General features: G+C 38.3%; 2 protein-coding genes and 1 long non-coding RNA gene across 3 annotated transcripts; 1 reads left to right on the top strand and 2 right to left on the bottom strand.

Annotated features, from left to right (window-relative positions):
- Positions 1 to 35263: 35263 nt before the first annotated feature.
- On the bottom strand, positions 35264 to 65972 carry LOC121162620. The gene is made up of 3 exons (XR_005884817.1): positions 65947 to 65972; positions 53403 to 53534; positions 35264 to 35437 (listed from the first exon to the last, which is right to left on the bottom strand). It is a non-coding gene; the product is annotated as an uncharacterized LOC121162620 (long non-coding RNA).
- A 2203-nt stretch (positions 65973 to 68175) lies between these two features.
- On the bottom strand, positions 68176 to 74791 carry CCDC59 (coiled-coil domain containing 59). The gene is made up of 4 exons (XM_040981163.1): positions 74638 to 74791; positions 73154 to 73448; positions 69811 to 69910; positions 68176 to 68620 (listed from the first exon to the last, which is right to left on the bottom strand). The coding sequence occupies exons 1-4, from the start codon at positions 74789 to 74791 to the stop codon at positions 68459 to 68461; spliced, it is 711 nt and encodes a 236-aa protein (XP_040837097.1). The 3' UTR covers positions 68176 to 68458.
- Positions 74792 to 74955: 164 nt separating this feature from the next.
- Positions 74956 to 137712, top strand: METTL25 (methyltransferase like 25). The gene is made up of 13 exons (XM_040981152.1): positions 74956 to 75205; positions 87352 to 87516; positions 89803 to 89909; positions 93606 to 94208; positions 97592 to 97739; positions 100755 to 100757; positions 119206 to 119300; positions 121614 to 121643; positions 125337 to 125410; positions 128913 to 129006; positions 133903 to 133977; positions 134574 to 134645; positions 136439 to 137712. Exons 1-13 carry the CDS (start codon positions 74956 to 74958, stop codon positions 136529 to 136531), a joined length of 1809 nt encoding a protein of 602 aa, XP_040837086.1. The 3' UTR covers positions 136532 to 137712.
- The last annotated feature ends 6467 nt before the right edge of the window (positions 137713 to 144179 follow it).

Raw genomic sequence — 144179 nt, 5'->3', positions numbered from 1 at the left:
ATATTTAAAATAATAAATTTCAAAATCAAACTCATTCTACTTACTCTGAACTATCTGGCTTCAAGCAAAGATGCAATGTACTGTCAACGGAATCTTCTGTATTCTCCCTTCTGGTTTGAATTCTCACAGACACATACTGTGCTACCTCAGAATTGGAATCCTACTATGCACATACACTGCTTTCCTTATATGACTTGAAAATATGATGAATATATAGTATATTGATTTATAGATAGAATATAATTTATCCAGTACCATATATGGGTATGTTTTTCTTCTACAAATAAGACTACATTAGACATTTCTTACAGAGAAATGAAAACTGGTTTATTGAGTAACATTAACACACAAATAAAAAAAAGCTTATTTTGTCACTGTCTTGTTTAAAAATGGGTATGAGTGCTAGCTTAAATCATGTCTTCTGAACTATCCATGCCAATATCTGCATTACCTACAAAGCTGGAAATGCAAATTCTCAGACCTCAGAGATCCGTCCTGAGACCGACTGAGTCTGAACTCTAGGGCTGGGACCAGCGACCTGCACTTTCACAAACCCTCCTACTGCTGCTGGTACACATCAAAGTTAAATAATCACTCTTCTAACACCTCTCACATTGCTACTTCTTAAAGACACCTCTGGCAGTCTTTTAGCTTTCTTGTCTAATTCAATTTCATTACTTGCCTTCAGGCATGAAAACATCTCCTGAAGTTTAAATTAAGAACAGACTAATTTCACTATCGTTTGAAGACCAGAATCGTGCCTGACTTAGTAAATGATAGTGTGTGTGAGCATGCACGTGTGCACACACACACACACACACAGGTGAAAAATGATCCCTTCCTTCACTTTTCTTCTTTCTTATCTCCATCTTATTCTGTTACATCTGGATCACTCTTCTCCAAAACACTGGAACCTGGAAGAGTTGTGAAAACAGAGAAATCATCTCTTAGGTGACCTGTGCTGTGTAAGCCAGCCACAGGGTCCCTGATGAAGCAGGCGGCTGAGGGTGGATCATTCACTAGATCCCACAGGCATCTCTAATTTGCACACATGGAGCAGGGCCTTTTCCCTCTGCCTGATCTGTTAAAATTCTTCACTCCAGCATCTTCAATCTCCAGGCTCTGCAGCCTCTGTTGTTGGCAGTCCGCTGCATAGCACATGTCCAAATCTGCACAGCATGTGTCAAAATCTATTCTTTGGACTGATTTTGAGATGGCTCAAAACTGGCTGACTGTTTAGTTAAATATCAGAAGACGTACATGTCTGCGCCACGCTCATTTTGGGGGATACAAACTGTATCTCTGCTACTCATTCTCTTTGCCAGCTGTTCTGGGTTAAGAGGTCCCAACAGAGAATGATCCCGTCCCATTGGATATCACCTCAAACTGAAACAGAATCCAAAGATGGAGAGTGATATTACTGATAGAAGCTTGTTTGTAGGATACAACTTGGAGCTCTGACAGTTGGGACTAGTGTTGTGGCATAGCAAGCTAAGTAGCCATCTGTGATGCTGGCATCCTCTATCAGCACACTAGTTCCAGTCCTGGCTATTCTGTTTCTCCAGCTTCCTGCTAATATACCTGAGACAGCTAAGGTCCCACGTGGGAGACTGCGATGGAGTTTCAGATGCTTTGCTTCAGCCTGGCCCAGCCCCAGGTATTGCTGCCATTTGGAGAGTGAATCAGCATATGGAAGATCTGTCTCTGTTTCCACTGCTTTCTGTCCCTCTGCCTCTCAAGAAATACATATAAGATATCTTTAGAAAAAGAACTGTACCAGTACTACATGCTAACCTAAACCTTCAAATTAGATGCAGCTATCTACCGAGTCACAGGCATGTCTAGGAAACAATACTCTCTTTCCCTCTTTCCCTTAAACACAGGAATAGGCTCTTTAGCCGCAGCAGAATAACGATCAAACTTGCTCCTTATGAATAGTCTAAGAAGTTTTTGCCTATGCTTATATATTGCAGAGTGTCCCCAAAGTTTTGCTCTAGCAATTTAATTGTGTCACATCATGAACTGGATCCTGGATTCATTTAGTCTTGACTTTGTCAATTTATTTTCCAATGATTTTTTTTCCTAGCCTCATATGTCTGGCTAGAATTTTCAGTACTATGTTGAATAGTAGTGGTTAGAATATATATCCTTTTCTGTTACAATATCTTAGTGGAAATACCTTCAGCGTTTTTCTGTTTAATATGATTCTGCTACTTCATTCTCCAAATACTTGCAACATTCAGGGATGCAGCCAGAAGCAAGGAATTCCGTCAAGGTCTCCTGTGTGAATGGCAGGGACCAACTACTTGGGTCATTGTTCACTGTCTTGCTGGGTATATTAGAAAGAAGCTGAATACAAATTGTGTTTACACTGTTAGCTGTGATCACTAACTCTCCAAGGGAGGATAAGAGAAGCAATTTATCACACCCAACCAGGTGTCATCTTGGACTCTCACCCCACACTTGAACTATCACCAGAATACATGTTCCACTCACAACATCAGAGTTTATCAAGACTCATTTTGTGATCCATGTTTCTCTGTGACCCAAATATTTATGCATATATTCAGTGGCACAGTGAGTTCAGGTTTGCCTTCACATTGTCATATGAGTGCTGGCTCCAACTGCTGTACTTGTGTTACAACTCTCAGTCTCTCTCTCTCTGCTAATCCACCTGGAAAACAGCAGAGCCTAAGAACCTGGATCCCTGCTACCCACATAAGAGCCCCTGATGGGGTTTCAGGTTCCTGACTTTGGTCTGGCCCAGCCACAGTCACTGCGGTGTTTGGGGAGTGAACCAATGGATGGAAGGTCTCTCAGTCTCGCCTTCTCCCTCTCCCATTCCTTCCCTCTTTCTGCCTGTAACTCTGTCTTTCAAATAAAGCCTTTTAAAATGTTTTATTATTTGCACAATGTGAGTAAAGTTCATGCGTTCCACATTTTCTCAACCTCTCTTCTCCTTTTATATTTTCATAAATCTTTACAGTTCACTTCACAGGCTTTGCCATCCATTTTCAGCTTTTTTTCTGTTTAATTCAACAAACAGTAAGTAGAATAAGCCATAGTTCCTAAAGAGTATATACAAAGGCTCTATACAATAACCACATCTCAAAATGTCAGTTTCACTTATATACATTACAATTTTCTATACTACGTATATTAGTTATAACAGATCGGGGAAAACATGATTTGTCTTTTGGGAACTGGTTTGTTTCACTAACTGCTTTTTAAAAATACAATGTATTTCTTCATAGAGAAGTGTTATCTTTGATATGTAAATCTTTTATTAACTATATTTAGTAATTTTTCATGTTGTAAATGTTGTGCATGTAATTTTATGTAACAATAAAGTAAAATAAAGCAGCATGTAATGAATTGGCAAATATTGACCCACTAGAAGAGTTATGCAGTCTTTTCCTTTTTAATTTATCTCTGAAGAGAACTCCAAAAATAATATCAGGGAGTTGGAGTGTAACTGAAGTATTTGACATTTACCTTTTTTGCAAGCTAAGAAGTTTACCTCCCACTTGCATAGATGCTGACACAAGACATACATGACCCTCGTCCAGAAACAAAGCACTTCATTGCTCACAGAAATGTCAAAAGGAAAAGTCACAGTACTGGAAACCGTTCACAGCTTTCGTTTCCACAGAGCCACGTGAAAAGGACCACACTAGGCCTGCCTATCTAGTATTTTGCATTACAGAAGATGAATCCTCAGTTTAGAGACACTGATTCTTTTTCTAAATAACGTGCAATAGTTTTGCCTAATTATTCCCCCAGAGGGACATACTTTAACGTTAGACACTCAACAATGTGTTGAGGACAACACCAACCTTTCTTTGTCTCTCCAGGAGACATCTTGAATAAATTCTCACTATACACACATTCTGGAAGATAGTCCAGAAAATGGTAAACAACGCATGTGTTTACACTACATGCACAATGTGAGAGACCCATAGCAAATTCTCTCTCTACAGGCACAGTCGTGTCATCAACTCTTAAAATATATGTGCGCAAAAAAGCTTTGAATGCAATTTGGGAGATCTTCATCAAAGCACACTTGTTCCAATACCACTTACACTCCTCACTCTATTTTAGAACTCAGCCTATAAATTACCTACTTTGGAAAACTTTCCCTGATCCCTTAAATTTGAAGTAGGTGCCCATAGGTATACAGCCTGCCAAAGCTCTCTTGCCACATCACAAATCACTGTTATAATGGTGCATGTGATGAATTGTCTTTGGTTCTTTAAGCTATTGGCTTTTTTACATTTAAAAAAAATTAATATTTTAATTGAATTTATTTTAGATTCTAGAACTTAAAACACTTAACCTCATAAAATAGAGAATTTCAATGATCTGAGCAAAGGAATAGAGTACTTCTATTACAACTCTCAGTCTCTCTCTCTCTGTTAATCCATCTGGAAAACAGCACAGCCTAAGAACCTGGATCCCTGCTACCCACATTAGCAAGGCACAGAATTGCATAAGCAGGGCCAGGGCTTGAACAGGTGTTGAGGTAGAATGCCAGTATTGTAAGCTGCACCAAACCACAATGCAGGCCCCAGGAGAGAGATTTCAGATTATGCCCTTACATGTGGTATTCCATTCCACTTCTTTTTCTGAAAAAACAGCAGCCGGATCAGGTGCCCCACGTTTTTCATACAATTTACTCCCTTAAGTATCTGGAAACCCCAAACTGAGCATTATGGAATTAAAAAATGATTTCTCTTTGGGAACCAATACTGGAGGACAATCTTGTAATTTCTGGGATATACAAGGAAAAATACAATTGTTTTATACTATTTCAATACATTTAGAGAGATTAAGGTAAATATTCTTTTTCTGATTTATTATCTGCAAGCAGTAACCCCATCAGAGTATGTACTAGAAACACTGAAAAATTCGACACCATGTTAGACAAGCACATTGCAGTCCCAAGCACTATAGAAATTAAAATTTTAATAGTAGTAAAAGTAAATTCAAAACTGTACCAGACATACTATTTTTCTTATTTTTAAAAACTTAAGTTACCATGGTGGCAAAAAGTAACTTGAGTAATCAAATAGCTAATTACTTTGATTATGTATTTTTTTTCCTGAAAGAAAACAAAGATTTTATTCTCCTTCAACAATTTATACTGTACTCGACAAAATCTGCCATAAAAATCAGTTAAAACAAAAATGTCCAATTAAAGCATCTTTTAGAAATGAATCTTTTAGAAATAACAATGCATGTTTTAGAAATAACACTTGCCAGAAATTTCAGAATACAAATGACTCTTAAAACTATTAATTAAACAACATAAGCCCCAGGAATTTTGAATTTCGATACTTGTAAGTAACCGCTATGATGGAATGACAACAATTAGCTACAAATTAGCATTTCTAATGACAAAGCAAAAACTCAAGAATGTTTGGGATGCAGGCAAAATATGATGGGATAGAAAATGGCATTCTTTTCTTATTAATTAGATTGTTCAAGTACTGCATGTTATTTTAGGAACATGTTCAATTATTTTTATTAAAAATATTAACACAGCTACTGCTTTCTACAGTTTTCTAATCAATACTGCTTGCATGGGAAGATCATTCTTCAGTCTCACAATGCTAAACATTACATTTCAAAGCCTAAAACATAATATATTCTAGCCTGTTCATTTGCATTCTTAATAACAAAATGGAATGTGAAAGTCAACCAAGTCATGACACAGAGAAGACAATTTTCAGCAAAATGATATTTGGACATTTGTTCTTAGCATTATCCAGTTAAATTCACTAACCTCTGTATTATTTTAGTAGAGAAAACCTAATTCATTCTCAAGATTTATGTAATCAAGGTACTTTGTTATCATTTTGAGAGTATGTATATAAATCGAAAACAATGAACTCTGTGAGGAGTGATTTGAACATTTTGGACCCAGTACCACTTCCTTTCTTTCACTTTCTACGGTTCACAAAATCCACGCTGTTCTGGTTATCCACCAAAAAGATGTAACCTTAGGGCGTCTTTCCTGAGAACCCCACACACCAAACTCTGGTGGCCCCTCCCCCTAATACCTGTCCACCTACCAATCACCTGTGGCTCCAACAATCCAGTGAGTCTCTTGGGGCTTGCCCACAGACCCTTCCAACTAATTCCCCCTGCTGCAGGCACATTCCAGGCTCACCTGACTCTCCCCCAACCTCCTCCATTTTGCCCTCTTCCCCTGCCCTGCCCTATCAAACCCCCAGCCTGCCACCATGGCAGATGTTTCCCTTCATGTCTTCTCCCCTGTACCCCTCACTTCTGTTCCTATCCTGCTGGAATAAAGAGCCTCATAAGTACCTCCTTGCATCTGGTATTTTCAGCTCTTGATAAACTAATCACAAAAAGAGGAATTGGCTGTGAGAAAAATTATATTAATCTTAATTTATTATCCTTGCATATCTACTTGGCATCTCTGAGTGTCATTAAAGTTTGTGGTGAAGCCAACAGCTTTTAGTCTATTAAAGCTGATAAAATGTAGACCCAACTACCCCGCTCCTAGGAATATACCCAAAGAAAATGAAAACTGCATATGAGAAGAGGATCTGTGATCCTTTATTTACAGCAGTACAATCTACAATAGCAAAGACATGGAAACAATCCAGATGCCCATCCAAAGAGGAGTGGTTAAAGACACTGGGTACATCTATTCCATGGGATATTCCTCAGCCATTAAAAAGAATGGAATTATGCCATTTGCAACTGGATGCTCCCAACTAGAGACCATTATGCTCAGTGAAATAAGTCAACCCCAAAAAGACAAATACCATATGTTCTCTCTAATATAGGAAACCATCGTGCAAATCAGAATGTATAGTGATGGAGTGATGGAGACTACCATATTCAGATGTGAAGACACAAGGCAACATGCATTCCTACTTCCAAATCAAAGGTGGACTCCCAATTGTTGAACTCCAAGTGTTGGACATATCTAGACAATAGGATGATGGACTGTCTGACATTGTCTGTACCAGTAATGTTAGGACACAGTTAAATAACAGACTGATGGAACTATAACTCCTTATGAAGGACTATACTATTGTAACAATATGGGGAAAATCAGTCGGAGAGGGGAATTGGCGGGGTGGGGAGAAACCCCCTACTCTACAGAATTGTACCATAAAATTCAAAATTTAAAACAAAAATAAAATAAAAGCACAAAAAGCAAAGGTCATGGAAAAAGGCTGTTAAAATGTGAAAATAGGGAATTAATATAAATAATTCTGCCAGTTGACTAAATTTTATTATTGTCTTAACCATAATTCGTGACAGTCTCTCCTTCTCTCTGTAAATCTACCTTTCCAATAAAAATAAGTAAATCTTTGTCTGTCTTTTCTTTTCTTTTCTCTGGCTTGTTTTTTTCCTTTTTTTTTATGATGAAAAGGAAGAATTAGTTCACTCCTCAAATGGCTATCGAGTTTCCTGTGAATTTTTTATGTCAATTGATTTTTATATGTCAATTGATTTTTTTTTCACATGCACATTTAAGGATCTTTTCCTTCTCCTCAACTGAAAAGAGCTTGATTATCACGTGTCGTGGTAAAGATTGCTTTTGGTCAACCCTACCGGGAGTTTTGGGTCCTCCTAAATGTTGGTTCTCAACTCTTTCTCCATATTAGACGAAGTTTCCTTTATTATTTCACTAAATACATTTTTTAAACCCAGCTTTTCTTTCTGTACCTTCTGGAACACCCGCAACTCTTACATTTGGCCTTTTAACTGTGTCTCTTAATTCTTGAATACTATTTTTAACTTGACCCATCTCTGCTTCCAGCTTTTTGATTGTTTCACCGTGGTGACAGAAAGTATCTTCAAATTCTGAGATTCTTCTCTCTCCTTCACTCTATTTTTGAGACTTTCCACTGAATTTTTAATTTTCTCTATTGTGTCCTTTGTTTTCAATAATTTGGCTTGATTTTGTTTCAGCATTGCTATTTAATATGTGACATATTCCTTATATTCCTTATACTCCTGTATGTGCTTCTCATTGTTGATAAGAAGCTTTATAATGAATTTTCTGAATTCTGTATCCCCCATTTTCTTGATGTCTTCCTCAGTTAACTCTGATATTGGCAAAGGCTTCTGTACCTTTGAAGGGGAGTCTTCAGTAATATTCATTGTGCCTCTGTCTCTTCTTTTGCTCTTGGTCATTGTACTTCTGGTTAGCAGGTTCTTCTCCTTAGTGTAGGTTTCCAAGCTGTGTCACCCACAGATCTTCAATTTGAGTTTACTTATTGTGTTTGGTACCTGGCTCTTTGTTTGCAGTCACTTGTGCCACTTCCTACAGCAAATTTCAAATTTCAAAAAGGGCTTTTGTAGTAGGCTTCCACTCTGGTCTCCAAAGCCCCTGCAAAGCACTCTTTGAATGAGTAGTTATACTTCAGGAAACTAAATTTTTAATTTTAATGTTCTGCAAATTAAAATCACATGAGACTGGATATTTATTTATTGACCACTGTGGATGTCTCTGAGAAAATCTTTTAAATACTGTTTTCAGTTAATTATTTTTATTTTGGCAAATATAGCATTTGTAATATATTGTACATTTATCATTATAGCAAATATGCTTCCACAATTTAAAATATGCTTATAAAGAAGCACCTCAGGTAACCAGGTGCAGAAATTTAGATAGCAACCAGACCTATCACATCCCCCCTCGTACCTGTTCACTATCTTGATTTGATAGGCAAATCATACTGAAGGCATTCAACTGTGCAAGTACACCACAATTGTTTACCCATTTTCTTGATAATGATTATCTGTATTATTTGCTTTCTATCTGGGGGAAATTTTTAACTCTTACACAATAATTTTTTAAAAAAAGAGTATATAGCTATCTCCTACAAAAAAACATATAGGAAGTTCTCTAGGGAATATGTCAAGAAAGTAATATGTGATTCGTATGTCTTCATCATTATTAGAGAATGTCATCCATTTTCTCAACATATTTAAAAATCATCTATGCTTCTGGTTTTTGTATTGTAGCACTGATTTTTTTTTAAATTTCCTATGTCACTCTTGTGAGTAAGGACATCTATCCATGATTTGAATTTGTATTTATTATTAATAAATGAGATATGAGATTTTTTTAAGAGGAAGAGAGAAAAAGATTGACAGTTCCCATCTAATGTTCACTTCCCAAATGCCTCAAATGGCCAGGAGTCAGACAAGTTGAAACTATAAATTCAATCCATGTATTTCACATAAGTTGCAGACACCCAGCTACCTGAGTCATCACCATGGCCTGCTGTGGTCTGAATGATGGCGGAAAGCTCTAGTCAGGATCTAGAGCTGGAGAACTAATGCAGGGACTCTGATGCAGAATCTGGGACTCTTAGGAAACACCTTAAATGCTATCCCAGATACCTTCCCCAAGATTAGCTTTCTGTTTCGTTCATTGACTATCTGGAATCTTTTGTGAAACATCTGAATAATCCTTTTGCTTATTTTTTGTTGGAACTGTATAGCTTCCCTTACTGCTTTGTAGGAATTTACATCTATAACTTTATCCATATATCTAAATGAATAATCTCTTGGTTATGTGTGCTTCAACTTCTACTCTATTATTTTTTCACTTTTATCACAAAATTTTTAATTATAGTGTAATAAAATTTAGCAGTCTTATCCTTAAGGAATTTTCATGTCTCATTGCAAAAATATTTCCATATTCAAAGGCTAAATAGATATTCTTGTATCTGATATCCTGAAACATTTAATTCAGCCGATTTGCACTCAAATTCTGTGCATGGTGTGAGAAGTTAAGTTCTTGCCTTGATTTCTTGATGCATACTCAATTGTGTTATTCATTGAAAAATCCACCTTTTCCTAAGGTAGCAGCTATGCCACCTCTATTACAAATGCCTGTGTCTGCTTCTGACTTCTGAGTTCTCTTCTACTGGTATTACCTCTGAAACTATTCTAGCATGCCACACCCTTTAATTTGTAACTTTATATGGAATATTAACGTCTGTTAGGAAATGTTTGACAAAAATAATTTTTTTTCAAAAATTGTTGTGCTCCTTTAATTTGCATAAATGCTCAATCCTCAAAATGAAAAAAACGAAAGAAGCTTATCAGTAGCTTTGACTTCTACACAGATCTTCATCAGACCAGGGAATAGAACAGATGGAAGATCTTTCTCTTTCTCTTTGTAACTATGCCTTTTCCAAGAAATAAAGCAAATTTTAAAATAAATACCCTTCGTAATAATGCATATACTAAAGCCAAGAAAATTTAAGAATATACCTCAATTCTGCAGTATGATTTGACCAAATCACTTCACTTCTCTAATTTTTAATTGTTATTAAGGTGTAGATAAAGTTAGGGTTCTCAAATGGCAGAGTGATCTTAAGATATGCAGCACAGCCCTGGCACTCGAGATACTTTAGTTTGAATATTTTAGTATGCAAACTGAAACAAACAAACAAAAAGCTGTATCAAGTGCTGCAGAAGTAATCTTTATTTCACACGTCAATCTGAAGATAGGGCATTCCAAGTTATTGTGTGTGGAATTTCAATAGCATTATCAATGAATAGATTTAGCCTAACTTTTTTAGTTGTATTTAACTTGTTAGGTTTATTCCTTCAATAATCTCTAGATAAATAAGTATAATCAATATGTTTACATCTGTGACTAAGTCCAAAAGTATTAAGAAATGTTCTTAATTGCATCTGCAGCAATTTCCCTAACAGGTCAGAAGGTTCTCATTTGACCATTTGTAAAGGATTGAAAGCCAAAAGCATTGTCTTACATTCGCCATGATTGTAGGGCTGGGGATATTGGCTTTCCTATAAATCTTGGGGTGCACAAAACAATTAACTGCTGAATGAAATTCAGATTTGTTTTGTGTAAAAGAGTTAAAATAAATAGTATTTTCTTAATTGTTTCTTACTCTTCCTTACTGGGTGGTTGAGTACAGGAAAGTCAGAGTTGGAAGCATACACTAGTCAATGTTCCCATGGTTATTTAGTTTATTAATTTAAATTATTTGGGTATAGTCACAAGGAAACACGCCATGAAAGCATTTGTCTTTTGTTCTACTTTGCTGACAATCATAAGAGGAACAGCCTTTCTACTGACTTATTATGGTTTAGAATTACTATTACCTAATTATATTTTCAGTGGTTAGGCGAGGTCAGTGTATTTATCAATCGAGTATCATCAAAATAAATTACTGAGAGACATTTCACCTGAAAAGAATTCATCTTAGCTTACAGGTCCTCTTCTTCTACCTCTGCACAATCATCTAATTAATCCATTCATTTTATTTTTCACTCAAGAATCAACGTCACACACACCAAAGTCTCCAGGCTGTTTATATAGATTCCGTGTTCTTACTCCGCTAGAGCTTCTTCACAGATTCCAAACAGCAACACTGGTGGCAAGAGGAACAGTCCAGACAACATTTGGGAGATATAATACAGGCTAAAATCTTGAAACAGATCCAATCATTTAATTTCCTGAAGAGCCAAGTAAATTTGATACTGTGTCACATAAAAGGCAAGTTTCTTCCCTTAAATTAAAATATCCAGAATCTGGAGTCCACATACTTGGTTACTTTGCAACAATGTAATATTTGGTCGTCCTTTTGGGTGTATCAAACTCTAAGGGGAAATAATGAAATACATGGAAATTTTAGCCTGATTTCTCATCAAGATCACAGTAGGGTTCTGCCATATTAAGTCTGATTACTTTGTTTTTTCCTGCCTAGCATCTCAACCTTTCTTGAACTTACAAATAAATTTTTATTTGGCATTTTATTAATATCATTTGATCCACTGATGCTACAATTTAATGTTTGAGATCCTAAATCTATAGCCTATATTACCTCTATTACACCCTGATATTGAAACTATTTACTGAAAATTTTTTTATTTATTCATTTTTATTGGAAAGGCAGATTTACTAAGAGAAGGTGAGACAAAGATTTTCAGCCTGCTAGTTCACTTTGCAAGTCACCCCAACAGCCATATCTGAGCTCATCCAAAACCACAAGCCTCCTCTGGGTCCCCCACATGGATGCCCCTCAGAGGTACAGGGTCCCAAAGCCTCAGTCCATTCTTCATTGCTTTCCCAGGGCACAAGCAGGGAGTTGGAGGAGAAGTGGAGTCACTGGGATGCAAATCGCTGCCCATATGGTCCCAGCACATGCAAGAGCAGGACTCCAGTCCCTAGGCTCCTGCGCTGGGCCCTGGACCTTATTTTTTAAACCAACTCACACCGTGACATCCTGTTAAATGAATCAACCAGATACAAAAACACAAATGCCACATGGACTCTCTCATATGTGGAAGAAGCTAAAATAATTCGGTTTGAATAAAGAGTGCTGGGTCTTAGAGACTGGGAGGTGTAAAAGGGAAAGATAATTTGAATAATAGGCACCAAGTCAGATCTAGATCAAAGCAAGAAGTTCCTGGTGAAAAACTGCATACTTTTGTAAATAGTTTACTATGATGTAGTGTGTTTTGTGAAAAAAAATAGAAGGAGGAGTTTCAAGCTTCTAATTAAAAATCAATGCCAGGGACAAGTGCCATAGTCCTATGGCTAAATGCTCGCCTTGCATGCGCTGGGATCCCATATGAGCACCAGTTCATCTCGTAGCTACTCCACTTATCCTCCAGCTCCTTACTTGTGGCCTGGGAAAGCAAGAGAAGGACTGCAAACCGGATGTTTTAATAAAAATTAATTAAGCTTAAAGAGGAATCAATGCCAATGAAAGAAAAATTTCAAAATGAATTTAAAAATTTGAAAAAGCAAGAGAATTTAATGCCAAAGAAGGGGAAACATTGATCTCTCTGTTTTAATGAGAACACAATAAAATACAACTCTGTATCCCATAAACACATATTTTAAATAAAATATTTTAATTAAATAAAATATTTATAAAACTTTACATAAAGAAACATTGATATTTGCCAAGAAATTATCTGAAGACTTAAAACAATTACCATTATTTTACAGTAAGCACAATGGACATTTTGAACCTTATTTTTAGAGCATATGTGTATCTTTATGTGAAACAAAATGTTCAATCACTTTTGCCTACGGTAAATCTAGATTTCTGATTATTTTTAAGGGGAAAAAAAATCACCAAATAGCACTTTTTGGTAAATTCATATACATTATGTCAGTAGTTTTAGGGAAGTTATTTGTCACATAAAAATATGCACAATTATGAGAAATTATACCACTTTTAAAATTCAATCTGGTATCCATAGTCCACATGTAATGCACTGCACTAATTTAGTGACTTTTCAGAACAGCTGCGGTTTCCATCCTGAATTGGAAGCCAGTGAGTTCTATCACATCCTAAAGCCATCGCGGATATTCCATCTGTAGCTTTTTCTAAATCAAGAGCATTTTTCTATTTCAATGCTTATATCAGTGCACAGCTGTACTGCCACCTTAATTTTCTCAGTTTATATAACTGTTTCTAGGTTCATTCTACTAAACATACTATATCAATATCCAAATATAGCAATGTTAGCAAATATAGAATAAGACCAAGATTATAGTCAGGAATGGAAATGCTTCTAGAAGGGTGTTAGAACATTACAGCACAGCACTCTCAATGTCTCTTTTCAAATATTTCCTCTTTTACAGGATTTTCTTAGTTTTATATACATATTTAGATAATACTGTGGCTGGTTCATATAATGGGGAAAGGAATATTGTATTTCAGGGAGGTTACAGTTTTCTTTTAAAATACACTAAGTGATGTGTTGTCATTAGAAATGCCACCGGGCCCAGTCTGAAAGCATAATGGTTAAGGTCCTCGCTTTGAACGTGCTGGAATCCCATATGGGCGCCGGTTCTAATCCTGGAAGCTTCACTTCCCATTCAGCTCCCTGCTTGTGGCCTGGAAAGCAGTGGAGGAATGCCCAAAGCCTTGGGACCCTGTGCCCATGTGGGAGACCCGGAAAGAGGTTCCAGGCTCCTGGCTTTGGATCGGCACAGCACCAGTCATTGCAGTCATTGGGGAGTGAATCATGGGACAGAAGATCTTTTTCTCTGTCTCTCCTCCTAACTGTACATCTGCCTTTCCAATAAAATAAATAAATCTTTAAAAAAAAGAAAAGAAAAAAGCCACTGTGTATCTATGTGGCACACACATTCAGTTAACTTAAATAAATCATAATTCTTGATATTAAAGACTCATAATGCCAATATTATGTTCTCTTTGGTTAATGAGGAGCTTGGATTAGATGTTCTCTAGCCCTGCAAATTATTAAGAGGGAATAAAATGAGAAACAATTTATCTTTAAGATTATCACATGTACAGATAAGAAAAACTTATAAATAGCTTTCACTTATTAGGAACCTTGAAGAAAGTAAGGATTTTCTTCTAATCTAATAATAACTGATGCTTCTAGTAACTAAACCGAAAGACACTACATAATATAGAACCAGGAAAAATGTACTATTATTTGTATTTAAAAAGCAGATTTTATACAGAGAGGAGAAGAGATAGAGAAAGAGGCTTCTATTCACTGGTTCACTCCCCAAATGACCCCAGTGACCAGAACTGGGTTGATTTGGAGCCAGAATATTCTTCCAGATTTCCCACAAGGGTGTAGGGTCCCAAGGACTTTGTTCATCACCCACTGCTTTCACATATATAAGCAGAGCTGGTTCAGAAGTGGAGCAGCCAGGAAGCAAACTAGCATACAATAGCAGATGCCACAAACATTATTTTCTTTCTTCACTCTTTCTGCCTAGCTAAGAATTCCTTTGCTATAGTCATCACTTTTTTTTTCCCTCTAATGTACTGGCTTTAACACTGAATTAGGAAAAAGTGTACTATATTAATTATACATAAAAAGAACGAACAAGGGGCCAGTGTTAGTGGCATATCAAGCTAATCCTCCACCTACAATGCTGGTATCCCATAGAGGCACCAGTTCATTTCCTGGCTGCTCTTCTTCCAATCCAGGTGCCTGCTGATGGCCTGGGAAGGCACTGCAGGATGACCAAAGGCCTTAGGCCCCCTGTACCCATGTAAGAGTCACGGGGGCATCTCCTGGATCCTGCTTCCCAGCTTCAGACCCGCACAGCTCTGTTCATTGCAGTGCAGCTCTATCTCTTCCTCTCTATGCGCTCCTTCAAATAAAATAAACTTTTTTTTTTAAAGGCATCAATCATTAATTATGGAGAAAATGATTTCTCTTTTTGTGTACTATGTATAGCACTTTTTATATTTGCATTGAAAAATCTGTAACTACAGGAAAACTGGAAGTCAATGTCACACAGTCCAAAATGCGGTCTGCAACCTGTCAAGTGCTATAATTTTTCTACATTTGAAGTAGGATTCATGTCCCTGTCCTCTTTTGAGTCAGATTAAGATGGCTCACAGCCTTTTCTACACCTGTTTAGGAGGTCCCTTTGGATGCTACCTCATTCGGCTTAGAGAATTAACACCTCTCCAGTTCTCAAGTCTCTCATTCTAATTAGAAAGGGAGGAGCTGGTGTGTCTGAGTGAACATTATTATAATTACCAGGACTACTAACTGCAGAGTCAGCATGCAGAAATAGGCAGGTTATATGAAAAAGCAGACCAGGTATTATAATAGGTAAAATACAAGTATGGGGTCCGGTGTAGTGGCCTAGCGGCTAAAGTCCTTACCCTAAACATGCTGGGATCCCATATGGGTGCAGGTTCTAATCCTGACAGGCCCACTTCCCATCCAGCTCCCTGATTGTCGAGGATGGCCCAAAACCTTGGGACCCTGCACCTATGTGGGAGTCCCTGAGGAAGTTCCTGGCTCCTGGCTTCAGATAGGCTCAGCTCTGGCCATTGCTGCCACTTGGGGAGTAAATCATCAGATAGAATATCTTCCTCTCTGTCTTTCCTCCTCTCTGTATATCTGACTTTCCAATAAAAAAAAAAAAGAAAAAAACAGAATCTAGAGAAGATGTAGGATAGTCAGTGAGACTAAGAACCCCTCCCCCCCGCCATAACCCATGGTAAAGATACTGATACTGAAACTGGAAACTGTAAGAAGAAATAAATGATTAAAGTAGTCACATTATTAGCTTTATATTTACAAAGATAATTCTGGCTATACTTTGGAACTGCAGCTTGTGTAGTTTCCATCTGTGAGCTCCTATTACCTCCTCTTTTTGAAGCTAAAATCACTGTTGCAAAGCATTACAGCAAATTGCTCCTTCAATGCACTAAGAGTATGAGATGACTTGAGTTTCACACTTATATTAAATTTAAGCTATTTATTCTCACCTCTGAAGTCCAAGCTGCTTCAATTGCCATGGAGATGGTTTGCCTATGCTCATGCCATTTTAGTAACTGATAAGCTTCTCTTCGTGGTACCTGCCTCTGGGATTTTTTTGTATGAAATCTATACTTCTTTTTATAAGGCAATTTCTCATACCTGCGTGGTGCTTTCATTTAATTATGTGCAAGACTCCAGGCAACAGACAGACATTTTAGGCTATAATGATGCTATATTTTAATGGTGTGGTATTTGTACAGGTTTTGAAACATGTTTTAAAAACTTGGAAATAGGATATGAATAAATATGATCCGATACTCTGTAACACATTTGAGATGTTTGTCTCTTGAGATTAATCTGAAAGTCTGCTTAAGTGATCAAGTTAAAGCCATGTATCATATTTTATTATTGTTAGAGTTATCCATTTTCTAATATTGCTGAGCTATGTCACTAACTCAATGTACTTCTAAAATAAATGATAATAAATGAAAAGTTGCATTTATATCATTTATGTGACTAGGAAATGAATAAAATCATCTAAGGAAATAATGTTATCAGAACAACAGCCAGGAGCCCAGAGTGGTCCACAGAAACAGAACAGTAAGCTTTCTTCGGGACTAGGGAGAGGAGCTTTCTCTGGTCCTCACTTAGTTCCAACTCTGGATTCCTACCCTCTCTTGCAATGACCATCAGGGTTGCTCCAGAGCCCCCCACCCTAAACACACTTACACACACACACACACACACACACACACACACTAGAATAGACAGACAGAGAACAACAAGGAAAGCTTAGAAACAGACAGGAAATGGTCAGCGTGGACTCACACATACCTTACTAGGTAGGACACAAAGATTAGCTACTCCTCATTCACTGCCTTCCCAGGTACATTAACTGGGAGCTAGACTAAGAGAGGAACAGCCAAGACTCTAATCATCACTTCAAGTTGAGATGTTAGGTTGGCAAGCAGCTGCCCAGCATGCTGCGCAGAGGTTAGCAAATGTTTAAGACCCTTGGCAAGGCCCTGGCACAATGGCTGTATTGGCTGATTCTTCCCCTTGCAAGCCCTGGGATTCCATATGGCTGCTGGTTCATGTCCCAGCTGCTTCAGTTTCCATCCAGCTCCCTGAATGTGTCCTGGGAGAGAAATGGAGGATGGTCCAAGGCTTTGGGATCCTGCACCAAAGTGGGAGGGTGGGACGAAGCTCCTAACTTCAGATCAGCTCAGCTGTAGCCACTGGAGCCATCTGGAGAATGAACCAGTGGATAGAAGAGCTTTCTCTCCTTTTCTTTGTAAATCTGCCTTTCCAGCAAAAAGAAAGAAATCTTTCGAGAAGAGAGAGAGAGAGAAGAAGGAGGAGGAGGAGGAAGAAAGGAGGGAGGGAGGGAGAGAAGGAAAGAAGGAAGAACTCTTGGTAAAACTGAATGCAGAAATCATTCTTAAAGAGCCTTAAATCCACACAGCCGAATATTGCCTTCTCAAGGTAAGCTATTCAAAATGAGAAAGCAGATAAGTCTATCCACCAAGAGAAAGTACCAACAAGCATTACAAACAGCATGTGTGATCCTAATGTTTGCTTATGAGACAGAACAATACTTAAGTAAAATATCATGTAAAATATCATATTAAGTAAAATATACTTGAGTAAAATATCAATACTTCTGGAGCTTGGCTTCAGCATGCCCATTCCTGGCCATTACAACCATTTGGGGAGCAATCCTACAAATGGAAGATCTCCTTTTCTCTCTCTCCCCCTCCCTCCTTCTCTCTCTCCTACTGCCTCTGCCTCTTCCTCGCTGTAGCTCTGCCTTTCAAATAAATAAATAAACCTTTAAAAAAGGATAGAGTAAAAAGCGGATAACAAAAAAAAAGTATAAAACTCTCCATGGGTATTTTAAGAAAAAAAATGTAGAAAAAGAATGTTAAGTTTCTTGAGCGTCAGGTTGCACAATGAGCTGAGAGGATTAGTGCCTCCTCTCATCTCCTGTGTAGAAATGATCTTTGCTTCTCTTCTGGTCCTTTAATGTGACTTCACACATTCATTTTCCCTTAAATGTAAGTTCAGAACTACAAACTTGGCACTTTTTGCAGCATCTAAAAGCATTATATAAAATATGAAAAATCCTTCCAAACAGTGATTGACAAATAAATGAGTGAGGAAACGATGGCTCTTTGGAGTTCAGGATGACTGGTATAAAGAGCCTAGGGGTCAGGCGCACGGTTGTCATGCTGCCTTTGCTACTTCTTCACACGTGACATGAGTCAACTTTCTTTGAAATTTGATTAGCTCATAAATTATGAGTTGCTTAACAATGCCTGATTTCTGTGCGAATTATGCTCCCCCTTAAGAAGGTAACTGATTTTATGTGGTCTTCAGTTTAGTTTCTTTTAGACATCAGATCTAGAAGCAAGAAACATGCCATTCTTCCATTTGAGTACAAAATATAAATTGCAAACTTCTCAATACTGCAATCTCAAAACACCAGGTAGACAACACTGAAATGATCTGAATCACAGTGTTAATGGAAAATTGAAAACGGATGAAAATAGTTATCATGGTCACTACTTCTTGACAAAATGATGCCACTTAGAAGGTAATAAGCAACTCAGACAGAAGAGTGATTTAAAAATTTCAGGATAAACATAATGTTAGAGAATGGCATTAAAAGGCATCGTCTAAAGCAATCATATGAAAAGGAAGGTACTAGAAAACACTCCCCTGTGTGCTGCTTCAAAAACAAGGAATTTTCTCTATTGTGATTATAGTTTAATTAGGTATACTGGGCAGACAGTGAATGTAAAAGGTGCAGTTTGTAACACAACGAATTCTGCCAAGAGCTGCTTGCCTAGATGATACTATATATCTTTCAACCTGAATTTCTCCAGCATGTATTGCCCACAGTAAGCCACAGATTTCATTCTGAAGAAATGCACTATCCTTGCAATGAAATAGTTTTATAGTACTGAAACTTTAGAAGTCTTAACCAAAATCAAACAAAAGACCTGATACCCAGGCAAGGATGATTCATGACTATTGTGAGAAACGAAAATTAACCACTTTGTGACTTATATCACAGTATGATTTATGTCTATGACTAACATCTGCTTCATTCGTAGTATTACTACCACTTAAATATGTTAGTGATTTAGGCTAATTAATGATAAATATAAATCTTCATATTCACACCAATTAAAATCAGATCAATAAACTGAAACACATTTCAACAAAGGACAAAAGTCTTAAACTGTCAAATTAGTTGATTAATCAACATGTCTAAACCTTTCTCTTTTAATTCCGGTTATCTGATAAAACACAGATTCTAGTCCTCCCACTTTAAATATACTTCCATTAAATTACAAGATGAAAACATTTACTTATGAAACTCCTTGCTCAGTGCTACTTGAAAGGCTCTCTGCTAGCACTTGGTAACAAGTCATTTTGTTGTTCACAAGTTGAGGAGGTTGCTATGCAACGAGAAAGAGCGAGAGAGAGAGAGAGAGAGAGAGAAGGAGAATTTCAAGCCATAGGATATGAGTATGTAAATTAAGATATTAAAATAAAATTACTTGCATGTGTACATGTGTAGGCCAATACTATATAAATAGTCAGGCACTAATAATTCTAAAGTAGAAATCAGTTGTTTTTTTTTTGGTAAGGAAAAAAAACCACAGAAGCAGATAATTCCAGTTAGAAGCTTATAATGTTCTTAGAGTTAATTAGATCTATCGTTTAATTTGATCGCTCAAACTACAACATAGGCATAAGGCACAAAGAAAAGAACAGTGGGTGGACAGTTAGCAACTAAACTGGGCAAGCAGCTCAGGCAAGAGAAACCTCTTTTCCTTGCCTTCCATTGTGGCAACCCACATGTTAATATATAGAAGTAGAGCTTTGTCCTGAACTACAGCTAACACTATTTGAGACAGGATAGAATATATATTCAGAACCACCCACTTTTACACGAGCAAAACTTAACGACACATTAGAGCGACCAGTGAATGGAGCATTACCTCAGCATCGGTGGATCTTTAAGGCCAGTGCACAATGGGACTGTTTACATGAAAGAAGTTATTTTCTGCTAATGAAATATTTTCTGTTTTTTTTAAAGATTTATTTTTATCATGTTTTTATTGGAAAGGCGGATATACAGAGAGGAGAGACAGAGAGGAAGATCTTCCGTCCGATGATTCACTCCCCAAGTCAGCACAACGGCCAGTGCCAATCCAGAGCCAGGAGCCTCTTCCGGGTCTCCCACGCGGGTGCAGAGTCCCAAAGCTTTGGGCCGCCACTGACTGCTTTCCTAGGCCACAGGCAGGGAGCTGGAAGGGAAGCGAGGCTGCCGGGATTAGAACCGGCGCCCATATGGGATCCCGGGCATGCAAGGCGAGGACCTTAACCACTTGCGCCACCGCGCCGGGCCCATATTTTCTATTTTTGATGACCTTTACTTTCTGCACCTACACTTGGCCACAACATCTCCTGCCTCAGAAAAAAAGATACACAGCCCAAAGCCTCATGAAATAATCAAATCTATTTAAGTTTCCCTCACCTGGGGAAAGAACATATATCTTTAAAATATGGTTGAGCAGGTCCATCACCTTTGTTAATGCATTTCAGCTAAAATCACAAGAAAACAAAGTAGAGGGGCTTATGGCTCGCTGTGATGAGGAAGAAATGACACATGTAATCTCAGTAAATCCCAGAAAAATGGAGCCCCCCACCAGATTCTCATGTTGAAATCATAAACTTCAAACCTCTAAAAGTAACTGTCATTACAAGTAGGGCCATTAAAACTGGAATCATGAATTAAAATGAAATCATTCAGGTAGACTCTTTCCAATCTCCCAGAGAGTACTATAAGAACAGGAAATGTGGTCACAGGAGAAACTAGACCCAATGGCACCTTGACCCAGGGCTTTAAATGCCAGAATTGTGGAAAGCAAATATACATGGCTGGAGCCACCAGAAGCTGTAGTTTATGAAGGCAGATGTAGCAAACCGATACAGAGGATATTAAAACAAATCTGTTATTGGATTTTGCTTTGAATAGGTAATTTTGAGGCCAGTCTATAAAAAGTTGATTTCTTCCTTGTTGGCACCAAGAAAGTGGAATAGTTCTGTGATTGAGACTCAAAATAAATTTAGGCTACTCCAATAAGGTTATGGCAGAAATCAGAAAAGAAGCAGCAGTCTCTCGGCCGGGAGAATGTTACTTTGCTGTTTTTTAAAGATTTATTTAGGATTGTTTTAAAGATTTATTTAGGGCTCAGTGCAATAGCCTAGTAGCTAAAATCCTTGCCTTGAATGCACCAGGATCCCGTATGGCCTTTGGGACCTTTCATCTCTGTGGGAGGCCCACAGCAGGCTCCTGGCTCCCGGCTTTAGATCGGCTCAGCTCTGGCCATTGCGGGTACTTGGGGAACGTCAGATCTTTCTCTCTGGATCTCCTTCTCTCTGGATCTCCTTCTCTCTGTATATTTGCCTTACCAATAAAAAATAAGTCGTTAAAAATAATTTACAAAACAATACCTTTCAGTGATATAATATAGACACAACATACACATGTAGGATTACCTTGCAGATTCCTGGGAAGGAGATGTGACCGAAAAAATATGGGGTGACAGTGCTCTCTTGGGCAACCGACGAAGTTTATTTCCAAGGTTACACTTAGTAAAGCAATAGTTCAGATACAACTCAGAATTAGATCATGTCTGGGAGCAGAGTTCAAAGAGGCTAACAAGATGACCTGGTCAAAACCTTATAATAGGGAATAGATGAGGAATACTGTCTGCCCTTGGTTAGCTGACTAGACAGAGCACAGATGTCGGCCTGTCATCAAGGAGAGCATTAAAGCACATCCAAGGACTCAGCAGGGGCAGGAGTGCACTCTGGCTGAGAGGCCCTTTGCCTCCTCTTTCCTGGAGCCTCTTCTCAACAGGATCCCACAGGCCTCTGCTGTCCCAGCTACCCTGTGGATGTATTCACTCACACACACACACACACACACACACACACACACTGATACACATGGATTCTTACATTTATACTCCTTCTCTTAAAAAATGATCCAATTCCCTGATTTTTACCAAAGTTTCCAACCTTGTTATTTAAATGGCACAGTACCTGTAGGGTCAGTCATTAATTTCTGCAGTCATTTGACCACAGTTTGTCCCCAATAAACCTCAATTGAGGCTCAATTCTGCAAAACAATGTTGGGAAGTATAGCTGGTACAAGGTACCTGTCATGGAGGGCAGAGTGCTCAAAAGATTATGGCCTTCCCCTAAGCGTGAGTGAATTCTTGACTTGAGGAATTGAGCTAGGTACTGTGGGATTGAGCTTGGCCTTCTTGAATTTTCTCTTTACTTGTCTTCCTGCCTTGGGATCACTTTCACATGCACGCATTTGCTTATTTTTTTTTTTACAATTTTTTTTTATTGCAAAGTCAGATATACAGAGAGGAGTAGAGACAGATAGGAAGATCTATCTGATGATTTGCTACCCAAGTGGCTGCAATGGCTGGAGCTGTGCTGATTCAAAGCCAGAAGCCAAGAGCCTCTTTCAGGTTTCCCACATGGGTGCAGAGTCCCAAGGTTTTGAGCTGTCCTCAACTGCTTTCCCAGGCCACAAGCAGGGAGCTGGATGGGAAGCAGGGCTGCCAGGATTAGAACCAGTTCCATATGGGATTCCAGTGCCTGCCCCATATGGGATCCCGGTGCCTGCGAGGCCAGGACGTTAGCTGCTAGGCTACTGTGCCAGGCCCCACTCATCTGCCTCTTTTGCATTTGTCACAAGACCTTTGCCAAAATAAAGCAGATGCAGGCACCCATTCCTGAATTTCTTCCTCTTTCCTTTATTGGTTACCCAGTCGCAGGTACTCTGTTATACCAACAGAAAATGAAATTAGATGATTTCCACTTTTCTGTTTTCACAAGTCAGCACTCAGTCTTCATTTTACCTAACCTCTTGCTGACACAGCTGACCAGTCCCTTTCCCAAACAATGCTAGGCTAATGAGGATATCACACCCAACAATGTTCTCATCGTTGTAATTGTTCCTTCTCTGTCACCTCTGCCACCTCCTCTTCTTTCTTTCTACTTTTGAATGTTGATGTACCATGGAGCTTAATTAACAGTACACTTTTAACTTTACCTTCATTTCCATAGTAAAGCCAATCTCATGGCTATAAATTTCATCTGCATGCAAATGTTTGAAAATTTAATCTCCACTCTACTTCTGAGCTTAAAAATAAACATACAAACTTTTTTTTCATCAAATAAACATCTAAAAAGTGTCCAAAAATGTAACAAATCCAAGGGGGAATTCTTGATTTACCCTCAACAAATCTGTTCCTGATTTTTATCTCTCCATTCATATTTTTCTAGTGCAACAAGCTCTGGAGTCATCCTTCTCTCATCCTTTTCCCTCATTTCCTACATTCAATCCACTTGAATTCATTGATTTGAATATGAATATGTCTTACACCTACCTTGGCTCCTCACCCTGCCATTAGCATCCTACTCTGTCATAGTTTTCCAGTATGATATTTTATAAAAATGTAAATCAGATCATCTATGAAACTCATGAAATATCTTAACCAACCCTTATGTTCCTGGCCCAGCTTTCCAAATCATCTCCCTCTTCCTCTGCTAACTCAGCTCCCTTCAGGCACATGTTCACATACTTTTAAAATGGCTTCACCAAAATCATTACATAAACTGTAGCTAATTTCCGTGACTCTACTAAACTATCATATTATCTTTGTCCTTTTACGCTATCCCATCTAAAACAAATGTCCCACATCCAAACAGTATCTTTTTACCTATATTTTTAAATTGTTTTAACCACCTATTATTGAGAGATAAAGAAAAAGAGAAAGATGACAAGATAGGCATCCAGAATCGGAAAGTGCTTCCATCCCACATATGCTGCAGCTGGTGCCAGGCCAGGCCAAAGTTTGAAGCTGAGAACTTAATCCAGGTCTCTCCACAAAAGAAGCTGATCGGTTTACTGAACCATCACATGCTGCCTCTCTAGATCTATGAAGCATCTTTACCTACCACTCAGCAACAAATGTGATGAACTAAGAGCTGCTCTAAGATCTCCCTTTTGCAAAGGATCTATTGTGAAGATTTGAGGAATGAGATTGACTGATAGCCTCCAGTCTTCACCTCCTTTAGCACCTGTCTCAGTGTTTGAGTATAGGTGATATTCTCTGTTACCTTAGTAATGGATAAGAAATGCAGAAACCTAGATACTTTTTAAGATTTACTTATTTTTATTGGGAAGTTAGATCTACAGAGAAGGAGAGAGAAAAAGATCTTCCATCCATTGTTTCATCCCCCGAAATAGTGGGAATAGCCAGAGCTGAGCTGATCAGAAGTCAGGAGCCAGGAACTTCCTCTGGGACTCGCAATTTGGCTGAAGGTCCCAAGGCTTTGGACCATACTCTAATGCTTTTGCAGGCCACAAGCAAGGAGCAGGAAGGGAAGTGGAGCAGCCAGGACTTGAACTAATACCCAGGGATCCCGGCATTTGTAAGGTAAGGAGTTAGCCACTGAGCCATTGCTCCAGGCCCAAATACTTGTCAGACCAAATGTCATGGTTAATCACCACCTAATGCAAATATCCCCTTTTCATTTCACCAATTGATCCCCCAATAAGCTTTTCTATCCTACCTTCATTTTAGTCTGCATTTCAGAATATCCAAACGAGACAAACTGTATACCATATTTTCTTTTTATGTGTCTCTCAGAAAACTCCAAATTCTACTTAAGATTGTGATTCTAGTTGTCTTCTGTATTATCAATGCCTAAGTACCTAAGACAAAGTAGATTTTGTATAATTATTTACCATAAATGAAGAATAATTCTGAATAAGTGGGCAACACAATAAGTAAACATAACAGAAACATTAACACAAACTGATTGGAAAAAGGTAAAAATCCACATTTTTTCCATTCCCATGTATAAAGTTTTTCTTTAACAATATGCCTATGTGATTATATCTTTTACACAAAACATTGCAGATATACTCACTAGTCTACTGGATAATTTCAATTTCATACAAAATTTTCTATGCTGCCACAGAGAATGCTGAATATCCACTTTAAATGATGTTTAATTATAGAAACGATTCTAAAGAAAAATATTCATAGAAAATTAAAAAAACAATTTATAAAATTGTTGGAAGGTTAATCAATTTTTAGATATCAGAGCCAATAACAAAGGGAATTTCCATTAAGTGCCTGAATTTTTAGTAGGGAAGAGAGATAAATTAGTTGTGTTTCAGGAACATTAGGTAGGAATAAAGGATAACTGCTTTTCAATGCAAAGAAACTTGCATTACACTTTGCAAAGTCAATAACAGATCTTAAAAAAACATTGTGAAGAACTAATCCCAATTCTCCACAATTTATTCAAAACAATATAAATGGAGGCAATCCTTCCAATCTCCTTCTACGAAGCCAACATCACCTGAGTACCACAGCTAGAAAGAGACACGAAAGAATAAAAGAACTACAGAACAATATCTAGATCATTCACTTGGACCAAGTGGGATTTATCTCAGGACACAGGAATGACTCAACATATGCAAATCAATAAACGTGATACACCATGTGAACAAATTATAGAATAAAAACTATATGATCATCTCAATAGATGCAAACAAAGTATTTAACAAATCCAACATCACTTCATGCTAAAAATCTTAAGCAAGACAGGCATATAAGGAATATAATACAAGTGAAGCAATTGACAAAAATTCAATGCCAGCATCATACTGTTTGGGGAAGGAATGCAAGTTTTTCCACTAAGATCTGGAACTAGACAAAGATGTCCACTTTTACCAATGTTATTTAGCATAGCACTGGAAGTAATTGCTATGGCAGTAATGCAAGAAAAAGAAACCAAAGGAATTCAAATTACAAACAATAAGTTAAAATAATCGCTGTTCACAGATGACAGGATTCTATACACAAGAGAACCAAGACTCAATCAAAACACTGATGGAACTTATATGTAGGTACAAAATTAATTAACTTATAGGTGGGTATAAATTGAAGGTCCTAGAATACACAAGCAACTCCATATTATCAAAATTGGAGAAATCAATGAGGGTAGGGAGCAGTGAAATTCCCAGAACCTTTGAAGCTCTATCATAAAATTAATTAATTAATTAATTAAAACTATGGCACATCTACTCTACAGAGCACTATTCAACCATTTATAAGAATGAAACTATACCATTTGTTACAATGCGGTCACAAGTGGAGGTCATTATGCTTAGTGAAATAATCCAGTCTCAAAAGGCCAAATACCATATGTTCTCTCTGACATAAGCCAAACTGCATGCAAAATAAAAAAAGATAGAAAGATACATAGAGCAACACATATATCCTCTTAAACAAACAATGGAATAGAGAATAAAGTGCCAGGACACAAGGAATAATGGCAGTATGCATCTCTACTCCTGAGTCCCCGCCAACGAAACTCTTAAACACACCTTGACAAGACGACACTGGATTCCCTTCCATTTCCTATACCTGCAATGCCATCACACATGGTAAAAAGCAGAATCTTGTGACTGTAGCTATAGGAATATGCTATTGTAAAACAAAGGGACAAACAGCAGAGTGAGAAGGTGCAAAGCGGGAAAAGAGGAACCCTACAACTACAGAAGAGTATAACGGAAAACTGATAGAGAATTTTCATTGTAGATGGACCTACAAAATGAACTAAAATAAAAAGAGATGAAGCTACAAAACTTGTGTGACCTCAAAAAATGTCTTTTAATCATCTTGCCATGATTGAGTTACTTAGGGGAAGGCAGATTTATAATTATGAACTCAAGACATACTAAAATGACATTGTAAATAGATCCTGCAAAGTTCATAACAATGTAATTATAAATTTCTGTTTATCGGAGCATAAACTACTTAATTTTCAAACGAGAGGACTTCTTTTAGTTTCAAAATCTAATGATGGTTTCAGAAAATTTGTGCTGTAACAAACACATATTCTCCCACATTTGGATAATGCACTGAGTAAAGTTAATTTGGAAAGCACTAATGCAATGATACTTCATAGTCTGATACATTCAAGCAAGGTGCTTTCTAACATACAAGGAGCTATAGTGTGAAATGTTGAGAATGCTTGAGTATTTACCCTGGACTCCCGATTAGTGCCATCAGCATTTTTAATACTGTTTCACAAAACCTTTAAATATTCACTTGCTCAAATGTTCTAATTATTTTCCTGACCTACTTTCTAGAAACTGCCATAAGGACCTTAGGATTTATTTGAATTGACATTGTTACATTAAATAAAATCATTTTGCTATTTTCTCCTTCAAGTTTCAGGGTCTTAATCCTCCAAATTTCTTGTTCATATCAGTGTGGCTTTCCTCAGGGTCATACTTTCCCCTTGTAATAATGGAAGAGATCATTTTTGTGATTTCTTTTCTCTAGTTTTGGCTTTTCGTAGCACTTGAAAGAACTGATAAAATTATCTTTTCCATTGATAAGAATGACATATTTCTCTTTCATTCACACATTTATACACATGCTAACCATTCAGGAAGTAGAACTACAAAGTCTTACAAATATGCTTGATGATTTATGAATTGGCATAAAAGAATGGATTTTTTAAGGAAAAGCAGTCTGTTTTACACTACATGAAATGGGAACATTATTAAAGTATACTTAGAAAATATGACTTTTGCCTTGATCTAAGATAAAATATTTCACTCTTTTACTTTGCCTCTTCAATATATTGAATTTTTTTATCATTTGTCATTATAAATGAGAAAACAATTTTTCTTATTTATATCCAGTGTGATATAAGCTCGAGGAAGTCTTGTGTTCAACATTAACTGTCTAATGTATAAGATGATGTCTTATACACTGTAGATATTAAATGAAAGAATTGAGTCACTGTAAAATTGGAAAATAAATCTACTGAGGATTCAGTGGCTTACAGAAACAATTACTGGTTATTTTAAATGCCTGTGGATTAGGAATTTGGTCATTGCTAAACTGGATTGTTTGTGTTTTACGTGGTATTAACCAAGCTCACCCATAGAACTGACATGAAATGATAGTCAGGGGGAGCTCACCTAGGACAACCTCTCATGCTTCAGGGTAACTGTTCAAATGGATTAAATCATCTAGGCATCCGGTCTCAACTTTTAAAATCATGGTTGCTGATATACAAGAAGAAGGAATTAAAGCTGTAGGAATTCTATGGTCTAGTGTGAAAATTCCAGAATGCTATTTTTTTTTAATTAGTCTAAGTAAAACACAATTCAGCCCAGTTTTAAGGAAAGAGATACATTGGCATACTTATTGAATTCTATACACACATAGTGGAGTTGCGAACTATTGACAATCATATTTGGGTATCATTTAATTTTGTCCCAGTGACTTAGAATTTAATCAAAGAATCATTAGAGTGAACATGAATAAATTATAAAATAAATTATAGAACAAGATACAGAATGAGAGAATGCTTAGGTATTAGTTCATAAAAATCATGGGAGGAACTTTAAAAAAAAAATTAGAACCTGAAATAGCAAGATCACAGGACTCATCAATAACCAGTCTGAGTAGCCAGGCAGAAACAAATACGACCCTGAAATAGGAGATGGGTGGGGGAACATCTTCACAGCATCGCTTTCTGCACAGGTTCACACCCATGTGGGAAGCTGTGATTATGTAGGAAGCTTCTGCCATGTAAAGGAAACAGAGTGACCAGACATGGGGAGGGAGAGATTGTCACACTCCACATCTAATAAAGGATTACTACTCAGAATGTCTGAGGTACTCAAGAAACTAAACAGTAACAAAACATACAATCAGGCTAAGAGCTGGACAAAGGGCATAACTAGGCATTATCAAAGAAGGAAATCAAAATGGCAAACAGACGTATTAAAAAATGCTTACAATCAACAGCCATGAGGATAATGCAGTCATAATCAGTGAAGTATCATCTGACTCCCGTACAAGTGAACGCTTCGGAAAATAAGCCAAGGGTTAACACTATAGTCTTCACATAGTTAGTGTTGTTATTTTTTGAATAAGTTGTACATAACATTCACATTTCTGAAAAACTTATCCATCATATAATATCATACCTTAAAGGACCAAAGTAGTAGCACTTTCAGACAGGTTGTCATAACTTGAAGCCTCATGAGCATGTAGCCTAATATAGAAATATTCTAGTCATATTTATGCTAAGTTTTGGTGTTCTGCTACATATTAACCAAAACCTTTCATGCATTTTTATGACATTCTTTATTATTATTATTAATAGTAGTAGTAGTAGTAGCAGTATCTTATGATATGGTTCCACAGGCTCTGGGATTTCCCCTCCCCCTTCCTATGTCCCATCCTGCTCACTAATTTCCCCTATATTATTACAATAGTATAGTCCTTCATAAACCATCCTAAGTTCATTATTCTGCTATTTAAGGGTATCCTGATATTATAGGTATTGACAATGGCAGAAAGTCTGGCATTATATATTTCTATATATATACATATATAGAGAATTATATATATATATACTTCTTAAATGAAAAGCTATAAAATATTATATTTTATTATATTATATTATTTAATATTATATTAAAGCTATATAATATTATATAATATATTATATATATATAATTATATATATATAATATTTTATAGCTTTTCATTTAAGAGGATGCATGCTAACTGTGTAATAGTGACTATCATATCCAAATGTGGAGCTACAATACAGTATGCATCTCTATTTCCAAATCAAAGATGGACTCCTGGTGAAACTGTTAACCATATACTGACAACCAAAAACATTTTAAGAATTATTTTTTAATTGTGAATTGTAGCATCATGTTCACAGACTTTGGGATACTTGTTTTCATTGGTCCTACAATCATCAATTTCTGGATTATGTTTCTTAAATTTAACTTAACTAAAACTTACGATATCTATACAAATATTAATTATACTTAAAGTTTATGTGTTTCATGTGATAGTATAAAAACAATGCCAAGAAATAAAGAGTATCAACTTCTCTTATTATTTATTTTATTTTTATTTGCAAGGCAAAGTTATAGAGAGAAGGACAGAAATCTTCCATCCACTAGTTAACTTCCTAGATGACCACAACAGCTGGAGCTTGGCCAATCTGAAGTCAGTAGTGAGAGCTTCTTCTAGAGCTTCCTTATGGGTCCAGGGCTCCAATGACATGAGCCGCTCTCTACTGCTTTCTCAGGCCACAATGCTCAGGGAGCGGAATCAGAATTGAAGCATCCAGGACTTGAACCTTTGCCCATATGGGATGTCAGCACTGCAGGCAGAACCTTAGCCAACTATGCCATGGCGCCAGCCTCAACTTCTTTTATTAACCTGTTTCCTCCTAGATTTCATTCATAGAAGAGCCATACTTTTTAAACTTGTTTTCTAAATATCTCCATATGTACCATTCTACTATTTTAAAGATTTATATATTTTTATTGCAAAGTCAGATATACAAAGAGAGGAGAGACAGAGAGAAAGATCTTCTGTCCAACGACTCATTCCCAAAGTGGTCGCAACAACAGGAGCTCAGCTGATCCGAAGTCAGGAGCCAGGAGACTCTTCCAGGTTTCCCACATGGGTTCTGAGATCCAAGGCTTTGGGTCATCTTCAACTGCTTTTCCAGCCCACAAGCAGGGAGCTAGATGGGAAGCAGGGCCCATATGCGATCCAGGTGTGTGCAAGGCGAGGACTTTAGCTGCTAGACTACTGTACCAGGCCTGCTCCTTACTTTTTAATCATTCTAATTGTCATTGACATTTTAAAAGTTTTGATTTTGAGGACTGGCATGGTGGTAATGCAGGCTAACCTCTATCTATAGTGCTAGCATCCCTTATGGACACTAGTTTTAGTACTAGCTGCTCCACTTATGATCCAGCTCCCTCAGGGTGGCCTGGAAAAGAAAAGGAGGACAGCCCAAGTCCTTGGGTCCCTGCACCTCATAGGAGACTTAGAAGAAGTTCCTAATTTCCACTTTCGGCTAGCCAAGCTTTGACCATAGTAGGCATTTGGAGAGTAAACCAATGAATGGGAGATCTCTGTTTTCCCTACCTCTCAGTAACTCTGATTTTCAAGTAAATGTAAATCTGTTCTAATGGTTTTATTTCAGAATATGTCAATCACATAGAAATATAACAATTGATAAATTTAGTTCACATTACCCATCATCCACCTTCAACTTCCCAACCAATACTAAATCAGAAATTCCTTTTGCTAAAATGTGTTCCATCCCTTCACACTTTATTGAAGTATAAGCTTAGATCTTTAACTCACATCCTACATCTAAAGTTTTCAGACTTCAAGGTAGAATTTCACTAAAGTCTACACCCTCCTAGAAGGATATGGATTATAGCTAACAATGGTGAGAGTGAACAAACTTTGTTGCAAATCCAAAATACTGGATTGTTGAATAAGTTCATTATACATTTTAATGGCACAGGAAGACTTATTAGAAGAAAAGGAAAAAACATCTCATGTTCATTTTAAAATAGCAAAACTTAAGAATAACCAATTAACAATGAGTTGTTTATCCTTTTCAATTGCTTTAATCATTGCCAAAAAATGAAAAAGAATGTTTAAAGACAAATAATATAATTTAAGAATGAGAAATCTGGAAAAAACATTAAAGAAGAAACTGATGCTTTCTGTTATGTGACACCTGGGGAGAGAAGCTATTGACCGCTGTGTTCAATTAAGTTTCAGAAAAGAAAGTCAAAATTAGCAAATCTTTAATAAGCCACTCTGGCAGAAAATTATTTTTTGATTAAATAACATGATTATATAAGTGAGGGTGTTTAACTCCTAGTGAGATATTGGATGATTTCAAAAATATATTACTTATTGTAAGAATTAACTATAACTCCCGATAGCATAAAAACATTTTCAATGGCGTTAAAATAACAACTTAAAAAGTGGAAACCCTGGAGCAGCGGTTTGCCTTAGCACTCAAATTTTCCCTGGGATACCTGCAAATGCCTAGGTTCTAATCCAGGCTCCTCCCCGCATTCTTAGCCACCTGCTAACCTCACTCTCAAAGGAAACAAGTGCTGGGCTCAACTAAATGATGCTACAGTTCGTTCATACCATCTATTATTCTTAATAAAATGCAATACTAAGAGGAGCCTATCCTATGGTTCCAAATATATGACATTCTGAAAAGAGAAAAATTACTGACACATTAAAATATTAGTCATTTGTAAGGGAAAGGGAAATTAATAGCAGTACAGAGTATTTCAGGGAAGTGAAACATGATACTACAGTGGCAGGCACATGTAATAGCTTGGTTCAAACCCATGGACTCTACAACAGCAATAACAGTGTAAACGATGAACTTTGGATAACAATGATGTCTCATTGTAGGTTCATTGATTCTAACCTATTCACCACTTACCATCCAGCTTTCCACTTATGGCCTGGGTAAGCAGTAGAGAAGAGCCCAAAGTCTCTGTACCCTGTACCCATTAGGATTACCTAGAAGAGGCCCCTGGTTTGGGATTAGCTCAGCTCTGGTCTTGGGGTCATTTAGGGAGTAAATCAGTGGATGGAAGATTTTTCTATTTCTCCTTTTCTCTGTAGACTTGATCTGCCTTTCCAACAAAAATTAAATGTCTCTTTTTTTAAAGTATCTGGCTATACTTTGCTAAATACGACAAGTGAATTAAAATCTAAACTAAGAGGGGTGGACATTGTCTTACAGCAGCAGGTAAACCTGTGGTTTAAGACACCCGTGTTGTATGTTATAGAGTTCCTGGAGTCCAGGTATCTCTGCTTCAGATTGCACTTCCTCTTAATGCATGCTGCTAAACAGCAAACGATGGTTCAATTGCTTGAGCCCCTGAAGCCCATTTTGGTGACCTGCACGCAGCTGCAGGTTCCTGGTTTCAGAAACATTATCTTCCTGAACTGATATTCAGATAGTGAAATCATACATGGGCAAAAATCATGTCACTATATAATAGAGTTGATATATAATATCAGCAAAATAAGTTCTACTCCAAAATAAAGACTGAAAATACACAAGTCATGGTCAAAAACTTTATGGAAAATGTTTACTATGAAACAAAATGTATTCGTGGATTTAAACATTTTTGGCTCAAATATAAACTTGTCTTTTAATTTCATTCCCCCCTAATTCTTAAAGTATCCTCATATATTCCATATGGCATAACTCATTCTAGCATGCTATTAATTATTGTTATCTTTAAATACATTTTGTTTCTTTGAAATGCAGAGTTACAGAGAGTGTGAGAGAGAAAGCTCTTCCATCTGCTAGTTCACTCCACAAAGGGCCACAGTGGATTGGTTCAAGCTAAAACCATTAGACAGGAGCTTCATTCAGATATCCCATGGGGCGGGAGGCAGGGACTAAGAGCTTAGGCCATTCTCTGCTGCTTTCCCAAGCACATTGGCAGGAATATGGATCAGAAATGGAACAAAGAGGTCTTGAACTATTGCCCTTACAGGATGCTGGCATTGCAGCCAGAGGCTTAACCATTATTCTACAAAATCAGCCCCTATCGATGATTAAATCTACATAAAAACCTTAGTAGTAATTTGGCTGTAAATTCAAGCAATATTCTAACTTCTTAGAAATCATTGTGACTAGCACCGACCATATAATTCATTTGAGCACAGGATCTATTACATATACATTCTGAATTGAAAACCCCATTGAATTTCTCCATGTGTGCTCTCTGGTAAAGAATGGAAAGCCTGGTAAGAACTTGCCTCTGTGAGCAACACCAGAGTATCTGTGCTTCCAGAAGTCGATCTGCTCATTTTGAAGTATGCCAAAGATTAAGAACTATGGTCATCACAGCTATTGTATGTAAATACTGATGTAACATCGATTGGGGACTTACAGTATTGCTGAGAAAGTTGTAATAGCAACCTCTGAGCAGGGCATCCAAAAATGAAGAATAGAAGAGAGCTCTCTTCTAAGGAGTTACCACTGTGGCCCCCCACTGAATCCCACGCATGTCAGGATGCTGGCATTAAGCCCCAGTTGGTATCTCCACAGAAGTGTCTCCCAACACCAAACACTGGCGAATGGAGCCTAAGTAACACTGGCCCTCTCAACTCCAAGGCTTTTTTTTTCTCAAAAAGTAACAGTAAAGAGAACACAAAAATTGCTCCTGTGTCCCAAATTTATATAGGTTTTTGACAAATCACAGTTGATAGCAGAAACACAGATGCTGGACTGTGAACTTGTTGCTATGCACTGACACCCAATAAGCATGACCATTAAAACACCACCTAGAAATCATATACATTGCTTTGAAGTGTGGGACTGAAATGATCATTTGGGTTCATAGCTATATTCTAGCATAATTTAAGAAATGGTAAGGGAATAAGTTCAGAAGCAGTTATTAGATTTAAAAGTGATAACCATCAATTGCCATGTATTATATCACTGCCATAATTTATGCTTTCATAGCCATTGACCAAATGAGCAAGTAAAATTATGCCCACGTATTTTTTTGGGAAACTTATCTAAGCATTAAACATGGTGATAGATAGATACATAGATTAGAAATAATTCATTTTAAGACGAAACTACATTTCACAGTTAGAAAATGCCACAAGATCACATGGATGACAAATAAATGAAGGAATGTGTGTCTTCTAACTGCTAAATCCATGTTGATTACAGTGTGATGTAGCATTCTTGACTTTGTTCTCTCAGTATCTTTACAACTGCAACACAGCATGATGTAAGAAAACGGGTAGTAACACAGAGGGAGGAAAATAATGTGACCACAGGGACAACAGAGGAGCAACTCAATGGCCCTGGAGGGGTTTTAAATAATATATCAAGCTCAAATGAAAATATTATAAATAAATTCAGCACTATGAATGTGTATGTTAATTATAAACATGTATGGCTGCACTGAGGAAACAAGCAAGCCCCAGATCCCCACGATGTAAAACAATGCACAATTATTTCTTACTCCACTGACCGGGGAGATGAGATCCTTACTTTCCCTCACTTTTGTTCAGTCTTGAACTGCCATGTTGCTGGAACGGAGGGAAGCACAGTCCGGAGGCTTTTCACGGACACTCAAATCTCACGTGACACTTCCACTGACACCTCAATGATGAGAAGATATCATAGGCTTATAGGATAGAAAGAAAAACAGCAATATTTGGTGACTCATACTCTGCAGTGTCTTAGGCAAATCAATGGAGAAACTTTTTCATCAAAAACTTCTAGTGGAAGGTCAGAAACAGCCAATTAAGGACGACTGATCAATGCTAACAGAATCCTGGTCTCTGTAAGTAACCATTTTCTATCATGGGCACAGAAAAGCAGAAGCCAGTCCACAAGGAGACCAAGAGTGTATTGGGGCAGGCTTTTGCATGAACAGTTCAAATGCTTGTGAACAAGCCCACATGGTAGGCAGGTGCTGTGACCCAGGGGATCAAGCCACCTGGTGGGATTGCCACATCACATTTAGAGGTTAGGTTTCCAAAGCCCAGTTCCACTCCTGATTTTGGTTTCTAGCTTTTGCAGACGCTAGGAGGACAAGGGACTGAGGTCCCCAGTACTGGCTGCTGCCTGGCCCAGCCCAGCTCTGGCAGACAGTGTGAGTGATCTCTCTCCTACTTTCTCTCTCCCTCTTAAACAAGTAAATAAACACATTAAAAAAAAAAGTTGAGGCAGGTGTTTAAAGTAAAACAGAAAAGGGAAGATTATCGCTAGGAGTTGTTTTTTTGGGGGGGGTGGGTAAGAAAACCTTGTTTATACTTTTCATTCATATTCAGTTAAATGCCTTTTATTCATAATTTCTCCTCATAAAATAGAAATATTTCAAATATCCCTTAGCAAAAGGCGAGATGAAAAAATGGTAGTATAGAACTTCGAAGTTCTACTTTTCTTCTCACTTCACTAAAGTACAGCAGCATAAATGAACCTTACATTTTTTCAGTGAAAGCAACAAAATTCAAAAAAGGTCTATGTAATACCTGATTCCACATATGTGACCTTCTAGAAAAGTAAATATACAGGAATAGAAATCAGATCAGTTTGTGAACAGAAATGCATGCTGCAAGGAATGAATTTTACTATAGGAATCCTAATGACTTTTTTTTATTTTGAGCTCAGTGGAAATGGCTGCCCTGTCTCCATTCAGTGTTATTGAATAATTCATTAACTACAATTAAATTCCATGCTCATCCCTAAATCTACTTGTTTGTGTCTATTTTTGCAATGCACAGTGTTTTTATTAATGCAATGACATAAAATAATTCTGCAATAGTCTCTATCAACTGAAATATGGAATGTAACAGGATATACTGAATTAGTTTCTCTTAAAATAAGTACATCTTATTTTCCCCAAATTTAACATAAAGATTTAGAATGTAATTTTGAGCTATTGTACTAATATTGTACTATCACAATATTAGGAAAAGAAAGATTACTATGACAAAAAAAATGTTTTTTTTCTGAAGGTTAAAAAGTTGAATGCCTTTAAACTCAATGAACATCAAATGAAAACAAATTGCTAATTTTTAAGGCATTGTGATAAAATCAAAACAAGCAAATTAAATTCCAAGGAATAGTTTTAAGAACTGTGGGGGGGTCCAATTGTTAAACAACTTTCATATCTAGAATTTAAAATACTAAAATAGCATTCATATTAGATAATAGATTTTTAAAAAGTATAATGATTCACTCTGAGAAATGAGACAGCCTTAAAAACGACAGCAATCCAGACAGCAAAAATGCTTAATATTCAATGAAATTTAAATTATCTTCACCAGAGAAAGTATGAATGAAATTCTACTGAAGAACTTAGGATGATGCTTTCAGGAACATTTCATTTCAGTTATATATGTCTTTGGTAACATTTCCATAAAGTTTTAAACTTTCAAAGTAACAATTATAGGAAACAACATGTTTTAAACTTCATGCGTAGGAAAATGTACATGAAAGCTGTCACATAGTCCAAACATTTCTTGAAAGAAGGAAGCATTCTGACCAAGATTGCCAACAACATGCCAACCTCCTTAGCGCATGTTTAAACACACAAAAAAATTGTATATGCCCATAAAAACAAAATTGCAAAACATTATAATTCCATTAAAATATTTTGTATTAGTAGAACAGTCAATAAATTTTTAAAACATAAACACTGAAATCTATCTTGTGTGTCTTCACTCACACAAAAATTAAACTTCATAATGGTGTAAAGTAAAACATATTTCCTACCATAGAATTATAACTTTATAATTTATCTTACTGTATAATCTCACAATGTTCAATAGTGAGATATACATACTGTGATTTTAAACTATTGTTGCTATATCTATGTATGGAATATAAAACTGTGAGTTTATTATCATTTCTCTTCTCTACTCTAAAGGAAGTTTAAAAAATTACCGACTAGCCATAAAGGTCAGCAAATGGGGATGCTGCAGTGACTGGCCCTGAGCAACGAGCTGATACTGAATTATTTCAATAATAGTTGAATGTTTGCTCGGTGTCAGGCAGTATTTTAACTGTCTAGGATTCAGCTAGGAAGAAAGCAGGCAAGTTTATTGTTATTAACTGGTGAGAAAATATTTTAAAACAGACACACTGTGATTTCTGTAGAAAAGAAAATTTAATAGAACAGAAATATCACTGATGTTTCTTTGTCACTACTCAAATCCAACAACGTCTTTTAGCCTTACTCATAACCTCAATGTTACATCATTTGGTCAGCTATAAATACTTTTAGAATGCATAAACAATAATCGACTCTAGCCTGTTCTTTTCTTCAAACTGAAGCAATAGAAGTTTTCAACATATTCCTTTTACAGATGGAAAAAAATGCACTTCAGGGAACTGAAATGGCTACCCAGTGTCTGTGTCACAGGTAGAATGTGAATCTAGGTGCACTTAAGAAAATGTTATTAGTCTCTTTTGATGTGTCAGCACATGGTACAGGTCACTAGAATCAATATTATACAGCCCTGACTCTAAAGTGCTTCACAGAGAATATTGCTAACTGTTCTTAATTCCAGCAACCATACATCCTCTAAAAACATCTTAGTGTAAAAGAAATACCTAGTCATGGAAAACATTTGATTCTGGAAGTAAGTCAGAAACTTAACATTGGTCACTTTCCTTCCCATGTCATGATGCCTTCACCTCATGAAGTCTTAGAGAATCTTGTTTAAAATTAAACCTCATTTTATAATTACAGATGTGGTCTAAAGTGAACAGAAGCAACAGAGAATGAAATTAAGAGTGAGCATTATCAGGGACTTGCTTATTTTCTCCGATGTGTAACAGTAAGCATGCTCACATTTGAAGGGCAACATGTGGGAACCCCACAGCCACGTGGTCATTAGCAGAGGTGAACTGAACATCAACTGCGGGGTAGGAGAAGTGACTTTTCTCATCAGCTTAAATGTGATCTCAGGAACAAAGCTTCTCAGGATCGCTGATGAGACACTATCTACATTTGAGAGAATTGGACTTCTCTAATTGAGAGATGATCCGGAATAATTCCTGTACAGAGACATTACTTAGATGTTCAAAATAAAGAGTTGCTGAATTCTTAGAGGTATCATTTTAAAAATGAGATTCAAACTGGAAATGTTGTACTAAGAAACCTTATAATGGAAAGAAAAGAAAAGAAAAGAAAAGAAAAGAAAAGAAAAGAAAAGAAAAGAAAAGAAAGAAAGAAAGAAAGAAAGAAAGGAAAGGAAAGGAAAGGAAAGGAAAGGAAAGGAAAGGAAAGGAAAGGAAAGGAAAGGAAAGGAAAGGAAAGGAAAGGAAAGGAAAGGAAAGGAAAGGAAAGGAAAGGAAAGGAAAGGAAGAAAGAAAGAAAGAAAGAAAGAAAGAAAGAAAGAAAGAAAGAAAGAAAGAGAAAGAAAGAAAGAAAGAAAGAAAGAAAGAAAGAAAGAAAGAAAGAAGAGAAAGAAAGAAAGAAAGAAAGAGAGAAAGAAAGAAAGAAAGAAAGAAAGAAAGAAAGAAAGAAAGAAAGAAAGAAAGAAAGAAAGGGAGAAAGAAAGGGAGAAAGAAAGAAAGAAAGAAAGAAAGAAAGCAAGCAAGAAAGCTTATACTGGGTAATAATTTCTACAGCAGGAACGATTTAGGAAACTGTCCTAACTTAAGCCTCCAGTTACACAAAATCAACCTTTCTTCCTGTGTCAGTGAGTTCATGCTTATCAATACACCTCAACATGATTTTTAAGTATATTTTATATTATTGCAGGATACACTTCTGGGAGATGTCTCACATAACACACAACACTGGGGAAAGCATTAGAAACTACATGAAATAGCATTTAATCACCCTTGTTAAAAATCTTAAAAAGTTGTTTTTTATGTTCTCTCTCTTCCCAACTTCCAGAATCATCACTACCTCAAAGAACATATGAAGAATGTAAACCTACACAGGATTTTTTTTCTTATTATTCTTATTTTGCACAAAGAATGGGATCAATTAAGTTTAAACTGAGGACAAGACACATCTCTCCAAAAGTTATCATTCCAAATTTAATATATGTGCTGCCGAAGCTTACACTCTCTGAAAGTTATATTTGTAACAATGCATGCCAGTTTATATCCAGTGCTGGCATAAAATAGACTAATGTGGAATCTGTTGTGCTTAGAGAAAGCAGCCATGCACATGTTATTAAACCGGCTCAGAAGGGAAACTGGTTCTTCATACGATGAAAACATAAACTCCCAGTTTGAGCACCTGCTCCCATCTTTATGACTTTATGACTGTATTACCAAATTTAAATACAAGCTCATTAGCCAAGGAAAGACAGAGAAAAAAGAAATGAAGGGAGGGAAGGACAGAGGAAGAGAGAGGAAGGAGGAGGAGACAGGGAGAGGGAGACAGGAAACAGGAAGGTCAGGGGCGGGGAGAGAAATACACTGAATATGGAACTTGTTCAATGAATTAATCCATAAGAAAGAGTACAGAAATCAAAAGATTGAACATAATTATTTTTAAAAGAAAAGTCAAAAAGATGAGTGTAACTTCAATGGAACTAATGATTAATATGACTGATAAATTATAAAATGTATAACATGCTAAAACAGGCAAAACCATAACCCTCTAGAGAAATCAAAAAATCGACAAGCTCCAATCCTTTGTTTGCAGAAAGGTGAGTTTTAAAATTCCCAACACAACTGTTCTCTCATCTTTCAAGAAAACCTCTAGAGATGATTCTCACATCTTCCTGAACAGAGTAACATGAAAATTTCAGGGAGATAAACCTGATGACGTTAAATATAAAAGGGAGGATAATCACTAAGTTTTCCTAGTTTCCAAATAAACCACTTATAAATGCTATCCTTATTTTTTATTTTTTGTGAAGAGATCTGTAAATGTTGTATATGAATTAAAATCAATTTTCCCTTGCCAAAACTCTGGGAACAAAACTGGAAATTATAAAGAGAAAAATAAACTACATGTTGGTTGATATATCATATGATACGAATATATCAACCAATGTCTTAGCACTGGACATGCTTGAATATTTTGATATCTTTCTTCTTAGACATGACTAATTTATAATTTCAGTTAACATTAGGATTATTTACTCAGTGTGCATTAGAAAAATACCTATATATGTGTGTGTACAATACATATATTTTTGCATTATTGCCTAGTTAAATATTATATCATGAACATTTCTACAGTTCTTGAACACAAATTAAGCTATGATTTTAATAGCACCATAATAATGGAACATATTAAAGTGAACTGAATGGTGACTCCCCTCCCATATATATCAATATAAATCATATGAGATCTTGCTTGGGAAGAGTTTTTGCAAATATAACTGATTTAGACATTTCAAGGTAAGAATATTCTAGATGGCTTTGACTCTGAATGCAATGACATGAAATGACATGCAGTGGTATGCAATGATTTGTGTCTGATGAGAGTACAAGAAGAGAGAATAGGAAAAGGTGAAATGAAGAGCAAGGAATAAGTTACAATAAATACACCAAAAGGGTGATTCAGAGCCAACTGTTCTCAAAGGCTTGAGAAGAAATTCACCTATGCAGGTCCTAATTTCAGATTCCTGGGTACCACAACTGTAACAGAATAAATGTCTTTTGTTTTCAATTATTCAGATATGGCATTTGTTCTTATTGCCTTAGGAAACCAATATACATTTGGATAGATCATAATATATTTAATCATTCTAAGACATAAAGTTAGTTTCACTATTTTTATAATCATAAAACAAGTCAGGGTTTCAGTCCTGATTGAGTTTACCTTCTATTGAACGGAGACAAATGCTATACAACAGACATTCATTATAAGAACGTTAGAAAAATTATGTTACAGATCAGCACTGTGACTTAGTAAAGCATTCCATGTAAGCACAGGCTGAAGTCTTGGCTGCTCCACTGTTGAACCAGCTCAATGCTAATATGCCTGGGACAGCAGGGGAAGATGACCCACTTTAGTATCTGGAAGAAGCTCCTGGCTCCTGGATTTGGACTAATGTAGCCCTAGACATTGCAGATATTTGGGGAATGAACCATTGGAGAAAATATCTCCCTGTTTATCTCTCTCTCTCTCTCTGTCTTTCGGCCTTTCAAATAAACACAATAAATCTTCAAAGAAGAAGACAGAATGTGCAATGACATAAAGAACAAGCATAGAGAAAGGGAGGTTGAACTAAAGAGGTGGGATTTGCAATTTAAATGGGTTGATTAGCAAAGGCCTAATTTAGTAGTTGACCCTTGAGTAAAGATGGATGAGAGAGTATAGGCAGTTAACAAAGAAGTTATCCAAGAAAAAAACATAAGCAAAGGAAGAAGCTAACAAAAATACCAAAGTGTGTTTTAGGTTAAATTCTCAGAAATACAATTACCATGTCAAAATACATGTACACATTTTAAGCATTTGCTAAATGACCTGTTTGGATAACAATGGGTTGGGAAATATTTTTCTGTGAATCACAGTTGTTTGTTGTGTCACTTCTTATACACAGCATGTTTTTTTTTTTTTCCAATTTGGTCTTTTGCTTTTAAGTTGCACTGCAAAATTATTATTTGTTTGTTTGTTTTAAAATGCAGAGATCTGGAATGGTGGGGAGTATTCACAGAAACAGAGATCATTCATCCATTGGTTCAGTCCTCAAATGGCTACAGTGTTGGGTGCTAGGTAGACCTGAGTCAGGAATGAGGAGGTTGATCTGGACCTCTCTCGTCAATGCAGGGGTCGAAGCACTTGAGCTACTGTCAGCTACTTTCCCAGGAACATTAGCAGGGAGCTGGATTAGAAACAGAACTGCTAGCATGTGAATCAACACCCATACGAGACACCAGCACCACAGATGGCAGCTTTATCCATTATGCCACATCACTGCCATAAGATTGTTTATTTTTAAAGGCAGAAATATTTTAAGTTTATACACTCAAATATACCCATCTTTTTCTTTATGATTTACTTTGAAGTAATACTTCATTATATCTTACTTTCTAGAAAAGATAATCAGATCTTTTGTCTGGTTATTTTATGAACTCATTTTGAACTGAATATATTTGATAATGTAACTTTTCATGGAGTATAACTAGAAGTGTAAAAGGATACAGTGAAGTTCACATTTCTTGACAAAACCCAAAAGTCAAGCACCTGGCTTGCATAAAATATTTTGAAATAGAAGCATGATAACATCCAGAATTATTATAAATATATAATTTATATATTTTTGTTTGAAATGTAATTCTGGATATAAAGGCATTTTTAGAGAAATGTGTTTTAAAATAAAAATTATTCTCAATACATTATTGTACAATATTTATCTTAAATAATCCTTTGTAGAATGGATTTATATGTCACAGTGTTTTATATTAAACGCGTGTGTGTTTGGGGAAACAAAAAGTTTGAGTGCAGATAATATGTGTTAATAATGAGCAAAATCAAATCTACAGCAAAATGAAATGGATATATCAAACTCTGAGTAACAGAATTACCTTGATGGAGCATTAATTTTAGCACCAATGTCCTGACTTTAAAAATATTTGATGCAACACAATCAGGTCTACCTGTGCTTTTCATATCAAGTACCCCACAGGGCTTTTGTAACCTTTGCTTGATCGAATTACTGGCACTGAGCGGTTCAGTGGAGCATTTTCAACCTCATAGCAGGCTCCATTGTTCTCATACGATAAATAGAGAAGAATGGCCAGATGCAAATAAAATCCTTGGATGGAATAGTGCAGCTTTTTAAAGAAATATGTAAGATTAGTCAGTTTATAAATGATCAGAAAATTGTCAGCTCCCTTTTATCTTACAATGTTTACAATATTTTCTAATTTTGTATATGGGAAGCAAAAAGCATTTCAGAAATATTTAGAGCTATTATTCTATTCAAGATTTTAATTGGTTTACATATTCTCACATCAAAAAATTGTGTTCCTTTAATCAAATATAAACCCATTATAAGTAATACATATATATTTCTTAATTATAATAGTCAATTGCTGGAGATCCTGCCTGATATTACTCCCCAAAATAAGCAGGAATCACACTTGATAGATTCCATAATTTGTTTAAATTTTGGCTTACTTGCATTGTTTGAAAAATTAAATGCTTGTGAAAAAACACCTCTTGCTGAAGATTTAGGCTCATCCTTAAATTATCTGACTTATAGACAGTATGTAAATATTTAAGTACATTTTTATAACATAGGCATAAATTATGATCAATAAATATATTTCATATTCATAAATGTATTCTATGTCTCAAGAGAATACATTTTTTCAAAGATTTTTAATTCCTTATGGTAAAATAGTGCTTTGTCCTCCCTCTGCTGGTCTATAAAGGTATTGAACACATTCATGTTTCTGTTTCATACTGTAGCACAGAAAAACAGAAGCATTTCAGTGGCACATTAAAGGTCACATAATGACTGCAGTCATAATACAACCAAGTAAAAATAAGCATGGTCCCAACAAGTGAATGTTGACAGGGCATTGATATAAAGTCACAGTAACAAAAACAATTTGCAATGGACAGAGGAAAACAAATAGAACTTTGAAAACAGTAACACATACCAAAGAGCGTATCTTTCTTCTCTTGACTAAACTCTTATATTTGTAGCTCAATCAAGAGAAGAAAGAAATTAGTAATAATGCATGCTAACAAATTTTGTCATATTGCTGGTTGTACAAAAAAAGAGATTTCTATCTCATACTCTACAAAAGTAAATTTCAGATGGAATTTCAGATGGAATACTCTCTCCTTTCATATTTCTGCACATTTCCCAAGAAGATGAATTAACTTCTCTTTCGCTTAAGACTATCTTTTTTCAAAAGGCAGACTCCCTCACTGCACAATTACAAGCTTCAGATACGCTTGGCCTGGTGCTGTGTGATGAGCACAGCATGCCCCTGCCTCAACACAGCACCCTGTGGGAAGCTGGTGAAAGAACGGCAATACTCGGCCTACTACCGTTCATTTATAATAAACTGACCCTGTCATAAAGTTAAGAACCCAGCATCTGTTATTCATAACATATAGGATAATTAATGAAACTGTATTTAATTTGACAGACTCCAATTTTGTTCACAGCTGTATCAATCAACCCTTAGTACTGCTTTTGGCTTTTTGTCATTTTAGTATGTGTGGTTTTCATTTGCATTTCCATGATGATCGGTGTTGTTAGGGATATTTTTTAATGTTCTACTTACTATCCACACATCTTGTTTAATAATGTGTCCATTCAAATTAGCAACCCTGTTTTATGTGGAATCGTTGAGTTGAAAGTAATCTCTCTAGACACATGTCACTTTTCAAATACTTTATCCCAGAAGGTGGCTTGTGTTCTGAATTCATTTTAAGTACCTTCTGAAGAGCAAACATATTTAATATTTATGAAGCCAAGCTTACCAATGTTTTATTTTATGGATCATGCTTTTATTGTCACATCCAAGTAACTCTCCCCTAGGCCAAGATCATAAAGATCTTTGCACATTTTCTCACAAAGTTTTATATTTTTAGCTTTTACAACTCTATGAGTCATTTAAAGTGCTACACACATCAGGTTTATTTTTGGCCTATGATTTTGCATCATATATTGAAAATACTTTCCCAATAAATTACTCTGGCAGCAATGAGAAAATGATGTGTCATTTGCATGTAGATTTCTGGACTTGCTCTTCATTGTCTAAAACCTACAGTGTATTGTCTTCACATTATAACTATGTGGAAAGCTTTGTAATAAAATAGCTAAATTCTCCAAATATTTTTATTTTTACAGTTTTCTTTTACCTATTCTAGATTTTTTAAACATTAGTTTGTTTAATAATAGTAGCAATAGCCAAGTTCCAGACATAGAGTGGAGTTGGAAGCATAATGAGTTCAACGTTGGATAAAAAACTAAGAAAACTAACAGAAAGTGTGTGTGAATCTGGCTTACATAGGGTAAGCAAGTTCTAATCCGTCTGTGAAATCAATGAATGCAAATATGGTTTTATGATTTGACCATAGTCTGACTTGTTCTCATTCTGATAGCTTTTTGCAATAATAATAATATCAACTAACAAATTATTTTTATTTCTTGAAAGTTCTGCTGCAGAGTATACACAAAAAGATTGAGTCCATTTAAGACTCATTAAAGCAGTGTACCACTTAAACTTTCTATAAACAGACTGGAGTTTAAACATACATTATTAGGTTTGCAAACTGAACCAGAAGACTGGCTTTTGATTTCTAGGAATAATTTTATTTCAGAAGTAGAATTCAATAACTTAGATAGAGAGGCATAGAAATCAATTACATAGAGACAACTATAATAACAAGAAATATTTAATTATGCTTATTTCTTTGGGCATACTGTTGGTATTATTTGCAGAGGTCTAGTTTTCTGGTGGAATTTTAAGTAAGCGTTTCCCTGTCTTCTAAAGTACCTGTAAATTCAAGTATTGAACTATGCTTTTACTAATTGAAACTGAACTTTTTAAAATGATACCTGAAAGATCTAGGATGAAGAAATAAGGCGCATTTAAGACAATTTAAGTTTTAGAAAGTAAATGCAAGAGGGAAGATGGGTGATATTGCAATCTTGAAGAAATCTCAACTTTAATTAACAATTGTCTTGGTAGGAGATATTCAAAGATTTATTTATTTTTATTAAAAAGGCAGATTTACAGAGAGAAGGCAACACAGACAGAAAGATCTTCTATCCACTGCTTCACCATCAAAATGGTCACAAGGGTTTGAGCTGAGCTGATCTAAAGCCAGGAGGCTCTTCTAAGTCTCCCATATCAGGGCAAAGCCCCATGTTTTTTGGGACCATTCTCTATTGCTTTTCCAGGACATAAGCAGGAACCTGGATGGGAGGTGCTAAAGCTGGCACACTAACTGGTGCCCATATGGGATCCTGGCAGTTGCAAGCTCAGGATTTAGCCATATAACCATTGCTTATATTAGAGTTGAAAGAAAAAGCCAACTTACTGTTCAGGATGTTTTCTATCTACTAGTTATCTATAGGTAAAAATGTTTTAACTACTAGTTTTAATTTTTTAAATTTTAAAATCTTGACAACTTCAATGAAAAAGTAAAGAATTTTTCTCATGTACACACACCACAGAGATCTGACCACTATAATGTAAGCTAAACCACAAGTCTCCTCAACAATGCCTTCAGTGTTATCTGATGAAGCAAATACCCTCAAGTATCTACTTTTAGGCTGTGAAAAGGAGAGAAGTATATTCATTTCTCTGTTTGATCCTTTGAACCTTTTGTTATAGAGTTGCAATAAAGTTCAGGCAATTTCAACTTAAAAATGTATAGTTTATTGATTATTACAACCTTCAGTTAGTCAATTAACCAGGTGTTTCAATGCCAATCCATATGTTTAATCCAATATACTGAATTCTACATAGTGAATTTATATGACAATGCATTCAGCCCACTTCCACCGTATATTTTACGCCAACCCTTGTATCTCATATCCATTTTATGTCTAGGAGCAATTACAGGTTGGTTATAATGTAAAACAGTTCATGGGATAAGTGCAGAAATTAATTTTTTAATAAAGAGAATTTTCTTTTTCTCACTCACACAGATAGATACATGATATTCCTAAAGTCATGTGCTTTTGGGACTGAAAAACACAAAATTTATAGTTTCTTCCAAACTACTTAAACGTCCCTGTCATGGTTCTACCTCTGCTATCTCCCTATCATCATGCAGACGTAGGAAGGATTAAGAATTTATTTGAATTCAAACTCTGTAATCTTCACAATCTACCATTGGTATTGGTTCTCACTTAAGTTACCTTAGCCCTTGTCATAGAAAATGACTCATTCAAGATTGTTTTTCAGACTTTTTGATAATCCATGTAAGAAGCTATGAATTTTCATTTGCAGTTTCCACATTTATACATTATAGAGTTTTCAGTAGAAAGCAGGGAGGCCAAAAATGTTATGGCCACCACTTCTACTGTAGCAAACTAAGCTTCAAAATCATTTGATATCCTCCTTCCTTGACCTGTTTGTGTATTTCAGGTGTACCAACATATGTGATCCATTAAGTAATACTAATGTTTTTGCATTAATTATCTATAGCCTGTTCATTTAAAGATTTACTTTTATTTACCTGAAACAACTACAGAGAAACAGGAAGAAACAGACCAGAAGAGTGAGACATCAAGAGGATAAAAGAAAAACGGAGTCTTCCATCTGTTGGTTTGCTTCCCAATTGACCACAAAAGGCAAGCGGCATAGGCGAGGCTGAAGATGGGAGCATAGAACTCCCATCTGGAACGATGCAGCTCCATCATTGACATGGGTTGTAGGGACCAGGTGCTTGCACCATGCTCTGCCACTTTCCCAGGTACACTAAAAAGAAGTGTGACAGTGGAGCAACCAGGACCTCACTTGCAGCCACATGGGATACTAACAAGGCTTAATCTGCTGCACCACAGCACCAGCCTCTATGAGTTATTTCTGCACTGGGTGCCTCAATTATGAGAACAAACCATTGTCAAATTTAAAGTTCTGTTTCTAATATCCATTACTGGCACCATTTTTACTGATTAAGATTGTGACGAGCATATAAGCAAAAATAAAACAAAACAAACCTAGAATAGAATTTCAAAAAGAAACAATTTGCACAGGTATGAGTAAGGTGTGAGGAAACCAGAAGGATCATGAATATGTTAATGTGTGCAGGTTCTGCTGGTATGGGTGTGGGGAGAAATGTACCCCACTCCATTATTGATGGGAGCATAGGCTAGTGCAGCCTCTAAGGAAATCAGCTAAGTCATCTGAAAATCAATCTACCATATGACCCAGCTATCCTATTCCTGAGAATGCATCCAAAGTAAGCAAAATCTGCACATGAAAAAGTGACCCAAAATCCTATATTTATAACAGCACATTTCACAACAGTGAAGACATGGAAGCAACCCAGATGCCCACTGAAAGAGAAATGGATAAGTAAACTGTAGTATATCTACTCCATGGAATAACATGTTAAAGATTTATTTTATTTCAGTGAAATAGGCCAATCCCAAAAGGACAAATATCATGTTATCTCTGATATAAGGCAACCATACTGGAAAGTGAAGATACCTGATGTATATACCTGTACTCCCAAATAAAATGAGTACCCCCAACAAAACTGTTAAATATACTTTGACAATAAGATACTAGACTACCATTGTCTATACCTACAATGCCATGACAGACTAAATAGCAGAATGTTGGACTTGTAACTGTTGATGAAAGATTATCCTATTGTATAATAATATGGGGGGAAACAATGGGGTTGAGGAAATGGGGAAGTTGTGGGGAATGAGGATTAGTGGGGTAGGGAAGTCCCTGTGCCTATGGAACCATTCCATAAAAAATTTTTTTAATTAAAAAAGTAAAGCATGTATAGGTTCTTTGCACTCCTTCCATTCTGTTTAGTATTTAATTACTTCACATAAAATATAGAGTAAAAAGTCAGCTGTGCTCTTCACTTTCTTACTAAAGCCAACTTTCAAATCATTAAAGAACAGTCCCCATCCATTTCACTTCCTACATATATTAACATCTCTACCTAATTCATTGTGGCATCAGGGTTCAATACTTCCTGAATCTTGAGGATTTTAGCATAGCCAAAATGTATGTAAAGGAACAGCAGGGGATGAATTTGAAATAATGAGAAGGTGCTGGAGATCCTTCACTGTCATCAGTCCATCTCTCTGTACTATGGCACAGGAGAAAGAAGAGGAGATACTGGAGCCCCTCGCATGTTCATTTTAATTTTATTTTTTGGAATTTGCTTGGTTTGAGAAAAAGCATTGATGCAACATCAGCACAAAAGATGTAGACTTCAATGTATAGCATATTCTATTACAGTGTGACAAAGAAAATTAGGAGAAAAGAAGCTATAACCATCCTAAAGATGTTTAAGCCACCCCCTGCTGTGAGCTGAGAGAATGCAAATTGTATGTTCTCATCTCACTTTGGAAACAAAAGCAAATCCTATTAAAGTTCAACGTATAATATGACCTGCGAATTAAAATTGTTAACCAAATGCCTATTATAGACTTGCTGAATTTTTTATTTCAATTAATAACCCTAAGTAAAAGCTATACGTAAGGAAATCTAAAGCATTAAAAGTTTTTCCAACCTGAGCCACAGTGTCACTTCTGACTATATGTACCAAGGAGACATATGTGCATACTTTTCCTTAAACACTGCTATATTACAAATACATATATTTACATAAGCTTGAATTGAGTTAAAAGAAATAATCACATAATACGCAAATAATGTGAAGGTAAAGCACAACCATTGGCCTCCCATCTATGTTGTAGTCAGGTGCAGCCCAGATCACTGCCCCCATTCCAGCTCTCACCCTTAGCAGTAGGAACCACCACCCAGGTGAAGCATCCCCTTAGCTCCCCCACCAGGCCTCTTCCCATCCACAGATCTTTCTTGTGCCAGTGATTGCTCTGGCCCAGCTCAGAATACCCCATTCCCGTACTGGCCTTTGTCATCAGATGCTGCAGCCTGGCCTGGCCCAGTCCATCCCCCAGTCCCAACTCTTACTGGTGGGTGCTACAGCTTAGCCTTGCCCAGTCTGCTTCCATTCATGCCTCATGAAAACGAGTAGATGTGACAGCCTAGCCCAGCAGGATCTGCACTCCAGCCAGGCTCCTGCACTTGCCAGTGAGCTAAGATTGGCCTGAGCCTGTCTAGTCCAACTGTCTCCAGAACCCAACCCGACTTGCCTACAGATAGAGCTACCTTGTCCAGCCTGACCAACACCTAGGCCTGAATCACATGCTCACCTGCAGCAGCCACAGCCCACCAGGGGAGTTTCCCAAGATCCCCCACTAGGCCTACTCCCAACCCCAGATGTCACATGTGCCAGTGCATGCTAGGTCCCAGCACAGTCTGCCTCCTCCATCCTGGTTTATGTGTGAATTGGTAGATGTAGTGGCCTGGCCAGCTCCACACCCTCTTCTTGGGTGCACCTGTGAGTGTTCCAGCCTGGACCAGCCTGGCCTATTCCCAACCCAGTATCCACGAGTGTCAAAGGATTTGATGGTCATGCCATCTCAGCCTGTCACTACCCCTATCCCTGAAGCAAACCAATGGAAATTGTGGTTCCACAGGTGTGGGACCTTATATCCCCCACAGAATCTGCCCTCAGACCTGGTTCTCTCACGTGCTGGTTAGTGTCAGGACCTAGCTTAACATTATCCATCCCCTGTTACGATACTCACTGGTGGATACTGTGATCTAGCTCTGCCAGGGAGGCCCTTAGCCCTAGCTTTAGTATGCTTCAGTGAGTGGTGGTTGGCTAAGATCCATGCTAACTAGCCCAGCTCAGGTCTTCCACATTGGTAGGTGTATCAGTGTCACCCATAAGAGCCCTCCAACATTCCCCCACCAAACTGCTCAGCCTCAACCCCATTGCTTACCTGCAAGCACAGTGGCTTTGTCAATAGAAATCCCTCAGAAGGCATTCCTCACCTGCAACATACTCTGAGAGTGGTACTCACTCCCACACAACCCTTTGCCCCATTCCGTTTTCACTTCACAGTCTCTACACCCACGAGCGATGGGTTCCCCAGCTCAGTTTTCCAGTGTGGTGGTGTGTTGGCCTGGAGCTCTTCCTGCTTACTAGGGTCCCAAGTTCCCAGCATGTGTGCTGGCCTGGGGACATCATGCCTCCACACACCCAAGATCCAGGCCCATTCAAAATTCGCCAGTCCTGGTCCACCAGCTCACCAAGCCAGCATGCTATCCTAGGGCTCTCCCTTCCCCTGCTCCCACCATAATATGGACAAAGCATGTGGGAAATCCCCAGGCTGACTCCGCCTGTCTAAACATGAACCTCCAGCCCCCACAGGTCCCCATCTGTGCCACACCCCAGGGCCCCTGCAAGCCTGCACCCCTAAGGCCCCACAAGCCTACTGCCCCCTGGGCTTGCCAGGTGCCAGTAGTAGGCACAGTCATAATTTTAAGCAATTCCATATTCACAGGCTTGACTAGCCTCTAATCATAACACCATATTTCCACTGGAGTATAAACATGGACTGAAAACAAAAATTCAATCCCTAAGAAGCAGTTTCATTCTTACCCATTTTTGTATATTCTATATTAGCTTCCATATTTGACAGAAAACATATGATTCGGTCTCTTTGTAACTGATTTACATCCCTAAGCCTAATGGTTAACGAGAAAAACAAACTAATATCAAAATGGGCTATATACAAGATGCTTCACCCCTGAGTATATGAATCCCATGCTTTTACTACTCACCTCTTCTCTTTGGCCTTTAATTTAGACCCATTATGGAAAACACGTTTCTTTTGAAGAATAATTTGCAATATGGGACAGAACAGACCCAATCCTTTAATACTAGTCTATAAACCCTTGCCATATTAAACATTCTCCAACTGCTATAAAAATAAATCTCAGAATCTTGCACATTTATAACATATACAAGAAATTTATAAAACAAGGATAAATGCTAGAAGGAAATATCACTTTCTCGTTCTTTTTTAAAGATTTGCTTTATTTTTATTGGAAAGTCAGATATAGAGAGGAGGAGAGACAGAGAGAAAGATCTTCCGTCCGATGATTCATTCCCCAAGTGACCATAACGGCCAGGGCTGCGCTGATCCGAAGCCAGGAACCAGGAACTTCTTCCGGGTCTCCCACACAGGTGCAGAATCCCAAGGCTTTGGGCCATCCTCAACTGCTTTCCCAGGCCACAAGCAGGGAACTGGATGGGAAGTGGGGCTGCTGGGATTAGAACCGGCGCACATATGGGATCCCAGCACATTCAAGGTGAGGACTTAAGCCACTAGGCCACGCCGCCGGGAACCATTCTTTTTTAAACTCTGCAAATGAATCTTGAAATCAAGCATAACTTGACAATTATCTAGCCATGTTTCAAAGTGGAAGTATCTATTAGAAATGCCATGAGTATTGAGACAATGATTCCCTTTTAAATGTCCAGAGAATACCTGCATTTTTCAGTTACTCTAAAGATAATCATTACATTATTAATTTTGTAAGAAACACACATCTTTTCCCCATCAATCCCAAATAATCCAAAACATCATGTTGAGACTTACTGCTAAGCCTTTTAAATAACAAAGCCTATTTTCTGATTATTTTCAGGAATATTTATATAATAATAAAATCCTCCCGAGTACTGAAATTTTCTATAAGTACGCCATTTGTGGAGTGATTCAATAGGTAAAAAGGTGCTCTTTCTCTCTCTCTTTTGCTCTTTCTCTTGCACTCTCCCTCTCTGTACCACTGTTTCCAATGACTAAGTATATCTTTAAAAGTAAAAGCTCAAAAATGATTTTAAAGTTTATCTCTGATATACACTTCTGATATTTAATATACTAAAAATTATTAAATATGTAGCTTAACATGAAATGTTACATAAGTTCATCTCAAATATTTAATGTAAAACAGCAATGTGTACAGGAAAAATTATAAATATGCTTCAAGGTTTCAAGTCTTATATTTTGTTACCTTGTTATTAATTAGAAGAGCCATAATTGAAAGGTCAAAATTTGAACCAATTATAAAACATTTAAAAAACCAAAGAGAAGACACTAAAAGATGGCATAACTTACCACGTTACTGGATAGGTGGGAACATCACCAAAATGTGCATATTGCCAAAAGTTATATGCAGATTCATCACGACCCAATTAAAATCCCAACAACATTTTTCTGAGAAATAGAAATGATGATACAAAAGTTCACCTGGAAACACAAGAGACCACAAATAGCCAAAGCTATCCTGAAGGATAAAAATCAAGCTGGTAGATCACAATTCCAGAACTCAAGACATACTACAGAGCAGTAGTTATCAAAACAGTCTGGTACTGGTTACAGAGACAGAAAAAAGACAAATGGAATAGAACAGAAATTCCAGAAGTGAGCCCACACATACACAGTCAACTAATCTTTGACAAAAGAACTGAAAACAATCCAGGAGAAAAGTCTGGTCTCTTGAACCAATAGTGTTAGGACAACTGGATAGCAGCCTCAGAGGTCAAAGGAAAGAACCCGACCTGTCACCTTATACAAAAATCAGTTTTAAATGGATCATGAACCTAAATCTGTACCCAGAAAGCATAAAAAATTATTAGAGGAAAACATAGGAAGCACCCCACAAGATAAAGGCATTGAAAAGACTTCTTAGAAAAGTCACCAAAAGCACAGATAGTGAGCCAAAATAAACAAATTGGACTACATCAAACTAAGAAGCTTCTGCATAGCATAGGATAAGATCAACAAAGTGGAGAAGCAACCAACAGACTTGGAGAAAACCTTTGTACACTACACAACTGATAGGGGACTAATATTCAGAATTTACAAAGAACTTCAGGAACTGAAAAACAGCAAAACAAAAAACCCTCATGAAGAAATGAGTGAAGGAAATGAACAGATATTTTTCAAAAGAACAAATTCAAATGGCTAAGAGACATGGAAAAAAAAATGTCCAGGCTCTCTAGCCGTCAGGGAAATACAAATTAAAACCACAATGAGTTTCAACCTAACTCCAGTGAGATTAGCCAACATTCAGACCTCCACTAACAACACCTCCTAGTGTGTAGGCTAGGAGAAAGATACCTTGCTTCACTGTTGGTGGGAGGGTAGGCTAGTACAACCACTATGGAAATCAGCATGAAGAATCCTAAAAGAACTGAAAATTGATCTAGCATATAAGTCAGCTATCTCACTTTTGGGAATATATCCAAAACAAAAGAAATCTGCATATGAGAAAGTGACTTGTAATGCTATGCTTAAGCCAGCACAACTTAAAATAGCAAAAACATGGAAACAACCCAGACGCCCTTTCAAAAAGGAGTGGATAAGGAAATGGTGGCATCTCCATGGCATACTATTCAGCCTTTACAAAAAATGAAAATCTACCCTTTACAACCAAATGGACCCAACCTGAGACCATTATACTCCGCAAAATAAATCAATCCCAAAGGGACATATATCATTTGTTCTCTTAGATATAAAGCAACGTTCATGCAAAATATAAAATCAATAGCCCTTTCAATACTGTTTGTGATACATCTCAGGGAGTTTGATATTTTTGTTATTATTTTAATTTCTTCTAAACAGTTACTTTTTCTTCTTACTATTTTTTTTCACTGATTCATAGGTCATAGAGTAGTATCGTTTGCTCCAAGATTTTTTTATTTTCTTTTTCATTTCTTCAAGAACACACTGGTCATTCAGTAGCATGTTATTTAACTTTATGGCATTGTAAAGTTCCTACTTTTCTCTCTGTTGTTTTCTTTTATTGTTCTTCATTTAAGGGGATGCATAGAAACTGTGTAATGAGACTATCAAATCCAGATGTGAAGATACAATGCAGTATGCATCTCTACTTCCAAATCAAAGATGGATTCCTAATAAAACTATTAAATTTATCATGACAATAAGATGCTGGACTCTCTGCCATTGTCCATACCTACAATGTCAGGATACACTTAAAGAGCAGAATGATGGACTTATTATTGTTTATAAAGACTATACTATTTTAATAATACAGGGAGAATCATTGTGAGGGAGGAGGTTTGGGGAGGGAGGAAGGAAAATCCCAGAGCCTATGTTACTGTATCATAAAACAAAAAACAATCTTTTAAAATTATAATAAAAAATTAAGAGATATACTGATAATAAAATAAATTGTGTATAGAGTAGGACTAGGACAAAAGTAATCCTTCCTACTCTTCTCAACATTTAAATATAAAATGCAAGTTATAGAAATATGCTAATGTTCTTAAAATTAATTCTCATTACAATCTACATTTAAAAGCATGCATATTGACCTCGAAACCTTAAGCCATACTAATTAACTCTAGCAGAATTTTTAAAAGATGTGTAAGAGTGGAAAGAAAAAATAACAGGCATTAAACATGTACTTGACTTTCTCTTCTTCTTTGAACAGATAATTTGATCCTTACTCAGAAGAAACGTGAACACCATATTTTTAAAGCATAATCTACCTTATTTTATAATTCTTGATTTAATGATAATGGCAATATGTATTTTTCAAAATAAAAATCAAATTTTAGAGGATTTTTTCAAAGATATTTGGGCTTGGAGAAATGAAGTAGGTCTATGACCACAGAAACAAGAATCAGCCATCTTCCACAGAAGGAAAGCAAGTCTTGTCCATGACGTCAATTAGATGCTGTATCTAGATTTACAGGTAAAGTCAACTGCACTAGTTAGGTTATTTATGCAGTGACCATTACAGAATTATACCCTCTAATCTCTTCCACTGTTAGAGTTCTACAATTTCCAATTATGGTATTTGGCTTCCTCTGTTTGCACATGGATCCAAAAGACCAGATACATAAATTTCTTCTTACAGTTCTTCCTTCACTCAAGAGGAGGTCTGACCAAATAGATGTCACTAAATATCAAAGACACAGCCACAAAACTGGTTCATTCAGTTGATAATTTTCTGAAACCCTTACAGTCATACTGTATCATCATATATGCAACCACAATTAGAGATGTTCTTTCAAACAACCAATCCTTCCAACTAGGATAGACTTTCTGGATGGATTAAAATACTGTTTTGCCATTTCAAATGGATCATGTATAATTTGCAAGGCTGATATAAATTACAACAAATTACCCAACCTGGTCCTTTGGCAGGATGCACCTGATAATCTCCAGATCCATAAACATACAGGAAGGAAGGGGTTATGGAAAAATCAATCTGTTAGGCTCTTCCACTAAAGACTCTGTGTTATTTTCCCTTATCACTTTTTCTGTTATTTTCACCTCAGAAATATTGCTAACGTAACACATATTTGCCATATGTAATAGCTATAATTATCGCGTGAAACTGAGTAACAACAAAAACTAGCACACTGAACTGTTACAAAGAATTAAAAGAAGAGTTCACAGAACTCAGGTGGATTATGGGCATCAGCGACTAGAAGAGTCACAAATGTGTGTACTATCTAGAACTGCAGGAATTGGCTTTGTGACAAAGCAGATGAAGCCCTCAATTATAACACTGGCAACTCATGTAGAGTACTATTTCAAATTTCCATCTACTCTATTTCTGATCTAGCTTCCTACCGAAGTGTCTGGCAAGGCTAGAGATGACGGCTCAAATGCTTCAGCCCCTGCCATCCACGTAGCAGATCGGGGTCAGGTTCCTGACCTCTTGTTACAGCCTGAAGCCAACTCTGCTTACTGAACCAGAGGTTCATTATGGGTGTGAACCAGAGAAGGAACTCTACTTCTCCTGCCTCTTCCTGATACTCTGCTATTCAAACAAACAACAAAAAATAAATATTTTTAAAAGTTAAAAAAAAAAACCCTGAGTGCAAAAAACTAGCAGCATGGAAATATTCTGTATTTAAAAGCAGGATTTCTTATATACTCAATCACTTTTCTTTTTACAATTACAAGTGTACATAGTAATTTTAACCATATATATTAACTATACTAAGGAAATGAATATTGTTAGGCTCATTGGGAAATAAGTAATACACAATATTTATGCTAAATACTAATATAAAAATTGAGAAAAGACCATGTTTTTCAGAAAAGTTAATCTTGCTACACGTTTTTTATCAGGCACAGGAGAAATCTGTTTTCTGTCTGGTTCAGGCACTGGAGTGAAGTGACTGACTCTCAGAGCAGTGAACATCAGGCTACATTTTTGACATAGTTTGAATCTAACATCTCAGGTGGGGAGGAAAGCCATTTGAGTTGGTAGTTTGTTTTCACAGTGATAAATGAGCTAAAAAAAAAAGAAAGAAATAATCATCTTCCAATACTGTAAAATATTCAGCATTGATGTGTGTTATGCATCGAATTATGTTCCCCCGAAACATAACGTGGAGTTCTAACCCTTGTGGACTGACACTGTGTGCGACCTTATTTGACAATGGTATTACGGAAGTGATCACATTTGAAATCATGTTATTAGAGTAGGCTTTCAAGTGTTTACTGGTGCCCTTAGAAAAAAAGGAAATTCAGTCACAGACATGCGTGCTCAGGAAGACCATTGTGTGAATACTGCATTTACACTGCCACAAACCAGGAAACAATTAGTGTGTCTGTTGTTCTGAGTTGCTATATGTTATTACTAATTGTCATTCAGAAACTGGGTCAGTGCGCCTTCTAGATGACATACTTCCTAGGCTGGAGACTATGAGAGGTTCTTTTTTTTTTTTCCTTTGGAGGGTGTTACATTTCTGCTGGGCTGAAAACTGAATGAAACAAGTTAGTTTGCAACCAAATTTAGGAATAGCCTTGGGATGATCTTAGAAAAGGAAAGCATTGCACCTTGCCTCATGACTAAACCCTCTCCAGGTGCCTGCATTCCATATTAAGTGTCTGAGTTTTAGTACTATCTGTGCAGACACACAAATTTGGAGGATAGGATTCCTTGCCAGTACAAAACCATAAACCAGCTGTAAACCTGTGAGAATGCTCTGGGAACTCAGGGCAAAGGTCTCGCAGCCCTTGGAATGGAAATGCATGCGCCAGGAACTCCCTAATCTTCAGGCTTAGATGACAGACCAAAGAGAGGCACTTCTTCTCCCACAGGTTGTTTAATTATGAGTAGCCTGTCAGAATACATTGTTTGTTAGTTGAGCCCCTTTGCATGCCTGTGCGGAAACTGTACTGATTCAGACCCACCTTCCTTGTCTATGTGACCCTCAGTCTTTAAAAATCTGATGCTGTTAATAGACTTCAGCCATTGACCATTAGACAGCAGTCCATGTGTATGATTACTGGCTCTGCACCAAGTCCTTTGCTGTGAACCGTGAACACTAGTTTTGCTTCTGATGCCCGCTCCTTGAGAATCCATGCCTGGAAGACAGTAAATGGTCTCTCACAGGCCTGGGTCCCTTCTACCCACTTGGTAGTCCAGACTGAGATCTCAGCTTCCAATGTCAACCTGGTGCAGCCATGGTTACTGTGGGTATTTAAAGAGCACTCAGGCAGACTTTGTCAGCCAATAAACCTTGAAAATATTTTCTCATTCCAGGTGAATGAGGCCAGTAATGTCTCAGAACCATCAAAACTACTCAAGTAACACTGGAAGCATTCCTTCCCACATCAGGGTCTCTAAGGCATCATGGAATGGCCGGCCCTCATCCCAGGGAGCTGATGTGGTTTCACAGCAAGGACTGGCCCATCTTTCCCTCCCCAAGAGGACACAGGAGAAAAAAATAAGAACTGAAACATTTGTCCTACCCATCTATACCTCAAACCCACCCTAATCAAAGGCCCACATGGGGGGCAACCCTCTCAGATATGTAAATAATATTAAAAATAAAATTAAAATGGGCCCGGCGCGGTGGCACAAGTGGTTAAGGTCCTCGTCTTGCACGCCCGGGATCCCATATGGGCGCCGGTTCTAATCCCATCAGCCCCGCTTCCCTTCCAGCTCCCTGCCTGTGGCCCAGGAAAGCAGTCGAGGACGGCCCAAAGCTTTGGGACCCCACACCCATGTGGGAGACCCGGAAGAGTCTCCTGGCTTCGGACCGGCATAGCATCGGCCCGTTGCGCTCACTTGGGGAGTGAATCATCGGATGGAAGATCTTCCTCTCTGTCTCTCCTCTCTGTATATCCGCCTTTCCAATAAAAAATAATAAAAATAAATCTTTAAAAAAATAAAATTAAATTAAAATAATTAAAATTTAAAAAGAATAAGCTTTTCTTGTACAGCAGTTCTCTTTTATTAATTTTAGAAATTAAAAAGCAGACAATCTGTGACCTTGGACCAAGGAACTGCGTGTTTAATAATGACAATGCAAAATTTGATGCCAGGGAAAACCTAATAATTATGGCAGTGTTCAGGTGGAAGAGTGCTGATTCAGCCACACCGACGTGTATGCATAACCTAATGATTTAGGCAGACTGCTTGTAAACAAACAAAAGAATTTATTAAAAAAAACAGGGCTATACCCTAACTTGCTTTTGTAGATTTATCTGAATTTTTGTTATCCAACATTTATCTAATGTGAATTATTCTTTAATTCCATAATATGAATTATCAGAATCTCCAGACCTGCATTTATTGGAAGAACCATGGTTCTATACAGTAGTCATAACTAAATCACCAAAAATTATCTTTACCAACAGGGAATTCCTATGATGAACAATTTTCTTTTTTAGCAGGCTAAGCTGATCACTGTTGAGTCATCTACAGCCAGCTTAAATTGGGATAATCATTCTTCTGAACGTTTAGTGGTGACAGATTTCAATTTAGAAACAACTCGTGCAGTTGGGATGCTGACGCTATTCATTTAGCATGTAGCATAGCAAAGACACTGCGCTGGCATTTTGGTCTGCCTGTGTACTTCTTTTTTTGTTTTTTTAAAGATTTATTTTTATTGGAAAGTCAGATATACAGAGAGGAGGAGAGACAGTGAGAAAGATCATCCGTCCGATGACCCACTCCCCAAGTGAGCGCAACGGCCAATGCTATGCCAATCTGAAGCCAGGAGCCAGGAACCTCCTCCAGGTATCCCACAGGGTGCCGGGTCCCAAGGCTCTGGGCAATCCTTGACTGCTTTCCCAGGCCACAAGCAGGGAGCTGGATGGGAAGTGGAGCTGCCGGGACCAGAACCGGCACCCATATGGGATCCCTGGGCACCCAAGGCAAGGATTTCAGCCGCTAGGCCACGCCACCAGGCCCGGTGTACTTCTTAAATGTAATGATCTCCTTGTGAGTTTTTCATAACTTCCACTAACTCACTAATCTTTTCTACTGGTGGGCAATGTACACCAATGGAGCATAAATCTTTTCAGTTTATACAATACTGCAAAGTCATGAACAGTTCCTAAAGCATATCTTCTCTTTTATCTTTTGCCACAATACAGACGTCAGTCAGAGCTATTAATTCAGCTACCAGGGAAGATCAAACAGAGTGTAATGGAATTGCCTGCATGCTGCGTTTTCACTAGAGACATAAAAGGGGATGGCATGTCATGTATAAAAGTGAAATTCATCTATAATCTATGTTAAATCAGAATTACCTAAAAGGATGCTTGTAATATCTAACCTGGATATGCTTGCCTGCTGAATTATGTTACAGTCATGTTTTCTTTTCATCCTGAAGTGGAAAATCAAGCTATACAAGATTTGAACTATACCAAATAGGAATATGCAAAAGAGATGATGAGAGAGAATTACTGAGCGGCACAGAAATTAAAAGGATTTCGCAGGAGATACACAGCAGACACTGTGAAAAACAAGCTCCGTATCAACAGAAGTTCAACCAGCTTGGCAACCACTGCAACCTGTTGCAAATATGAAAAGAGGGTCCAACACATGCTGTCTTTCTCTATATGTTTACTAAAGAAAGCTGCACAGAAATGTACCACCACAAAATAATTCCTCCTTTAAGTGGAAGACAGGATCCACTGATGCGGCAACTAGGGCTCACCTTAGGAGCTGCCAGCAGCCTAGGGATCATAGTTCTTCAGCTTACTCTGGGTTCCTGAACACACAGGGAGCATTCTGCAGGACACACTGTATCTTCTTAGTGAGTGGGATTTGAGGCACTGGTAGTATCTTCCAAACTACAGAATTCAATGATGACCTGGTTCTGATATGTTATAGCTAGTATATTCAAAATTTTATATTCAAAAGTGTCTTTACATGACATTTCAATGACTGGCCATGAACAATTTAGCCCTTGATCTACCTTTTCTGGAGATTGTTGTTTTTTTTTTTCTGCATAAAATGATTCTTTTGAAGTCTAAAAACAGCAAATATTGATATAGTCATTAACATCCAGCATTATCTTTGAATATCCTTTTCTATTAAATCCTTGGCTCAAATGAGATTGCTTCCTAGTGTCAACAGTGTTTGAATGAGGCCCCTGCTGCTCACACATGCATATTTAATGTAGGTCAAGGTTAAGCTGCAGCAGCCTACATCTGAAGTTGCCTGCATGTTAGTGCCTTTCTTGGTGCCAGCACAGCCAGGGCAACTACCTAAGCCCCACTGTGACTAGCATCTGTTGAGCCGAGCCAGGAGGCCAGAAGCTGGAGAAGCCTGCCCACCACATTCTGTGCTTTTGCTGAAGCCTGTATGTCTTCACCAGCGGGATCCACACCCCCCACCCCCAGCCATTCTGGTTGAGGCCTGCACACCTTTCATTAAAGGCTCAGTATCATAACCTATCTCTATGGGAAACAAACAAACTTCCGGGAACAAAACTACTTTAAAATTTGGTAGGTAAAAAATTCCCTGTACCTGCTATTGGCATTTGGCCTTGGAGTTGACATGTGCATCCCACACTGGAATGCCTGGGCTGGAGTTCCTGCTTCACTCCCTAGTCTAGCTTCCTGCTAATCTGCAGACTGGAAGCAGTGGCGATAAGTGATTGCGTCACTCACTGAACCACGTGCAGACCTGGACTGAGTTTCTGGCATGACTGTCATTCAGCTTCAGCTACCACACACATCTGGTTAGCAAACCACTGGATTCGAGATCTTTCACAAACATTTTTAAAAACAAGCAAAATTTCATGTCTTAAGCCTCAAAGTCTTTTTGCCAAAACTGTAGCAAAAATGTAACACAGGCCTACAAAACTGAAATTAATGGCTCAATATAATTCCCCACAGACTGCTGAGATCAAAAGTCTACATAAACATTGAAGTTTCAATTGAAGCCACAAGCACTGACCAACCTAAGCTTCTCCACATAGCAAGCTCCCTCAGATTAGGTCCCTTTTTCATCCCTTGATGTACTGCCCCATGCAGCACAATCCTTGTGATGCCATATGCATAACCGCAGGCCTCTTCCCTGCTCTGCGTCCATCCTCCTCTGAAATGCTCTCAACAGATGCTCTTCATAACCAAAGCACAATGAGGACATTTACGCTACCATACCAGGGCCTCCCACACTAACTTCCATTCCACTTTACTTCTCCTGGACAGAACAGGTATGACAGTAGGAGAAGATGTGTGTTAGGCTGACAGTGTCTCCTCCACAGGGAGTCAAACATTAGAGATGACCACAAGTGTTGTCCTCCATCTGCAATAATGCAACCTAATTTGTAGATAGTTACCTGCCGCCCACATCCCTTCGTGCATCTCCCTCATGCAGTGCTCCCCTCTGAGCTTCCCAATTGTGAAGCCTTTTCTTAATTCAGCTTCAAACATATTTTTTCCTAGTTTCTTCCAAAAGAAAAATCCTATTCTGGTACTTCATAAAACATGGCACAAAGACCAATGACAATAAAATCTCTGTGATCACAAGTTTAAAAGTCCATTACTGGTGGGTCTCAGGACGGGGCGTCTCATGCCTGGATCCCGGACAGCCGCCATGTGCACATGATGAGCTGTTTCCCGGGCCTGCTGGGTTCTGGGGGCTGCTTCCTTTGAGGTGAGTAGACCGAGGGGGGAGGCCTCCGGGACTGGGCAGGTCTGGGACCCACCCGCCGCCCTCATTGGGCAGTGAATGGGATTTGGGAGGGGCGCGACCTTGGGCCTGGGTTATTTAAACCTCCAGCAGCCTCCCGGCAGCTGGTGGGTCTCAGGACGGGGCGTCTCATGCCTGGATCCCGGACAGCCACCATGTGCACATGGTGAGCTGTTTCCCGGGCAGCCACTGCACCATTTGGTGCCAGGCTCGGCCTACTGGCCGCCCGGCCGGGGAACTCTGAGGATTTGGTTCTTTGAGTCACTGCTTAATTAGCTCCAGGTTGAACCCATTGTGCTTCTTGGACCTGAAACAGGCAGTAACTCTTCCTTTGTAAAACCTGTAATCACCAATAATGCTGAGCACCAAATACCAGTCCATGCAGAAGCTATGGCTTGGGGCTTGTCCTGCAAAAGTAGCTCCAACGGCTGGCTAATGTGTCAACTGCTAATGGAACAGAGTAGATCAGGCATGACTGAGCAAACCTTAGCCCACAAGTAAAACTAGAAACCAGGAGGGAGCAGAGGTCATGCCGAGCTAGGCTCTTGTACCTGCTGGTCTGCGGGAGCCAGGGACACTAAGCCACAGTGTCTAAGGCAGAGTTCGGGACAGGGGAGGGGCTGTGCCAAGCTGAGTCAGAGCATCCATTGGCAGGCATGTGATCTATGGCTGGGAACAGACCCGGTTGGGGAGCAAAGGGGACAACCCTAGCTGGGTTGAGGTTCCCACCAAGAGGCACGTGGCCTGGAAGGGGGGCAGCATTCTGATCTGGAAACAGTTGTAGTCTCCCTTGGCACAAGTGTGGACTGGGATTGGATGCACCGAACTGGGCCGGACCCCGACTCCCCCTGGTGTTCTGGAGGACCAGGGCAGATGTGGGATGGACTAGGCAGGGTCTCAAACCCCTACTGAGCCATGTGTGAGCCATACGTGGGTATGGACAAACCATGGCTGGGCTGGAACATCCAACAGCAAGAACCAGATTGGGTGGAAGGCCAGTCAGGAAAAGCCACAGTTCCTGCTATGACAGGAGGTGGACTGAGTAGGGTTGGCTCATGGACCCACTGGTAAGCATGAAACCTGGCATTGGGAGAGGTTCTGATGGAGGAGCCTGGGCAACTCCTCTGGCAGGACACAGACCCAGCAGGTAAACGCAAGAAACATGATAGGAAACAGCCCAGAAAAGGCCATGGAAAACTACCCACTGGCATACAATTGGCAGACGTGGGGGCAAGACCAGGCTGAATCTGTCCACATCATCCACTGGCAAATCCAGGCACCAGTGTGGGTCAACCCAGGGTTGGTCGCAACAAAGACTAGTGCACATTATGGAATGCCGAGGTGAGGTTGCCTGTACCAGAAGGGACCGCAGCGCCCAACCAGCCTGAGAACAAGAAAGGAAGTGGGCAGAGCTGGCAGGGGAATAAGGGAGGGTTCCTTTGCAGGACAGCTACTTCCGCAGGAGAGCATGGGCTGGGATGGGGGCAGACCAGACTAGACAGAGCTACCACACCTGTGCGCCTCATGTGGACTAGATCAGGGAAAAGCCGGGCTGGGCGGATTATTCCTACTGGTGCAAACAAAATTAAAGTGGGCGAGGGTTGTTGGGGCTTAGATGCAGCATCAGCTGGAATCTGGGAGTGGGAGAGGCCTGGGAGGGAAATAGTGGGCTCATCCCTCTTGGGTTACCACTTCCACAGGAAGACATAAAACTAAGATAGCGGCTGGGGTGGAATGGGGTGTGGGACAGACTGGATTACTGCTACACTTACTGGCAAACCAGGGTAGGGGGTGGGCCTGGTGGGGGTTATTGTGGGTTGCTCCAACTAGGCTGCAGCTCCCACTGGTTTATGTGAAGGCCAAGTATGTGCTGGGCAGAACCAGGCTGAACTGCAACACCCATTGGTTCCAGTGGAAGTCAGGAGTGAAAACAGAACCAACCCAGCAATTGCAACCACCAGCTGATTGGAGCGATGGACGGTGCCAGGCCCTGTACTTGTTAGCACATACAAGAAGTTTCTTTGGAGATCTTCCTAATCTAAATGCTGGACTCAGAACCCTAATGAAGAAAAGAGAGAAGACAGAACAGGTCAATCAACCATCTCAGCTATGATGGACTATGTCAATCTGTGGATTTTTCAAAGACCTCATAGTGCTTGGAGTGGCAAGATTGACAGCAATTCATAACTGTTGCAATATCAAAACCACTTGAGCAAGAACCTCAGAGCATGCCCTACATCCGGGACCTGGGGAGAGTGGGAAATTGGGTGGGCCTTCTCCCTTAATACCCCTCTTTAAACATGAAGGTAACAATATGGAAAACATACTAGTATTATCCACTTTCCTGTAGCCCTTGAACCTTCTTACCCTAATTAACTATGTAAAGAACGTCAAAATAAAATTTTATTAAAAAAAAAAAGAGGATACTAAGAATAAAAAAAAAAGTCCATTACTGAGTTATTTTATTCTACCCAAAGCTCTCAGAGTCAGAGTAGGACTTTAACATGCATTTCCCAGGAGAACCCCCAGGATGTTCCCTGATACCTCAGTTTGGATAGTATTTTGTAGCAGAGTGTCATTGAGCATTCTCTCCGCATGTTGTTTTAGCTTACTCCCTTAAAGATCTTTGAAACATCTTTTAAAAGTATAACTGCTTAAAATGAACCTTGCATAACGTTAAAAAAAAAAAATTTATTTTTTTAATAAAATTTGAAACACAGAATGAAGAGATACCTTCCATCCAGTGGTTTACTTCTCAAAAGGCCACGACAGCCAGGGCTGGGTCAGGCTGAAGCCAGAAAGCCGGAAATCCATCCTAATCTTCCCCAACGGTTCAAAGGCTTAAGTAAATGGGTCACCATCTGTTATTCTGCAGGTGCCGTAGCAACAGACTGGATCCCAAGTCGTGCAACTGGGACCTCTGTCCAGCACTGAGGACCTCAATGGCAGTGTTGCAAGGCGTGGCATAACCTAATGCCATCAGAATGTGAGTCCCAACAAAAGTAAAAATGACCTGGATTTTCACTTGTCTGCCAAGTCTAGATCTCCTTCCATGTTGTACCATGTCAATATCTAGAAGCAAAAACACAAGCAAAATCCATATAAATCAACTGAACAAGTACGCATCGTACTCCTAACAAGGTAAATGTAAGCTTTCTAGGGTGCCTGCTATTTAACTCACTGCAAATGTCTAAACCTTGTATTTTTGAAAAAACAATAGGGGCTTGCTAAGCATCCCTTTGTGTACTTTTAACTGCTGAATTGGTCATTATAATATAGGTCTCCCATAAACCCAATCTAGCCCACATTTGCCTTTACAATATTATCAGTGTTTTATCAAGCTTGGGTTCTCTCCTTTACAAGGATTATAGAGTCTCCCTTATCTCACTCTAACTTGGGGGAGGAAAAGCAGATAGTCCAACACTCTGCCTCACCTTACAAAGACTTTCACACTACAGGATCTCTACCATTTGAAATACAAAGCTTGGCTCTACATGACACTACTGGGCTTCCATCATCATTGAAAATCTTACATCAGCAACCTGTGTGCTTTCACTTATCATTTCACTTACATAAGAGAAACAAACTTCATGTATTTCAAAATAGATATAGAGCATCATAACATTTCCCATCCCACCTCAGTCCCCCACCCTCCCCCTTAAAAGTTTTATGACATACTTTCAGTTCACTTCATCACAGGCTTACCGCTCTGGTAAAGAACAAACAGCAAGTTTGTGTTCAGTGCAGTAGCATAGCAGCTGAAGTCCTTGCTTTGCATGCACTGGAATCCCATATGGTGCCAGTTCTATTCCCAGCAGCCTTGCTTCCGATCCAGCTCCCTGCTTGTGGCCTGGGAAAGCAGTTGAGGACAGCCCAAAGCCTTTGGGGCCTCACACCCACGTGGGAGACCCAGAAGAGCTCTGGGCTCCTGATCAGCTCAGCTCCAACCATTGTGGCTGCTTGGGAAGTGAATCAGCAGACAGAAGCTCTTCCCATTTCTCCTCCTCTGTATATATTTTCCAATAAAAATAAATCTTGAAAAAAATGATTTAACAGCAATTAAAAAAATCAGTTTAAAAAGCAGAGTGTAAACAACAGTCTCATTTCAAAGACTACTTGTATATCTCAGACACTGAGATTCTTGTAATGCAAGACTCATTTATTCATCTCAAAGTTACACAGGGAGCGCTTCATCTTACTAGTTCACTCCCCAATACCTGCATCAGGCAGGTTGGACAAAGCCCAAGCCAGGAACCTCATGTGAGTTTCCCGGTCAGTGTAAGGTCCCAGGGTTCTGGCCTCTGTCGCGTTCCCGAGGAATAGGCCAGGAGCCACATCCAAAGCAGAGCAGCTGGCATGTGAACTGGTACCCATATGGGAGGCTGATGACGCCAATGGCATTGGATTAGCATGGCACGCCAGAGTTTTGAACCTAAACTCCAGAGTTTTATGCTTCACTTCTTAATGAAAGCCCCTTTGGTATACACTGAGCAGGTTTTTTTTCAGCAACAAAGTGAACTGTCAGGAATGTGCAACACTTATTTAATTAAAAATAATTACAAAGTTCAGGGGATCACTTACCAGCATTTTTTTTTTATTTTTTAAAGATTTATTTTATTTTTATTGCAAAGTCAGATATAGAGAGGAGGAGAGACAGAGAGGAAGATCTTCTGTCCGATGATTCACTCCCCAAATGGCCAAAACAGCTGGAGGTGAGCCAATCCAAAGCCAGGATCTAGGAGCTTCTTCTGGGTCTCCAGGTGGGTGCAGGGTCCCAAGGCTTTGGGCTGTCCTCCACTGCTTTCCCAGTCACAAGCAGAGAGCTGGATGGGAAGCGGGCTGCCGGGATTAGAACTGGCGCCCATATGGGAACCTGGGTGTGCAAGGCAAGGACTTTAACCACTACGCTATCGCGCAGGCCCTATTTATATCAGTAATAATGCAAATTCAAAGACATACAGCTGAGTAATAAATGAACATTTATTTTGTAAAACAATTTATTTCACATGTACAGAAGTGCATATGTGTGGATAGCATCTCCCAAATGGGTTTTTGCAGATCTTCAGCTTCCCTGACCAGAGGGGAGAATAAGAAAGTCACAATATGCAGGACATATACAGAAAAAAAAACGTGTTAACATGTTTTATACACAAAATAACCTAATAGTCCAAAAGCACTTTCTACGTAAAAGGTCCCACTACAGTCAGCAAATATTTTAATCTTTGAGGAAAGACAATTGCATAATTTAGTTTTTTCCTTGTATTTTTTGAAGAAGATACTCCATTTGTAAGTTCAGGTTTGGTTGACCCTTCCTGGTCTTTTTGCTCAGTATTTTGAAGGTTTCCATTTTCTTCTTCTTGTATAGCCGCTGAGCTGCTTCTCTTTCTTGTTTTCTCCTTTCAAACTCCTGAAATCAACATTTATAACCTCGTTAATAATAAACAGTAGATAAAATTCAAAGCTTCCTTTGAAAAAGCTATCATCTATCCTTTAAGGGGCATCTCAGATTTTACAAAATGTACATTGGTTTCTGTAATGATTCAATGAGCCTTTTTTCTTTCAAAATGATACATGGCATAACATAATAAAGTTATTAAACAGTTTCAATCATATCTATGAAGCCCAAATTAGACTGCTGAAAAGAGAAGGCATACTAACATAACTTCATTATTAATTAAATCCACTGAAGTAGAAGGGACGTTAGAGCTTATCTAGTCCAATTCTCCACATAACACTAAAAATGGCTTTGTCAGTATTTATGTCTGATACTGTCTTTATGCTGGCAATTGATTTATAGGTTTAATAAAATATAGTATTATAAGTTAGCATATGGCCACTTAAGAGCTATCCTGTATTTTCAAGTGCAAGGAAAAAAATAAGCAAGTTTCCTAAACCCAAAAAGCACTATTCAAAGCCCAACATTCCCACTAAAATCTTAAGTTTTAAAAAAAAAATGTAATAGGTACACTGCATTTTAATTTCTGTCTCAAAGCAGAGCTCCCAAACAATAGTCTCATATTTTTATGGTAACATAACTGTGTATTCTTAAGTCTCATATGTGAAATCCTAAATCCCAACCATTTCCAAGTGTACATGCTAGGTTTAATGCTCATCTCACAGAGGAGTCACTGTCTAGCGATGCTGTAAGTGACTCACCCAACAGTCCAAACAAGTGGGGAAGCGAATCTCACAGCCAGATGTGCAGAACTAAGAGCCTGCTGTGCTATGTTCTATCACACGGAACTACACTCTCACATTACACATAACACCTTCTTATTTTAAAATGCAAACAGATCTAAACTTTGTGTTAGTTATGTAGCTCAGTTTACTCCTACTGAATTTTTCTAATAATATATTTTAATATCTTTACCACTAATAATGGGTCTTTAATGTTCTTAACAATTTTGATTTCTGAAAGGCAACAGTGTTGACTTATGCATTAATGTTTGAAATCAGCAAGAATAAACTGCTGCTAAGCTTTATATTTGGTAATTTTTACAGAGCTATTACCAGGTGTCCAAAGCTAAAAGGAGTTTGCATATACATTCAGGATAAAAAAGGACAAAAGGTACTATGTATTTTTAAAGCAAAACTTACTTGTTTCTTAGCAGCACGCTCAGCTTGTATCCGTTCATACTCCTCTTGTGCCTTTTGATTTGATGTTTTCTTTTTATTTTTCTTTGAATTAGTAATGGAGCTTATAAGGTAAATTAGACATAAGACATAAAATTTTAAAACTGTTGAGCTAAAACCAGAATGTAATTTCCCAACATCACACTTGAATAGTAAAACTGTACTACACACATTAACTGAGCAGGGAGGACAAGCAAGCAGAGACTGGACACGAGCCCGGTTACAAATAGCCCTCCTTCTCACACTGCAGCACCCGGCTCCAGTCCCGACTTCCAGCTGCCCAACACTGCACACACTAAGGGGCAAGGCCGAGGCTCCAGTAACGGGGTGTCTGCGACCCCATGTCAGACACTTGGATTGTGTTCCTGACTCCTGTCCTTGGCCTGGTCCACTTCTGGTCATTGCGGACATCTGAGAATGAACCAGCAGAGGGGAGCATTCTGCCTCACAATTAAAAATTTCAAAATAAGACACCGAAAATACAGCTGCAGCATTGAAGATTACAGATCAACTTGAAAGCTGAAAATTAAAGATTCTTAGAGAACTATCTCAACCAGAAACAACAGAGAAAGCTCTAAACCGTCCTCATGTATTACAAAAATTAACAAAAACAGGAAATCGGTATGTGGAAAAACAAGTAATGAACACATCAAATTGAAATGTGACAGGAGGTTATGAGTATGCATGAGTATGAGTGTACATGAACCAATCTTAACTCTTTGACCACCTTATTTTTATTTATTTCTTCTTAAAAGATTTATTATGTATTTGAAAGGCAGAAGTTGCAGAGGAAAGAGAAAAAAGAGAGAGAGAGGGAGAAAGGGGGACAGGAGGAGAGGGTGAGAGGGGAGAGGGCGGGAGGAGGAGAGGGCGGGAGGGGAGAGAGAGAAAGAGAAAGAGAGGTATTTTCAATTCACTGATTTCCTCTTGAAGTGGACACAGCAGCTGGTGCTAGGCCAAGCAAAGCTAAAAACCAGGAGCTTCTCCCTGGTCCCCCACGGGCTGCAGGAGCCCGAGTCATCTTCTCCTACTTTCTCAGGAACATTAGCAGACTCAAACTGGTGCCCATATGGGATGTTGGCGTTGGAAGGCAGCAGTTACCTGCTACACAACACTGGCCCCTTTTCCCTTTCATTACTTAATCATGAATCATAACTACCATATTGCTAATCCAGCCACCTGAGACTCTACCTATCATTTCTGGATATCTGACTCAATACTGATCTTCCTCTCCTCTGCCTCTCAGCTTTTCCCTTTCTGACTCTCAACTGCAGTGGGCACTTTTAGGGGAGCCCACCCCCTTGCTCCAAAAGGGAAACAAGCAAAACTAGAGAAAGCCCCCAAAAGATGAATGATTGTCAACAGGCTTTTCCAGGAACGGGGGCGGGGCGGGAGGAGGGGCTTTCAAAAACACCAGGCTCTACCTAGGAGGCAAAACACTGCGCACTTCTGCAATACCACAACCACAATTAGCTCATCTCCAGCACCGTTCCCAGGTCAACTGCAGTTTAGGTGCGTGCAGGCTTAATTTTATATAACAAGTTGTGTGGGCAGTATTATCACTCTAACATAACTGAATGTGCATTAAGAACCTTTGTGCTAGCACATATAAACGAGGGCCTCTGCCTTGTCTGGGCTCCAGAATTTGGAGAATGAACTCTTCACTGGGTCTCCCACAACTGTCCAAGTTTTCCACGAAATAACTGCAACATACCATGAGGGTGCCCTACACATATAGCAAGAAACACACAAAAACTCTTGTATCATGATAAATTATCTTTTAACTTCAGTTTTTCTATGAGCATCTTAGTACCCTTTTGCACTTTAGTTCTTTTCATAAGCACATACAGTATGCATTACCCAACACTATGTTCCCTTCTAACTACCAACTTCATTCCCTACCATCCTGTGATGTCTGATTTCTACTCACACTGATCATGTCCATCTCAACATAGTGATGAGCTTTCAGTCAAACAGAGCACCCTGCAGTGTTAAATTCAGTACTTCTGAAGATTCCACTCCCGTAGTTGGGGTACTACTCCTTCGTCCAGATCCTTTCTAACTGCTGCTCCTTGGCTATGCATCGTGGAGCCTCTTCGTTTCCTTTACCCTGTTGTTCAGTGTCAACTCTGTCCACATATGCAGCTTCAAGCAGCAAATGTACACAGAGCTAAACACTGAGTCAGGGTTATCCCGAGACTCTTCAAGTTCACCAATGACTGCCTCCTTCAGATACCTACAGATACCTACAGATATGTTCAGTCTGCTTTCCTTGGGATTCTAGCAGCTAACAAAACTTGATCGTCCTAAGTTTATCTGGTTTAGCTTTAAAAAATCTGAACCTGTGCAGTAAGTTCTTAAGTTAGAGCTGCACCACTGGTTTTTAAATCGCAATCCACTTTCTCTTACCTGCAGAAAATCTGGACTAATAGAATCAGAAATAGGAACAGCTAACACTCATTCATGCTTCCAATACAGCATATACCGGCAATTTTTAAGTGGCCAATAAATTAACTCATTTCATCTTGGCAATGTGAAGAAACGCTTCAGAAATATCACAAAACCTATGTGGATGATCCATGCAGACTGCCTAATACAATGGCTCTAAATTACATTCCTAATTTACAGGAAAGGACAGTGGGGCACCAACATGTGAATGTGACTCTACAATCCAGAACGCTGATGACTAGTTGGGGAACATCTGCCAAAAACTGTTTCAAGAAATGTATTAATACATGGAGCTAACTGAGCTCCAAGTATTCCGCCTGTCCATGAGAGGCAGAAATCCACAATGCACACCTCTTCATTCCTACTCCACTGCCTCCTCCTAAGTAACTAAGGGACACAATTTAGTTACTCTGAAAAGTCTCCAAGGGTCAGTGCTGCTGTGCAGCCAGTTAAACCTCCACCTGCAACACCTGCCCCCGCCCCCAGCACTGCTTCCAGCCCTGGCCGCACCTCTTCGAGTCCAGCTCTCTAACGTGCCTAGGGGACAGCGCAAGACAGCACACGTGCTGGGGCCCTGCCACCCACACGGCAGGCCTGGGTGGAGTTCCAGGTTGTGGGCTTCAGTCTGGCTCAGCGCTCGTCATTGCGGGCACCCTGGGGAGTACATCAGTGCATGGGAGATCTCTTTCTCTAACTCCGACTTCCAAATAAGCAAATAAGCCTCTTAAAAAAAAAAGCCCACAGAACGTGTGTACTTTTAAAAGGCTAAAATAAGAAAAACTTTCCTAATTGCCCTATTATAACTTTAGAAAATTCTACTTACTTTTGAAATAAGGAATTGAAAGAAGAAGAAACCTACTTGACTGTTTTGCTAGACTGCTGTGTCTTCAGCTGGTGGCCGGACAACGCCTGGTCAGTGCCCTCCTGCTCCTCAGGCGGTGGATGGGCAGCCGGGCCCTCTGACACCGTCCGCTCGACCTTCCTTGGCCTCTTCTTCAGCCTTTCCTCTTCAGCTAAGTAGAGATGCTTCAGATGCTCTGGGTACCGGTCTGTGAACTGTGAGTCCTGCACTTTCTGAGCCGCCTTCTCCTTCCACTGCAATTTCTTGTAATTCTGCTGAATCTTCAGTTTTCTTCGGAACGCAAAGCCTTGTCCTATATTAACACAGAAAACATGCTGAGTAAAAAATACAGTTTTAATAAAAATGAAAATCTTTTTAAGATTACTTTAATAACCTTATGCTGAGGGAGAAATAACACACAAAAAAATCCTTTATTAAAATAGCTGGCTAACAATAAGCATCTTTAAAAATATGAAAACTTGATTTTTAAAAACTAGTCACCAAACAAAATTTCTCCGTTCATCATTTCTCAGACCCTCAGACCTGCTGAGGTCTGGGCCACACCTTCGGCACTGCCCACGCACTGGGAACATCTTACCTTTAGGTTACCCTCCAAACAGGAGGAATTAGGAACCACTTTCAATCCCAAGACCCTTTAGTGTCTCTCCCGCCCTCCTGTGAGAGGCACCCCACCTTTCGGCTTTCTTTCGACCGGCTTTCCCTCCCTCCCTCTTCCCTGTTCACCTGGTCCCTTCACAAACTTTTATGTCTGCAGCTGATTCCCGGCTTTTTATTTCTATAATAAGCTATAATAAGGAAAGAACCTACCAAGCTTTTCCAGCAACACAAATGCACACACGAGCGAATGTGCAGGCGCAGCCACCAGGAAGTAAGGGCTATGCTGGGGTTTCAGTACGACAGGGTGGCCCCTGCGTCCCAGGAGTCCGGGGAGCACTGGAAGACCTGAGAGCAGTGGGGAGCCCTGGGGAGCTCTGGGGAGTCCTGGGAGCAGTGGGGAGCTCACGGGAGCTCTGGGGAGCCATGGGGTGTCCTGGGGAGCCTTGGGAGCACAGTAGGGACCTGGGGAGCTCTGGGGAGTCCCAGGAGTCCTGGGAGCACCGGGGAGCCCTGGGAGCACTGGGAGCCATGGGGAGCAGTGTGAAGTCCTGAGGAACACTAGGAGCCCTGGGAGCACCGAGAGCACTGGGGCGCTCCAGGGAGCAGTGGGGAGCCCTGGGGAAGCTCTGGGGAGCTCTGGGGTGTCCTGGGGAGCTCTGGGGTGTCCTGGGGAGCTCTGGGGAGCCGTGGGAGTCCTGGGGAGCACTGGGAGCCCTGGGAACACCAGGAGTCTAGGAAGCCCTGCGGAGCTCTGGCGACTCCTGCGAAGCCCACAGTTCTGACGCCCCGACCAACACGGGCCTCATTCTCTCAGTCTTTCTTCGAAAGTTCCCACATCCCCCGGCATTTCGGTGCTGCGGATTTGAAAGCGGCTACCCCCTTACCCTGGCGTACGCTGCCGGCGAAGGCCTGCGCGTGGCTAGGCCACCAAGTCCTCCGTCTCACACTCTTGTTGGCGCGTCCGACGGGAGAAACCCCTTCGCCCTGCGTCCCATCTCCCCCGGCTGCCCACCTCGCGGCCGGCCTGGCCGGCGCCATGACGACTGCGACGCGCGCAAAAGACGTCACCAGGCTGAAGCAATCAATGCCGCAGCGGGTCTCCGGCTCGGCGCTCGACACGGCCGGCCTTGCAGCGCACCGCCGTCGCCGCGCGGCTCCGCGGGCTCCGCGGGCGCCACCTGCAGCCCGGGCGGGGGAGCGTCATGGCGGCGTCCGGCCTGCTGCCCGTGACCCCCGACCTGCCCACACTGCGAGCCAAGCTGCAAGGACTGCTGCGGTTCCTCGGGGACGCCCTGGCCATTGCCAACGCGCACACGGTGGACTTCTACACCGAGTCCCTGTGGGAAGAGCTGGTGGACCTGGCCCCGGAGGCGGCGCTCGCGGCGCTGCAGCTGCGGCGGGAGGCCGGGCCGTGGGACGCGCAGCCCCGGGGGCACGCGGCGGCGGGACCAGGTGGACGGAGGGCCGGGCGGGAGGGCCAGGGCCGGGCCCGGGGAATGTTCTGTGCCCACTCCGGACGAGGCGCGCCCTCTGGTGGGAGCACCCCGGGAGCGCGGGCGGCGGCGGGGGTCTGCCCCGGGGAGGCCTGGGTCGCTGGGCAGAGGCGCTCGTTCCATTGCTTAACCCGACTTGGTGCAAGCTCGGCCACAGTGCTTGCGAGGGGCAGGTCGAACGCATCAATAATGCGGGGGAATAGTTCCGACTGGGCAAGTAGAACAGCAAAATGGGTGTAATGGGACGGCGGCCATACAGAAAAGATGGACCGGATTCAGAACCCAATGGTCCTGTTGGGATTCCCAGGATGGCGTTGCAGATAGCAGGCACCGCACCCGAATGCATCAGCAGGTGCGGCAACGTGAAAACATAATGCAATTCTCATTGGAAAAGATAGTTCACTTGTTGAAGGATGGACCACCAGGCAGTGAGTCGAGGGGCCAGGCTTGAGGCGACCTCAGTGGCACAGGAAGGAAATGATGGCGCCTTGGACGACGCTGGTAGCCGTGAATTATGTAAGAAGACTTTGCAAAGTCTCTGTTATGTACCGTGATTTTTAGTAGCTTCTCGAGTTCCGTGCTTTTAGGAAATTTCGGCTCTCAGGCCAGCGTAGTTTTGCAAGTGGAATGATGGGGAGTCGGCAGAAGGCTTCCAGGATTTGTCTTTGCATCTACGCTTTCTGGCCCTCACCGTTGCTACTGAGCGAAGGAAGCTTGACTTTTATATTTTCCACAAGCATATTTTCTTAATATATACTTATTCAAAAACAAAGTGATTAGGCGAGAGATAGGTTTTCAGACTGCTGCGGTGCAGAAAGCTCTGGGTGGAAGGCAGGAGTTAAGAATTCCATGTGTTTTTCCCACTTAACACGTAGGGATGCAAGTACTTGAGGCCATGCCTGCTGTGAAAAGTGTGTACTTACTGCAAATTGTTTATTTATTTGTTTCAGAAAGGCCGCTTTCAGAGAGGAGAGACAGGGAGAAAGATCTTCCGTCTTCTGGTTCACTGCCCCAATGGCCACAGTGGCTGGAGCTTGCCCATGCAGAGCCAGGAGCCAGAGGATGGGAGCTTGGAGCTTCTGGGTCTCCCATGTGGGTGCAGCGGGGAGCTGGATACCAAGTGGGGCAGCCAGGGCATGAACCAGCAACCATATGTGATGCTGGCGCTTGCTGGCAGAGGGTTAGTGAATAGAGCCATCACATCAGCTGTGTGGTTGATTTCATTTGCAGTAATTATTTATAACTGCATTTGGCTAAGAGAGAGAATAGACTTGCATCTGTTTTGTGCTAATGTTGAGATATAAGCAAGGGAGTTTAGAATAAGAATGGAAGATGACATTAAATACAATTGATATGCTATCCTTAATGGGGGGAGGAGTTTTCAAAGAGAACTATGACTTTATTTTGCTTTCTCTCAAAAAATCCTTTTAGTAATTTAATCGTGCCAATACTTTTTCGAGACTAAAAGGTCCATTTGTATTCCTTACTTCAATAATGAACTAATAGATATTAATTATTCTTGGAAAGTGAGTCCAGGCTAGGCTCAGGTTAATGATTGGAAACAAGAGGCTGATGGGACGGTGGCAGTCCCAAGCTGGTGGCGTGCTGAGGCATTGCTGAGTAGTACAGCCTGCAGTGGTTTTGCAAAAATGACAACTGAGAAAGGGAATTCAGATGTCTCTGGAGAAGGAACTGCCGTCTCAAAATGTGCCGAATGGCTCTGTTGGTTATTTCAAGCTGAAATCAGTGGATGCAAAGTGACTTTATAAAGGGCCTGCTGGTCACTTTGTGCAGGAAGCAAGCCAAGAGATTCCTGGGCAGGCTGCTCCTCACTGACCTCTGCTGGAAATTGGCCGGAATTACCAGAGACTGGGAAACTCGGAACTGAGTAGAGACTTAAAAATCCCTTACCTCCTTTTAGTTTCTACACCCCTCCACCCTATGTCTTTATCTTTTTTGCATCATCTATTTATTTGATTGTTTCAAAAGGAAAAGTCATAGAGAGATCACATACCCTTTGATTCACTCCTAAAAGATTGCAACAGCCAGTGCTGGTCCAGGCCAAAGCCAGGAGCCAAGAGGTTGCTGCAGCTCTGCCAAGTGGGTGTGGCGGGCCATCACTGGCTGCCTCCGGCCACGTGGGTGTGGCGGGCCATCACTGGCTGCCTCCGGCCACGTGGGTGTGGCGGGCCATCATCAGCTGCCTGCCTTCCCAGGCACTTAGCTGGGAGCTGGAGGGGAAGTGACAGCGAGCAGAGCTAGGCAGCAGGTGGAAAGTGGAGCAGGGACTGACTGACACTCTGCGTCATGAGCTGCAGCTTTGCCCACTGCCCCACACGGATGCAAACCTCTTTCATATCTACAGATTGCTAGAATTGACGGGCCTACTCTGGGTAGGCAGCTCTTCTGCTTTGTCTCACAAATGTCTTCTTTACCTAACAAGTGTGAAAGTACTTTGGAATTGACTCATTGATGAGCATCCTTGTGTATATGTAAATTTAATACAACCTTTAGCACGTTCATTAATAGGTTCTCAGATCCAGCCAAAGGTGCCACATAAGAAGTAAGGGAGGGCTGGATCTCTCTCGCTCTTTTTCTCTCTTTCTCTCTTCACCAACAGGAAGGAGTGAGGAATGAGAGATTGCTGTGGAACCAGATGCTGCACTTACATAGAATCATTTTTATCAATTATGGTATCTCTTGTTAAAGTTTTATAACATGAGATTTATTTTGCATTTTTAACTAACTCATGTTTTATATATTAAATCTACATTTGCTATTCATCTAGCAGATACTTAGCTAGCAGTTCAGGTTTGTGTAGCCCACCTCTGGGTCCCCAGGTGTACTTTTGGCGCTGGCCACTGCATCCTGACTCCAGCTCCCTGCCGGCGCCCTGCTGCCCCCCTGTGGCCCTCCTGGACCAGCAGCCTGCCTTCCCCTCTGCTCTTGGCCCTGATTTCACTGCTCTGTGTGCCTGGAGAGTGAACCAGTACATGGGTCTCCCTCTCTTTCTGTATGTCTCTTTCTGTCTCTCTGCCTCTCACATAAAGATTCTTTGAAAATTTCAGAAAATGTTTTAAAAGATTTGTTTCATTTATGATCAGATGATTAATTTCATGTGAAGTTCAAATTTATTGCATTTCTGTGAATCTCCTTTCTCTTGCTTTTTTCTTCTAATGATAGAGTTGAGATAATAGAAAATTGAAACAAGCTTAAAACTCTACTATAGGTCATTTGTGCATAATCAAGATATAGATTACAAATTACACGCAAGATTTAATGAGAAGTATCAATAAAATTCTCTCCTGTACTTTAAATTCTGGGACATAGCGCCAAATGCCTTGGGGCTTTCTGATCTAGAATTCCTGTGTTCTTTGTGTCTGGAGAATGCTGATTCCCAGTATTTCAGGTTACACTTCCTTGTTGAGTCTCGCGTTGCAACTTAGTCACCCCGACTGTACATTGATTCTAGTAACGGAGGGCTTTTTCAAAAAAGATTTCTTGATTAATATATTTAAAAGACAGAAGAGTGGGAATGAGAGAGAATCTTCCAGACGCGTTCATTCCCTGTATGGCCCCGACAGCCAGGGGTAGGCTGGGCCAAAGCCAAGGTCTGGGAACTTGTCTGGATCGCCCAGATGGGTGGTAGGGTTCTGAGGGCACTAACAGGGAGCTGCCTCAGCAGGTGCGGCTGGGGCTTCAGCCTAGACTCCAGTATGGGGGTCCTGCCTTGCACACTGTGGCCCCACGCGCTGCACCACAGGGGTCATTCCCCCGTGATGGGGATCTTGCACTCAAGTTTCAGAAGCCAAAGCTCCTTTCTTAACAGCAGAAGCCGAGTGTGTCTGTTGATCTTTACTTCAGATTCTGCTTTGCTATTCTATACACTATATACCAACTAAGTCTCAGTGTTAGGACATCTGCTACATTTAGTTAGACTTACTGGTTTGGGGGTTATCCATTAGAATCTGGTCTGTTTTAGGGAAATTTCAATAACATAGTTGTTTATATCTGTATGAATGTATACATGTGTATGTATAAATTATGTGACTTATAACGCTAGAGTGGATAGTGTGCCCACACTTTATAGAGACAGAAATTAAGTCATGGATCAAATAAATATATCCATAGTAACGTAAAGCTCACATCCATAACAACTAGTTGAAGCTAGTACTCAAACCCCCAGTTCTTACAATTCTGCTCATTCATTCATTCAATGCCTACTATGTGCCAAGAACTGCAGTGAATAAAAACCTGTTCCTTGTAAAAGCTGCTAATGCCATGATGTAATGACCTTCTCAGGCCCAGCCAGAACTGGAGCCAGTAGGTAAGGAAGTGTTGTGGGATGCGAGAGAGATCACTCCAGATAAGTCTAGAATGTATGAAACGATCTTTATTAACCAAGCGTGATGATGGCGGTTCCTGCTAGAAATTAGCAAATGACAAATCCGTGTGGCAGTCCAGTCTGAATCAAAACCCTAAGAGGACACAGCTGTAGACACTGACCCCTTCCTGGCTTCTCTGTCCATAATCCATTACTGCTGGGCCTCACCTCTCCTCTTGAAGATACACACATTAGAAATAGAAAGTGCCTTAGCATTTGCATCTTCACTGACTCACGCCAGCAGTGAACAGAGGGTGGGGAATACAGACACGCAGGGACCATGCTTAGGGGCTGCTTGTCCTGGGAAGCCAGAGAGCAAGCAGGTCCTGGGGAGGCCAAGAGCTGGAGTGCCAGAGCAATGGAAGCCTATGACGAAGAGAGAGAGGCCCTCCCTGTTGCAGGCCTTCGTGGGGGCTTGAAAGGGGCGTGGTTACACAACAATACAGTATCACCCCCTCTCGGGCTCCATCCAGGTGTTACTAGGTGAGCATCACAGGTGGGCAGAAAGGATTATGTGGGTGGGGTAGGCGTGGCTTTCAGGCTCCTGACCCTGCTGAACTAGCTGCTTACCCCACAATAGAGGACAGCTTAATACTTGCTTGCATATGACATATTGTTTCAATGATCTAAAATCCCACAAGAGATTACATTTCATTCTATTCACACCCGTGCTTTTCATACCCCGGGGCTATGCACAGATTTCTGTAGCTGTCCCACCAGGTAGGATGCTCTGGACAGGTCACTTGTCCCTCGGTGGTACCTCCAGCAGAAGCCAGCTGCTTGCGTGGGTTTCTGCACAGTATTAGTTGGCTTTTTCATTACAGTTATAAAGTGCCTGTAGTAACTAGCTTATAAAGAGAAATGGTTTATTCAGCAGTTTGTGTTGGAGCATGCAAGTCGAAACATCATGGAACAGCCTTTGCCTGTGGCACGGACTTTGGCTCCGATCAGGGCCCTGTAGCAGGTGGTGTGCAGCAAGTACAGAGGAAAGATCTCTTGGTGCTATAGGAAGCAGGGAGGAACTAAACCCAGACTTCGCAGCACTTCCCTCACAAGAAGTAGCCGTGAGCACATGCACCATGGTGGAAGTTACCTCCCCCATGGCCCCTACTCCACAAGGGGACACACAGGAGACCAAGGGGACGCAAGGGCCTTTGGGGAAAGGGGGCAGTCAACATCCAAGTAGGAACAGCAACTAATGAACCGCTGTGTCCACATTGGCTCATGTATTTGGCTTTGGGAACATTGCTCTGTCTATACTTCCTTGGATATGCTTAATTTCACTGCAAAGCTCTGTTCCTGGATAAATACAGTTCTATTTAGGAGGAACTCTGACAGCTGAACATCCTTCTAGACTTTACGTCCTGTATCAGATGATTAGAAGTGCTGTAAAACAGTTAAAGGATTGAAGGGAAGTGAGAGTTGAGTTTGCAGCTTTAAATAGAATTGTCAAAGTCTTCACTGCAGTGACAATATTTGAGAAATGATCTGTTTAAGAAAAATCTGACAAAGTTTATTTCAGTAAGGAGAAGCTTCCAGAACCAGGCATCGGGGAAGATCAAATTTGGTTCAGAATGCCTCACCCCACCACCTATGCAAGTTATATTTAAAGCCAGAGAAAAGAAAGTGGCATAGAAACAACCTAATTGACTGCAGGCAGCGTTTTCCTTTTATGGGCATGGTGTGTGAAGCGTTTGTCTATATGGACATGGTCTGCTCAATTGGCAGTCTGTGATTGGCTGAAAATCAACTGCTCTAATTGAGCAGCTACTGCAAGGAAAATATACTACTTTGCAGTTCATGGCATCCGAAGGCAGCTTTGGGCCAAATATTTTCTTCCAAATATGGAAACTAACCAATTTGGCAAATTGAAAGAAGACAGAAAGGGAGCCACGCACAAGTATGTATGGGGAAAGATGGTTTTCAGACAAGGAGGGGAACCATGTAAAGGTCTGAGTGAGCTCACCACTTGTGGCATTCTGTAGAGCTCTAACTGGGCAGTACTGAATCCCCTTGAATCCATCCTGGCTGAACATTGTCATCCGCATGCTCTGTGAAGCTGTGAAACACTGTGTCCACTAGATGAGCCATAAGACAAGTTCCTTCCAGTTTAGTTAATACCTTGGACATTGTGGGCCCTACTGGCTGGCTGGCTTGCTTGCTTGCTTTCATTCTTATCAGGTTTATTTTATTTAGCAAACAAATTTCTACATTTCTTTTTTCTACATGTCTTGATTTTCCTCAAACTTTGAAAAGGATCGGTTAGAGTTAAAATGTTGTGGTTGAATTTCTCTCTTACGTTTGATTTTGTTTTTATAGATATCTTGTTATGTAAAACTGCTTTTAGAATGAACAAAATTACTTTGTGATAATATTGGCACAATGAGGATATGTCAGTTACTTGTAACATCTTATTTCTTTCAAGAGTAGGAATTGCATTATTTAAATAACATTTTTTATTATGTATTCATGTGTAACTTAAACTAGAATAACTCAAGCAAAGTTCCCAGAACACAACCAGATGATCCAAAAGGATTTCTTCTAAAGGAGACAGTATGTATATTTATTTTTTTCCTTTGGTCACCACAGGATTATGGCTAGATTAGACTCACATGTTCCTAGAGTTTAATGCACTGTATCTTTAATTTGCAAAGGTTGATCAGACAGACTTCAACTTTTGGTTAAAGTTTGTTACAACATTTATCAAAAATTGTAGCCAAAAGTCAGCTGTTGAGGAAGCCAGAGCCAGAAAATGTTTGGTCAAATTTGCACTGAATGAAACTTGTTGTTCACTTTAAAACAAGTGTTTCATTCACGCAGGCTCCCTGGCCTTGTGCTTTGGGAGTTGCGGTGATAACAGGAAAACTCCCGCTCTTAGAGCAGTAATGGTGAGAGTTAACAGGATTCGAAACAGTAATGATAGACAAGGGGATTTCCAAACAAGAATCCCTTTTGCACCAAAATTGATGAGAGGCCGGCATTGCAGATTAAGAGTAAACGAAGCATTTAAGATAATGAAGTCATTTTTAACTTTTTCACTCCGTGAATCTACGGATTGGAGAGTGAGAATATTCAGTTTAGTTTTGAATCTTTTGGATTTGTACAGTTTTTACCTAGAAATGAATGCATTCATCCATGATGTGTACAAAGTATTGTTGCTTTCACAGGGTGTGAACCTGTTACAAAGTAGCCACCACAACAACATCTTATTTTTTATTATTATTTATTGAAGCCTTAAGATTACTTCTAGTGGAGAGAGAATGAAAAAAAGTAGAAAAATTAAGACGACAAAATAAATATGCAGTATCTTAAGATGTTTCTGTGAATTAATTTCTACTGGAGAGAATTCTTGCCACAACTAACTCTGCGTCTGATCTTTTTCTGTGTTGGTGCTTTGCCTGACTTCCTTATTGTCCACTAGACTTGTGATGGTGAGATGCCAACAGAACACAGGTGTTAGGAGCAGGGTCTGATGGCACACTGCCTTGGTTTCATGCCTCGCTCCTCAGAGTCTGTGCAAACCTTGGGAGAATTAAAACCTCCCTGTCAACTTTTTCCTCTGTAAACATGAGAGGACTGTGTAATTAACTTACAAAACCATTTCCTGAAAAGTCAAGTGTTCAGTGGTTTGCAATAATAGTCATGAGTTACTGTGAGCTCTGACAAGTCATTGTTTAAATTGTTGTATAGCAGTCAAATACGTATTTTGTGGATTTTTATTAAGTAGTATGCATTGTAAATAGTAGATGTCATTTTTTATTTTATTTTTAGTGTTCATTATGCATTTGTTTACCTTGAGATTGTCTTAAACATGTATATATGATTTTTAATCAAGGTAGCACAAAAAATAAAAGGAAGACAAAGATGAAATTACAAGCATAGCAAGAGCTTCCAGTAGAGGGAGATGTAGGCAAAGTAATCAGGCCTCCGGCTGTTCAGGAGCAATGAGCAGGAACTGAAGTCCCTAGGAATTGACTAAATTTAAGTTAAACAGTGCCGTTGCTTCTGGTCTGTCATTTGCTACAAGTACCTGGGGAAGCGCTGTGAGGGTAACACACTGGCGGCACTGCCGCTGAACTCGCACCTGCTGCTTCAAGGGTAGAACACAAGGTCATTCACACCTTTCCTTCTCTCTCTGAACATCCAAAAATAAAAAGTCACAGAAGTTGGTGTCTGAATCACCTGAAAAGTGAAAAATGTACAGCAGCCCAATTTCCGTGATTCAAGCATGTTCTTCATTGTGTTTTAGACTACCCAAGTAAACCACTGTAAACGCTAAATGACATGAACTGTTGTACTGAGAACACTATCCTTTTAAAAAGCTCATTGCTGAACAAGGAATGTAATTGTAATTAAGACTTCTAAGTTTATGAAATTACTGGGCGTGCCAGAACTGCACCAACATGAACAGTTTGATTTGGGTAAGATTGGGATTTTTGGAAAGATTTTCAGTAGTGTTTAAGTTGATTTGAACTTTTCCTTCTCCAGCAGAAACATCACATTTCTTTCTGTTGGCAACGTTGTCCAATAGCTGACTACTATGATAGTCCCTCTGCGCTTGCAGATTTAATGCCCTTAACCTATCACACTGTAAGAAATTGCTGCCCTGGAACTTGGCGATGTTGAGACTGCTTTTAAACCTGAGAATCTCACTTAATAGTTGACTGAATTTACCCCTCTTGTGGCATGCCTAAATATTTTGCCATAAATTCTATTATTTTTGGCTACATTAGGAAATTTAGTGTGTAAAATGTCCAAAGAACTTAATATATAATGCATAAAATGGAGGTTAAATAAAGGCAATAGAGTAATTTTGTAATTTAAGTTTATTTAGTTGAGTCAAGTATGGAATGTTCACCTTTCTGCCAATTTTATTCTTATTAATGAATTTGATCAGCATTACCAACATCAACATAATAGAAGTAGATACTGTCTTTAAGCCTAACAATGTAATTTTTATTTAAAATTTTGAAACCATTTTCTTGTTTTCAGCTTAATCTAAATAGCTATTTTATAATTTCATAAATAAATATACAAGGCAATTTTCAATAAGAAACTTCATAACAGGTAGCATGACTTTTTGTGGCTATCAGGCCACAGTTGCATTTCAGTTACGAGAATAATTTCTAGTGAGTCAGCTGCTAGACTCATTCATCCTAGAGTGTCTTTAAACCCAAAAGATGAATTGGAATGCTGTTTTTGAAGTCTCATACATTGGAAGGTCTTGCATATGGCTACATTAAACTATATTTAAGATATATTTAAAATATCAAAGATTATTTAAAACATTTGAAATATTTAAAATGTTAAAATATTATATTTAAAATATTAAAGATTATTTAATTCTGTCACGTTACCTATGTACTTGCATCAGAATTAGTGGAATTATGTTATAAGAATATGCAAAAAATGAAAGCAACAAAGAATACTCTTCCTACAGGCTGCATGCTCTTAGAGTGTGATGGTAGTGCTATGCTTACTGTAATCACCAAGGGACTTGTGTTGGGGAAGGCTCTGTCTTCATGCATAGTTCTTCGATCATACAGCTGGAAGGAAAAAACACCTAGTGACTGGAGTGCCGGAAAATCGTGTAGCTTGCATTAACAAGCCATACCTCGGTTTGGTGTGATGCATAATCCTCGTGTAGAGAACTCACTGGGTGTTTGTAAATAATATAATGATTTTCCTTACTATTTTAAATTCATGAGTTTTACTGCATGAAATGTATGGAATGAGTGTTACTGCATTAAATATATAGAAAATTGTGAGAAAAATGACCAGTTTCATAATTATGAACAGATTAGTTTTGGAACTGTTAGGTTGGCTCTACGTTGACTATATGTGGAAGCCATGCTTGTGTCTCCTTGGCCCAGATGATGCAAGAACTGTTTTTCAGTAACATTTTTATCCTGGGACTTTTAGCATGGTTACACATGCAGTGTGGCTTGGGAGTAACCGTGAATTGGCATACTTACCTCAAATGTTCAGTAGTAGGTAAGCTTAGACCATTAATATAATGAGTACATCACTGTTCATATTTTAATATTTCTTTTTCTATTTTCCCTCTTAGCTCTTGGAGCAGACAAAAAAAAGAACAAATTTTGATTTATAATCTGGATATATATTTTTGTTAAAATGTTAACAGAAAATTACGTGCTACATAAAGCTAACAGTTCAAATAACATTGAAAAGGACCATAGAGACATTTCCAAAATTTATACCATGTCAGCCTAAGAAGCTTCTGAAAGAAACCGTCATCCAAGTGAAGAGGCAGCCAACAGAATGGGGGAAAATATTTGAAAACTATTCCACTGTTAGAGAATTAGTATCTCAGATCTGTTTTTACAAAATAAACAGCAAAACAAACAATCCAGTTAAGAAATGAGCAAAAGGGAGCCCGGCACAAATGGCTCAATCCTCAATCCTCTGGCTCCTGCTTTACCTTGCGGCACTGGGATTCGTTATGCGTGCGAGCAGTGTCCCGGTTCCTCTCCTTCCCTTGCAGCACTGTGCCCGTGGATTGCAAAAGCAGTAGAGGATGGCCCAAAGCCTTGGGACCCTGCGCCTATGTAGGAAACCTGGCAGAAGCTCCTGGCTCCTGGCATCAGATTAGTTACACTCCCTTCAGTTCAGTTCAGTTCACTTGGGGAATGAAGTAGTAGATAGAAGATCTTTCTCTTTGCCTCTCCTTTTCTCTGTAAATGTGCATTTCCAATAAAAATAAGTAAATCTTTAAAAAAGACGGACAATGGACATGAACAGGTATTTTTGCAATGATGAAATTCAAATGACCCGTAGACATGAAAAAATAAGTTCATTAGCCATCAGGGAAATGCAAATACCAGTTTACCCCAGGTAGAATGGCTATCATATAGAACTCAGAAAACAATAAATGCTGAGAAGGATGTGAGCCAAAAGGTACCCTAATTCACTACTGGAGAGAATAAACTGCTACAGCCATTGTGGAAGACAGTATGAAGGTTCCTCAGATGTCTGAAAATGGATCTACCATATGACCCAGTTCTCCTGCTCCCAGGGATTTACCCAGACGAAATGAAATCAGCATATAATCAATATACAATCAACCAAATATGTGTCAGGTGATGACCAGATAAGGAAAAAGTAAGAAATATGCACTAAGAAATACTAATCAGCCATAAAAAAAGAATGTGGTCTTGTCTTTTGCAACTGAATGGATGCAATTGGAAGCCATTATGCTTAAAGAAACAAACCAGTTCTAAAAAGACAAATATCATGTATTTTCCCTGATCTGTAATAACTAGTAGAGAGAGTACCAACAGCTTCATGTATATGAGTGACATTGACATTCTGGAATTTCATTATTGCTTATAACCTTTCTCTATAAAGAAGTTCTTTATTATCTACTTTCTTTGTGTTGATATCTTTACCTAATTGGGTGTTGCTGCAAAATGAAATGAAATATACCATTGTGAAACACAAAGAAACAGGAAGGAGGAGAGTGGGTGAAGCATGTGGGCAGGCAGAAGGTTGAGGAGGGAAGGATTGCTGTGCTCTAAAGTCTGCATCATGAAATTTGTTCATTTCATATACATGTAAAAAAAAGAGCGTTAGAAAAGAAAATCTTATAATTTGTTCTAAAAGTCTAGAGGTGTTCATTTATTGTGTTTAAGCCTGATACACATTAGCTATTAATTAATTATTACTTGTTTCTTTTTTTTGATTGTGGTTTTTTTTTTTAGGTGTTACTAATTTTCCCAAAATATTTAGTGAAACTTCTCAGAAGCTGGTGAGTGCAGAAGCTTTCGCTCTGGCTGCAAAATATTTTTCCCCGCAGAACTTGGGAATATGTACTCCTTTTGAGCAGTTGCTTATAGCCCTTCAAGGAAAGGAGCAGCAGAGAAGTGGTATGTGTATTTACGTGTGTGTGCGAGGCCTTCTTAGGCACTTAGCAGTGATGTAGTGGTCACCGCCACCTATCTCTCCAATATAAATTAGTTTGTACCTCCAAGACTAGATTTTCTGTTGTGACCATATTAAATAGAACATATTAAAGATTTCTGCTGTTTGTTTGTTTTTGTTTTGTTTTGTTTTTGTTTTGCTACATTAGCCCTGATAAAATTTACTTCAGATAGTTCCTGATCATCAAACACAAATTTGCAGTGGTCTACTAGAGATTACCAAATCCTTCCACCTTTTTGTTACAGTAGAATTATGTTATTTATAGCCAGGATCTTTTTAGTATTTTTGTTTAGGCAGGAAGTAGGTAAGGGACAAGTGAAAAACAAATAGCAATATGGTTGATTAAAACTCAACCATGTCATAAGGTCAAGTGTAAATATATTATGTACTTAATTTAAAAAGATCAGAAGATTGATTTTCAAGAAAACCATTCCTCAAACTCAAGCTCAGAGTCAGCTATAATAATGATGAAGATGATGAATTAAGTAAATATCACATTAATAAACTAATCAGATGTCCTTTTATCATCTACAAAGGTCTTTCATATCTGTTAATTCACCTTTTTAATTTTGGAAACTTCCAAACATGCAGACAATTTGCAAAATAGCACAACAGGCCCTGTATGCTTTCAGTTAGATTCACATTTGTTAACATTTTGCTACATTTGTTATAGTTCTGTTTGCTAGGTCAATGTCTGCCAGCAGAATGGCACTTTATCCTTTGTGAAATCCACACCTCTCCAACAGAGACCATGTCTTAAAGTGCTGTCGGTGTGTTACCAAAAAGTTTCTGGCTTCCATCTACAGGACCCTGAGTAACCACCACTTACACTTGGAAAGGCCTTGTTGAAAACCCAGTTTCCCAATGAGATGATCCCAGGGTAAGCCTACATCGAGGCATTCTCAAGTGTGAGCACTGTCATATCATAATAGCCATCCCAGCCCTACATTTCAGTTCCCCACCACCCAACTCTTGCATGACTGCTGGTGTTGACTACCTTGTCATATGCTGTTTATTCATTTCAGTATATTCTCTCTCTTTTTTTAAGTTTTATTTTTATTGGACAGGCAGATTTATAGAAAAAAAAAAGGAGAAAGTTCCATTCGCTGGTTCACTCCCCAAGTGGCCACAACAGCTGTAGCTGAGCTGATTTGAAGCCAGTAGCTTCTGCCAGGTCTCCCACGTGGGTGCAGAGTTCCAAGGCTTTGGGCCATACTCTGCTGCCCTCCCAGGCCAGAAGTAGGGAGCTGGATGAGAAGTGGAGAAGCTAGGATACAAACTGGCATCCATATGGGATCCCAGCCGATGCAAGGCAAAGATTAGCTAGCCCTCAGTATAGTTTCTAATTGTAATAGTGAATACTCTAAGATGCCACCTTGTAGCACATGTGCAGTAATGGAAGTATTTTCTTGCACTGCTTAGTTTGGTGGAAACTATCCATTTATAGCTTAATGGCTACGATGTGGCTACCTTAGCTGAAAAAATTAATTTGCAGTTTTAAATGTGAAGTTAAAAACGTTTGATTAGAAATGAATTTTAGTGATTTGTAGGAATTTGTTTTGTTTATTCTTGGATACTGGTTCTGTGTATATTCTCCTTTCTTTTGGCTTGCTTTCTTACTTTCTTTTAATAGAAAATTTTTAAAAACCTTTTTATAGTCCAATTTATCAGTCATTTTCTTTGCAGTTAATTACTTTTTGCCACAAGAAGGACTCTTAGTACTCTTTTTAAAAAAAGTTGTAAGAAGAGCTTTATTTATTGAATAATAAAGGGAAGACAGGGATAGAAACAGATCTTCCATTCACTGGTTTAGTTCTCAAATGGCTGCAGTGGTTGGGATTGGGCCAAAAACTTCTTTTGGGTTTCCAGTGTTGGTGGCAACAGGCCAAGTACTTGAGCCATCTTCTGCTGCTTTTCCAGGGAGATTAGCAGGAAGCTAGGCTGGTAGAAGAACATGCAGGATTTGAGCTGGTGCTCTGGTAGGGGATGGTGGCATTGTAAATGCAGCTGCATCACAAGCCCCAACTCTTAGTAGAAGCTAGTAATCCTTCTGCTCATGTGTATTTCCAATCTGATTCATAGCAGCTAATCCTGTAAAAATCTGTTATGTGGAGACCACAATAAAATATGTGTTATCAATTTTAACTTGAAAAATAGGAATCAACTGATGATTTCTATTACGTTTTGCTTCTTTAGCAGCAGTATTTTAAATCTTTTTTATTTTCACTCAGGTGAAAATGTGAAGCCAGTTGATTTTATGAATATGAAAAAATCTCATGAAGTTCAAGCAATGTCAGAACTGATCAGTAGTATTGCTGGTTACTATGGAATAAAGCAGGTAAGACAATTTCCATATATTTTATTATCACTCAAATACCATTTTCTAGGGCTGTCGCCGTGGCCCAGCAGCTAAAGCCCTCACCTTGAATGCATCAGGATCCCATATGAGCACCAGTTCTAATCCCAGCTGCTCCACTTCCCATCCAACTCCCTGCTTGTGGCCTGGGAAAGCAGTTGAGGACGGCCCAAAGCCTTGGGACCCTGCACCCGCGTGGGAGACCCGGAAGAGCTCTGGGCTCCTGGCTCTGGATCGGCACCAACCGTTGCACTCACTTGGGGAATGAATCATTAGATGGAAGATCTTCCTGTCTGTCTTTCCTCCTTTCCTTATATCTGATTTTGTAATAAAAATAAAATCTTAAAAAATGAATTCTCATTGCACAGGAATAGAATTATTTCATTACATTTTCCATTAACTTTTAAAAATTTAACTTTTTTTTCATTTTTATTTTACACGTTACAGTTTTGGCAGGTTGAGGCTTTCTCCCTTTCCCTCTCTTTCCTGCCTCCTTGACTCCCCTCCCCAGTGTCACCATATGTTTTACAGTAACATAGTCCTTCAGCTATGGCATTCAGCTCTTATATGACTCATGACATTGTAGATGTAAGCCATTATGGAGAGTCTAGTATTTTGTTGTCAAGCTGTATTTATCAGTTGTATTGGGTGCCTCCTTTTACTCGAGAGTAGAAAGTCATCCTGCCAATCTTTGATTCCTGGTACTCTCATCTTCATTACATTCTTCATTTGTGACATTACAAGTATAAACTTATTTACCTTTGTAACTTTTTGTTTTGCATTTTGGGTGAAAGTTACCTTAAATCAGAGAAGACATATATTTGTCCTTAGGAGTTGACTTATTTCACCAAGAATAACAGGCTCCACTTGGGAACATTTTGTTGCAAATGGTAGAAATTCATTCTTTTTAATGACAGGATAGTACTCCAAGGAGTAGATTTATCAAAGTTCCATTATCCAGTCCTCTTTTAATGGGTATGTAGGTTGCTTCCATTGTTTTTGATGAATTGTTGACTGTTCGACAGTGATTATAGGGTACAGGTTGCTTTCTCATGTGTATGTATCGCCTCTTTTGAATGTATTCCTTTGGAGTAGGATTGCTGGGTCATATGGTAGATGAATTTTTAGTTGCCTGAGCACTCTCCAGACTGACTTCCATAGTGGCTAGACCATTCTACAATACCACCAACAGTATACAATACCACCACATCCTTGCCAGCAGTTGTTGTTTGTAGATTTCTGTTATGTAGGCCATTCCCACTGGTGTTAGGTGGAACTTAAGTATGGTTTTCATTATATTATCTTTATTGCTAGTGTACTAGAACATTTTTTCATATGTCTGCTAGCCATTTGTTCCTTTGGAAAAAATGCTCATTTCCTTTCCCATTTCTTAACTGGTTTATTTACTGTCATTGAGTTTCTGAAGCTCTTTATAAATCCTGGATATTAGTTCCCTATCTGTTGTGTAGTGTACAAAGATTTTCTCCCATTCTGTTGATTACCTTTTTGCTTTTTTGACTGTTTCCTTTGCTGTACAGATACTTCTTAGTTTGATGTGGTCCTTTTTTGTTTATTTTGCCAACCATCTTCTTACAAGTAGTAAACCTTTAAGTTGCCCTTGACATTGCAGTCGTGTTGCTCTGGAGAGATGGAGATACAGGGAAACCAACAAATAGAGGTCCTGTGGAATCTTAGTATGTAACCTTGTATTCATGAGTGTGGGCGAAGATGGAGTCTATAGTTAGATTGCAGCTTTTTAAAAAACATGTGTAACCCTTTGGTATTTTTCATAGAACCTTGCCAGATTGTTGATTTTACATGGAGGAGTAGTATATGGAACTGTTGTGAGTTAATCTGTTTTTATGGTACATTATTTACTGAAATTTTATTTTTGAATTGGCCTAATTCCAAACCCTGATTTTTTTTCATTCTGCATCAGTTAAAAAAAAAAAGTTTATTGAAATTCATTTGTAAATGAGAATTTTATCTTAATCCATTAAGGAATGCTTTCTGGTAAAATGAAAAGAAGAAAAACAAACAACATACTGCAATCTTTAGACATATTTTCAAGAAAAAATAAGCATGTTTACATAAACCATGAAGATTGATATGTATTCTTAAAGATTTTGCTTTCCATTTGTCTGGATAGATGTGAAGGGAGCCTCTTCTTGATGCATTTTAATGAGACTTTCTTGGATTCTTATGCAACTAGACAAAAGAACTTCTTGTAATATGTCACTGTAGTAACTGTGATTACTCTGGTTTTGTTACTGTCTTGGGCCATAGAGGAGGAGTTTTCATCAGAACTTGAGAAGGACTTGAAGCCTATGCACTAGCTGTTCCTACATCTGGGTATACATAACCATCTGGCAACTGTTGTCACGGCCGCCCTAGCAACCTAAGATCCTGAGAGTCTCAAGGATTTGTTTAATGATGGGTTTTACTTTAACTATACAACTGTTTCCTTGAGTGGCTCATATTTAACAATAGGGTTTAACTGGCTTTAAGAGTTAGCTTTAGATGTATAGGAAGATTGGATAATGATTTGTTATAACAATATTTCTGTAATTGTCTACTCATTTCTTTTTAAGATATTTTTACTTAATGTACTAATATAAAATGAACAGATTCCATGTATTACACCATATAGATTTAGAATTATAGTGATACTGCTCACCTTACCCTGCCTCTGGCTCCTGTTCCCCATTTCCGCCTTCCTCCCTTCCTTTCTTCCTTCCATCCTCCCCTCCTTCCTTCCTTTCTTTACTTTTTAATTTTTATTTATTTTTTTTATTTTTACAGTGGTTTACTTTCAATTCCTTTTTCAATCACAGGCTTACACTCCATTAGGTGAAGAATACAACAACTAACAAGCAAAAAATAAATAAATAAAGTAAGATAAACATACTCCTCAAAAATAGAGGCAAAAGCTATAAACAATAATCAGCTCTCAAAATGTCCATATCCCTTGTCTAGGTTTCATGTGTTGTTTTGCTGTTAGTCTAGGCTCTTTTTTAGCTCATATAAATTGTACTACCTGCATATCAGTTTGTACAGAAAGCTGTGCTAGAATTCTGGCTAGGGAAATGATGGGTCTGCATGTCAGTTTAAGTGAATTGCCATCTTAGTATTGAGTGTGCTATTTTACAAACATGGTGCGTATGTTTATTTAGGTCTTTTGAAATTTTTTCACTGCAATGTTTTAGCTTTCAGTATATAAATCTTGCACATCTTTGTTAAATTCTTGGGCATTCTGTTTTCATGCTATTTTTGTTTAGTTGTCTTATTCTTTCACTATATGGTGTATATTCCAACTGTTTGTGGCTGCTTTCTGTTGATTTTGAGCCATCATGTATCGCACAGTATACCTACTTTTTCTGTTAGCTTTTATGTATATTCTTAGAAATTTCTGAGTGCATAATCATGTAGTTTATTATTGAGGACACTTTCCTTTTTCCCTTCAACTACTTGTCTTTTACTTCTCTTGTTGTAACTTGCAAGAAAACTCAAAATCACAAAAGTGATTTTCAGTAGGAATAAAAAAGTTGGAATGAAAGAACAAGCATAAGCAGATTGTATAAATTGTTGTACTTGCTTGTTTATTTGGGTTTACAAACAACTGCTTTCTGCTACCAGTTATTAAAATTTCTTTAATTTAATTTGTTTTCCTTTTTATAGGTAATCGACTTGGGTTCTGGTAAAGGCTATCTAAGCTCCTTTTTGTCGCTGAAGTATGGCTTAAAAGTTTATGGAATTGATTCCTCAAATACTAATACTCACGGAGCTAAGGAGAGAAACAGGAAATTGAAGAGGCGTTGGAAATCCCATCATCCTCAGTCAAGATTGGATGTCAATGGAACCACATTACAAACATCAAGAGGAACAACAGAGCAAAGTGAAATGAACTACAGAGCAGATATTGAGGACGTTTGTAGCATCAGACCAGCAAATAAAGACAAAACAGCAACTTCAGATTGTTTTCCAGCTGTTTCAGATTCTGTAATTTCTAACATCAGAAAACAAATGGAACACCTATGTACTCAACCACATTTAGAAGAAAATTGTTTGGAAAATGATTTTTCTCTTATAAACCTTTTCCCTATTAATGAAACAGAGGCTGCTTCTTCATCCAAAGGACCCAGCAAAGGAAAGGAAATGCCGGAAACAAGTCACGGGAGAAGAAATACGACGGCAAAGTCAAATGACTCAAATATATATTCACCTTTAACTTCTTTTATCACTGCTGATTCAGAACTACATAGCATTATTGAAGATCTTGAGGTAATTTCTCTTTTAAATTTCTCAGTTTAATTTGAAAATGTTTTAAACATAGAATTCAATTTATGAGTGCATTTAACATCTGTTAAGTTGTATTTGATCACATTGATCTAAAAAGAGTATGATAATAAGATGTTAAACAGGAGGCTGGCACGGTAGTGTAGTAGCTAAATCTTCACCTGGCAACCTCCAGGGTCCCATTATGGAAACCAGTTCTGATCCCAACAGCCCCACTTCCCAGCCAGCTCCCTGCCTGTGGCCAGGGAAAACAGTCAAGAAGGGCTAAAGCCTTGGGACCCTGCACCCATAAGGGAGACCTGGAAGAAGCTCCTGGCTCCTGGCTTTGGATCAGCTCAGTTCCGGCTGTTGCAGCCACATGGGGAAAAAACAGTGGATAAAGCTCTTTTTCTCTGTAAATCTGACTTTCCAATACAAAATAAATAAATCTGAAAAAAAATGTTAAATAAGCCTTTATTAGTCGACAGCTACTAAAATGTAAGGAAAGCACATTTTAGAGTATCCTCTGCTAATTTTAGTTCTTGTAAATCAAATACATGTACAAGAACAATAGCTGAGTATTTAACTCACTTTGCAATTTAGAGATTGTTTAGTATGATGCAAGAAAGTTTTGCAATTTTAATTTAAACTTGAGGTAAAGACATATTTAGGGCAAGGTTATATTCAGTGTATCCTTAGTGACCAAATAGGTGACTTCCTGAGCTAGAATTGCTTCTGAGTATTCGTTAAAGTTTCAACTTTTTCTAAATTATAGGAGTATATAAGTGAGATACCATCGATCTTCAGCTCAGGTAGTGTTGTATGCTACAGCAATATTCTGTGGGAGTCCCTCCTCCAACTCATTGTCTGTAAATACAAGATAGCTTTTAGAGTTGCCTTATTCTACTCTTTTTTAAATTTTCAAAAATTCTTCACCAAAGAAATGAATAAGTAAAAGGTAGTCCTTGCCTGATAGCTGACCAAATTATTTTACATTTTTTTAATGAAAAATTTCTTAGCAGATGATTTTGGGTAGTACTAAAGTAAAAAGAACAAGTTAATTTTCACTAAATGGCTTTTCTCGTATGTGAAATCAATAATTTGGATATTCTTAATATTTTGGTAGATTTAATAACCCTAAATACCTTAAACTAACTTTCAAAAAGAAAGAAATGGAGATGGAGGGGAATCCCTTGACAAAACCATATTATGGAAAATAACAATAAAAAGCAAAAATAAAAGAAAAACTTGTAGTACACATTGTTACTTTTCAATTTTATTAAAATCTGGTTGAAACTGTATGAACAAAATTATATCCAAAGTCTTGTAAAATGATCTACAATCAGTAAGATGCTGGAAGAATGCTTATTGCATTTCATAATGCATCAACGTTTAATAACTGGAATTTCATATACACTTCGCGTATTCTGTCAATGAATCCCCACACAATTTGTAAATATTTACTGCTGGGATAAACTTGTGATTGTTTTGTCTTTTAGTGGCAACTTGCTAATGTTATTGACTATTCCTACTTGATAAATATGTGAATAGGGAGATTAAATGTATCTATATTGTCTTTAAGGAATATTCAATTAATTTTAGAGAGAAGTTACACATTTTTATGTGTAACATTTTAGCTTATAAATAATGCTGTTTTAGAACATTTAATCATAAAGAAGGCTATATGACTTTACAATCCTCTACAAACTATGCTTTGAAAAGAATCGTGGTTGAAGCAACTAAGTATTCCATACAGAATACAATATGCACTTGTGACTGAACTGGAATTTAAACCCAGAGTCTGTTAGATGTTGGCTCTGCATTACATCTGGATTACATGGGATGAGCTGACATTTTTAATTAAATAATATTTAAACGAAGCAGTTGTATTCAGAAAGTAGTTATCAAGAAATACTTGAGCTACAAGTTAATATTTCTGTCATTTATAATATAACGTAAATGATAATGATAACATAGAATACATATGCTTATTTTTTGCATGCCAAAGATTTTACTTACCATCATTTACGTGAATTATCTTACTTAACATCTTGCTCAAGATTTGTTAATTTCAGTGAAATAAGCTAATTCCAAAAGGACAAATTGTGTTCTCTCTGACAAAAGGCAACCTTCAAACAAAATATATGATAAATAGACAAAATAGGTAAACACGTATAGCTGTATTTACATATATTGACCAAAGGAACTGCGTAGTGGAGACTAGTATACTGGGAACACTCCCAAGGAAGCTGCTGTTAAATATATGTTGATAATAGGATGCTGGAATTTCTACCATCGTTTATACCTGCAATGTCATGATGTGCTCAAATACCAGAATGTTGACTTGTTGCTGTTGCTGAACAACTATAACTATTGCAATAATATGGGAGAAAATGGAGGGCGGAAGGGGAAAGCTCTGTGCCTCTGGAACCATATCATAAAAACACTAATAGTAAAAAATGTGTTAATTGTGACAGAAGAAGAAACAGAGCAAGAGAGACTTTTTGCATCTGCTGATGATCCCCCAAATGCGTGTAAATGCCAGGGTTTTACCAGGTCAAAATTAGGAACCTGACACTCCATTCCGGTCTTCTATTCCTGTAGCCCAAGCACTTTCACCATCATCTAGTGCTTTCCTAGAGGCATTAGCCCAAAGCTAATCAGAAACAGAGGTCTGAGACTGAATAAGTACCATGCCAGAGATAGGAAGGTAGTAAATTTAACTCTAGGGTGATTGCTATGTTGAGCATTTGAGCCAGTATACACCTGTGTAAATACATTTTAAATAGGTTGTGGAAATTTTAAGAAATATTTTATAGAAGATTTTTTGCCAAAAGTTCATATTTTAAAAATCAGAGCCTTAAAGAGAGAAAAATTAAATGAGCTCCAATTCTGTGCTTCAACTCGAAAATGCTGTAATAACCAAGACCGGGCTAGGGTTGGAGCGGGAATCTGGAAACTCAATCCAGGGCTCCCTGATGGTTGGTGGAGCCCAGCCTTATTAACTATTCCACTACTTCCACAGTCTGAATTCTCTGCAGAGTGTATCAAACTCTTATACAGTGATATTGAATATGGGCATCTTTCCTGGTATTTTAGCTGCCAGGCTAATGCCCGCCTCTAGAAGAAAAATGTTTATATTGAATTTCATACTGCAATATTTTATACAAAGCATAAGTGAAGAAGGAAGCAAGAATGCAGAAGTTAGCTCAGTAGTTTTGCTGTCAGTTATTTTGCCTACAGTAAATAATTATTCATTATAGGAATTTAAAAAATGCTTCTCGATAGAATCTTATAATTGTGCATATATTCCTGAGCTTTTAATATTTTATCCTGAGTTTATCTCTCCTTTTAACTGCCAGTATTTGTTTTCCTTCTTATCTGTAAAGGATTGTTTGCTGGTAGGCCTTCATACCTGTGGTGATCTTGCTCCAAATACTCTGCGAATATTTGCTTCCAACTCTGAAATCAAAGGCGTTTGCAGTGTGGGTTGTTGCTACCACCTCCTATCTGAAGAGTTTGAAAACCAACCCAAAGGTACAAAGTTCTCCATGCATCGTGATCTTTATTCATTGGAGCGTATTAGCTCTTGTCTATTTCTACCTCTTTTTGAGCATTACTGTGATTTGAATTTATACTTTGGATGACATATCATTTTCCTGCAGTTTTTATTTTACAGTATTGAAATCTGATATAACATCTCTGTTTTGTTATACTTTTTTTTAATATATAGTTTTAATCTGTGTGCTGGAGATTTTGAAAATTTTAAGTAGTGTGTAGTGTGTAGGAATTTTGTTTAAAAATACTTCTGGGGGTGTATATTTCCTGAGATGAGAAAACATCTGTCTTGAATAGAGTCCTAAGCTTTCCTTTCACTTGCACTGTCTTTCCGCTTTCAGAATGGACTTCGATAATTCACAGGCAAACATTCCTGTGTTGCATTTTGTAGAACCAGCATCTGAGGATTTTAGAACACTGCAAAATGATGTGACCACATTAAAATATTTGTATTCAAACTTAAATAGCTACACTCAGAAAGGGCTCAAAGGAACCAAGTATTAGGTTGGCAGTGTCTCTATGAGAGGAGCTCCTTTATTAGCTGAGCTGATCCATTACTGAGTAGTTCCCCCGCCTTTGGTTTTCTCAGATATGTGATGAGATTCTCTAGTTGATTCTCATTATTTTTATGACAACGAGGTCATTGATACAGTTTTCTGGTTCTTTAATTAGTAATGGAATCAGCAAAAGTTGCTTGCTAAGGTTAAAAAACATAAGGTAATGACTGTTTATTCACGTGCCTGTTCTTTTTGTATTAGTCTTCGGGTACCTTTTCTAGCATATTGTTGCATTTAAGTTTCGCAGCTTTTATTACCCATGCACTCTGAGTAAAATGAATTAAATATTAGAGACGTCTTTAATGTGCTTGAAAGGAAAAGGAAGATTACTGTCTCCAGATATTTCATCCAACACATGACTTTCCTGCCAAGGGAAGTTTGTATATACATAAAAGTCTCCAGTATAGATTCTGGTTTTTATTCAGCTGTGTATCTTAGGTCTTGGTTTGTACATTGTCGGAAGGTGATTGATGCATGTGTGTCCCTGTGACCTACAAAGGAAACTGGCTGGACTTCCTAGCACTGACTTCACCCAGCTTTGTGGGTATTTTTGTGCAATGAAAGGCGGAAAGATCTCTTCCCCTCCCTCACCCTGTCTTGCTCCTCCCATTGCTTTCTCTTCTGCTCTGCCTTTAAAGCAAAAAAAAAAAAAAATTTTTAAAGAAAAGACATCATTTAAAACCAAAGCATCATTGATGTTAACAGTTAAACAATGCATCCCTGAAAACTTGAAATTAACACACTTGAGAGTTTAACTTTTTAGAAAAGCAAAAAAATAAGAATAACTAAGGAAGGTGTGAATTGGGCAGGGGTTTATAATGCATAAATACCCCCAGTCTATTAGAAGTCAAGAATCCAGAGATAAATGAGAAGGGTGGAAAGAAGCGTAATGGGGAGAGTAGAGCAAACCTGGCTTCCGGTGCAGTTTGGCTCAGCCACAGACCGCTACATCTCAAAGCCATATGGAAAGGGTGATTTACTCAGTTCTCTCTTTCCCACATTCCATCGCCATTTTTTTTCTCACTGTATGTTTGAGGTAGTAAAAAGGAGACGATATGAATCATTTATTGTGGTTTGTTTAACAGCATTTCTCAACTTTGGCTGACCAGTTTAACCAAATTTGACACTTTTAATATTTAGATGCCTGGGACCTGCCTCTGATCTAATGAATTATAATCTGTAAGTTGTAAGAGTTGAATGTACTAATTTTGAAAATGCTGATTTGGTAATCCTAGTAAACAGCATGAGTGAAAGCAAGATATTTGTTATGATGATGTATGAAAACCTTTAATATTCTGAAAGATAATATGTATAAATGTTTCCAACACTATCTCTTGCCATTTCAACTTCTCTCATGCAAAGATGGGTTGATGCCAGTTGACAAGTTCAAACTAAAGGCTGAACCTAGAGGGCCCACAGGTAGATCAAAATACAAAGAGTTGGAGTATTAGTTCTGCACAAAGTCCTTAAAATTAGAGATCATAATGACAGTGTAGGGAAACCAAACAGGTGTAACAGGGCAGAAAGAGGGCCTTTAGTAGGGAATGAAGTTATGAGTTAAAAGATAGACAAATCAGGGAAGTGTTGTACAACAAGCAGGACATGTCCAGGAGTATTATGGGCGTTATTATAATTTGATCAGCTTATCTTGATTGATTAGCTCTGTGTGTGTGTGTGTGTGCGCACGTGTGCCTGACAGCTGATTCTGGCAAATAGAATTCTAGGTTTTTTTAAGCCACAACTCTTTTGACAGATGGAATGTAAGTGTAGCTTTAATTTGCACATATTATCTGTAATGTTTAGGTCCTAGTATTTCTTAATGAAATGGAAATCTTCCACTGTGTAATTTGATCAAAATATTAAAATCAGTGACTTACTGAGCAAGAAGTTAAGAGCATAGTGTTAAAATACATTTCCTGTCATACACTAAGTGGAACATTGCATAAATTCTGTCTCTCAGTGATTCAGGGTGTTGTGTCTCCTTCCCTTCATGTCTTACACACCTGCCTATCATCCTCATTTTATTGCACAACTGGTTTTTACATTTGAATCAGGTTGGAAATTAGTGTTAGAGAGCTAAGAGGGTAATTTTACCTTGACTGCATGGTTATATGAGCGTTTCAGAGACTAGGAGGTAGAGAGAGAGTAAAGGAAAAGTGGTCTTTTGGGGCGGGGTTACATGAGGTAGGTGGATATTGCTGCTTGGTTGACCTTAATAGAAGCCTCTACTAGAAGCAGCTGTTGTCTCAAGGCAGCCATTTGTGGCAGGTGTCCTTCTTTCCCCACACCTTCTAGCCCAGCACCAGGGAGTCTTCTGGTATATATATTGTTTGTGCACTCTTAAGTAATGCAGAACAACGGAGTCACATAGCAATGGTATAACCTTTGAAAGCCTACTGCCTAACTTCATGTTTGCCTGGTCTTACTATGATAGAAGATAGTAAGCTGATCCTCTCACAAATACTTCCATTTACTTTTGTATGGTTCTGTTTCATTTTGTTCTAATTAGCAGAAGGTGACAGACCATTGTTTGGTGACATCTTTTAATCTCATGCCAGCATTTGTGATACCTATGCAAGTATAGATCGTTTCTCATCCTCAGGGCAGAGAGTGGGTACATAATCTTCTTTGTCATTGAATTTTGAAGATTGGCTCCATTGCTTTAAATTCAGAGGTACTGGAATTGGAAATGGTGCCTAAAGGTTGGAGAAAAATGTCTGAGCTCTTTTATAAAAACACATTCTTTTAAGATAAGATATTATCAGGGCTGATATTGTTGCACAGTGCGCTACACTTGTTACTTGGACAGGGCACAGATTATATTAGAGAGCCTACTCCTGGTTTTTCCACTTCTAATCTAATTTCCTGCTAATTCACCTAGGAAAACCAGGAGATGATGGGCCAGGTGCGTGTGTGGGAGACCTGAGTGAAGTTACTGACTCTAGGCTTTGACCTGGTCCAGCCGGTGCTACTGCAGGCATGTAGGGAGTAAACCAGAAAATGGAAAGTCTCTCTCTTCCTGGTCTCTCTCTCTCTCTGCCTTCACATAAATAAATAATTTAACATTGAAAGCTTATCTTATATTTCTAGACTTTCAACTGTTGAGCATATGCTAAAAATTTTTAAGTAAACATGAACTTAAGCATATCTACATTAAATTATTTATTGTGTCATGTGGCATTTAGTGATGAATTTCGTTTCTAGTGGCAGTAAATAATCTCATAACAACATTCATAAAATTGTATTTTCAGTAAAGGTGTTACTTTTTGCTTCATATGATATACATTTTATTAAATATCTGTTTTTCTTTTATATGTTTTCAGTGCTGATATTTTGTCTCCTTTCAAAACAGTGTGCTTTTGATTTTCATTTCCAACAGTGTTAATTAGAGGTGAGATTTTTCTGAAAGTCATCCTGTTATAGTTCAGCTGGATCCTGTATAAATTAAGTAATATATATTTTTAACCATTGTTGATTAACAAAATATGAGGAAACCTGCACAGACTAAGAAAAATTGAAACCTCCAACCGGCACTGTGGTATAATGGGCTAATAATCTTCCACGCTGTGGAGCCGATGTGCCATATGGGTAGTATTAGATCAGTTTATGTTAGAATGCTATAGTCCTCAAATACAGTGTCTGGTCAAGTTGAACTTGTATTGCATAACCCTACAGGGGTTGTGGTATAAATGATAAAGTCTATGTTTAGGCAGTTCTGGTGTCCTGGAATCTCATAATTTGAGACTGCAAAATTGGCTACTAAATGTAGCTAGGGTAGAATTCAAGATGCATGTTAAGATTGTTAAGAGGAATAGGGCATAATAAGAAGTGATTCAGACTGATTCATAGTTTACGCTTTTTAGCTGAGTAGGAGATGGTGTAACTCCCATGATGGTAAGCATGAAGGATGGACCACATTTTGGGTGACAGTTTCAGTATGTTTACCTTGACTTCGCTTTTTATGAGCAATTGTATTTTGGAAAAGTCTTATATGGAATGGAATTATTACGACTTAAGCACATAGGATTTATTTTTCTCATATTTTCAAAGGTGGTAGCCAACCTTGGTTTTTATGGTCCAAGTAAGGGCTAAAGTATCTGCAGTTTTATTGGCCTTTTACTTATGGGCACATAATAATTGCTGCTTCTGTGTCCATTGCAGTGCAGATGAAATGAAATGCAAAGATGAAAGCATTTCTTCCATTAGAGGAAGCATCCTTGAATTTCCCTGGAAATTCTACCCAATTACTTGCTTTTCTCCATGTTAGCCTGTCTAAAAAGCTAAGAAATATCACCTAGGTGAGTGTGTCACAGTGCAAAGGAAGTCAAGATGCTTGGAACACCAAAGGGAAACAGAGCAGGCAGCGGTGTTCTGCCCCGGAGTCTGTGTCTGTCTGTATAATGTTCATGCATATGTGGAGTCCTGGAAGGAAGAAAGGAGAAGTATCATTTATGAAAAGATGTGAAAGTATCCATTGCCCTCTTCTCTTTGCTTATATCATTCACCGTGGTTTAGCAGAGCAGGCGTCATCCAGCCATCCAGCTAGAGTTCCTGTTTCTCAGTAACAGAGTTCACATCAGAGCAACGTGAACCATTATACATTTAAAGGAATGCTGCTTGTTTCTTTTTTCTTCATTTTCCTGTACTGATTATAGACTAGCAGTAGCCTTGATAGAAAAGTTGATAGCAGAGCTACCCTTCTTAAATGAGTCTCTGAATATACATTCTATGCTGTCTCCCTATGGACCGTGACAAGAGAAATGGATTGTCTTAGTTATGAACCTGTGTTCTGAACTGAAAAGAAAGGTTTTATCCTAAATGCTTTTCCTTAATGCAGAACTGTCACTTTGAGACTGTATTAAGAATGTGGACCAAGCCCCTAATAATAGACAGGTAAGAAATTATATATCATTTATGTGTAAAGGAAGGAGAATGTATTAAATGCCACAAGAGCTATTTCGGCCAAATGGCAAATTCTTTTTCTGTCGTGAAAGCAGGAACCACTTTACATAGGTAGTGACCTTTGCGTTCAGGACATAAACGTATGATGAGCAGTGCAAAGCTAGAGAGGAGCATTCCAAGTCTAAGCAATATCTTAGTCCTTTAGTGCCACTACAAAAAAAGTAGTTTAAAAATGACAGAAAATAATTTCTCATGCTGCTGAGTCTGAGAAATCTAAAATCGGGAGCACAGGCAAGCTTGGTGTCTGCGTGGAGCCTTATGGCTCGGCTTCCAGCACAGTACTTCTTGTGATGTCATCCGGACGGACTAACGGAAGAGTACAGCGGTCGAGTGCCCGTATCCTGTGGTCCTTTCATTGATTTTGAAAAATTGCTTTTATTTATTTAAAGAAAGAATGACAGAGTTTCAGAGTTTCTTCTCATCATTATTACTTCAGAATGAACAAAAAGCTTGCAAATATCTACATATTAGTGGCAAAGTTTTATTTCACTTTTAATCGTAAAACATGACTACAAAGACTGTAGAACGTGTTTCTGACAAAAATATATTTGTTGTCTTGATTTTAGTAGTAGTTTCATGTTATCTTGATTAGGACCCATAAGAAGAAATGTATTACATACCTATGATATATTGAGATAGATTAGTAGCAGTGTTACTTATATTTTATTTTCAATAATATTTTGAAAATTTGTTATGATTAGTATTCATTCATTGGGATATTTTTTGATTTCCCGAAGTTTTTATTTTTCCTGGACTGTACTTTGTACCAAAATATTCACCACTGCTTTAAAAAATACTATGCCTGTCACAGTTCCTGGCCCATGAAGGGTGGCATTGGTGGATGAGTGGATAAAATAATGTTTTTTTTTTTAAAAAAACAGCATATCCAACATTAGGGATTTAGAAAACAGCTGGAGTATGACTAGGAAATCTGAGACATCGTCTATTTATCTGTCTGTGTATCTGTAGAAAGTAAACAAATTCCATATATATTTTTTTATTTTGTTTTTCCTGATCTTTGCATAGTTGAAAAGGGTGCATGCCTGTGTGGACCACTGATTAGAGTAGGAAGGGCCAAGGGCTAGGACAAAGTGAGTGAGAGGATTTGTTTCCAATTTTCTTTTTCTTCCTGTATCTGGGGGAATGAGAGAGAGAAGGGGAGAATCTGCACCCAACTTCCTAACCATATCAGTACCCAGGAATGGTGGACAGCTGTGTCATCCCTGGATCCCCAATGTGGAGCATGTTCTGAGGATTCTGCACAAGTGGTTTTGATAGTTCTGGAATGCTTAGATTTTGTTGCTCCAAGGATGAGGAAATCTTTCATAGGTCTGGAATCTCCACTCATTATACTTGCTGTTTCGTCTTGGCAGGGAGAGTTGTCCAATTTGTTCTGCTCTCGATCCTTTGCTGTGTTACTAGATGTCCTCTGCAGGCCCCCAGTGGACTGCCATATCCCCCTGTGCCTCTGGGCATGCCATCCACTGCACCACCTTCAGTAATTGAGGAGGCCCAGTTCTGCCTCATGCACTCCATACTCAGATCACAGATCCTGCGATTCTCCCCATGATTGGAGTTCTGAGTCTAGTGGTTCTGTTGGGAGTGTGGATGGGTCTTCAAAGAAACCTCACCTGAGCTGACCACAGACATGACGCCTGTCCGTGCTTGCCAGTACAGGGTCCAGCTCAGACTGTCACCCACATCGTATACACACACTGGTGGTTGCCATTGTTGGGTCAGTTCTTTCTCCGGCCACATCCCTTGTGCAAACCTGTGATGCTGTGACCCAGCCTAACCCTGTCCACCACCCAATCAGCCCTCATGTAACCAGTGGAAATTGCAGCCCAGTTGGAGCAACTCCATATATCCCCCACCATGACTACCCCCAAACCCAGTTCCTGTGTGTGTGCTGGTATGTGCAGCAGATGGGTCTGGTCTATCCCACATCCCGCTCTACTTTTGTACAGATCAGTGAGTGCTACAGCCTAGCTCAGCCCAAGTGACCGCACTGTCCGGTCCACACTTAAGCTGGTTGGTGTTGCTGTCTGTAAAACTAGATCCACCACCAGCCCTGGTTCTCATGTTCACAGGTGGGAGTTGCAAGCCATCAGAGAAGTACCCACAGTTTTCCTACTGGGCCCACTCCCAGTCCCAGATCTTGCACTGTCCAGGTGGTTCTACAGTCTAGCTCAACAGGGTTTGTCCCCATTCCCAGCACTTGCCAGCAATTGCTGCAGCAAAGCCTGACCAGCCTCCACTTACTCTGGGTCATGCATACACCAGTGCATATAGTCAGCCCAGACTGGCACCCATGCCAACCCAGCTGACATGCCAATGGAAGCTGTAGCCATGACTAGCCTACTCTGGCCTGGGTCCAGTTCTTATGCTTACTAGTAGGAGCAGTGCTGCCAGGCAGAGGATTCCTCAATGCCCTCCATGCTGGGCTTGTTCCCTTTCCCCTATGTCTTATGTGTGCTGATGGGTACTGCAGCATGCCCCACCTCACCATTTGCTGGCATATGCTGTAGCCCAGCATGGCCTAGCCAGCCCCTAGTTTCAACTCTAATATGAACTAGCTGATGTTGTGGTCCAACCTGGCCTATCCTGCACCTGATCTTGGTTTTCCCATCTGCCAGTGGGTGTTATAAGCTAGCCCAGCCTGTCTTGCCCCCAGACCTGATCCACACATGTGCTGGTCAGTACTGAAACCTGACCTGGCCTGTTCCCATCCGGTCTGGGCTGCTGCCTTGTTTCTTATAGTCACCTGCAGGAACTGCATCCTGACAGAGGAGTTCCCCAAGCTCCTCTATCAGGTCTCCTTCCAGTGGCAGATCTCACACGCACCAGTGGGTCCTTGGCCTAGCCTGTCTTGGCCCACCTCCTGTCCTGGTAGGTACATCAGCTTTGCCAACCTGCCCTCCTCCATTCTGGCTGTTACTGTTGGGTGCTACAGCACAGCCTCACCTGGTCCACCCCAAGATGCAGCTCTCATGTGATTCAACAGTTGCTGAGACCTAGCCCATAGCCTAAGTGTGAACACCTAGCAGGTCCATACCCACTCTGGCTCTTGGAGCACCAGCGAATATTGGAACCCAGCCCAGTCTGGCACATCCCAGATGCTGTCCACACCCATGCCACAGTATACTTCAGCCATGTCCAGCCCTCTTCGTTGCCCCCAATTCCCGCTCTCACATGCACCAGTAGGAACGCCAACCTTTCCAGAGCCTCCCCTTAGCTCCCCAGTCAGGCCTGTTCCCTGCTCTGAACCAACTCCACATAGCCCATTCCCCTTCATGGCCTGTGCCATCAAATGCTGCAGCCTGGCCTGCCCTGGCCTGGCCCAACCCACCCCTAGTACCAGCTCTTGCTGGCGGTGCTGCAGCAAAGTCCTGCCCAGTCTGCCACGGTCCCTGGATTTCATGAAAACTGGTAGATGTGGTAGCTTAGCCCAGCATGGCCCTCATACTGGCTCCTGCTGATACTATTGTGCTGGGTTTGGCCCAGCCCTGCGTGGTCACCACCTCCCCTCACCCTAAATCAGCCCATGCACTTGCTGACAAATGGAGCAGTCTTGCCTGACTTGACCAACACCTGGCATTGACTCTGGCTTACCAGGTGGAGCTGCAGCCCAGCAGTGGAATTCCTCAAGTGTCCCCACAAGGCTCACTCCCAGTCCCAGATCTCACATGTGCCAGTGGGTGCTAGGTTCTTACCCAACATAGTTTGCCCCCTCTTTGTTTGACCTCTGTGTGTCCTGAATGTTACAGCCTAGTCTTCCCACATCAATTCCTGAATGTACCTACAGGTGCTGCAGCCTGAACCAATCTGGCCTGTTCCCATCCCCAGTACCCATGAGTGTTACTGAATTCCATGGTCCTGCCTAGCTTAGCCTGTCAATCATCCCAGCTGTTGAGCAACCAGTGGATATTGCAGTTCCACAGGGGTGATTCCATATATCCCCCACAGAATCTGCCCCTAGACCCAGTTCTCTTATGTGCTGGTTAGTGTCATGATCCAGCCTAACATTACTTGTCCCTTATTCCAACACATACTGGCAGGTACTGTGATCAAGCCCTGCCAAGTAGGCCCTCAGCCCTAACTTTAGTGTGCACCAATGGGTGGTGGTAGATGTTCGTCAATGCTAACTAGCCCAGCTCAGGTCTCCTACATGGGTGGGTGCATCAATCTGATCCATAATGGTCCACCAACTTCCCCCCTCCAAACCAATCAGCCACAACTCTCTCACTTACCTGCAAGTACAGTGGCCTTGTTGGCAGAAGTCTCCCAGAAATCATTTCTCACCTGCAGTGTACTCTGAGTGGTCCTCCCTCCCACAAATCCCATACCCTGTTCCCTGATCAAGCCACAACTTCTATGCCCAGTAGTGAATGGGTTCCCCAACCCGATCTGTTAGGGTGGTGTGCTGACCTGGAGCTTTTCTCAACTACCCAAGATTCCAGAAACAATCCTCTGGCTCACGCACAGGTCTGGGACACCAACTGCTGCCCAGGTCAGGACTCCAGCATGTTAACAAGTCCACAAGCCCAATCTATCAGCACAGCATACCAGCAAGGCAACCTGTGTCCCCCACCCCATCCCACCCCCACCCACCTGTAACCCAAACATGAGCAGGAGTTCTGACGTCTGCTCTTCTTGTGCAGCCTGTAGCCCAAGTCCCCAGGCCCCTCAAGGCTGCCTAGTTGCTGCCATGGCAGAAGCCAGGGACCAGGCACTGCCACAATAGAAGCAGGGGAATTGCATAAATTTCATGAAACATTTAGGAGCACAACAGTACTTCCAACCCTACCCTCCTCTTGTCTGCATCCCCTCCCTATCTCCTCCTTCCTTATTTTTTTTCTCTTTTTCCCTAATTTTTACAGTTTTATGTTTTTACTTCACTCTGCAATCACAGGCTTAATACTCCATTAGGTGAAGATATCAGCACATAGAAAGCTTAAAAAAATTAGCCCTCAGAAGTATAGATAAAGACTGTAAACACTATATACAGTAATCAAATCCCAGGATGTCAGTTTTGCTCATGTGGATTAATTTCAACTGTTTGTATTATTCATCACAGATGATGGAAGACATATTTGTCTTCTTGTGATTGATTTATTTCACTAGGTATAATAGCTTTTAATTGATCCCCATTAGTTGAAAAATACAAGATTTTATTCTTTCTATTTTTGTGGCTGAATCGTATTGCATAGCTTGTATATGCTCACCTTTTCTTTATCCACTCATTAGTTGGTGGGCATCTGAGTTGATCACATGCCTTAGCTATTGTGAATCCAACTACTATAGGTTTGAGGGATCAGATTACTCTCTTTTATTCTGATTTCATTTCACTTGAATGAATTCTCAAGAGTGGGACATGGCTGATTCCTATGGTAAATCTAGTTTCAGATATCTGAGGAATCTCCATATTATCTTCCATAAAGGTTGCACTAGTTTCTATTCCCAGCATCGATGACACCTTTCCCCCCATAATCTTGCATTTATTGTTCTAATTTCTGTGGTTGCTGTTCTGTGATGAGTTGAAATGTCATTGTGCATTTTATTTTCATTTCTCTGATGGCTAGTGAACCTGAGATTTTTTTTTTTATTTGTTGGCCATTTGAATTTCATTCTTTGAAAAATCTGTGTTCATGCCCTTTGCCATTTATTGTCTGGATTAGACAATTTAGAGTAGATTTTTGTATGTGGTTAAAGGTAGGGATCTTCTCTCAGACCTGCAGATAGATCTAGCTTTCCCGGAACCATTTGTTGAAGAGATTGTCCCTTCAATTTGGACTGATTTCAGTTTGCTTGTCAAAAATTAGTTGGATGTGTGGTTTCATTTATGAAATATCTGTTCTGCTCCATTGATCTTCATTTCTGTTTTTGTGCCACTATGAATCTGTTTTCATTACAAGTGCCCTGTAGTACATCTTGAAATTCAATATTGTGATGCCTCCAGCTTTGTTTTGCTGTTTAAGATTGGTTTTGCCATTTAGAGTCTCTGGAGTTTCTATATGGATTTTAGCATAATTTTTCTAGAACTGGGAAGACTGTCCTTAATACTCTGATTGGGACCACACTGAATCTGTAAATTGCTTTTGGTAGTAGGAACATTTAATTATATAATTCTACCAATGCATGAGCATGACAAATTTTTCCATGTTTTGGGGTCTTTTTTCTAGTTCTTTAATGTTTTGTAATTTTCATGGTACAGATCCACCACATCCTTGATTAAGTTTATTTTAAAAGATTTGCAGCTTTTGTGTATAGAACTAATCTTGAAGGTCCTTTCTGAGTTTTTAAATTGTTTATAAAAATAAAGGCTATTGCTTTTTTGTATATATTTTATATTCTTATGATTTTTCTATTCTTATGAGTTCCAGTAGTTTCTTAGTAGAGTTTTTTTGGTTCCTTTCTATAGTGAATCATATCCGCTGCAAATGGGGATAACTTGACTTCTTCATTTTAAATTTGTGTCCCATTTGGTTTCTTTAACTTGCCGAATGGCTCTTGATACATTTTTGAGGACTATATTTTATGCAATGATGATAGTGGGAAACCTTCTCTTGTTCTGTAGATCTTAGATGGATATGTCTTCAGTTTTTCCCCATTCATTATTATGTTGGCTATACATTTCTTTCATAGATATTTTATTTTACAGCACAATGCATTTTGGCATTTTTGTTCCTTCCTTCCTTCTAAATGTTACAAACTTTTGATCACAATCCTCTCAGTTGATTTCATTACATGTTAATGTGAAGGTAAATCTGTAGTGGCTGATGCAAACTCTGCATAAAAGCCCGTAATAGGATTCCCTCATTTCCATGGTGTAACCCCACCCAGGTAGTCAATTTCAGATTGCCAAGCTGATCTCAGCAGAGGCCAAGAGTTGTGAGGCAGTTCTTTCTCCAGCCATCAAGAGCCAAATGCACTACTCCACTGCTTACAGTAAGATATTGCTACATAATTTTGTAGGCAACTAACCTGAAAGCACAAGTCACCTTCTCTGTACTTGGTTAGACATCTTAACCACCATCTGTTGTACAGCAGGCATTCAATATATATTTGTTGAAAGGGTGTATTATTTTCTTTTGACAAATATATTCAGTTCACTTAAATTGGTTTTCTTTTTTAATCTTATATCTTTATGATAAGGACTTCAATTTCTCAATTGATTATCACAGGATTTTCCAGATCATAAGCTTATTTTTTAAAAGATTTATTTATTTGAAAGGCAATGAGATAGAGATTGAGATCTTCCATCAGCTGGTTCTCTTTCCAAGTCGTCAAAATATCTGGGTAAAAGCCAGCAGGCAGCAGCTGCTGGAACTCCAGCATATCCTCCATTAGGGTGTATGTGTTGTAAGTGTGAACTTGCACATATGGTTGCATGTGCCATAACACCAACCCTTTCCTAAATTTCTGTTTTGAAGAGAAGGTAGTTACTTTACTATTCTATACCATCCACTATGTAACATGCTTAATAGTAGAATATTTTCTAATCTTTTAGCCTAAAATTTGTGAAAACAACATTTGAAAACAAACTATATATGATTGATTATACTTAAAAATAATCATTTAAAGAGAAAAGATTTAATATGTAAATATTGGGAATTAGCACATTGGCTTAACTTGCTAATCCTCCACATACCAGCATCCCACCCATATGGGTACTGGTTTGTGTCCTGGCTTCTCCATTTACAATTTAGCTCCTTGTTTATTATCTGGGAAAGCAGTAGAGGATGGCCCAAAGTCTCGTGATCTAGTACTTACATGGGAGACCCGGAAGAAGCTTTTGGATCCTGACTCCTAGCTTCAGATCAATTCAGCTTCTGCTGTAGTGGCCATTTGAAGAATGAATCATTTGGGCCCGGTGCGATAGCATAGCAGTTAAGGTCCTAACTTTTAACGCACCGGAATCCCATGTGGGCGCCAGGTTCTAATCCCAGCAGCTCCACTTCCCATCCAGCTCCCTGCCTGTGGCCTGGGAAAGCAGTTGAGGAAAACCCAAGACTTTGGGACCCCGTACCCGTGTGGGAGACCCGGAGGAGGCTCCTGACTTCAGATTGGCTCAGCTACAGCCATTTCGGCTACTTGGGGAGTGAATCATCGGAGAGAGGAAAGACAGAGGAAGATCTTCCCTCCGATGATTCACTCCCCAAGTGAGCCACAACGGCCGATGCTATGCCGATCCGAAGCCAGGAGACTCTTCCGGGTCTCCCACGCGGGTGCAGGTTCCCAAAGCTTTGGGCCGTCCTCGACTGCTTTCCCAGGCCACAGGCAGGGAGCTGGAAGGGAAGCGGGGCTGCCGGGATAGAACCGCCCATATGGGATCCCAGGCGTGCAAGGCGAGGACCTTAACCACTTGCGCCACCACGCCGGGCCCAATAAATCTTTAAAAAAAAAAAAAGAATGAACCAATAGATGGAAGGTCTTTCTATCACTCCTTCTCCATGTAAATCTGCTTTTCCAATAAAAATAAGTAAGTCTTTAAACATATATGTAAGTGTTGATTTAAATTAATTTTCAGTCTTGTAAAAAGTAGTACTGGATCGTGAATCTGTAGATGAAATCCTAGAATCTCTGTATCTAATAAGAAATTAAAATGAAGTCTAAAACTTTGTGATGAGTTATAACCCATTTAGTAACCACACTGTTGAGTGTTACTACACTGCTGAAGAGTTAATAGGATGTGCTAAGGTAGGACAGACACTGAATAAACTAAGAACCCACTCCCCAGTTTCCCAGGTGTGAGGATATCTGAAATGAATTTTAAAAATGCACGGGACAGTAGGTAGATTCTGTTTCAGATTTTAAAACGATGGAGTGTGGCAGGTGCTGAATTAGTTTAAGTTCCACATAGAGCAGAGAGTTAGTGATATCTAAGCATACAAAAGTATACACAAGACAACGTGGAAGACATGCTTTCACTAGAGTTCTCATCCATATCTGTAGTGCCATAAACTCGGACAATCCGTGATGCATGAGAGGAATTTGTCTCATTACTTGATTGGAACTTTCTAATGCATGCTTGCTATTAAACTTAACTTCTCGCACTTTTAATAGGGAATAGTTCAGACTTAGCATCTTCTCTTGTTGGGATTGCAGAATCCTATAATTCTGCTTTTGGATGGTAGTGTGACATTTTTAAAAATTATGCTTTGATATCTATACCAGCATAGCAAAACAATAAATGTTGTTTTCTCCTGAAGTTTTGTGTTTTTTCAGAAGTAAAATTGTTAGTGAGTACTTAAACTTTTATTTTTTCTTAATTATCAGTACCAATAGTTTATTAGTTTGTACAGAAATTCCATGAGAAACAATCAAAATCCACCTCAACTAAAATAAAATTTCTGAGATGATTACGCTAGCTGTTGTTCTTTGCAAACAGTAGACATTACTGCCAGACTTGTAGATTCAGCTGTTTATAAACTTTTGCAAAATATCACATTACTTCTCAATGTTCAGCTGGACTTTGGTCTCAAAAAAAATTCTTGCCAATTAGTATGGAATGAATAGAGAAACTGCTAGATGTACTTGGCATTCTTAGCACAATTACCTCACAGTGACAGCTGTGTCTGATCTTCAGACAGCTGTATGTTTTCTAGAATATTGGCATTGATTTTATTTTTGCCGTGAGGCATCTTCTTACTGCTTAGACATAGTTAAAATGCATTTTCAATACACTTTGTCCCTTTATCTCTTTAATTTGTACCACATTTTTGTGACTATTATAATTTTTTCAGCTCAATATTTGCAATAATACATAAAAAGGGTTTCTCCTGTGCTCATGGTAGATAAAAGTCTAGAATATTATTCAATCTGAAATATGAAATTAATGTAGTCACTTTAAAAAAAAATAGGTGCCAGGTGATGGCTCAATTAGATAATCCTCTGCCTGCAAGTGCTAGAATCCTATGAAACTTCCCTTGCTGGAAATCTAGAGGAGGACATTGGGCTGTTGATGATTTTTTAAGAATGAAAATAAAAGCAAAACTAGACAAGTAGAAGTACATCAAACTAAAATAGTTTGGTACAGCAAAAGAAATATAAAATTGAAAACAGTAGAGTTGAAAAATATTTGTAAGCTATAAATCTGAAAATGAGTCAATATTTGAAATATGTAGGACACCTCTAAAGGGCAATAGTCCCTCCCCCAGAAAGAGGGCAGAGAGAGGGGGATAAAGAAAGAAATGAGAGGAAGTGATGAGTAGTCAATAGTCATTTCTCCAAGGAAGGCAGAGGCACATGAGAAAGTGCTCAGCGTCATTAATCATCAATGAAATGAAAAAGTGATAGTGACTATCACTTGAGGCCCATGAAAATGTTTTAAAAATTAATTAGTGAATATTTTATAAGGATGTAAGGAAAGGAAACCCTTTTACCCTTTTAGTGGAAATGTAAAGTGATAGTCATTATGGAAATCTATATGGAGTTTCCTCTGAAAATTAAAACCTGATTACTGTTTGAACCAATAGTCTTAATCTGTAGTGTATAACTGAAAGAATTAGGACCTGGGTCATTAAGAAATGTCTTGACTCCCATGTTTATTGCGATGTTGTGTACAATAGGCAAGATATGTAATCAACCTCAGTGCTCAATGCCAGATGAATAAAGAAAGTGATATGTATAGACAGAAGAATCACTAATCTGCCTTTAAAAAGGTGAAACATTGCTGTTTGTAGGAACATTGGGGTAACAGAAGAAATTGTACTAAAGGAAGTAAGCCAGACACAGAAGCAAACCCGAGAGCCTAGTGGCTAAGGCCATCACCTTGCATGTGCCAATATCCCGTACGGGTACCAGTTCATATCCTGACCGCTTAACTTCTTTCCTAGCTCTCAGCCTGTGGCCTGGGAAAGCAGTAGAGAACAGCCCAAAGCCTTGGGACGCTGCACCCACACAGGAGATGCAGAAGAAGCTCCTGACCCCTGGCTTTGAATCGGCTCAGTTCTGACTGTTACGGCCAATTTGGGAGTGAATCATTGAATGGAAGATCTTTGTCTCTTCTTCTCTCTGAAAATCTGCCTTTCCAATAAAAAATAAACAAATCATTTTTAAAAAAGAAACTGTGGTACATCTACTGCATCAAATGTTACTTAGCCATGAAAAATAGTGAAATCTCCCATTTGCATAGTCCCAAATAGAGATCATTGTACTCAGTGAAATAAGCCAATCCCAAAAGGACAAGTATCACGTGTTCCCTCTGATATATAGGGCAACCTCCCTGTAAAACACAGAATAAGTAGATACATAGGTAATCGCATCATGTAAATACATACATTCTTGTATAGGATTTGTATTGAAGACTAGTACACTGGGAAATGAAGCTACATTGCAGTATGCACCTCTACTCTCGAGTAAAAGAACTCCCGGAGAAACTATTAAATATACCTTGACAGTAAGCGTACTGGACTATCTGCCATTGCCTAGAATGATGATACGTGGAATAGCAGAATGTTGCACTTGTGATGGTTGTTGCAATACTATTGTAATAGTATGGGAGAAACAGAGAGGAAGGTACGGGGGTGTAGAGTGGATTCCCTGTGCCTACAGAACTGTATCATGAAAAATAATAAATTTAAAAAAAAGAAGAATTCGGAATTAAAGGAGGAAATAACAGGATGGCTCTAAAGTGCAAGCTTGTATAACTGGGTGAATAATGACACCTTTACACAAAAAATGAAAACTAGTTTAATCTTAACATTTTAAAATTAATGAACTTTTGACACGCACAAAGAAGACTAGGGAATAAAATGAGCAGCAAGCACTGTGGCACGGAAGGTTAAATCCCTGCCTGTAGCAGAAGTATCCAATATGATCAAGTTCCAGATGCCCCACTTGTGATCCAGCTTCCTAAAGATGGCCTGGAAAAGAAGCAGGGGATGACTCAAGGGCTTGGCCTTCTGCACACAGAAGAGGCTCCTCATTAGACCAGCTCAGCTCAGCCCTTTTCGGCCTTTGGGGAGTGAACCAATAAATCAAAAGTTTTCTCTCTCTCTCTCTCTCTCTCCCTCCCTCCCTAACTCCCTTCCTCCTCTATATTACTCTTGCTCTGTGACTCTGCCTTTCAAATAAATAAACTTTAAAAATAATGTAGAAAGAAACACAAGTGACATAACCTATTTCAAGGTTTGCATTTGGAGAGGCTTTGAAAGAGGAGCTACAGGGAAGCAAACTGCTTTGCTGGTAAGGGAGGTTAATGTCCAGTCATACTAGAAATGAATATGGTCTATGAACACGGTGTAAGACACTGATGGATAAAAGTAGAAGTTCAATGACTTTAGAATATTTAAAGGACCTCACTGTACTACAGACAGAATAATATTGATTTTTACATGAAAGACTTTGTTTGACTTCAAAGTTTTCCAATTGTTTGTACTTAATCCTTGTTTAAGAATCCAGAGATATGGAGCTTCCATGATCTTAACTACAGGAGAAGTTATGGTGTAGATTCACAAACTTCAAGGTGGTTTATAACCCTATGATGTCCCGAGAAGCCATATAGCTTCACATAACTTTGAGCCACATTTGACATTTCTGCAAATTACCTTTGACTCTTAAAGTTCCTGTATGTTTTGAATGGGGATTCACAGAGACAGGTGCATAGAATTAGATTATCCTTCTGTTCTTTGTATTCCATTGTGTAGGATTTTAGCCAGAGCTCTTGTATAAACATATTAAAAGTGCTCTTCTGTAAGCCTTCATGTAGCAATAAATAGAAGCATTATAAACCATTAGAAAGTTTATAACCTTCCAATCCTCGGCTTTCATCAACATAGGTGAAGGAACATAATTGAAATAAGATCATTTTTTACTGGCCTCCGTTTCTCCAGTGACGGTGGGATAGGCAACATCTGGAGCTGTTCTGCTGACTTCCAACAGAGTGTTTTTCGAAATTGGGGACAATCTTATGTATGTCGGCTTGTACCTTCCCTTTATTACCAGATGCCAGTTAGAAAACCAAGTGTTGTATTTCTCTGGGAAAATTCTCACCTCTTTTTCTGTGCTATCACAGTCCTTACTGCTTTGCCATTGTCTGTCTAAAGACCCCCAGGGCTCTTCCCTTCAAGTTGTTTATTCCTGTTCAGACCATTCCCCACTCCTGGTCCAACAGCCAGCTCACCTCTTAATCCTAGGTACCCAGTCAAATGTTTCTTTATACTTCCTTTGTTTGGACTGTGTCTTCCACTTCTTCCCAGTTCCAAAATCCATCTATTATGTCAGACCCTCTGCAGCTTGCATTTTTAATTGAAGTAGAAGTTGGAATATTTCTATCATTCAGTCCGTATTTCTCTGTCTTTCAAGTAAATAAATGAATAAATAGATTTAACTGAATTTAAGTAACTTGACTGTAAGTTTGACAGATTGCCTCCTTTTTCATCCTGTAAGTAGTTTATCCTTTCAGTATAATGTATTTTTCAGAAATTGTGTATTCCTTTGAATTGAAAGCTAAGTGATTTTTTTTCTCAGTCTACCTTTCTTTAAATTATGACTTGGGGAAGATCACTGTACCCATTTCCAGGCAGGTATATATACCTTTCTTATTTGGCAGAACAATGATAGTTCACTAATTGTGTCCCTTTACTTTATAGTGTAATTCCCTTTAATTTATAGTATGCACTTTATAGTGTAATTCTTTCTGTACTCAGCAATAAGTTATCTGTGATCTTTGTTTTTCAGTGCCACAAGTTTGTAGAATATTGTTGGAGTATTAAAACAGATTGTAAAATGTTTGGTCAGTTATCACTTTAAATTATTAAGATACTCTGCAGTTATTGAGAACTTAATTTTTGTGTGTCATTTTTTCATAAACACATTTGTCCCTCGTTTTTCACAGGGATCTTCTGCCATACCAAAGTGTGCAGATGTTCAAGTTCCTTACATAGAATTGCAGAATATTTTCACATAACAATGCACACTCTCCTTTATGCTTAAAATACTTCTAGGTTACTTAGAGTACCTAAGAGAATATAAATGGCAAGTAAGTAGTTGTCACATACTATTGTTTAAGGAATAATAATAAAACATGTATGTACATGTTCAGCAAGGATATTGTTTTTTCTAAATATTTTCAATCTGTGCTTGGTTGAATCTATGAATGCAGGAATCACAGTCTAAAAAGACCAAATGTATTGTCATGGCTTTCTTTGTCATAGGCTTAAAGTCCCTGATCAAATGTCACATCTTCAAACTAGGCTAAAATGTTTATAAGAATGCTGGGATGTTTTATTAGTGTTCCTGAGGTAGTGCTCCTGCATTCCTGCACAGGGCTTTGTGAGTGCAATCAAATCAACTATTTGTTCAAGTGTAACATATATATTTAATTATACATATGATATATATGATATATATTATGTAAGTGTAATGTATATTTACATATATATATAAAACATATAGTTATAATAATAATACAGTTTGACTTGCTGAGCTGTCAAGTTTAGGAATCAGTAAGACATGAAAGTACATAAAATTTTTTTCTCAGAAAATGGAAATATATGTATATTTGTACAAAAATTTTTGATACCCTTGCATATTTTTTCAGAGTTCTCATTTTCTTTCTTTATGATTTATTTATTTTTATTGGAAAGGCAGATATACACAGAGGAGAGACAGAGAAGATCTTCCATCCGTTGATTCACTCCCCAGTTGACCACAATGGCCGGTGCTGTGCCAGGAGCCTGGAACTTTCTCCAGGTCTCCTATGTGGGTGCAGGGTCCCAAAGCTTTGGACCATCCTCGACTGCCTTCTCAGGCCACAAGCAAGGAGCTGGGTGGGAAGTAGAGCATCCAGGATTTGAACCGGCGCCCATATAGGATCCCGGCGAGTTCAAGGCAAGGGCTTCAGCTGCTAGGCCACTGTGCTGGGCCCCAGAATTCTCATTTTTCTAGAAACTTCCTGTTAATACCTCACAAAGCTTTATATTGAAAATAGATTTGGATCCAAGTAACAGTGACCTACAACAGGGACGTTTCTGCCTCAATCCATTGGATGACAAGTAGTCCTGACATGAAGCTGTATATTGAAGACCTGAACGGGCCAGGATTCTTGTATTTTCAGTTGGTGCACCCTCTTCTGTTTCTGCTTACTTGATCCTGGTTGACTTGTCACCAAGGCAACATTTTACAGGAGGAATGAAGTCAGGGACAAGAGGTGAATGCTGAAGGGAAAGAGCGTGTCCATCCGTCTCTATGCACAGAAGCCAGAGTTCATGCAGATCATCATTTGTGCACATATTTGGCCAAAACCCATTCTTGTAGCCATCCTTGCAGCCATGGGAAGCCTAACACATGTGCATTTTGATCTAAAAAGTTGAATACAAAGAAAGAATGGGTTGGAGGAGGACAAACTAAATGTTTTCATTGGTTAGGTTTGTGCATTAGCATTGAGAATAAATAGCATACACGCATGTCTTTAGACCCTTTCTCTACCATAGGAACTGAATGTTCCTCTTAGTTATAGGGGGAAAGTGCCTTTGTTGAAAACTGGTCTCAGATCACAAGTTTCAAGGCATATTGAAATAGAAGAAGTAGCATATTAAATTCCCAAATATCATATACAAGTTGTTTTTTTAACAGGTCAGAAATAAATGATCAGTATCCACTTACTTATGTCCTATAACCACCCTGTCCGTGAGGAGCATTTGAATTTTAAATTGCTGCTGCTAAATCTTAGACAAATGGTTTTGGTGAATTGATTGGTATCAGACCAGGAACTTAAACACAAATCAGCTGTTGTTGAACAAGCACCATTTTCATAACGTTAATATGTTTTCACTTAACAAACTGGAATGAACTGTTAAGCATCGCCACTTCCATGTTTAACTACCCTTTGACTTCCTCGATGACCAACTTGCTTTCTCAATAGATTGTTTAACTGAAGCAGGAAGATTTTTACTTAAGTCGTATTCTTCACCCTTTTGCAGAATGTCCTCAAGAAAAGTGGGGCTTTCCAATGAGCTGCTATTTAAAGGAAGAGAAGTGGTGCTGTGGTCGCAATGCCAGAATGTCAGCCTGTTTGGTATGTTGTATTTTTTTTTGTTGTTGTTAAGTAAGATTTTTATCCATATTTGCAGAACTTAATATTTTTGGAAAATATGCATCAAATGCGAAATTTTGTGCAGCATCACCATTAACATTTATATATATATAACAAACACTTAAAAGTAAAATTTGCCCTCTCAGCATTTTTCACTCTACATGAAGTATAATAACAAATATTTGTAAAAAAAAAAAAATTATCCCATAAGATGTGCCAAGTACCAAGTGGTCATTCACTCCCCAAGTGACCGCAACGCCCGGAGCTGAGTCAATATGCAGCCAGGAGCCAGGAACTTCCTCCTGGGTCTCCCATGTGGGTACAGGGTCTCAAGGCTTTGGACCAACCTCTAGTGCTTTTCCAGGATACAAGCAGGGAGCTGGTTGGGGTGCAGGGCCACCAGGACATTAACCAGTGCCCTTATGGGATCCCAGCGCATGCAAGGACTTTAACCACTAGGCTACCGCGCTGGACCCCCAAGTACTGAGTGTTACATACCTAATAGGTTTAAAACTTTATTCACAGCATAATATTAGTGTTTGGTGTCCTAATTTTTACAGAATAGGGAAAATACTGAGTTTTCTGGGCTGTGATATTACTAATTGAGTAAAATTTTATTGTGCCTTATTTAACAAGTATCCTTAGATTTAGAGTACTTTAGCCCGAGTTGGTATTCCCTGTTGGATAGAGTAATATTGACTTACAAAGGATCAAATTAAATAGTATGAGTGATTTGTTTGTGTGTTTGTGTCAGAAACTTATGTTGAACATGTGTGATAGATAAATCAGAAGAACTAAAGTATAGCATAATGACAGGTAATCATAACTCCATTATATACTCGCCATGAACTTCTCTAAGAGTCGATGTTAGACGCCATTACCACATACACACAAGGTCACTAAGGATGGGGATGTAATATTTGTTACCTTGATTTAACTGTGTGTGTATACAGAAGCATCATATTATATGCTTTCAGTTAGAGTTTAAATATGAAATATTTCATTTACATAAATATACACAATGGTTAATGACCAAACCAAAGATAAACTGATTGTTGTATAGTCCACTATGTTCATATAAATTACATAGCAGTTTACGAAGTATCATACCAAAGATCTAGGTGATATAACCTAAAATTGTATTTATGCTGAAATATTTATTGTCTTATGAATCTTCACCTGAAATGCTTTAGCACAAGTTTGTCTTATTTCAGGATCTTGTTAGAATGACAGTCAGTTTTGGAATGATTTGATTTCTAGAATGTTGGCAGCCAGGCTTGAACCTTCCAAAAGACCAAAATATTCTTCCAGGAAATCTCATTAACCTAGGGAGGAAGACAAAAGATGCTAACATTAGGAATATCACAGTGAAACAAGATAGATGTAGTTCTCTTTGGTGAGATAGCTGATTAATACCCCTTCCTCGTCAACCACAAAGCTTGTAATCAGGTGTATGGTACTTTCAACTTAATTATCAATAAATGGCCAAGCTCACTAAGTGTTTAAGAAAAGTCTAATATTTAAAAAATAGTAATGATAGAGATCATTGGGTCAGTGTTGTGGCATATTTAAATCCAATTTACTTACAAAGCTTCGTAAAAGTGTAGTGTGTCTCTATTAAAAGGAAGATTTCAGAAGCCATTATTTCTTGTGTAAGTGACAAATTTCATAATAGACTGTGTATATTTGTTTAAAATGTTAAAATGGCTTATGTCATATGTAAGTTGAAAAATCGGTAGATGTAAAATTGCGAAAATATATGCAAGTATACTTATGCTTCCATTTGTCACTTGATGGTTTCTTGTAAATTTTATTTGGATTTGCAGAACATGTACACTCAGATATACCTTAATTTCAACTTTGTGTTTGTTCATTTTAATTTAATAAATTATAAAATTATATATTCATTAAATCATAAGTAATCATGTCAAAAGATAGTATAGGAGTTATACCAATGTCTATATGTTTATAGAATAATTGCTTTAGCTATGTTTAAATGAGTTGAGATGTCATTCCATTTCTGTTCTGTTTGTTCCGAAATTCAAGGATTGTGTGTAATGGACCTGTATATATGTTTATGTGTATGACACACATCTGTTATAAATCAAACCTAATTATATAAATGTACTAGTTAACATTCTTTAATGATATTAATACTTCCATGCATGTAAATTTACATGTTATCAATTAATCTTTTTCAATGTCACTTTTACGAACTCCTTTACTGTATGTTTATAACTCCTACTAGATAAGACTAAATATCTCAGTATTCTTTGTATTGTTTTTTCTTTGAAGGCATTGGAGAGAGTTGAAGTTGGCCAAGGGGTAAGTGAGAGAGTTTACTATAATCCAGATGAACATGATAGTTTTTTCTCTCAAGCACTTTTCATACTTGACCTGCTGATGAACCCAAAACCTGATGGATCTTAATAAATATCACCTCTGCTTGTCACTGCTACATATTCAGATTTTACAGTTCCTCTAGGTTTACTTTAAAAGAAAAGTGAACTTTTAACCAAGTCAGTTGAGCTTTTAGGAAAATTTCCATATTATACTCCAGCACTAACCTCTCACTTCTTCATATACTAAACAGTCTATAAATATCTCTAAAGAATGTTGTTTCTGAGTCTCAAGCTTTTATGGGCCTAGTTCAAGTAAAGATAAACAAGGTATAACATGCAATGTATTATTTAACTGTAGTCCAAAACAAATATTTCAGTACGTTGTTTGATAACTTATTTTAAATGGACTTGATTAGTCATTAGTTGCAGCAGAAAACTGGACTTCTATGTGTAAACAGAAGTTGAATGTATCCGCCAGCTATCCATATAATTGCACTGTCCTACTCTGTCTTACATTCATGAAACATGTTAGGAATTTCTAAAGAAATTTTTATAAGATGATTCTTGTTTAATTTAAGAAACCTCTCTTTTGCTTCTTCCCAAGTAACATTAATAGTTTATACTCGCATTTTTAAATGATTTTGAAATCATAATAATAGCAGGTGCTATATTAAGACTGCTTACTCTGAGCTAGGGACATTGATGAGTACTTTGGGTTTTTGTTGTTGTTATTGTTTTAAATCTCTTTACCCTGGCTACCTAAAAATAGATTAAAGGTATTCTTGTGGTAGCATTAGATCATATTAAGCTTTGGGGTCTAGGCAGACTGCCAGTTTGCATCCTGTCTTCTTCATTTAATCATTAAAGCATGTATCAGAATTTCTCTGTAGTTTAATTTCTTTGTCTAAAAAATAGGAAAACAATAATAAAAGGAGGAGTAAATATAATTTCCTCGTAAAACTGTGGTTAGTATTGAATAAATTAAAATGTAAAATTCTTAAAACAATATCTAATGAAGAGCTAGAAATATCTATTGTTACTAATGGTAATCATAATTATGAAGATGAAAATATTAGATGAAAGTAGCTCAGAACTTATCCAAGTACTGTTCTCATCAGGTAAGGTAATAGATATATAGTACTAAAAGGTACGTTTTCAGTAATAACCCCATGATACACATGAGAGATACATAAGATAGTGAGTAATCATTTGAATTTGTATCTGCCTCTGGAATTCAGCCTCTTAACTACTGTACTACATAGCAACTTAGTTGTTCCTAGGGGTTGGGAAAAAAAAAAAAGCTGTTGCCATAATGCCATAAGAGGGTTTTTTTTCCCAAGTGTTTGTTCACGCTTATAATCAATCTTATGTTCTGGGCATTATCCCAGGCTTTCATGGAGCATGCTACATAGCAGAAGCTAGTGTGTTCTAGCTCCTGTAATCAGTTGCAAAGCCCTGACTTTCAGCTAAATGCCCTTTCCACTAGAACTCTACAATGTATGTCTGATATACTTTAAGAGTATATACTTTTTGCATTAAAGTGTTAAGTAGATTTATCACATCTGAGAGAAAGAACATAAACTCTGAGTCACATGCAGTTTGTGGCTGGACTCCTCAAGCACAGGCTGCCTGGGAGAGGTTGCCTGCCTTCCCACATACCCCAGCTATATGGACCAGGATGAATATCCTACTACCTCCTGGAATGCACATTTGAAGGTACTTCATAACCCCTTGCCATTTCTCTTAGGGAGCAGTTATAAAGCTCTTTTTCACTCATAATAAGTTGGGAATTCTGATTGATTTTATACAGTATTTCTCTGCATTCTATCAGAATGTTCTCTTGCTTAAAATGCAAGGCTTACTCTTTTATAAGAGCTAGTAATTGCCTCTGGCTTCATGTAGTACATTTGCCAAAATGCATTGATTTTCAACAAGACAGTTAGAAGAACAAAATTGTTAATATTTTCAGTTATTTTAGCATTTTCTAACAGACGTAAAGGGATTTTTAAAGAAGAGAAAGGTGATGAAAGATTTTATTACTATAGGAAAGACTTACTTGAGATGAAAAATGTCAAATTGTAAGTATAACCAAAGATAAGAAATTCTAAATGAAATTTTAGCAGTTTCCAAGGAATGGAAAGTTTTGAAATCAGTGATTTTTTTTTTCTTATTTCAATTGAAGGGAATTGTAAACATATTTAATATAAGGAAGCTACCTTTTGAAGGTTGCATGTTTAAGTGTGGGCACTCAAATATATGCATGGGTCTACTGTCCATGAACTATTGTAAGAATTTACCTGAGGAATAGAATATTCCCAACACCATTTTCTGCTGGAATTGCCCAGCCCATTATTCCATTCTCCTGGAGATTACGGAGGTTGTGTTCTTTCAACACAATTACTGTCTGAAGCAATTATCATGTGCTATCCTAAGATACTGTTACATCAGATATTCTGCAATGACAGCGCAAAGTGCAGTCACCTGAAAACAAAAAAAAATAACAGTTACCCCTCTCCACTGCCCTCTCTAATGTTGGTTCTTTGTGGTCAGGATACCACATTTGGGAAACCTGCAATTGGATCGGAGCAGTAAATAAAGTTTTCTATTTGAACACATGAATTATTATTTTGTGGGAAACACCATATGAATTCCAACTTTTTTTGTGTGGTTGAATACATGAAACTGTATGATTTGGGCTCTGAACAAAAGTAGCACGTAGGGAAGAGTAACTTGTGGATCTAAGCTGTCCAGTGAACTCTGCAGTTCAAACTGCACCAGACCTTCGACCGTGTGCTTTGCTCTGTTTGACTAATCCAAAGCACTAACTGTTGTTGGCCTCCTTCGTTCTTGCTTGTTTTTCCCTTTTCCTTTATTTCCTGAATAGTAACTTTGCTTGCAAATAGGATTGTCATTGCTAACATGATTTTGTGTTGAATGTTTCTGTACTCTAAAGGTCAGAAAATTTGTGGGGATAAGAAGCAGATTTGTACTTTCTTGTGTAAGAGTTCCTCTTCAGTTACTTTGCTGAAGGTTTTTCTTTGATGAATGTTACTTTCCTGCTTTATGCTTCTTTGAAACTGGCATGCTTCTTGGGGTCCAGCCATTCCTTCCTTAGGAAGCGATTGAAGCTTCGTAAATCACTTCTCATCTCCTTTTCTATTGGAAGTGAAGCCTTTCCAAGAATCTGTGACTTATTCTGTGTCCTTTCCAAAGCTCAGCTTTTCAGCTCTGCTGTAGTCAATGCTATGCTCTTTCAGGACTAGGATGTATATTTAGTATTTCCTTACTTAGAGTATTATCTTGTAGTTGATATTATCTCTGACTTACCTCCATTAGGACAGAGCCACCTTTGTTGCTCTTTTACATGTGTTCATCCTGACTGTCAGGCTGCAGCAGCGCTTGGCTGATCTCCAGAGTTTACTCCTATAGGTCTCTGTTGTTTCTCCCGCATTCATTACTGTGTCTTCTGTCCTCTGGAAGAATTAGTTTCACAGTGAGGATTAGCCTTGGGACAGCACTTGAAGTTTAAATGGAATGATATTATAAAATCCTCCTCTATGATTAGCAACAACGCTTTCTAAAATTTACTTTCAATCATGACTTTCTGGTATTGATTTGGTTTCTGATTTTTGTTTTTTTTTTTTCTTGTGCTTATATGTGTCTACATTTTTTGCAGCTGCCTACTGAATCACTATTCTATCGTGCTGTTCTTCAAGTCATTATAAAAGATTGTTATGGAATCACCAAATGGTATGAGGCTTTTATTTTAATAAGAATAATGTTATATTGTAAGTGAAATAACTTTTAGTATTCAAGTGAATTTATTCAGTCACTATTATTAAAAACTTTGAATTTAAGTGTAACATCAAAAAGACAGTAAGCTATATCATAGATTAATTATCATTAAAATAGGAGCTCTAATATTTTCTTTTTTCCTGGAAGTTTATTTTAATTCTAAAATGTGCTTAAGATTTTTTGAAGTACTGATATATTTTGTATGTTTCAGTTAAATAAGTATTATTTCAGTAAGTGTCTCAGTTAATTAGTTTTCATTTGAGCAGGAATTACATTTAGAATGTTTGACATCTAGTACAGCATAGACATTTAACTAACTACAACAAATATCATTCATAAATCGCCATTGTGATTATTCATATTTTTGCTGGTAGAATGGCAGCCATACATGTTTTCTTTTATTCTGTTTATACCAATCATACACTGATTATCCAAAATGGAAAAATATAGGAAAAGTTTCTCATGTTGGTTCAGCAACTGTTGTATTCAGCCCTATATTCACAATCAGATATATTTCCTGAATTTCTTTTACTAATTTTAAGTTTAGGGCTCTGACAGCCACTTGTAGCATAGGCTTACTCTTCAACTTAAAAGGGGAAATTTTCTGGTCATAGTAAAATCAGTTCACACCTACTAATACATGTAAGAAGTTTTATATTAGTTCTTTTCTGTAAGAGAGAAAGTGTCTTTATGCCAGTAGTAATTATTTCAGCCAGATATCTGATTTCATCTTTTTCATTTTCATGTAACTAGCTCCCAAATCATGTCAGTATGCATTCTCTCTTCTGAATATTTACTGGTCTTTTTGAAATTTTCTTTTAAATATTTTTCATAATTGAGAGGAACGCATGCTCATATGGACCTCTGATTAGGGTGGGGAGGGTCACGTGTGGAGGAGAGTGGGTGGGATCCATGTTTCTTTTGAGCTCATCTCATGATGTTAACTTTGTTGAAAAAATGTAATAAAGTTATATAACTCCAGTCCTTTAAAGTATTGACTACTTAAACTTCAAATTTGTTCATACATTTATTGTTCCCTTAGTAACTTCTTAAATTTGATCACATCTTTTCTAAGTGTTTCTTCTCACTTAAGTATTTTATACTGTACAATCCATGTCCTTTTGCCTTCCTTTATTTCTAAGATAGATATTTATTACAAGTTTTCTCTCATTCCACAGTCTCCTTGACCTTGCATCCACGTTTGACCATGTTGACCATTGTTTTCCCTCTAAAGTGTTTTCTTTAATAACTTCCATTAAATTTCATTCTGTGGAGTTTCTTTTCCTCCTCTGAATACTCAGCCGTTTTCCTTAAGGGTTCTTCTTGTTACTCCATCTCCTAACTGCATCTAAGCATTGTTTGGTGTTTTATATGTAGTTCCTGTCTGTTCACATTTGTTTTCTCTTAGCAGTTACCTTCACCGCAACTAACTCTTGACTCACACACTTCCACTTATTTTTAGAAGTTGAAATCTAAAGTACTCATGTTGATATGAATAGCTTCTCTTGAGTGCTTCCCAAATGCACCGAATTCAGCTCTTATCTGAAACCAGTGTGTTCCTCTACTTGCATTGCTTTTTTGGAGTTTCATGTTCTTCTTGCTCATGGTTCTTGTGTTTCTACACTCATTTTAAAGCATCTTTGGCAGCTTTTGCTGGGTTTCCTCCTTTGAATGCTTTTGTCTTTGAAATATATCCTTTCTGACTTGATGCAGTGTCCACTGCTTCAGCAGAATCCAGAGGTGTGTGCATGCAGATTGTGATTATTGTAAGTGATACACATGTCTCTCTACTAATACATTCAATTAATTTTTCAATAAATAGAAATTCAAGCTGGAAGTCTTACATTCTCTTTCCTTTGGGGTGTGCTCACCCCTTTTTGGATATTACAATGATGTAAAATACTAAGAAACAAGAGTGAAAATGTGACAAAAAGGTAGTCTGTCAAGTACAAAACTTTATTTGGAAGCCAAAGAAGACTTCCATGAGACAACAAGGTTTGATATAAAACAAGAAGGCAGGAATTTATGCTTCCCATGGCAAAACAGTCACAGGTGAAATATTCTAAGAATGGTGTTTATGACCAGAAATACAGTGTATTCAAATAACTGAAAGAATGCCTTCATTTTTCAAAAGGCCAGGCGATAACAGAGTACTGGAGTGTTCAGAAGAGGACCTGTCATACAGAGCTTGTATTCGTATGATGAACGTTTATCCTAATTCATGAGAAACTCTTCTTAGAGCTTGAAAGAGGAGAACCAACTTTTTTCTGATAACCAACTTTCTAGTTTAATCTGTGTGATATTTTTCCTGCTGTTATTGGTAAGGATCATTAATGGTACAGACTAACAAATAGAATGTCAAAATGTAGGGAACAGTTTAAAATATAGTAGACTGATGTAAGAATGGAAAAAATAAGTTCTGAAATATAATGGTACTTGAATGATTTGGAATATGTGAATAAACTGGGCCTGATAATTTAACAAATAATTTTGAAATGTATTCCCTATGAATGTTGAAGAGATACTGACTTTTTTTGTAACAGGAAAATGACAAAATGAAAAGTGTTTCTCTAAGAAAGTAGCATGTAGGCAAAAAAAAAAAAAAGAGAAAGAGAGAGACTTTAGTTAGGAGTTTTGTATTGCAAATAGTTGAAACAATCAGGACACGAGATACTAAGAAGTAGAATCGTCATGTCTAGGTTAAAGTAGACCTGAAGGAAATGTATCTCAAAGGAAGAATTGTTAGAGTGACAGGCCAAATTAGTCATGTGGGTAATAGTTCCTGAACAAACAATAAATGAAGTTTTAGTCATAGCTTCTGATGATTTTAAAGTAGTGATTTGTTTTTTAAATCCCTTCATTTTTATATTCTGCCTAAACTGTAACCAAATTTTTGAGATAGGATAGTCTAGTAGTGTGTTCTGTAAATTCAAAACCACCTCATACATTTTGGTTTAAAACATAGTGAAATTCTGCTTGGCATAACTGACATCAAGGCAAACCTAACTCGGCATATGGTGTTTAATCAGTGACTGGCATTGAGAAGGTTCTCCTTCAAAAGCTGTTGAATTATTGCCACCACCAGCAGGTGTTACAATTATATGTGCACAGGAATATTGAGCCAATAAAACTAAGGTATTCATGGGAAACTTTTGCAAAATCTGTTTGTGCATTTTTTAAATTAGACTTTTTTTACTAAATTTAAATCATCTTTCCCCAGGTATTATCTTCGAAATATTGTGTGCCACTGCTGTGTATTTTAAGAATTCTAAGCAGATCTGTATGCTACAAAGCTTTAAAACATTTTTTTAAAAAAGTGTTACTACATTTTAATCATATTAGGAGCTTATATTCCATATATTCAGAAGGTGTCTTTAAATGTTTAATGAAGAACATAAACCTGTTGTATAATTTAAATTGGAACAAATGAGAAAATCTATGTGATTTTGTTTTACAGTGAGCAACATGTTGGTAAAATTTATTCCAAATCTTCTTCCTTTCTGGATTATGTCAGAAAGTCTTTAAGAAAGCTTGGACTAGATGACTCAAAGGTGAGTATAAGACTACCCATGGTTTTTATAAAAGAGCTCCTCTGAGCTAACAAAATCTCTCTATCTGTCTCTCTATATATGTAATGTAATTATATATAATGGGTAATGGATAAATATAATTTACCTCCAACATTCCTTCCATTTGTGTTTCCAGTTTATCTTTCCTGTGAATTTTAGATAGAATGCTGTTTTTGCACTTTCTGAAAAATTCCCCTTTGAGTTTTATTGATTTAAAAAAATAAAACTTGGACCCAGCGCGGTGGTGCAAGTGGCTAAGGTCCTCGCCTTGCACAACCGGGATCCCATATGGGCACCGGTTCTAGTCCCGGCGGCCCCGCTTCCCATCCAGCTCCCTGCCTGTAGCCTGGGAAAGCAGTCGAGGACGGCCCAAAGCTTTGGGACCCTGGACCTGCGTGGGAGACCCGGAAGAGTCTCCTGGCTTCGGATCGGCATAGCATCGGCCATTGCGCTCACTTGGGGAGTGAATCATCGGACGGAAGATCTTCCTCTCTGTCTCTCCTCTCTGTATATCCGCCTTTCCAATAAAAATAAAATAAATCTTAAAAAAATTAAAAAAAATGAAACTCACAATTTGAAACAGAGTTGAGAAACAACACAGTAATACAAGCAGAGATAAATAAAGGAAGAGAAACTGAAGAGAAAAACAATGTGTAGAGCTTTTATAACTAATAAAACTTAAAAGTTATATGTTTTAAAAAGCATATGAATAGCAGACCTATAAAAAATTGTAACATCATAGGAGTCCCAAGAAATAATTGAAAATTACATTGAAGACATAAAGGTAAGCTGTTTGACTTACGGTAATGATAATCTAAGAGAAAATCTGAGGGAAAAGCCTAATTCAAATACCAAAAATTGAATTCAATATCAAAATATTAATTTAAATATATATTGCTCTGATATTTCTATTTCATTATAAATTTGTAAAACAAAACAGGTGGTTAAAAGAAGGAAGTGAATTTCTTAAAGAAAATCGTTGTACAGGTATTATCAAATTTTATTAGTTGAAACTTAGTATTTATTGTACCAATTATCTCTTTAATCCCTATTTTTTCTCTGTTTAAAGCAGTTGAGCTGTTATTAATCAGTTTTCTCCCCTGTAAAATCAGCATTAGAAGGCCCTAAGAATTAGGAAAAAACCAACCTACCATTCTTCAGTAGTACAGACCATGACTGTAACCAATAGTTAAATATTAGTTCACTAGTCTCAGACATAGAGATAATTATGTTTCTTTGTACTGTGTGCATTGGTTATCACACACTAGGGAGAGTTTGTGATATTTATCTTTTGGGAACTGGCTTATTTCACCAAGCATATGGTTTCCAATTGGATCTGTTAAGTTGCAAAGTACAAGATTTCATTCTTTTTTCGTACATGAGTGGTATTCCATAGTGTGTATCTAACACATTTTCTCTATCCGTCCTTCAGATGAGGGCATGTGTGGTGGTGGTGAAGGTGAGGCTCCTTCCTGGTCGTGCCTGTTAGAACTTCTGTGTGCACCCAGTGCTTGGATGCTCCTTTGTTTCTCCCTATCAGGGAAATTTCCAGTGTAGGAAAGTTATCACTGACTAGGTCTTCATTCTCTCTTTCCCTGTCTTATGAAATTTCTGAGACATATATCTTAGGCCATTTGATAGTATACTGCAAATGTTGGACACCATTTTTGATTTTTCATTTCTTCTTGTGTTTTGTCTGAGATTTTGTCTATCAGACATTGCTTTGTCTGCCTCAGCGAGTCTGCTGTTAAGGCTTTTCGCTGTATTTATTATTTGGCCTACTAAATTCTTCATTTCTAAAAATGCAGTTTGAATTTTTCTTCAAAATCTGAATCTTGCAGGAAAACTTCTTATCCATGTCATGTATGGAATTTCTTAATTGACTCATTAACTTCTGGGGCAGAATTAATTTCATTGTGGCTTTGATTTGCATTTCCTTTAGTATTACTGCTGTTGAACATTTTTCCACATATTTGTTGGTCTTTTATGTATCTTTATTGAGTCCTAAATCGTAACAAATATACTATGTTGTAAGATATTAATATTTAAAAATGAATATAGAGTATATGAAAATTCTCTGTACTACTTTCAGAATGTCTATAAATTTACTGTTATTTATAAATATGTATAGTTTAAAAAACAAAAACTGTGCAAGAAAAACTAATGTGTATTGAGCCTTTGCTTCATACTGTGGATTCTTTGTACTACAGGTAATTCTAATCACTTGTATTACTAGACTGATGTTACAAAATGAGTTCTAGGTAATGTGTTTTGTTGGTGGACGAGCTAAGATATATGTTAACTTTAAATCAAAGTCTAGGAAATGAGGGGGGTAAAGATTTCAATCCAGCTGTTGAATTCTGGAGTCCCATGCTTCATCATTATGTCACACTGTCACAGATCGTCAGTTGACATTCACAGATGAACACTTGTTTGGCATTTTTGTAGAACGAGCAGTCAAATAATAAGCCTATGCGAAACAATAAAACTTGTGCTGACAAAAATACATTACACTTTGAAATCAGACTGAAGGACAGATGAAATTCAGTGAATGAATTGTATGGCAGAGTTGAAGATACACTTGCGTCCAGCACTTTGATGTCTGAATCTCTTGTAGATAGGGTGAAAGTGGTCAAGAATATGAAATGTCAGTGAATTGTCAAACATACTGCGTAGCACACAAGCTGTTAGAATTACAATAATTGTCATCCAATTCCAGGGAAAATGGGAAATATGAAACCAGAGTACCTATACATGGTTCCTTACTTGTATCTTCAGTATTTTTTATGATAAAGTATCTCCCTGAGTTGGATCCAAAGCCACAAACTTGGAGCTCTGTTACAAAGCTTAACTTGTTTAATTTCTTTTCTGTCCTCAAGGCATGGATCAAAAGGAAGCAGTAGAATTAGTGTCAGATTTACCAGATGTTGTTCATTGTGCACATTGTTTCCATTTGCATTTAAAATTTTATTTATTTTTATTTACTTAGAGGGAGTTGAGGGGCGGGGAGAGAGAGAAAGAGAGAGAGAGAGAGCATCTATCCACTGGTTCACTGGTTCATTCCTTGAATCTGTAAATCTTTAAACCAGTCTGAAGCCAAGTGCTCAATACTCAATCCTTGTCTCCTACATGGGTAACAGGAGCCCAAGTACATGAAACATTCCTTGATGTTCACTTTTTGTAAGTATTCAATAATTTCTGCAGTCTGATCTGAAAAGTTTTTGATCATTTGCAAAATTTGATTAATGTTGGACTCAATCTAGCCAGTGACTTTTGCCCTTGAAAGCATGGGCTCACTACTGGGGATTCCATGTAAACTTTTTGGGTAAGGCATATCTATAATGCATAATCTAAAATATTCAGTTTGGTTCACTTCAAATAAAGTGACAAAATAATTTTTAAACCTTAAGAGTAAGAATGGTAGTCTGTTATTTTCTCTGCAAGATCACTCAAAAATATCCAACAGAGTGTTAAACAGAAACAGGCTGTTTTGGCTGTATCACAATGCATTTTTGAATCTCAAACTGTGTGTGTTACGAGATACAATGGGGCACACCCTCCAAACTGGCATCCCCTGAGAAACAAAAGCAACCACTACCAGTGTAGTTATTTCTACTGTGCCACAAAGGAGAAACTTAGAAAATAGAGCAGCCGGTAAATTCTATTGAAAATTCTATTTGTAGAAAGCAGTATGGCAGGAATCATCAGCTCTGATTTGTCTGGCAATGGCAGATTATAGGATATTAGGGGAAAGGTAAGGGCTACAGATTGTAATTTATACACAAACATACAAGTTTATAAGACAGGAATTTTTGCTGCCTTAAAAAGCAGATTTGGATTCAGTCCAGTATATTCAGCATATGCTTAAGCTAAAAAGTACTCATTTAGATCAAGTTGATGGTATTATTAAAATGAAAATTATTGAAGATTATTAATATTGATAATTATCTATATCTTGTTTAATAATTATAGTGTTCAATAATTATTAGTGATCATTAATAATGATGAGATTAAGGAGTGGACCATCTGCATGGGTCCTATACCAAAGGAGAGATATTTTTAGCCTGTTTCACTTTTTAAATTCAAAAGCAATTTAGTATGATAACAAAAAGAACAGAGCCTTTGAAAAAGAGGAGTAAATATTTTCATATTGTTGACTGTTTATCGCATCTTTTATTTGTTTTTACCATACAAAATTTTAAAGCATTTTCTTCTGTTGTATTTCCAGTATTAAGCCTTTGCAAACATAGTCAACTTTAGAAACATTTTCTTTTGTTTTCATTTCTCATTGCTTATGTAATTACATTATGTCATTACAATAATATAACTAACATAAAAAGTCTAATAATTACAGTTCAACTGGTAGAAGCAGAAACACGTAAGTCAGTTTGTATGTGATTTGTCATGCGCAAGGGTTCAGCATACTGTGGGCATTGGTTCTGGGAAAAATAAGTGATGATGATTATTGAAGACCTTGTTAGACAAATGTTTAAAAATTATCTTAAGTATGAAGATAGGCCATTTTTATATTTCTGTTGCTTTGTTTTTCTCCATCTTGTATATAGTTTTAGATGTAATATTTAAATTAGTTATTTTATTCAGTTTTGACTTGACCCCTGTATCCCTCAGGCATAGTAGTAAGAGAAAAATAATTATTTTAGCGCTATTTAATTTTATTTGTGTGCTGATTAGCCCTGTTATCAGTGGAAACTACTTAACTTGAAATAATTGCTCTGTTTTGTTTTGTGAATTTCCTTAGAAAGAACTCTTCAAATGTTTAAGATGCTTGGCAATTGATTTTTCATGAGGTATATTTTATAAGAAAAACCTGCTTTCTAACTATTATTTAAATTATTACTATTTTTTTTTATCTTGAAGCTACCAGAAGATCTTATAATGGACTATTACCAGAAGTATAAGCCTAGAATGAATGAGTTGGAAGCTTTTAATATGGTAAATCTCAGAATTAAACATATTAAATTGGATATGTTGCTAGACTTCAATAGGGTCTTATTAAATTTTATTATGGAACAAGCCAATCTCTATATTTTTTTTCTGTTTTTATGAAAAGGCTGTTTGGATCACTTCCTACTGCAGAGCTATATTAAGTGTCAGTAATGCAATAAAGAGAACATGTGGCAGATTCCTCTTAAAGTGTGTTATAAATGCATGGAGTGAAGTTTCAGAATCCTTTGAACACATATTGGTCTCAAAGGTAGCTATTTCACAAGCATTCCTTTTAATGAATTTCATTCTTAGTCACCCTTTTAAAAACCTTTCTATCACAAGTGATTGCTTATTGGATTCTGCCCCAAAGTCACTTAAAGGTCTTTCTGTCTCTGTTATTGTTAAAGAGAAACTATATCTTTTTGGTGTTCTGTTTCTGAAGACGCACAATCGGTATTAGAAAAGTGACCCGTGAAATCTTTTTACATGTATTTTCTTAAATATGAGTGTTTAAAAAAATAAGCTGGTATCTTTTTTCTTTTTCCTTTTTGTTGTTTTGTTTTTGTTTTAAGTACCACCATTCTATATTATTCTTCTTTTAGTTGAAAGTTGTTCTGGCTCCTTGTATAGAGACCTTGATTCTTCTAGATCGGCTTTGCTACCTTAAAGAACAGGTAAACTGTGTTTTCTTATACATAACAAACGTCTTTATTAAAAACAATTTTCATACTTATATAAAATAAGGTCATTTTACATAAAATGCCAAAATGATTTTCTCCTATTGTCATAGTTTAAAATTCCAGTTTATATCTTTTAAAACATCCAAGTATATGTATGACACATTTTCAACAAAGCTACTTTTAAAAAATAAATATTCTTTTAATTATGTGGCAGTTACTGTACGTAGGCGGTGAATGCATGTTATCCTATATAACGCACAGCAAAAATTTAATGCTGAGAAGACATAAAGCATACTGTGTGCACATTACGTTTTATAAAAGTTTGTCTTTTAGTTACAAGAGTTGCCTTAGTCATTCATAGATTTTTGGACCTGATTACTCTGCAGTAGAAACACATAGTTCTGCTCAATGAAGACATTTGATTTTTCAACCTTGCATGAATGAATAAAATACTACTTTTGATTATATTTAATGTAAATATTCTTTGCAGATTATACTTAACTGTGGCCTAAACAAAGTTTTGTGAGGTGTTTCAATCTTACACATTTGTGGACCCTGCCTAATGTTCCCTGTATAAGTTCTTTACTTTTACAATTTTATCATAACGAGAGCTCTACTTTCTTCTCCTCAGTATGTTACTGGGAACAGATAGATTTATGCATTTGTCCTAATTTATATTTTTATGAATCAGGACAATTTTTCAATAATTTTAATGATACACTTTTTCAGATGACTAGCTAAGTCCAAAAGTTATCCTTGGGTCCCAAGTTGGCAGGTGGCAGAATGAATGCATATTTCACTAGTACTCATTTTCTTTTTAGAAAAATAAATTTTTTTAAATTTTCATTTTATTTGAAAGACATAACAGGACAGTGAAAGACAGACAAACATATGTAACTTACTGATTAACTCTCCAGGTGCCTACAGCATCTCAGGCTGGAAAGGCTGAAGCCAGTGGCCAGGAATTCGATCCTGGTCTCCCATGTCAGTGAGGGAAACTCAACTACTTAGCTCTCACTGCTGCCAGTAGGGTGCATGTTAGCTGGCAGCTGCAATTGAGAGTTAGGTCAGCACTCAAATCCAAACATTCCAGCATGGAATTACAGGTACCACAGCAGCATCTTAAATGTTAGGCCAGACACTCACCCCTCATTTTCCTATTTACAACAATTTCTGTTGACCTAGATACTGTAGTTAGATACTAGGTATTCACAGTGATTCTTATGCTATAATGAAATAATGGAATCATATGAATATCAATTTCAGTATTTTAAATCTCATAAAACTAATGCATATTTATATTACAAATGTTAAATACATAATTTATAAGACAGAAACATCAAAAGTAGCCATAAAGCCATCCCTTGAGATTACCTATTAGATTTTCAGTTTATTTTCTAATACATATAATTTGTACTTTAATTGAGGTCAAATCTTAAGTGCATTTTGCATCTATTTTGTTTCATTTATTTAAAATTCTCACATCTCAATTGGAATATGCTGCAGAGTGTACATGCATCATCAAAAAGAACAAGTTCTTTAATACCCCATTTGTTATTGTCCATATCTAGCTTTTCATGATCACAGTAAATAAAACTTGTAATTCCATTTTGTATGTACATCTCTAATAATTTATTCAACATAAATCTTTGAAGATGAAATTTTACCTAAGAAAGAATACTTTTGCATAACTTTACTTGGTTTTAATAATAGCCTTTGGCTTGACTGATTTTCCCTTTGTTTTTTCAACACATGGTTACATATTGAAATCACCTATCAATCTGCAGGAAGATGTTACGTGGTCTGCGCTTGTGAAGTTGTTTGATCCTGTTGCGTCTCCCAGATGTTATGCCGTTCTTGCCCTGAAGAAGCAGGAGTGATCTAAGTTGAAGCAAATTATTAGGTATATGTTTGTCAGAAGTGTTGCAAAGATTACATTTGTAGGCATTTATGTCGTGCAAATATTTTAAAATAATAACTATGCATTTTAGATAAACAGTGACGTAATGGCTAACAGAAGGCCATATTCCATTTTTCCATTGCACAGGTACACACTAATAAATAAGAACTCATGGAAATATTACAGAGAGTCGACCTGCGTTCCTGAGTTGCTATGGCAGTTGGACATTGTATTCTGGGTTTTCATTCTTGTCCTGTATTTGAGATCTTGATATTTATTACAGTTCACATTTTGACTTTTAATGAATAAAACAGATGAAAGGCACAAATGTAGATAGAATTTAAATTAGCTGTATTTGAAAGTCCTTTGCATTTTTCTATACATTTTGGAAAATTTGTCCACATGACCGGAAGGGAAAATCTACTTCTAAAAGGAAGAACAACCCAGGAACCAGGCCAGCTATTAAAAGTGCTTAATATAAAGCACATTTTGCACCATGCTTTAATCTAATTTGCATCTTATAGTCTCTCCTCTTAAAGAAATATGCATCTTATAAGTGAGAAACTCACTCTAACAATGTATGAGGCTGTTTATCTTTTTAAAACAAGGTGATGGCTTGGCATGTAATAGAAGTATGTTTTATAAAAGGAAATCTTGAGTAAAACAAGAGTACACGGAAGGAAGCCAGCACCCTGTTCCATATGGAGCAAATCCCTTTCCTTAGGAGAATACTTGTGGTTTCTATTGCACATAGAGAAGATAGAAAGCTGGGCTCGAGGGTTCTTCATGCTCACCTACAGAGATTTTCAAACACTTCAAAGATGAAAAAGTAACTTTTATAAAGTTTGAGTATCTCCAGAGCTGAGAAGAGCACTTGTTTTGCTATACATTATAGTACTGACACTCAGTTGGCAGGCAGTATGTACGTGAGTGAGCAGGTACTTTGTACAGCTGTAAAACATGAGGAAGAAAAGTCATAGTAAAATTTTTATTCTGAAAAATTATCCAAAATTGGCCCTTAGGATATGAGAATCCTAATTTCAACATGTATCAGTATAGAGTTATCGCTGTAAAGTACATGCGCAGATGCTACACCCATGCCTTCTTCCCGAGAGACTTTTGAGCAAGCACTTCAGGTAACATGAGTGGATTTCAGAACATTAATGGAGAGTTTATATTACAACTTAATCCCCATTATCTTTTGATTCTTCCTCATTTTTTAATAGGAACATCATCAGTTCTCATTTAAATATCTGCATTTGGTTCACAAAGTGTCTTCCATCAGTTTGTTCCATTCAGAATCCAAACCAGAGTTGGGTTGTGTTTACATTTACTGTGATTCTTAGATTGTTTTTAAAATAGGAGCCTCCATTTTTAAAAATCTCATGCCATTTTTATCCTTTTAATAAATTGGGTGGTAATTCACTCTGTAGAAATTTTCCAATTAAAGGTTTCTCTGCTTATTCCTTTTAGAACTCTTTTTATACATACACCCATCCCACTGTTTCCTACAAACTATTACCTAGATCTACATACCTGATTAGATGGAGGGGTGTGTGTGTGTGTGTGTGTGTGTGTGACTTAAGCAGCTATATTGTTTTTGGCTGTTCTGTAACAGTGGTACTAAGCTTGAAACCTCATCTACCAAGTATAAAATTGCTCATCAATTTTTCTCTAAATGGTTTTAGCAACCATGGACAGTGATTGAAAACAGTAGGAAAAACATTTTTCACACTGATTGAGAATCCTCCAGTTTCAATTTAAAACAGTGTCTATCATAGCTTTGAGAGAACAACTCATAAGGGCCTGTGGTTGTAGCATGAAGCACCGACATAAAAACGCCACAGACACGAGTTATCACTGCAGGAGAACTTTGGTGTGGTGCTGGGACCACCAAGACCACACATACTTCCTGGGGCAACCCCCACCCCACTGTATCGCGGCCCCAGGGCACTAGGAAAGGATTATTCTCAAGCGTTTATGCCTTAAGATTTTACGTTTGGAAGCTGTTACTCTCCTACCTTTTTTCTTTTTTCTTTTTTTTTTTTTCTTTTTGGTGGTGGTTGTTGTCTTTTTGCCTATTTCCCCCTTGTAAACTAGAAATGACTGTCTCATCCCTGTTCCACAATTCTATTTTGGAAGCACATAACGCTTGATGTAGGCTCATGGCTGTGCAAAAATATGATGGTAGAATGAGTGAAAGTTTGAGTGGGGCAGAACAGCTATTGTTTTGTGTGAGAGAAGCACATGCATTATAGGAGCCTAATTATGGAATTTTATAGATTCAATATTTTTGTCCAACATTCATGTATTGAAAATTTTATTCCTAATCTGTGAGTAGGTGGGGCCTTAGGGCGATGCTTAGTTAATATGAGTCCTACCCTCCTGAATGGATCAGTGTGGCTATGAAGAGGTTTACAAGTACAAGTTTACTCTCCTACCCGTCCTCCTTCCATCATGAGAATACACAATAGGAAGACCAACACCACATGTCAACACCTTCATCTTGCACCTTGCTCTCTCCAGAACTGTAAGAGAATAAATTTATGCTCTTCATATGCTTCTGAGTCTCAGCTACAGTGTATAACTAGATGAAATTACTGTGAGAATTAAATGAATTGATGTATATTGTGAGGGCCTCCAAAATATCCCTAGGAGAGTACCGTAACAAAGTAAAACCAGGTTTACAGGTAACACTCTCCTGAGAATCATGATGGTGTCAAAGGGCAAAATCAGGGGAAACAAGCAAAAAAAAAAAAAAAAAGTATTTGATTGGAATGAGGCTCAAAGTAGTAGAACAAAGAATTGAAAGAGAACATGAGGTAATATTTTAGGATTAGAATACACAACAATTCAAGGGTCTCAAAACAAATCTTAATAAGAAAATGGTTGCTCCATACGCAAGCTTCGCCAGGTTGGGAAGACTGTGTGTCCAAGATAAGTTAAAATACTGCAGTCTCCTGAAAAAAAAAAAATAAACAATAAAATTATTTATTGGTTTAGAGTCTTATCTTTCCTAGGCAATGTTTTCCTATAACAAACAAATAAATCAAGCTGACACAGGTGGTTTCATTCCTTAGACTCAATATTTCCATCATGTTCATACACATGGTTAAAGTTCTTAATGTGAAGTCTTCATTCTTGGGCCATAGTCCCTAGTGGGTTTTTTTTTTTTATTAGAGATAGATAGATAGAATGAATTCCCACAAGAGACTCCAATCTCAGTGCTCCTATCAGCCAGCATTGAGCTAGGTCAAAGACAGGCGCCTAGAGCATCAAATGAGATGTCCTTTCTGTCTTGCAAGGTTTATGTTATCAGGGACTGGAATCAGGCCGAGAGCCAGGACTGCGGCCCCGGCATCTCTGAGTTGGGTTATGGGTTTAGCAACTGTCATCCTAATGCATATACCAGTCACATGCCTCTAGGCACATTCACAGCTATATTTGTTAAATGTCCTAAAAGGACAAAACAGGAAATTAATCATATTTACAACATTGATTTTATAGGAAAATGAGAGCTGCAGTAAAAAAAAAATTTTATTGTCATTAAAAATCAGAAATTTTCAACATTTCAGAATCTGAAGACTGATTTTAAACTGGAAACAAATCAAGCCATAGACCAAGAGAAAATTTAAATCTAGGCAATTCATATTAAAATTTCTGAAAGTCAGACACGAGTGGAAGTGTAAAAACTGACCAACAATATCAGCCTGCATTATGAAAAGCTCTCAGTCGGACACTGGACTTCATGGCAGAAACAGCAGACTTGGGCCTAGCAGCTGAAGTCCTCACCTTGAACACACCAGGATCCCATTTTGGTGCCAGTTCTAATCCCGGGCGCTCCACTTCCCATCCAGCTCCCTATTTGTGGCCTGGGAAAGAAGTCAAGGATAGCCCAAAGCCTTGGGAACCTGTACCCACGTGGGAGACCTGGAAGAAGTTCCTGGCTCCTGGCTTCGGATTGGCACAGCACCGGCCGTTGCAGTTACTTGGGGAGTGAATCATCGGATGGAAGATCTTCCTCGCTATCTCTCCTCCTCTCTGTATATATGACTTTCCAATATAAAAAAATAAATCTTAAAAAAAAAAAGCAGACTCAAGCAGTGCTAAAGGAAAACGTGGAATTTCATGTTCAGTGAAATGATTTCTCAATAATTAAGCTGAAATAAAGAAGGTTTCAGATAAATAACAGTACCTTTAACGGCATTTCGTTATTAAAGTGAATAAAAATGAATGTTGTTCAAGCAAGGAAGGAAATTACTTATGGTAGAAGATTGTGTAATACAGAGGAAAAGAGGCCCGAAAATACGTTAAATTATGGGTAATTCATTTGAACATTTACAAAAGGCAGTAATAACAATAGTAACACAGAGCAAGTTCCTCAGAATTGACAATGCAGGCATCTGACTGAACTCGCACATTAGGTAAAAGATAACAAAAGAATGATTTAAAAGGGACAAAAGGGGAACTAGTAAAAATATTCTATTGTGGATTGAGGCTGCCTGCTGCGGTGGCATTGTCAACCCATCTCGAGTGTGCAGGAATCCTTGAGGTGTGTGACCCAGAATCCTTGAGGTGTGTGACCCAGAACAGGCGACCCTGCTTTGCTGTCTTGGGATTCAAGTCCTGATTTTCTTTCTCATCCCTTCACAAAGGACAACAGAAGAAAGAAAAGGAAAGAGAACTGACAGGACTTACAAAAAGTGAAACCAAGAAATTGATAGACTTCATTTAAAACAAACACCATATCAGTGTCCAAGTAGAATATATATAATATTTTAATTAATATAAAAAAAGTTTTCTTAAAGATAAGAGGTCTCAGGATGGAAAGTTTTTCAATTTCCCTGGATGATATAGTAATTCTAATGATATGCATTCATTTGAAAATATAATGATGACATATATAAGGAACTAATACAACCACAAAATATATATATATATAAATACACAGTTATGAGGTTGTATACGTGCACCGATAGATTAAAGCAAATAAATGAAGATACAAAATTTGCATGATGTGTTACATAATCGACCTAATGAATATACCTGTACCAAGCTACCACTGTAAACATAGTTTTACAAGCATACTTTTAATTGTAATGTTTTTCTAAAGATTTATCTTATTTTTAGTTGAAAGGCTGAGTTACAGAGAAAGGAGGTCATCACTGGTTCACTTCGCAAATGGCCCCAATAGCTAGAGTTGAGTAGGAGCTAAGAGCTTCCTTGGGGTCTTCCATGGGGCAGAGGCCCAGGAACTTGAGCCATCCTTCACTGCCTTCCCAGGCCACTAGCAGTAAGCTGGATCAGAAGGGAGCAGTCAGGACGCCAACCCACACCGCTGCAGGATGTGGGGAGCTGAAGGCAGAGGCTCTATTACTCCAAGGCTCCTGCCCCAGCATTTTTGAAATGTATTTTATTTAAAGGGTCTGAAATCATGTTTCTACTGTCCCTGACTACAACATGCTTAAGCCAAGGAAAAAAATATTCTAAAGATAATTTAAAAAGAAGAAAACAAAGCTGTGTGCTTTAAATTTTAGAACTACACAGCAAAATAGCTTTTGGGTCAAATCGCTATGGAAACCAGAAAACATTTTTAAGTAAATAAATTTGAAACAAATTGCAATGAAAATAATTACAACACAAAACCTGTGGGATAAGCTAAAATTTTGCAGAAGGGAAAATATTAGCTTCAAGCGTGAATATATTAGAAAACAAGAATACAGGAAATCAAGAGATGAATAGTGAAGCAAAGACACAAAGAGGCAGTTAAGACATCAAAAACTTTGTTAGATATCTGTCGTGCTGCAAAATAAAGTTTGAGGATTGAAGCATTAATCTTTATGAGTTTCTGATTTAGCCATTGAAACACATTGTAGATATATATATATAATATTTAATGCTTAAATAATGTTTTTTGCACAGAGGAAAAGCAAGTTGCTACATCAATGCATAATTCTGAAACCATTCACATCTGACCTATTCATGTTATGTGTTCACTAAAATGGCTTGTTTTCATTGAAAAGGGCTGTTTAAGAAATAATCTGTTGTGTGAAATATGTACTGTGGTTAACCTGTAACCAAGGGGACTCCAGCCCCCTAAACCTCCTCAGATGGCTCGTACTTGGCCAGCAATGCTACTGTCTGTGCGCCTGAGAATTTATTAGTTGATGTATTTATCTCAGTGGATTGCCTCTTCAATTTTGCAGATGTTCTGTCAGTGGAAGGATTTTTTAAAAAAAAATTTTTTTGCTGTTTTTACTAGAAGTTTCCAACGCACAGTCCAGCCTAAGAGAATTAACAAATTTTAACACAGAACAAAGTAGCATGCATTTAAACCTCATGGGAGGAAACACCTTTAACTTAGAGTAAGACAGTTATGATTGAACACGCTGAATTTTAGAAAAATACAAGAAATATGCAGATTCCAGCCCAAAATTTACCACATACCTTCCATTCAAACAACATGGGATTTTTGTATGCCTTCGCTAATCATGTCAAATTGAATGTACATGCATTCTGAGTTAGCTGCCCTCCCAGGAAAGAAGCCACAGACTTAAGAACACTTGATCTGAATGGTGGTTTTCCATCAGGCAAAGTGAAGTCAGATAATGAACATCGGGGGAACGATAAAACAGTATCCAACAACAGACATTTCTGATGCTCTGGAAGCTTCCGGATATTTCTAATTTTAGTAGACAATATAACTCTGTGTGAGTGAACCTCTGTCAATAAAGTCATGAAGCAGATTTTAAATCACAAAGAAAAGTATTGTTGCCCTATTCCCACTTTAACTCAAAAGGACAAAACTAAAACTAACCTGGAGACTAAAGATGGTTTATTTGCAGCATATAAGACACTGCACGTTGTGTGTGTGTGTGTGTAAGCAGACAAGGCCCTTAAAGGAGTTCACATTTCCGTTTACATGACAGCTTGTATTGGGTGTAGGAGTTTCAGGAAGCCAGCTGTTCTTCAATAGCATGCTATAGTGTGCTGAAGAAAGATTTTCTAACTCGATCTTTAAAGTTGTAGAATTGTCAGCTTTCACAAGGTAATGTATCCCTTAGGTAAGTTTTTTTCTCTCACAGTAAATAATATTTATATTACCATTACTTTGAAATAGTTGAAGAAATGTATTTCTATCTAGATTTGTAGCATAATTTTGACATCTTTTCTAAATGCCATTATTATTACTGTTTTGTTTCTACAAAATTGGTTATAAATGCTTAGAGGAGAAAGGATGTCATTAAAATTGTTGCCATTAGGGCTCAGTGTGGTAGCCTAGTGGCTAAAGTCCTCACCTTGCATGCCTATATGGCCACCGGTTCTAATCCTGGCTGCTCCACTTTCCTTCCAACTGCCTGCTTGTCACCTGGGAAAGCAGTAGAGTATGATCCAAAGCTTTCGGACCCTGCACCCTCATGGGAGACTCAGAAAAAGCTCCTGGCTTGTGGCTTCAGATAGGCTCAGCTCCGGCCATTGCAGCTACTTGGGAAGTGAGCCAACAAATGGAAGATCTTTCTCTCTGACTCTCCTTCACTCTGTAAATATGACTTACCAGTAAAAAAAAAAAAAAAAATCTTAAAAAAAATAAAAATAGGGGTCCGGCAGCGTGGCATAGCAGCTAAAGT

The sequence above is a fragment of the Ochotona curzoniae genome, unplaced genomic scaffold, assembly GCF_017591425.1.
Source record: "Ochotona curzoniae isolate NIBS_2020 unplaced genomic scaffold, NIBS_Ocur_1.0 contig_1014, whole genome shotgun sequence".
Lineage (NCBI taxonomy): Eukaryota > Metazoa > Chordata > Mammalia > Lagomorpha > Ochotonidae > Ochotona > Ochotona curzoniae.
The sequence above is the reverse complement of the archived record's forward strand: the minus strand, read 5'-3'. Positions and strand labels throughout refer to the sequence as shown.

What these genes read in the sequence shown, in the direction of transcription:
- CCDC59 (XM_040981163.1), bottom strand. Translation starts at nt 74,791, where the DNA reads ATGGCGCCGGCCAGGCCGGCCGCGAGGTGGGCAGCCGGGGGAGATGGG. An exon ending in CAGTCTAGCAAAACAGTCAA is followed by an intron (nt 69,911 to 73,153) that starts GTAGGTTTCTTC and finishes TTACCTTATAAG; the next exon opens with CTCCATTACTAATTCAAAGA. An exon ending in AGCGTGCTGCTAAGAAACAA is followed by an intron (nt 68,621 to 69,810) that starts GTAAGTTTTGCT and finishes TGTTGATTTCAG; the next exon opens with GAGTTTGAAAGGAGAAAACA.
- METTL25 (XM_040981152.1), top strand. Translation starts at nt 74,956, where the DNA reads ATGGCGGCGTCCGGCCTGCTGCCCGTGACCCCCGACCTGCCCACACTG. An exon ending in CCAGAATGTCAGCCTGTTTG is followed by an intron (nt 119,301 to 121,613) that starts GTATGTTGTATT and finishes TTTTCTTTGAAG; the next exon opens with GCATTGGAGAGAGTTGAAGT. An exon ending in TTTGCTACCTTAAAGAACAG is followed by an intron (nt 134,646 to 136,438) that starts GTAAACTGTGTT and finishes ATCAATCTGCAG; the next exon opens with GAAGATGTTACGTGGTCTGC.